Consider the following 106858-nt stretch of genomic DNA (forward strand, 5'->3'; position numbering starts at 1 on the left):
CAATTCAGTGGCATTAAGTCTCTCTTCATATTATTGTACACCATCACCTCTATCTAGTTCTAGAACATTTTCATCATCCCCAAAGGAAACCTCGTCCCCGTTAGGGGTCACTCCTCATCCCCTCCTCCAGCCCCTGGCAACCACCAATCTACTTTCTGCCTCTGGATTAGTCTCTTCTGAACATTTCGTATAAATGGGATCACACACTATGTGGCCTTTTGTGTCTGGCTTCTTTCACTTAGCATGATGTTTTTTGAGGTTCATCCATGTTGTAGCGTGTATCAGTGCTTCAGTCCTTTTTATGGCTGCATAATATTCCATCGTGTGGATCTAGGCCTTTTACAATGGGGTTTCCCTGCAAAGATACCCACAAGCCACCTGCTCAAAGCAAAAGTATTCCTGTGACAACAGTACCTGCTCCACAGCAGGCGCTCCATAAATACTGATTGGACAAAGGAATGAATGAATGAAGACACATGTGGCTGGAGCCAGTGGAAACAGCTCTGGGGTGTGACACACCTGGGCTCTGACTCCGTGAGTTTCTTTTTTTTTAAATTTTATTTATTTGTTTTCCCCCCAAAGCCCCAGTAGACAGTTGTATGTCATAGCTGCACATCCTTCTAGTTGCTGTATGTGGGACACGGCCTCAGCATGGCCGGACAAGCAGTGCGTGGGTGCACGCCTGGGATCCGAACCCCTGGCCGCCAGTAGTGGAGCGTGCGCCCTTAACGGCTAAGCCAGGGGGCGGGCCCCCTGTGAGTTTCTTACCAGCTGTGTGACCCAGGGACCTTCCTGCCCTCTCTGCGCCTCAGCTTCCTCTCTGTACATGGGATACAACAGTAATTGTAGCCAAAACTGCTTCAAGGGCGAGCCCTGGAGAGTCAGACAGGCCAGGGTTGGAATCCCAGTCTTGCGCTCCCCTCTGCATGACCTTGGGAGCGACTTGTCTCCCTGGGGCTCAGTTTCCCCATCTGTAGGATGGGGCAGGTCCCGCCATGGGGCGTCTGGGGACATTTAACGTGGCTCCTGGGGCGAAGTGAATTGCGGAAAGTCAGGCGCAGTCTTCGCTTGGCGGGGTTAGTGGTCGAAGGAGTGGGGAGAGGGTTTTAGGCAGGGGGGAGCTTCCTCGCGCAGCCGGATGCCTCGGGCTGGCAGGGGCGCATGCGCAGAGCAGCCCCGTGGCCCCTTTATAAGCGCTGAGGCGGCGCTGGGGCGAGCAGAGCGCAGAGCGCAGGGGCTGGACCCCGCGCAGAGGGAGCTAAGCCGAGCCGGAGCGTCCTTTGTGCTGGGCGACCACCCGGGGATGCATCCGAACTAGGAGCCAGGTGGGGGTCCTTCGTGGGGAAGGGGCCGCGTTGGGGGAGAAGTCCTCGGGATTAAAGACGGAGCCCGGAATTGGGGAGGGTGCTTGATATCAAAGAGAAGCCCCCAGAACGGGGAGAGGGCTCAGAGGGGGAGGGGAGCCCCGGGTTGGGGAGGGAACGCAAACTGGGAGGGGGCTTGGGAATGTCAGGGGGTCATGGATTTGGGGGTAAGGTTGTCCAGGGAATGCGGAGACAACCTCATGGTGGGGAGGGGGCCGGGCTGGAGGTGGGTCTCAGAATTTGGGGGGGGGCACTGGGAACCAAGGCTAGGGGAGGGGCACCCCGAGTTTAGAGAGAAGAAAGGGACACCCAGATGCTGTATGGGCGACTCTGGAATAAGGCATCCTGGTGTCTGAGCTGAGATACCCCAAGATTTTAAGTGGGCATTCCCAGTTTGCAGATGAATGGAGGAATCCAGGCTGGACTGCAGTGGGACGGGCCCCTCCAGATCAGCCTGAGCCAGATGGAAGGGGGTCTGCACTGAGAGTGAACGGCCATGGCCATGGGGAAGGGGCATCCTGTGGTCTCCCTGTCCTTTCAGCCCAGGTCCTGTCACCACACGCCGACTCAGGGAGGAGGCTCTTGGGGGCTCCATCCCAAGGTGGTCTCAGACCTGGAGTTGGGGTGCTGTCCCTTCTCCCAGGGAGCACACTGGGTGTCCCAGGTGAATGCTGGGTGGGAGCCCCCTAAAGCCCCTAGTAATGGATCTCTAGGAACTGTGAGGGCAGCCAGTCCCAAGAGGGGGGCCATCCCCACCACCTCCACATCTGACCGTGTCCTCACAGTGAGACACAGATCCTTGCCTCACCCCTTCGGTGTCATCTGTCCATGTGGACGCGTGTGAAAGTCCTAGCTTGGTTTGGGGGCACAGGCTCTGGGAAGTAGGAGGCTGGGACCCAGGCCCAGCCTGGGCAGGAGCGACCCCCATTGCTGTGCACGGGGCTTTGTTCCTCTCAGCAGCATTAATGGGAGACAGCCAGGCCGAGGAAAGGGTTGGCAGTGGGCCCCAGCAGGGGGACGTGGGGGAAGGGGGGGAGGGAGAGGTGGGCGCACCATGGGACCCCAGAACCCAGCTGCCTCGATGACTTATGGACATTCCCAAATGGGTGAAGGTGCCTCCCCCAGGAGGTGGGGGCTGTGTGTGTGTGTGTGTGTGTGTGTGTGTGTGTGTGTTTGTGTGTGTGTGTGTGTCTGTGTCTACCCCGTGCTGGGAGAGGGTATGTGCCCATGATGGGGAGGCTGGGGTCCTCTGTGAGTCTTATGTGACCGAGGTTGTGTCTTTGTCAGGAAACTTGTGCCAGGGGCCACATCACCAGGTGGCAAAATGATGTGTGCCCACCAGTCACCAAGGCCACATTTATCCAGCCTGGTCTGTCCCAGGGGCTGGCGTCGCCCTGTGTGAGTGTGTGTGAGGGACTGTGTCTGAGTCTGTGTCCTCATCAGGGGGTTTATGTGGGGAGCCTGAGGTTGTGGGTGTGTGTCTTTGTGCAGAAGATGTGCTGCCTGCCTTGTAAGTTGCCCATATTGTCTCTCTTTGTTAATGTCACTGTGAATCTGTGTGTGTGTGTGTGTGTGTGTGTCAGGCTCTGATTCTGGGGTATGTGGCCACGTGTGTGTCCCGTGGGTAGAGCAAGGGTTCTATCCATGTGATTGGCAGTGTGGACCCTGGGCGTCGGGGTGTGAGATGTGGTCTGTGTGCAGAGTTGGGGAGCGAATGGGGGAGGGGAGGGGGAGATGTTGGCAGGCACTTCAGGTCCCCAAGGGGCAGCCTGGGATGATTTATTGAGCCCAGCTTGCTTTCTTCTCTGAGGAGTTCCACACTCGCGCCCATGCACAAAAATACGTCCGGACTCCCAGGCCAGAAATACACACATGTGCTCACAGCCCCTGCCGACGGGCACTCGGACCCACACATCCAGAGACCACACTGGGTCCCCTATGCTCCACCCAGTACATAAAGCTTCTGTGGACCTGCACACACATCCACACACCACAGGGCACAACCTCACGGACATCCTTGCCTGGACACAGCACCCCGATACACACCCAGGCACAAACACACAAAAATGCCTGCTGGCAAACTAACCCTCACTCAGTGCACACTGAGACAGGAGGTGAGTGTGAGGGAGTGGGAGACATGCACACAAACACACACAAGCACACACCCTCCTTCCAAGCCTCCCCTCCCCCAATGCCCCAAAGGCCCCTACTTGCATATGCATAAGGATCATGCATTATTCATGAGGGGACGAGCCCCCAGGCAGCTGTGTAAATGCTCACCTCTGGCAGCCCTAGGAAGAAGGTATTTTAAGAGAAGGGGTGTGGGTGTGTGAGGGTGCAAATGGAGGGGACCGCGTGCATGTGGGAGGGCAGGTGTGTGCGTGGGGGGGTGTACCAGAAACTGTGTCTGTCACTGTGTTGGACTACCTCTGGTTATTTGAGTGTGTATGCAAGGCTTTGTGCACAAAAAGCTGATTTTAAATTTAACATTTCTAGGACTTCACAAGTCTTAACTCATTCCATCCTTACAGTAACTCTATGAGGTACATACTGGGTGATCCCCATTTTTCAGGTGGGGAAACTGAGGCACAGAGTGATAAAGCAGCCCGTCTCGGGTCATGCAGTGTGTAGGGAGTAGAGGCAGAGGGTGACGTCAGACCATCTGGATGTAGTCTGAACTCTTAACCATACAGTGCGCGTGTGTATGTGAGAGTTCTCTGAACTCACCCCTCCTAAGGCCCTCCTGGGGCAGGCGCAGCCCAGAGCCCTGACTTTCCCTCTAGTACCCAGCCAGGCCTTGAACAGCCGTCAGGGGACCTTACACTTGCTTGGGGTTCTGAGGGGGAGAAGTGAGGACAGCCTGGGATGGAGGCAGAGGCCGCTGAGTTTTACAGATTGGTAGTCGGGGTCACCATCCCAGGGCCTGGTCTCTGCCCTGCTGTGCAGTCCTAGGCAAACTGCTAGCCCTCTCTGGGCCCCGAGGCGCTTTTGTAAGAAGGCAAGGAGGAGACCGAGCCGGCTGAGTGGCTGCATTCTCGCTCCAGTGTTCAGCACCACGGACAGGTCCCCGGCCGGCCTCCCAGCAGGGGCCTCTGGACGCTGGGAATGGGCGCTGGGGAGGGGGGCGGATGTTCCCCACAGCCCACCATTCTGGACTCCATCCACAGTCCCTTCCTCAGGGCTATTCTTTTATCGGTGGGGAGGGTGCAAGGGCTGGGTTTGTAGGTGATGTTCAAACTTCCCATCTGCTCCCACCTCCCAACCCCCGGCAAGAGGGTGGTCCAGAGGGATGGGAGGCTTTGGGGAGGGCCACCTCCCCAGGGTTTCTAGTCTCTGGAAGAACATGAGATCTAGGAGGTCACTGCTGTGTCCAGGTGCCTGGAATGGGCCTTGCTTACAGTTGGCACTCAATAATTGTCCACTTTATACCTGTGGGCCACAACCTCTATAGAGGGCTGGACCCACAGCTGGAGTTTCTCTGTGGACCTAGGAAGCATCTTCACCAGGCCGTGTGAAGTCAGGGGGAGGGTGGGGTGGGCAGAAGCGTGGCCCCTTCCTCCAGCTGGGACTTGGCAGCTCCTCAGAAATCCCAGAAACCAAGAATAGAATCTTGGCGACAACCAAATCCTGGAATTGAAGCTGAGAATCGTGTCAGTCAGCAAACCCAGATTAAAGGCTGGCTTTGAAGCCAGCCTGTTTCCGGGACTTGGGTCCTCAGGCAGACTGGGACTGGCTGCTTCCCTCTAGGAGCCCCCACTCGGATGGGGGAGGCTAACTGGAAAAATGGGATTTTGATCTTGGCTTGGTTAGGGTCAGTGATAATAATAACAACAGCTGAAATTTACTCCTTCATGCCAGGCAGTTCTAAGCATTTTATATGTGACTGTGTTGACTCATCTGTTACTTCCAACTTCCCGATGTTATCCCCATCTGACCTGTGAAAAAACCAAGGCACAGAGAAGCTAAGCTACTTGCCCAAGGTCACACAGCAAGGAACAGGCAGAGAGACAACCCCAGGTCTGAGTCACTCCAGCACTTGTGCTTCTGACCATGAGACCTCACTGCTGGGATTCTGAAGTCAGCTGGTCCTGGGTTCAGATCCTGGCTCAGCCCTTGCTTGCTGACTGTGTGACCTTGAGTGACATACTGTCTCCTCTGAGCCCCAGTTTCCAGATCGTAGAGTGGGGGGGCTTGGTCCTTCCATGCCAACTGTCTGGGAGTGTTGTGCTCACCCCCCCTTACCCCCGTCTCATTCCAGGTCCAGGATGGGGGCCATGTCTTTCTGGGCCTTGGGCCTCCTGATGCTCCAGGTGCTGCTTTTTGTGGCCGGGGAACAGAGTGAGTTGGTTTGTGGGGTGGGTGGGGTTGGGGTCTGGGGGATTGACAAGATGGGGCAGCTTTTTAACTCGAGAGCCTACTCCTGCTGGTTCCCTGGCTTGGTCTGGAGAATAAAATGAGAATAGATAAAAAAGGTCTTTGAACAGTCAAAAGCGAACAAGACACCTGAGAGGTTATTTTTAGTCATTGCCAGCAGAGGCTGGAGGTTCCCGCCTCTCACCGTTTTGCTGAGATGAGCTGGAGAGAGAGAAAAGAAAAAGTGAGAATACTGCAGAGATTGATTAGTGTTGCCTGCCATGGGCAGGGCAATAGAAATAAAGGTCTGTGTGCCTCTCCCTGGCATCTCCCCAGTGGCATTCAAAAGCCCAGGCTTTAGAAATGCCTCCTGATTTGCTCTGTGGCCTTAGGCAAGTACAATGATGTCTCTGAGCTTCAGTTTCCTCAACCACCCCAAAACAGGATGAGATATGGCTACCTCTGCAGATGGTTATGAAAATCAAATGAGCTGATTGCTATCTATAAAGTGCCTGTTGTATAGAAGGTACTCCACAAACACCATTTCCCTTCCGATGGTTGCCTCTCCCTTAACTTTTGGGGAAACTGTGGCTTAGAGAAGGACACTGACTTTCCCATGGCCACACAGTGAGTCAGTGACACTGAGAGTCAAATCCCTGGCCTCTAGGGTCTGGACTATGAAGGGATTCAACCCATTACTCCTCTTCTGCTCAGAGATTGGGGTACCGGTCTGTGCACTGCATTCTGATATGGTGCAGGCAATCTACCCTCTCTGGCCTCAGTCTCCCTATCTGTAAAGTGAGGGAAAAGCAGTCTTTGCTGGTCCTTGCCCCTGAGTCAGGCCCTGTCTCCACCCCAGGCACACAGGACAGCACCGCTGCTGCCGCTGCCGCCAGTGAGAAAGGGCTCCACATGCAGAAGGTGGGATCTGGGTCGGTGCGGGCCACGCTGGCAGAGCTGGTGGCCCTGCCCTGTCTCTTCACCCTGTGGCCATGGCCGAATGCAGCCCGAGAAGCCCCTCGGATCAAGTGGACCAAGGTGCGGACTGCATCAGGCCAGCGGCAGGACTTGCCCATCCTGGTGGCCAAGGACAACGTGATTCGAGTGGCCAAGGGCTGGCAGGGACGTGTGTCACTGCCCGCCTACCCCCAGCACCGGGCCAACGCCACGCTGCTACTGGGGCCGCTGAGAGCCAGCGACTCTGGGCTCTACCGCTGCCAGGTGGTGAGGGGCATCGAGGATGAGCAGGACCTGGTGCCCTTGGAGGTGACGGGTCAGTTGGGGCAGGAGAGGAGCCAAGGCTGGGAGGGGGAGGGGCTGAGCCTGAATGTCACCTTAGAAATCACTCCCTTTTAGGTGGTGAACATGACGCAGTCTATACAGAAGTTGGAATATAATAATGTAAATCTGAAGTTTATATAATGTTATAAACCAATGCGACTTCAATAAAAAAAATTTTTTTTAAAGAAGTAGGATTCAGGGAAAAAAAGAAATCACTCCTTGAACAGTGATTCTCTTTCAATTCTTCTGATAAAATCACAAAGAAAGTCTCCATGGGGGGCCGGCCTGGTTGCACGAGCAGTTAAGTGTGCACGCTCTGCTGCGGCGGCCCGGGGTTCGCTGGTTCGGATCCCTGGCACGCACTGACGCACCACTTGGCAAGCCATGCTGTGGCGGCGTCCCATATAAAGTGGAGGAAGATGGGCACAGATGTTAGCCCAGGGCCAGTCTTCCTCAGCAAAAAGAGGAGCATTGGCAGATGTTAGCTCAGGGCTGATCTTCCTCACAAAAAAAAAAAAAAAAGAAAGTCTCCATGGGTACTACCCTCTCTTTAACACCTCTCTCTCTTTTAGCTAAAAGAGAGCATCTCCGGCTCGGTCTCCTGTTGAACCACAGTATTTCATAACTTTGTTTTAAGTCCATTTCATGGTCACCTACTTTCACATATGGCAAAGGACATTGGCTTTCTATTTAAAATAGAAATAGAAGTTTCCTTTTTAAATAAATTTATGTTTTTAAGAGGATTTTCTTTTTAAAAAGTCGATTGAAAATATATATTAAATAACAATATATATCAAGTACCTGTTTAGCCAATTCCTGTATTAAATTCTTTCTGTTGAAGTATCCAATGTAGTTTCTATTTTCTTAACTGATCATGGTGAACAAGGCACAAAAATTTGTTTTTAATTCGTAAAGCCAAGTCCTAGAACAGGGCATGGCACACAGGAGATGCTCAATAGATGTTTCAGAAATGACTCAGTGAATGGACTGTTGTGTGGAAAACCTCCTGTGGGCTCCTGTTGGGAAGCTGGTTTCCCTTACCCTGTGTTGGCCACGAGCAAGTCCCTGCACCCCTGTCCCGGGCTCAGTCTTCCTACGCCCAGCGGTGTCTCAGTGCATATTTTACAAGGTCCACCAATCATCCGCTTCCGAAGGCCTCGCTTCTCACAACTGATGAACCTCAAAGGAAAGTGTTAAGTGGTGAAAGAAGTGAATTCCACCTCTGAGTTTGTTCGGTTCATTCATTCAGCCAAACATTTATTGAACACCGACCACATGCCAGCCCGGTACTAGGGACAAAACTATGACTGAGATGCAGCTGCCACCTCCCAGGAGCTCTCAGTTTGATAAGATGGGGCAAAATATTCATTCCTTTGTCTTGCTCAGCCATCTCTTTCATCCCTGAATCAGAATTTGAGTCACAGTGAGCCTGGTGATGCTTCACGTCCTGGCTTACATGTCACCTCCTTCAGGAAGCCTTCTGTGACTCCATTCCCAGGCTGGGCAAGAATCACATTCGATCTCACATTGCTGCCTGTGCTTCCCTTATCAGTGCATGTATTTAATTCCTAAAAGGCAAAATCTCTCTCTCAGTCTTCTCCATGCCTCCTGTCATCACCAGGCCTAGCCCTGGGAGTGAAGAGTGCTGTCTTTGGCGTCAGATCTTCCTGGATATGAATTCTGGCTCTGCCTCATACTGGCTATGTGGCCCTGGACGTGTCCCTCAAGCTCTCTGAGCCTTAGTTTCCCCCTCTGGAAATGGGGATAATCATAAGGTTGTTGTAAGATTTCAATGAGATAATGCTTATAAATTCTTTCTATGTAGTAAATATTTGACAAATTCTAGCCCTTTATGGCCGCTGTTATCAGTTTCCTCATCTGTAAAATGGGGGCCTATCAGTCTCACCCCCACCATTGCCCTAGTGCTGTGCCTGGTGCTGAGAGAAGGGACATGATACAGGGCAGTGTAGGGCAGCAGATCTATTATTATCAGACTGGGGGGGGCACTCTGCAAGAGGGAGGTCTGTTTTTGAAGATTCTGGCATAAATCTGCCCCCTATCCTGGATGTTCCCCCACAGGTGTCGTGTTCCACTACCGGGCAGCCCAGGATCGCTATGCGCTGACCTTCGCAGAGGCCCAGGAGGCCTGCCGTCTCAGCTCGGCCACCATTGCAGCCCCGCGGCACCTGCAGGCTGCCTTTGAGGATGGCTTTGACAACTGTGACGCTGGATGGCTCTCTGACCGCACTGTTGGGTGAGAGGGTACACAGGGTGGGGAGATGGAGACCTAGAGCCTGGGGAAAGATGGTCCATGGGGGCTCCAGGAGCACACATCTGAGAGGGACCCCTCCTTGTCTTGTCAGGTATCCTATCACTCAATCCCGTCCTGGTTGCTATGGTGACCGTAGCAGCCTTCCAGGGGTGAGGAGCTATGGGAGGCGTGACCCACGGGAACTCTATGATGTGTATTGCTTTGCCCGTGAGCTGGGGGGTAAGTCTGGGGCTGGCAGGACGCCCCCTTTCCCTGAGCCCCTGTTACCCTCCCCATCCCCAAGTCCTTGCCTAGATCTCCTAAGTCTCATCTCTCTCTAAACCTGCAGCCAAGACCTGGGCCCACCCCTTCCCTGAGCTTTCCTCCCCTCTTTGAGCCCCTCTCCTCTCTGCCCCTTCCCTTTCTCTGAGCCTCTCCCCCTGCCTGCCCGCCTCTCCTCCTTCCTATCCCTCACCTCCTCTCTGAGCCCCCCTCACCGAGCCCCTCCCTCTCTCTGAAGACTGACTCGCTCAGGGGCCTGAGTTACCTCTTTCGTAAAAAGAAGCTAAAGCCCCCTCTTCTTAGCAATGCATGAGAAATAACGACAACATTGCTCTGGCGAGGGGGGTGCACAGCCGCGGCTGTTGCCCACTTGTTTAGCCACCACCCAAACCCGGCCAGGTCGGGGCTATTTGGAGTGGAACCCCCTTCCCGGGCTCCGGGGGAGGGTCCTCCAGGCCCCTCTGACCTCCGCCTGCGCCTTCCCCTAGGCGAGGTCTTCTATGTGGGCCCGGCCCGCCGCCTGACGCTGGCCGGCGCGCGTGCCCAGTGCCGCCGCCAGGGCGCCGCGCTGGCCTCGGTGGGACAGCTGCACCTGGCCTGGCACGAGGGCCTGGATCAGTGCGACCCGGGCTGGCTGGCCGACGGCAGCGTGCGCTACCCCATCCAGACGCCGCGCCGGCGCTGCGGGGGCCCCGCCCCGGGCGTGCGCACTGTCTACCGCTTCGCCAACCGCACCGGCTTCCCGGCGCCCGGAGCGCGCTTCGATGCCTACTGCTTCCGAGGTGCGTGTGAGGCCCCGTCCCGGAGGGGGGAGCGGTGTCCTCTGGTAGCCACGCTCCCAGGGGCATGCACCGTGGTAAAGGCCACGCCCCCGGGAGCTGTGCTGTCTATTGGCGGCGGAGCCTAGACAGGGGAGAGACAGAGGAAAACACGTTCCAGCATAAGCCAGGCACCGGTAAAGGCCACGCCCCTGAGACAGGTCTTTCCCTAGGAGCCCCGCTCTGGGGGAAGGACCGGGCCCCAGATAAGGCCAAGCTCTTGGCGGGGAGTCCTGGTTAGCGAGTGGGCTATATCTCCTGAGATCTCTGCAAGACACGCCCCTGGATGGAGCATATTTTACCTGGAGCCATGCCCATAAGCCCTCCCTGGGGAGCTAGTGATGCCTCGACTAGCCACGCCCCCTGGGCAAGGCCACACCCCCTAAAGGCCTGACCAGGGATGACCCTTGCCCTTGGGGTGGGGCCTCAGCCTCAGAAACTGCAAACCTCACCTTCAAGGAGCTAAGTCTTTTGTGTAAGGGGAAGGAAAAAAAAAAACCTTTAGTAAGAAGGCCACGCCCATTAGGCGCTTCCTCCCCCGGGGGAGGAGCCACCGCTGGGGTCTGAGCTGCCCCGTGAAAGTTGGCCACTGCCTGAGCTTCACCCACACGCCAAGCTGTCTCTTGACCCCTTACTGTGACCAGCTGACACTGACCTTGACAGTGGACCCCAGCCTGAACAGTGGGGGTGATAACTTTGCACCTACCTCTCTCAGTCTGGGGGATCCCAGAAACCACCCAGAGAGACAGAGGGGCCCGGAGAGAGAGATACATAGAAGGTCTGTACTGCAGCATGCTGGGATGTGGGTAGACATCAGGCGGAACTTCCCAGCCAGCCCCTAGGCCTAACACAACCTCTTCTGCTTTCTCCCACAGCTCATCACTCTACACCACAACATGGAGACCCAGAGACCCCCTCCTCTGGGGATGAGGGGGAGATTCTGTCCGCCGAAGGGCCCCCAGCCCAAGAACTGGAGCTCAGCCTGGGGGAGGAGGAGGTGGTCACCCCTGACTTCCAGGAGCCTCTGGTGTCCAGTGGGGAGGAAGAGACTCCGCTCTTGGCAGAGAAGCAGCAGTCTCAAGAGACGCCCAGCCCTGCCCCTGGGGGCCCCATGCCAGCCTCAAAGCCTGCCCAGGAGGCTGAGGAGATATGGCTGAGCACCGAAGCCCCCAGCCGCAGCAGCGTGGAGGCAGGCACTGCGGGAGACACACACAGGGAGGCAACCCCAGCCGGCCCTACGCCTAGGAAGAGGGGCCACTTTAAAGGGTTGAATGGGCGCCACTTCCAGCAGCAGGAACCCCAGCAAGAGCTGGACGGGGGGCTCGAGGCCAGTGCCCAGCCCCCTAGCTCAGAGGCTGCTGGGAATCATGTGGAGCCTCCCCTGGCCACGGAAGCCACAGATGACTTGAGGAGTGGCTGGAGCCAAAGCCCCTGGGCGGTGCTGACTAATGAGGTGGATGTACCTGGAGCTGGTGAGTGGGGTGCAAGGGGGAGGTGGGACCTGCCTGGGGGTCTGGGGGAGGAGGCTCCGAATCCCAGCTGGGTCCCCTGGCCTCACCAAGCCTCAGAAGCCCTCTCTTCCTTGGGTCTGAAGCCCAGGAGACACTCAACAGAAGGAGCTGCTGAGACAGAATTATAATGACTTGTTGATCTTGTTGCAGGTTCCCTTGGTGGCAGGAGCTCCCCAGAGCTCTGGCTGTGGCCCCCAACCGTGGTCCCACCCAGCATCCCAGGCCCCAGCAGGGCCCTTGGCCTGGAGCTAGAGGAAGCCAGGGGCCCCACTGTGAGGCCAGCCACCCCCAACCTGCCCTGGTCCCCCATGGAGATCACTGCCCTGGCTCCCAGCCCCTCAGAGGGCCCCAGCACTGCCTCCTGGGAAGCGTCCTCCATGGTCACTTCCCCAGACCTCCCTGTCATGGCCATGCTTCGTGCCCCCAAACTGGGGCTACTATCACAGCCTACACCCCTCCCCACCCAGGCCAATGGGATCAAGGAGCATAATGAGGCCATAGCCGCTGCCCCACCCTCCCCTACCTCAGACACCGAGGCCAGCCCCCAGGACCCCATCCATCCAGAGGTGTATTCCTTGCCCCTCTCCTCGGGCCTGAAAGAACAGGGTGGAGAGGCCACGTCCCCAACACTCAGTGGCCACGGAGCAGGAACTCCCACAGCCCCTTTGCAGGCAGCCACAGGCACACAAGGTGGAGCCAGTCCCAACTCCCCCAGTGCAGACTTTGCAGAAACTGGAGGGACTAGCCCTACTAGGCTCAGCAAAGCTGAGCACCCCAGACCCAGCCCACAGGCTTCTGTGGGTGGGAATGTGGTGGCAGATTTCATCCCCATTGAAACTGCCACTGGGCCCACGGGAATGAGTGGCACCTTGGGGTCTGAGTCTGGGGTCTTCAGCACAGCAGAGAGCCCCACTTTCAGCTCCCAGGCCATGGTGGATGAGGTGCAGGGCACGGGGCCCTCACTGCACATTGAAGGGCTGGACCTCCGCCCCCCATTTTCATCCTCAGGGGGCCCCAGAGTCTCCTTGATGCCCAAGGTCACCCCAAGTTTGGAGCCTTGGGGTACTATAGATGGAGAAACCACAGTGGATCCCATGGATTCCATAGCCACTCTGGACCCCAGCAATGCTGGTGGGACTTGGGAACCTGGATCCTATGTGGTTGAGGGAGCTGAAAGCCCCACCTTGAGCCCTCAAGTGGCTGTGGATACAAGTGTGGTGACGTCCCTGGACCGGGGAGACAAGTTTAGGGCCCTGGCCACGTCCACAATGACCTCCTCAAGCTCCCAGTCCCACCCAGAGCTTGAGGGCCAGATGGTGACCCAGGGAACACTGGGAGCCTTGGCCCCTCCGCATGACGGCAGCCCCCCAGGGGAGCCCACTCCTCCTCCTTGGACAGCGACGGCAGTCAGCATGGACGAGCCTGTCTCAGTTTCCTCAGGGGAGCCTACAGTGCCATGGGACTTCCACAGCACCCTGCTGCCTGTCTCCCTGGGCCCAGAGGAGTTTGAGCTGGAGGTCCTGGCAGGGAGCCCAGGTGTGGAGGGCTTCTGGGAGGAGGCAGCAAGTGGAGAGGAGCTGGCCCTGCCAGGGACCCCTGCAAATGGGAATGCAGTGGAGGGTGAGTTCAAAGCTCATGGCCTCATCCAGCTCACTGTGGTCAGGGCTGGGGGACCAGGGGCCGGGGGAGCCCAGAGCAGGGAGGAAGGGTTGTTCCTGGGGGCCTGAAAAGGTTTCTAGCAGGGGGTGATGTTGGAGGTGGGAGCACATCAGGCGGAGTTGAATTGCAGAAAAGGTGTTCCTGGCAGAGGCACCAGCATGGGCAAAGGCCAGGAGGTCAAGTTGCACTTAATGTGTTTTGATGCACAGTGAGTAAAGGGGGATGAGGAGGCATTGGGTGGAGTTTGATTTTGGGGATGAGTTCAATCAACAATTCATGTTCATGTCCACTGTGAGCCGGACAGTGCTGTGTGATGCTGGGGGCCAGCCTTCAGCGATACCCTTGTCTGGGGGAGACAGGTGGGGCCAGAAGGAGGAGGCCTGGACAAGTGAAAATTGCAGCTGGAATTCAGTGATGTGGATGGTGGGGGATCTCAAGCCACAGGGAAAGTGGGTGCCAGGAAGGGGTGGGAGTGGTGGGCATCCCCCCTGTTTTATAGACAACAAACTGAGGCTCAGGGAGGTATGTCACTACCGTCTAGTCAGTGGCAGAACTTTGATCAGAGCCGAAGTCTGCATAAGCCTTAGCTGCTCTGTGCCCAGCGGAGGCCAGAGAAAGCCCCCACCCTGTTCTCCTGGAGCCAGGTCTGCCTGCAGCCCAGCCTGCAAATTCTGGCCCTTTTTTTTTTTTAGGTCCTGCCATACAGAGCTGTCTTTTTGGTCAAGTGAGTGTTAAAAAAAAAAAAAAAAAAAAAAGGAGCAACTAATTAAAAGTCACCTTTTCTGAGTTGCGAAACACTATTAACACAATTGGTTTTTCACTTGCTCCTTTTTTGAAGGCAAAATGTTGCAGTGATGGAAATACCAGGTGCAGGGTTTCGTCGCCCACCCTGTCACCTCTGGGCTGTGTCTGGGGCACATCCTCTTAGATGCCCAGGAGGCAGGTGGACCCCAGGTAGGGTGTATGTGTCGATCAAGGCTGATGCTTATTCGTTACTGCCCATGTGCCCGGCTTGTCCTGAGCACTTTACTGGAATTGTCTTGGTTAGTCCTTATAATGTCCTTGTGGAACAAGTTCTAGTATGATCCTCACTTTACAGATGGGGAGACTGAGGCACAGGGAGGTCAAGTGACTTGTGCAGTCATGCAGCTGGGGAGTGTCGAGGATAAGGTTTGAATCCAGCCCATCTGATAACAGAGTCTTTGTCTCAACCACTAGGCTGTTCGATGCTTATTTCATTGGCGTAAAAAAAAAAACCCAACCCTGAAGTCTTGGGGAGGGGGAGAGCTCGCCCAAGGAGGGAGCAGGCGAGAGACTGGTTGTGGAGGCTGGGCAGAGGGGTGGTCAGCGAGGTGGGAGGGAAAGCACGGAGTGGGTGCTGAGGAAGTGCATTTGCAGGAGCCCCAGGGCCACTGCTGGGTCTGTCGTGTACTTGGCTGGATTCTGGGCTCCAGACTGAAGCCAGTGGCAGCCAGCAGCCGGGTTGGAGGGAGGCAGGCGGCACTGGGGGAGACCCGGGCGCCTACCCACCGGCTGCTCCCAGCAGAAATGCTAATGAAGCCAAAAATAAACACAGCACCAGCGAGCGACTGAGTCACCGCCAGTCCGTGGGCAGGTGTCGGCAGCTCGGGGCACCTGGCGGGGCTCAAGCGTTCTCGTTCTCTCTCCCGGCAGCCCCACGCGTGTGCACACGTGTGCTGGGGTGGCACCAGGGACAGACACAGCCACAGGCCCCTCCGGCCATCTGTGGGGACACATGCCACCGTGCTAGGGGCAGGCCTCAGCCACTGCAGGAGGGCCAGCGGCTACCTTCATTCATTTAGCAAGCAATCATTGAGTGCCTGCTGTATTCCAGGCCCCAAGTCCCTTGTCCTCTGGAAGCTGACATTCTAGAGCAACTCTCTAGAACTTTCCCAATGATAGAAATGTTCTTGAGCTACACTGTCTAATAAGACAGCAACCAGCCACACGCAGTTACTGAGCCCTTGAAATGTGGCTAGTATGACTGAGGAACTGCATTTTTACTTTTATTCCATTTTAATTAACTTAAACTTAAATAGCTCTGTGTGGCTGCCATATGGAACATCACTGCTCTAGGGGGAGTTAGGGACAAGAAACAATGATCCCAATAAGTTATTATGGAGGTTAGGAAGTGATAGAGGCAAAAGAGAAAAGTCAGGCAAGGAGTGGGGGATGCCAGGGGGTGGTTTGTGGTTTTGGAAGAGGATCAGGATGAAATTTGAGCAAGCCAGAAGGAGGTGCTGGAGGAGCCCATGCAGCGATCTGGGGGAAGAGCGGTCCAGGCAGAGGGAACAGCCCATGCAAAGGCCCTAAGTCAGGACCCTCAGGAGGAATTCAGTTCATGAGGAGGAACAGCAAGGCCGGTGTGGCTGAAGCAGAGTGAGCGAGGCAGGGAGAGGAGATGGTAGGGTGGGGAGATGGGAAAGATCACACAGGGCCCTGTGGGCTGTGGTAAGGACTTTGGCTTTTCCTCTGAGGGCAACGGGGAGCCATGGAGGAGTTTAGGCAGAGGAGGAACATGACCTGGTTTACACAGGCTCTTTCTGCAGCTATGGGAGAACAGCCTATGAAGGGTGAGGGTGGAGGCCAGGAGACCAGAGAGGAGGCGACTACTGGTTACCTCCTGAATTTCTTGTGAGGCCCCAGACCAGGACAAAACAGAAACAAATTCTAGGTTAGAGGGGCTGACGAAAGGGACTTAAACTGGACTTCTGGAGCCTATGAGGCCAGTCTTGGCTCTTGTGCTGTCCCACTGTGTGGCTTTGAGCCAGGCCCTGCCCTTCTCTGGGTCTCAGTTCTAGTGTCCTTGCAGTGGAAGGGTTGGACACTGCCCTGAAAAGGGATAGGGGTCAGCTGGGGTAGGATGGGGGTTCTTGCTCTGCACTCCCAGACTCCAGGGTGGAGACCACCAACCAAGGCATCTGAACCCCGAAGATGGAGAGGGAAGCCCTCCTGCCTCCAGGGAAAGGGAAAGTTGCCCCCAGCTGATGGGGGAAATGGTGGGAAGGGGGGCAGGGACCCACATTCCTCAATGCCTCCTGGTGCCCAGTCCATACTGAGCAGTGCTGAGACCTTCTCAAGACGTATATCCCAGGTTGATATAGACAGAGCTGGACATGGCATTATGGTCAGGACTGGGAGAGAGGAATGAACTGTTTTTATTTCTGTTTGGTAAATGAGGCAACTGAAATTCTGAGAAGTAATTTGCCCAGGGTTTCTAGTGAGTGGCAGAGCCAGGGATGGAACTAGCCTTTCTGACTCCAGAGTCCGTGGTTATAACCACTATAATCCACCACCTTTCCACACTATAACCACTGAGGTCGCATCAAAAAAGGTTGAACCACCAGAATTAAGGAGGTGATGGTTCCCACTCTTCCTAGTGCTGTTCATACCCCACCTGGAACCTTATGTCCACCTGTGTGCTCAAAATTGTGAGAAACACAATGACCAGCAGGGCATGTCCAGAAGAGAGGGACAAGTCAGGGAGGGCACTTAAACTCACGTTCTAGGAGAAGACTTCTTAAGCTTCAGGAATCCCATTCCAGTTCAGTCCGAGGAAGGACATCGCCACAGGCAGGGCAGTTCCTGGAAGGACTAAGCTCCTCATCACAGGGGCATGTGAGGGGAAGTGGATGACCATCTATTGGGAAGTTATAGAGGGGACTCCACCGAGAGGGTCTTTGGGGGTCTGAGGTCTAGATTCCGGGAAGGCAGACAACGTGGTGGCCTGACTCCTCCCCGCACTGCCTGTCCATCCTGCAGCCCCCTCGGATCCCTGTGAGAACAACCCTTGCCTGCATGGGGGCACCTGTAAAGCCAATGACACCATGTACGGGTGTAGCTGTGACCAGGGCTTCACCGGGGAGAACTGCGAGATTGGTGAGTGCCCCAGACTCAGGATCCGAACTCTGACTTGGTTGACTCAGAGCCTTGGGCTCTATCCCAGTGGCCATCCCCATGAAGACTCAGGGATCACAAAATGCTGGCTTCAGATGCTCCCTCCCCACCCCCACCCCCAACTCCTTGGATCCAGTAAATCAATCCCAGTTAGCTAAACCAGCACCAAACAGCTGAGCTCTCATCCTGAGGGCCGAGGTTCAGTTGTCCTGCCTCCTATTACTACCAGGGAGGGGAAGACAAATGATAAAGCTCAGATTCCTCCCAGCCAGGGGCCCCAAGGGATCCCACCCTCTCCTGGGTGGGCAGTGGTACAGGCACCGCTACCAGAACCATTGGATGCTAGCCCCAAAGCCCAACACAGGAAATAGGGCAAATTATGAAATTATAACAATAAATATAAGTGACAATTTCTTGAGCTCTGTGCATCATCTCATTGCCATCACAACCATACTACTAATTGTAGAATTATAACAATAAATATAAGCACTATAATTTCTTGAGCTCTTCCGTTGACTCTCCACTCACAACCACCCTTGAGAAGGTGCTATTATTATCACCACTTTGCAAAAATTGAAAATGAGTCTCAGAGAGGGGCAGTGGCTCACCTAGTGACACACATGCCTCAGGCACTATCCACACAGGGACTGCAGAAGAGGAGCTCAGCTGATATCTAGTTCTACCTACAGACAGCTTCACGACTCTGTGCAAGTCTTTGCAAATGCTCTGGAACCCAGTTTCCTGAGGTTCCACATTCCAAAAAGACCCTCCAGCTTCAACATTCTGTGATCTGTTTGCCTGAGTATGACCTTCGCTGTTCTGGAGTCAGGTGGAACGTTCTGCACACTCTGGCCCTCAGCCTTCCTAGTGGCATCTGCTGTCATTAAAGCTAATTAATGTTAATTGTGTGAGGTTCCACCCCCTTGACCTCCAGAGCCATTGGGCCATCTGTGCAGACCGCCACTGCTGCACTCAGATCCAGGATGGATGGTAAGATCATGACCCCATCTTCTGCCTGTGAGGACTGGGAGCCAAGGGGAGGCTGACCTCTGACTTGGCCCCTCCTCCTCCTCTCCAGATATCGACGACTGTGTCTCCAGCCCCTGTGAGAACGGAGGCACCTGCATCGACGAGGTCAACACCTTTGTCTGCCTTTGCCTCCCCAGCTATGGGGGCAGCCTCTGTGAGAAAGGTGAGTCTCTGCCAAGACCCCAGAAACACCCCCAGGAGTGAGGGTGGGTGCCTGGTTACAGGCTTCCCACACATGCTCCAGGTCTCTGTCACTGGTCCTGTGGCCATGAGTCCAACAGAAGGCAAATTGTTTTTTGAGATAAAATTCACATAACATAGAATTAACCTTTTTAGAGTGTACAATTCAATGGTATTCAGTACATTTGCAGTGTTGTACAGCCACCCCCTCTAGCAAGTTCCAAGATATTTTCATCACCCCAAAAGGAAATCCTGTACCCATTAGCAGTCACTCTTCATTCTCCCCTACCCCAGCCCCTGGCAGTCTACTTTGTCTCTATGGACGTTTTTCTGTTCTGGACATTTCATATAAATGGAATCATACACTTTTTGTGTCTGGCTTCTTTCACTCAGCGTGGTATTTTTCAGGTTCATCCACATTGTGGCAATATCAGTGCTTCATTCCTTTTTATGGCTAAATAATACTCCATTGTATGGGTACACTACATTCTGTTTATCCATTCATCATTTGATTGATATTTGGGTTGTTTCCCCTTGTGATTAATGTAATAGTGTAGCTATGAACATTCATGTACAAGTTTTTGCTTCAACACCTCTTTTCCATTGTTTTTTTTTCCCTCCATTCTTTTTGGTGTATACCCAGGAGTAGAATGGCTGTTTAACTTTTTGAGGAACTGCCAGACTGTTTTCTACAGTGACTGTACCATTTTACATTCCCACCAGTGATGTACCAGGGTTCCAGTTTGTCCACATTCTCACCAACACTTATTTTCCTTTTTTAAAATTTTTTATTTTTATTATAGCCATCCTAGTGGATGTGAGGGTTGTATCCCATTGTAATTTGTGTTTCCTAATGACTAATGATGCTGAGCATCTTTTCATGTCCTTGTTGGCCCTTTGTATATCTTTTTGGGAGAAATGTCTATTTGAGCCCTTTGCTAGGAGGGAAATTTTAGGCCTTTCTGAGACCATATCCTGAGTTCCTAGGTCCACACAAAGGGTGTGGCCCACAAATCAGAGCAGAAGACATCAGAGTTGAAAGGAGATGGGATAGATTTAAGGATCTTCCAGTTGAATCTCTTCTAGCAACAAAGACAAGAAATGAATATGGGAGTGGGGAGGTGAAACGATGGTGGGGACAGAGCCTCAGGGGGAGGGTGACAGGCCCAGGAAGAGGGGTGACCTAGCCCCACAGTGACCTTGGATTAGGCCCTCTCTCTAGTGGGCTGGCTGCGATCATGACCAGCAGGGCAGCCCCCTCACCCTCCCTTCCCACCTCCCAGACACAGAGGGCTGTGACCCAGGCTGGCAGAAGTTCCAGGGCCACTGCTACCGCTACTTTGCCCATCGGCGGGCGTGGGAGGACGCCGAGAGGGACTGCCGCCGCCGAGCCGGCCACCTGACCAGCATCCACTCACCTGAGGAACACGGCTTCATTAACAGTAGGGATTCTGGGGTGGGCAGAGGTGGCCCTTGCAGTCCCTTTGCAGGGGCATCCCCCCAGGACCCTGAAGACACCACCTTTCTGAAGCTGTGTTCATTAATGCAAGCCCTGACCACTATTAATTTGCATGTCCCTGTAATCACTTGTTGATTCATACATTCACTTCATTCATTCATTCACAAACTATTTACTGAGCACCTGCTGTGTGCCAGGCACCACTCCAGGCACTGGGACACAGCAGTGAGCAAGACACACACTGTCCTGTCCTCAGGGTGTGACGTTTTGTGGGGGATATAAGCAAACAAGTAAATACCTAATTAAATAAGTCTATACTGTAATTTGGTCCTAAGTGTTCAGATGACAAATAAAATAGGGCCAGGGGATGGAGGGCGATGGGGAAGCAACTGGGCCGGGGGGATGAAATGAGAAAGTTGCTGTGCAGAGACCTAGGAAAAGAGAAGAGTGCCGAATTAATTAAATCCGGCATTTATTGACTTTTTCATTATCCCTTCTGCCATTTGTTCATCCATCCGTTTCTTCACGTTTCCCCCATCCTGTACCCTGTTAATTCCTTCATTTGTTCATTCCCTGGTTCGCTCGTTTCTTTTTCCTCCCTGCAACCAAACACACGCTCAGCCGCCGGCGGGGGGGGGGGGGGGGGGCCTCGTCTTTGGTGACTGACGGCCGCCCGCTGTCACCTGCCCGCCCTATCCAGCGCCGCCCTGGCTCTCCTAGCCCTTACTCTCTCGTTTCTGCAAAGATGGGAAGTGCCTTTTGTTTACTTCTTGTCGGGCTGTTTGTTTAAGCCACAAATCGAGGCAAGGCCGGGCGCCTAATCCCAGCCCTCTCCGCACCCCACCCCCAGCCTCGGGGTAGGAGGGCCGCCAGAGTCCCCGCCTGCTGGAGAAGGGCACGCCAAGGCTAGGGGAGGGGCTCTGGGTCTCCCGTCAACCCCACCTCCATCCCCTTTCCCCTCCAGCCCACCTCAGGGCTGGGGAAGGGCTGGGTCCTCCCCTGCCCCTCCCCCCACCCACCTCCCGCCCGCACCCCGGGTTGGGGGAGGGGCAGGCGCCCAGCCCTCTCGACCCCCACCCCGCAGGCTTCGGGCGTGAAAACACGTGGATCGGCCTGAACGACAGGATCGTGGAGAGGGATTTCCAATGGACGGACAACACGGGGCTGGTGAGTGGCGGGAGCCGGGGACCTGGGTTCCTGGTTCAGGCTGCTGATTGGCCCTGCCCGGACCCTGGAACTGAGGGATCTGGGTGAGCCGCACCGGCCCCGCCCTCTGGCCTCACTTTACCCTGTTGTGCAAAACGACCGGCAAAGGTCCTCAATGGCTCTGAGATGCTGAAGTTGGCCAGGGAGCTTCAGCGAAGCCCCAAATCCTCCCTGACTTCCCAGCCCTGTAAACAGCCCGTCCACCCATTCGTTGGTGTTGGAGGCCTCCTCTTGCTCACTCGGCCTGGTCCTCCAGCGTTGACCTCGCAGATATTCCCATTTCCCTACATCACTTGCCTCCCTTATTGCTCACTGGGACCCCTGCAGTAGCTCACCAACCCCTTAAACACACACTTGCTACCTACACTCCTGCCTCTCCACCTGGTGGCCATGGAGACTTTTTTTAAAATTGAGGTAAAATTCACATAACATAAAATTAATCATTTTAAAGTGTATAAGTCAGTGGCATTAAATACATTCACAATGTTGTGCAAACACCACCTCCATCTAGTTCTGGAACATCTTCATCACCCCAAAAGGAAACCCTGTACGTGGGGACCTTTTAAAAATCATACACCAGATCAGGATTCTCCCTGCTTCAAGCCCTCTCAGGATCTCCATTGTTCTCAGGAATCTACCTCCTCCTGCTGTGGAAAACAGTCTGGTGGTTCCTCAAAAAGTTAAACCTAGAATTGCCACATGACCCAGCAATTCCACTCCTAGATAGATGCCCAAAAGAAGTGACAGCAGGCACTCAAACATACCTGTACACCCATGTCCACAGCAGCACTTTTCACAATCGCCAGAAAGTGGAAACAATGCAAATGTCCATCAACAATGAATGGATGAACAGAATGTGATCCATCCATACAGTGAATACTACTCAGTCGTAAAAAAGAATGAAGCTGTGACACACGCTACAATGTGAATGAACCTTCAAAACATCATGCTGAGTGAAAGAAGCCAGACATAAAAGGCCACGTCTTGTCTGACTCCACCTATATGAAATATCTAGAACAGGCAAATCCATAGAGACAGAACGTAGATCAGTGGGTGCCAGGGGCTGGGGGCAGGACAGAATGGGAGTGACTGCTCCTGGGCACGGGGTTTCTGTTTGGCTGGTGAAAAAATGCTGGGAATAGACAGTAGTGAACGTTGCACAACACTGTGAATCTAAGTAATGCGAATGAACTGGATACTTGAAAAGGGTTAAAGTGGTAAACTTTATGCTATATATATTTTATCACAATATAAAAAAAATCCACCTCATCTCTTCTACCACCAGAACTGGCCCCTGCCCACTCTCTGACCACACCCCAACTTGATCAAGTAGCTCCAGCCCCACTGGCCTCCATTCCATTCCTCAAATAGGACAAGCTTAGTCCTGACTCTGAGCCTTTGCACTAGCTGTTCCTTCTGCTTGGAACTCTGTTCCATGCTTGCATCATTCCTATCCTTGAGTCTTCAGAGCTCCTGTTGCCTCCTCAGGGAAGCCCTCCTGGACTTCTAGGCTAAGGTCACCTTTGGTTCAACTATTTATCTAACAGTGAGTGAACCATGTAGAAAAGAGACTGTCAGGGAGTGAGACAGGAGGCAGGAGCACCACAGACAAGGGCACTGTGGTCTTGCAGCCAGAGGAGGGGTGACATGGACTGCAGCGGCGGCCACTCTCAGGGTCAGCAGAATGGTGTCCATTGTAGAAATGGGAACACCAAGTCCCTAAAAGCTTGAGTGGTCTGGCCAGGGGAGTCCTGCAGTGGGCAGTGACAGAACCTGGGCCAGGACACAGGTCCCCTGAGCACCCCCTGCTCCCCATTCATGCAGCAATATGAGAACTGGCGAGAGAAGCAGCCTGACAATTTCTTCGCGGGTGGGGAGGACTGTGTGGTGATGGTGGCACATGAGAGCGGGCGCTGGAACGACGTTCCCTGCAACTATAACCTCCCCTATGTGTGTAAGAAGGGCACAGGTACGCTGCCACCCTCCCCACTTCCGTCCTGCCTCTCACACTCACTGGTTCATCGTTTATTTAAGTTTGTAAATGTAAGAGTCAGCCCTGCCCAATTTTCACTCTCCAGCTCTGTGTGAGAGTGCCCATTTTCCCCTACCTTGCCAGTTCTATGTGTTCTCAAGCTTTTTTTCCTTTGTTCATCTAAGTTGTGAAAAAATAGTATCTCATTGTTACCGTAGTTGGCAGGTCTTTAAGGATGAGAATAACCAACTGTTCATATATTGATAAGCTCTTTGTATGTATTTGTTTTCCTGAGACCTGCCAGTTCATCTCCTTTGCCAATTTTCTATCCATTTGTTGGTCTTATTGATTTGTAAGAGCTCTTTACATGTTAAGGAAACATTTATATGCATGCTCATGTCTACCTTTCTCTTACACTTTTGTTCATTCTTGCTTCTGTTTCTTTGCCAATTTTCATGTCCTTTCTTCCTTTCATTTGCTCAGATTATACTTGCCTCCCTTCTCCTTCATTCCCATCATGCATAAGAATTAGGGAGTGGGATGTGTCCAGGAGTTTCCTGCCTTTAAAGGGCTCCTGGTTTGGGTGGAGGAGATAGACACAATCACTTCTTGCCCTGTGAGGTCACAGCTGGCCAAAGGGCAGGACCTGCTGAAGGGTGTATTATTCCCAATAAGACAGGAAACCAGTTTAGCCCCAGACCTGGCCACTTCCCTAACCGGTGGTTCCTCTGTCCCCAGTGCTGTGTGGTCCCCCTCCAGCAGTGGAGAACGCCTCGCCCATTGGTGCCCGCAAGGCCAAATATAATGTCCATGCCACTCTACGCTACCAGTGCAATGAAGGGTTTGCCCAGCACCATGTGGCCATCATCCGGTGCCGGAGCAATGGCAAGTGGGACCGGCCCCAAATTGTCTGCACCAAACGTAAGTGGCTGCCCGCAGACATCCCAACACAGGTTTCCATCTATTTTTAGTCTCCAGTTAAAACATCTCATTACTATACATACGGATCTAGCTGAATGCCTGATAATACAGCCTTGCAGATAAGTGAGAATCTACCAGCCTGCCCGGTGTTTCCTCCATTTCCCCCCTGCCCCAGGAGGCCCGTTGCATCAGGCCTCCCACCTCTCACGACCTCTTGCCACTTCCCTGTCCTCCCTCACTTCCTGCAGCCAGACGGTCCCATCGAATGCGGCGACACCATCACCACCACCACCACCACCACCAGCATCGCCACCACAAATCACGCAAGGAGCGCAGAAAACACAAGAAATACCCAGTGGAGGACTGGGAGAAGGAAGAAGGAAATTTCTGCTGAAGAACCAGGCGCAAGAAAGCACAACCCCCTTCCCACACCTCCTCTGGAGCTTTCACCTGGGGAGACAGAGCCCAGAGAGAAACAAGAGGGTCTGGAAGCCCCTGAGCCCCAAACCACATTCCTCTACACATAATCCTTTGTAAAAAGCTCCTCTCTCCTCTTTCTTACATACACAGGTCCTCTTGGCAGGCGTAGCCACGTGTCTGAAAATCCAGTTCCAGTCAGGCTGAACTCTGGGAGCATCTCCCACTGGAAGGAAGCACAATAGGCAAAGATCATTCTTTGCACTGGTTTAGTCTTTTGTTGACAAGGCGGATCGCCACACTTGTTGAAATAAGGGTTTGATGAGAGTGCAAGAGTGTATGTTTGGATTCACACTAATGAATTGCTTTTCACACCAGAGATTCAGGCTTAGTAAATTGTCAGATGTCCTAAGTGCAGCCTGAAGCCTTTGGTTAAGGTCATAGGCTCTGGGAGTAGAAATCTACATGGAAGCACACTGCTGGAACGTGACACCTGCTTGTCCTTCACCTTGGGCTTCAGCCCAAGTTCGGTCTTTGGTCTTGGTGGATAAACAGAGTGTGGAGCTCTTATGTGCTGAATTTTAGGAATGTTTTTAGAACAACCTCCCTCTGTGCCCTCAGAGTTGGGGTCAGAATTGTCAGAGCAATATGTGGGCAATGGAGGGAAGGTGTATTGCTTGCCCTCCTAGGTCTAGTCCAGTGCTGAGATTTGGTGGTTCTGCATGTGTGGTGAATCTCACACACACACACAGAGGAGAGGATGTTTAGGGCTCTACGAGCCCAGATTTCTTCCCACTCCATCTCTCAGGGAGACAAAGAACCTCATTCCTGGACCAAGGAGGTGCCAAGTTTTCTAGCTCAGTGCCCGTACGTCCCCATCCCTCAAGCAGACATTGGTAGTGCCCCTGCCCTGGGCCCCGCCCCTGCCCCCCCATCCTTGTCTCCATCCATTGCCTGGAGGACTAGAAACACTTAAAACTTGAAGTAGTGACATCTACCTGAGGTCATGTTGTAGAGAGATGCACAGTGTTAAAACCGAAACACATACACATATTTTTCTCTCATGGTTTTTAAATTTTTTAAGTGGGAAAGAACTCCCCTGGCCTTCCTCTCTTCAATTGGCAACCTGTAAAAGGACTTTCCAAGCTGAAGGTCAGGATCCGGCTCCCTGATCTCTGGCAGGAAAGATCCAGTTTTTCCTCTATGTTTTGTCCACTCTCAACTCCTCTAGTCTGGGTAAAATCTGTGGATTAGTGTTAAAAACCACAGTGGAGAATGGCCCTCTGCAGGAAACAAAAATAGGCCAATATATGGTCCATCTAAGGGTTCAGTAGAAAAAGAAATGTGTTGACTGTGCCTATATCCCTCCTGGGAAGTAAGAATCATAGTTGACAACTATGGAGTAGGTACCATGCTAGACTTACACACTATCTCCTTGAATCTTCTCAACAGCCCAGCAACTTAAGAACCATTATTTTCCCATTTTACACATGATAAAACTGAGGCTCAGATAAGGGAATGGCAGTGGCTTGAAGTCACAGCCAAGACAGGAGTAAGGATTTGGTCCTGTTTCTGTCTGACTCCAAACACTGCTCTCTACTTTGGGGGAGGGACTGAAACACAATTGCACGTGCTCTCTCGCACACAGGCAGGTTTAGGAAAAGATTGAGAAGTGCAAACTAGACTCTCATCCTTGACCTTGGTTTTCAGTCTTCTCTGCTATAGACATCATCCACTGTTCCACCTTGTGGTTATTGTTGAGAAAGCCAGGGATATAGGTTTGCCTTCTTGCTTTGAAAATTCTTGGTTTAAGAAGTTTAGTAATAATAACACATCTTCAGTCATCCATGTCACAAAGAATTTTTTTTGTTTGGGGAGGGTGCTGGGGATACAACTTTTTTGGGGGTTCTTGGTTCATGCTCCCTGCCCTTGGCCCCCTCAGCCTCTTGCCCTGTCCCCGCCCCAGCTCCATGGTGGGAGGGGGCTCCGGTCTTTTCTAAAGTGGGTGGTTTGTCTTTTGGTCTTTCCCTTTGGGATGTGCGTGTGTGTCTGCGTGTGCCACGTGCGTGGCATGCGTGTGTGTGTGCACGTGAACAGGTTCGGGGCCTGCTGGTTTTGTGGTGAGCTGCAGTGTTCCGTGGGTCTGTGGTATCTGACACTGTGGATATTAATGTACTTCTTGGACATTTTAATAAAATTTTTTAACAGTTCAATTTGCCTGTCACCTCCTGACACCTTCCTTCTTTCATTCACTCAGCGGGTATTTACTGAGCAGCTATTATGAGCCATGTACTGTTCTGGATGCAAGGGAGATAGTTGTGAACCATACAGACATGGCCCCTGGGAGATGGTCAGGGAAGGCTCCCTAGAGGAGGTGAATTGAATCTAAAGGAGGAGTAGCATTAATAGACAAGGAGGGGAAGAAAGGAAGAGAGTTTCAGGCAGAGGGAAGAGCAGAGGCAAAAATCCTCTTGCAGAAGGGAACATGGCTCATTTGAGAAACAGCAAGAAGTCCATAGTGGCTGGAGTGGAGTGATAGAGGTAGAGAGCGGAGGGAGATGAGATCAGAGAGGCAGAGGATGGACCACTGAGGGCCATATGGGCTATAGTGAGGAGTTTGGGCTTTATACTAAAAGCAATAGTAGCAACAAACCACAAACAAGGTCAAAAGGCACATCCCAAGTCTGGAAACAATTTTTCATATCAGAGAGAAAGGACTTGTTGCCTTAATATATAAAGAGCCCTACTAATCAATAGGAAAAAGACTAATAATCCAGTAGCCAAATGGGCAAAGGATCTGAACAAAAAGTTCACAGAAAAGGAAATACAGATGGCTAAACTACAATATATGCTCAACAAAGTAATACACACTTTGCAAGAGCACCAAGATACAGAAACAAGGGCATACAAATAAAAGGGAATAAACAAATCTAATAAGAGAGGCGCCTTGCATAGATCAACGATGACAATGTACCTGAACTGAAAACGATTTATGCACCTAGGGTCAAAGTGGAGTATGTTCAGCTTCACACATAATAAGAGAATGGCAAGTGACAACCACAGTGAGATATCATTTTTCACCTATCAGGTGGGCTAAGGCAAAAAGTGATAACACACAATGCTGGTGAGGTTGTGTGGAAACAGGTGAGTACATCTATTATTGATGGGGTATAAATTGGCTCCACCTTTAAGAAGAGGTGGAGATCACTATCAAAATGGCAAGTTTTGACTCCTTGATCAAACAACTCCTGATATCATCCTCCAGTTATACTTGCACTTGTGTGAGATGATGTGGGTACTTATTACTCACAGCAAAATATGAGAAATGATCTAAATGTCCACCATTAGGAGATTAGCTACAAAAATTATGGTGCATCCAAATAAGGAATACTCTGCCAAACTTCAAAAGAACACGTGTGTGTGTGTGTGTGATCTTTATACACTGATGGAAACTATCTCAAAGATATTAACTAGAAGAAGAGTTACTTTAAAAGTATATACAGCACATGAATGTTCACAGCAGTGTTATTCACAATAGCCAAATGGTGGAAACAATCCAAATGTCCATCAACTGAGGAGTGGATAAACAAAATGTGATACATACATACCATGAAATATTATTCAGCCATAAAAAGGAATGAAGTTCTGATACACGTCACAACATAGATGAACCTCAAAAACATTACATCAAGTGAAAGAAGCCAGACGCAGAAGGACACATATCGTATGATTCTATTCATACGAAATATCTAGAACAGGCAAACCCTTAGAGGAGAAAGTAGATTAGCAGTTGCCAGGGCAGGGGAGTGAGGAGGGAGGAATGGGGAGTAACTGCTTAATGAGTACTGGGTTTTCTTTTGGGGTGATGAAAATATCTCAGAACTAGACAGAGGTGATGGTTGCACCACACTGTGAATGTACTAAATGCCACTGAATTGAACACTTTAAAATGTTTATGATGGTGAGTTTTATGTGTGAATTTTACGATATAAGAAAGTATACGTTGCACACTATCATTTGTGTAAAAATGGGGAAAAGAAATATATATGCATGTTTGCTTGAATGAACATAAAACATCTCCTGAAAGACATGTAAGAAACTTTGGATGTCTCTGGGAAGTGAACTGGGTGGTGGAGGACAGGAGTGATAGACATTTTCCTGAATATCTGGCTTCAGGGAGGGTTCTATCCAGGTTGCCATGTAACAGATGAGCCCTGAAGACCTCCAATCCAACAACACAGCGACCCCAGCTGAAGGAAGGTTCCCTCTGCCCAGTCGGTCCACCAAAATCCTAGGGACTGAGTCTCATTGGTCTGCATGGGTCCATGTCCACTCCTGGACCAATCAGAGTTGCCCAGGGAGATGAGCCATAGGACCCGTTGGCTGAGCTGGAAAGGGGTGGAGTCAGCCCCTGCTGACTCTCATGGAAGGAGAAGATAAAGTTACATACTCAAGAGAAAGCCAGGTAGCTGGAACCCCTGGGAGAAAGAATGCCAGCAGGGAAAAGGTGGGATGAAAGAAATTCTATGCATTCATCTCTGGAAACATGTCCCTTACCATTCCTCTGTTGGAGGAAGCTAAGGCCCAGCTGGAGCCCTGGCTTCAGATGAGTGGTTTGAGTCTGAGAGCCCTGTCACGTCTGATATTGAAGGACCAGCAGTGAAATCAACCATTCCACTTCTACAGCCTAATCAGACTTTTACACATTTTTCTCAACTCCTTTTGTTTTTATCCCAGAAACTTTCAATGCTCCTCAGCCCACACTCCTCCCACCCCCACCCCCACCTCCACCCCAGAGAAAATTTGCAACCTCTCTGCCTTCCTGGCACAGGACTCACCTTCCAGTTTCACACACTTTGCGCCTGGGGAATTGAGAGGAACCACTGGATTTGTGAGTTACCCAATCAGGACATGGCTGAGAAGGACAAGCTGAGACCCATGGGAGGGTGGGTGGGCATGGCTCAAGGGAGAGAATGAGGGCAAGATGGGGGAAGAGAGAGGAGAGAGAGATTGGGGAGGGGGCGTGGTCCTGAGGAATGAGGGGAGATGCTTCCCAACCGCATCATCACCAAGCATCCCCACCTGGGAACCATTTTGTTCACCAAAGTGCATTTATGAAGTAATTACCCACTGGCTGCCTCATTTACTCATTCATCAAAAAAACCCCACAAAGATTGAGCCCCTGCTCTATGCTTGCAGTCCCTGGGACCTCAGAACAGCCCTAGTGCAGAGTGGGAAACAGCTCAGGGATTTTGTCACTTGGTTACAGAAGCAGGATTCGAACCCAAGCACACCTGGTTCCAAAACTCACAGATGGGTTTCCTTGAGATGGATGTGACAATAAGGAGGGCTCTAGGAGGGACCCCAGTGTTACTCCAGGCGAGACCTCAGAACTGCGGTCTCCCCCCGCTGCAGTGGCCCTGTTCATGGACTGTTTCCTCCAGCTGGCTCTCAACAATGGGGAGTTTGGCTGGGTCCTGACTTAGCACGAATTGCCCCTTAGAGCTCAGGGTGGATTTTGAGGTTTAAGGACACTCCCTTTCCTGGATCTCTAAGGAGGAATATGTGTGTGCCTGTGTGTGTGTGTGTGGGGGGGGTGTTAGGGAAGGAGAGAGGAACTTGGTGAGAATGGGAACGTGGTCTGAGAGAGGAAAAGGGGAGCCCAGTGCTTGCCCAGCTCAAAGGGCCAGGGCACACAGGGGGCGCAGTTCCAGCCCATGGTGAGAAGTTCCTGAGAGCTGGGAAGTCGGTTGTCATGTGGACAGTGTTGACTGTCTCTATAGTTACAACTCGGTGGGGCAGGGCCCTGCCGACCAGAGAAATCCTAGGGGGACAGGTGTTCTGTTACCTCAGACATCAGAGTTTGGTCTCCACGGCAACAGCTATGGGGTCCAAGCCAACTGGGTGCGGAGCTTGCAGAGTGGTAAGGAGCTGGGGTGGGCCTGGGGAAAGGGGCAGCCTGTTTCCACGGTGAAAGCTGGAGAACCAAACGTTGGGTCACTCTCTGGCCAGTTGGAGAGAGGGTGATCTCCACGGCTGTTGGTCAGGAAGGAGACAGCCGGAAGTGAAGTTGTAGGTCTCTGGGGTGGGGGCTGGTGAGATGTAAAATGTGTGGTATCCATGGTTACAGCTAGAGGAGGGAGGCACCATCTCCATGAGTGTGACTGATGAGGGGAGGACTGTGTGACTCTAGGCGACAGGTAGAAGCTGGGCTGGTCGTCTTGGAAACAATGGCAAACGGGGTGGCTTGTCTCCATAGCGAGTGACATAGATCTTATGGGTCCCTGGGCAGGGGGGTGGGGTGGGGTTTGGGGTGGAGGTAGGGAGTGGGATGGGGTGGTGGTTTCTTTGGTGACAGCCAGGAAAGGGGCTGTCAGGTGGGGGCGGATTTGCTCCCTTCAGAGAAATACCCAGGGAGTGGGGCATGGCCGCCAGGCATGCGGGCCAGCTGGGGGGCATGTCAGTTTGTCTTCAGGTGACAGACAAGGGTGGTCCCCTTAAACTAGAGGGGTGGGGCTGTTGTTCTCCACGGTGACCTAGAGACCGTGGCCTGTTACTCAGGAAACTTTGGGGGACTCATGGGGAGTGGGGAAGAATGGGAGTACCCAATCTATAGGTCACCGTAGGGAAGAGAACAGGAGCCCAATCTCCATGGGACCACAGTAGCATGGTCATCTGGCGAACTCTGAGGTTTCTGGTTTCTCTACAAGTGATGGGGAGGAGGGTTCAGTGTCCAGGTGACCGTTAAGGGAACAGTCTTCAGTCTCCAGGGAGATGCAAAGGACTTGTGGGCAGTCTCCAGACAATCCCGGGGGTCCAGCCTCCAGGAGACCTCGGGAGTGGTTCCGTCTGTTTTCAGGTGACCTTGGGAGGCGTGGCCAGTCTTCAGGGGACCTCAGGGTCTATTGGCCTCCAGGGGTCTTCAGGGGGTGTGTCAGGGGAGGAGGAGAAATCCACCGTCTAGGAGAGGTGCGGCCTGGTCAGTCTCCGGGGGGATTCCAAGGGACATGTCTCCAGGGACTGACCAGGCTCTGGGGATCTCAGGGGGTGTAGCCAGTGTTCAAGGCCCGCAGGAGGCACCGCAGGGCGCGTGGCCAGTCTTCAGGGGCGTGGTCCGCCTCCAAGGGACCGCAAGGCACTCAGCCAGCTGCCGAGGGCCCCAGCTGTCCGCACCTCGGCCATCCGCGCCCGGGTCTAGACGCGCAGCGGGGTCCAGGCGTCGGGGTCGCGCGCGCCTCCGGCCCAGCCACCGCCTCCGGCCCAGCCCCAGCCCCAGCCCCCGGGTGCGGGGTCCGGCGCGCCGGGCGCCCGGTAGCAGTAGACGCCGAAGAGGCGGCGCGTGGCGTCCGGGAAGCCGAGGCTGCGCACGCCGGCCCGGCGGCCGCCGCAGCGCGCGCGCGGATTCACGATGGGGTAGCGCGCGCTCCCGTCGGCCAGCCAGCCCGCGGTGCAGCGGTCCAGCAGCTGCAGCTTCCACGCGGCGAACAGCTGCCCCACCTTGGCCACGACCGCGCCGCGCGCCGCGCACGCGCGCGCTGCTCCTGAGAAAGGCACTGGCCGCAGCGGCTTCAGGAAGAACACGCGCCCTGCGAGGGGGTGGGAGGATGGTTAGGGCTGCTCCCGGGACGCGGCCTCGGGATTCAGGACACCCTCCACCGCCTGCAGCCCAGGACCCCAGCCTCAGGATTCAAGAACACCCGCTCCCCTGCAGCCTGGGACCCCAGCCTCAGCTAGGGCAGTGTTGGTGCCAGGCAATGCTTGATTGCCACGCCGTGGCTGTCCTGTGGGAGGGATCTCCTGGTCCGGACCCCCGAGGGCCGGTGTGAGGAGGAAGGGCGGAGGAGAGGGACCTGAGGGGTGGAGGGTGGGAAAGAGAGACTGAGAAGTAGTGGGACCCAGGAGAGGCCAGTCTGGGGGCAGGGCCTCATGGCCGGGGCGGGGCCCGGGCTTGCAGGGAGCGTGGCCTTCCCCAGGGGCGGGGCCTACGCACCCGGGAGGTTGGATGTGAAGCAGAAGGCGTCGTAGCGTTCCTCAGCATTATGGCGGTAGCCGTAGTTGCGCACGCCCCCGGAGGCACCACTGCCGACCCCGGTGCTCCCGGCCCCGCCCAGGCCGCCGCAGGGCTCCCGGGGCTGGCTCACCGGGTACTGCACGGAGCCGTCGCGCAGCCAGCCCGCGTTACACCAGTCCAGGCCGTCGCGCCAGGCCGCGTGCAGCTGCTCGGCCGACGCCAGGATGCCGTCTTGCTCAGCGCATGCGCGCTGCGCCTCCATGAAGGTCAGCTTGTAGCGGCCTCCACGGGGGTGGTAAGGGAAGACCACACCTGGGAGGATACATGCGAGTCAGATCAGGCCCCCCAGCTGCCCCCCTCACCTGACATCTGGGGTGCTGTGCGACTCTTCAACCTAGACTTTCCGGTCCTCCTCTCTCTCTGAGGCATGGCCTCAGACCTGACCATGCCTTTCCTCAGCTCACACCCCTCATGGCCCCCTTTGTCTTAAGCTTGGGATTCACTTGACCCTCCTCTTTAACATACTTCATCATGTCCACCCCTTTTCACTGCTGGAGACCTTTGCTCATGTTCTTTCCACCTATTGAATTCCTATTCATTCTTCAAAACCCAGCTCCCACAACCCTCCTCCATTCAGTCCTATGTGCTTCTGAGATTCTCCCAGCACTATGACCTTCCCTCTGGTTAAGCCCTCAGTCCATGGAGCTGGGAATGTCTATGTCCAGTGCTGACGTCCCAACACTGGGAGCCCCTGAATGGCTGACCTTGGGCAAGGATCCCTTTGATCCTCAGCATTGTCCAGAGCAATCGGTTTCCCTTCCACCTTCAGTTCTTACAACTCGTCCCTCATGGGACTCCCAGTCAACTTGGCTCACAAGCATTCTGTGTGTCTGTGTTTGAGGGGCGGACCTTGGGGTGAGTTGGGTACTCTCAGCAGAGGCAGGAAGGAGCGGAACAGGGGCCAGAGAGAAGACCTGGAGCCTGACAGACAAGAGTTTGAGTCCTGGCTCTGCCACTCACTGGCATGTGCCCTGGGCAAGGCTCTCACCTCTCTGAGGCAGTTGCCTATCTGCTGGTAATAGTGTCTCCCTCAGGGTTTTGGGAAAATTAAATGAGAAACTCCAGAGAGCTCTTCAAGTGCCTGGCACATAGAAGATGCCCAATAATGGAGAGCTGCTGCTGCTAGTGTTGTTATTTGCTATTGTTGGGAAGTTCAGCAAGTGAGGGCTCTGAAACCTCTCCTAGCATCTTCTAAGGTGAACTGAGGAAACAAACCAGGTGAGAGAGAATTCTTCAGATAGAAACCCCACCTCCCAGCTCCATGGTCAGCCAATCAGGGCATCCTATCTCCCAGCCACAGTGATTGGCTCACGGATGGGCACAGGACTCAAGCTGGGCCTATGAGGGACAACTCTGGGACTCTAGCTAGCACTCCTAGGAAATCAGTTGCTAAGCTGTGAGGGTGGAAGGGAAGCCTGGCACTACTTTTTGGTTCCATCAGGGGAAAGCTGCCAGAGGAAAGCCCACCCATGGAAGCAGAGATGAGGGAGGGATTCCTGACCTACTGTGAGTGCCTGGATCCTACCTACCCCAGGATTTCCCAACGTCCTTACTACTGACATTTTGGACTGGATCATTCTTTGCTGTGGGGGACTGTCCTGTGCATGGTAGGATGTTTTGCAGCATCCCTGGCCTCTACCCACTAGAAGCCACCAGCAACTCTCTTCTAGACATTGCCAGTGTCCCTGGGGAGCAAAATCACCCCAAATCAGAACCATTACCCTACCCCCCCAATCCCCTAAATGCCTTCAGGTCAACTTGATTTGGTTTCTGTCCCTTGCCATACTCCCCCCTCTCCTCTCTTAGAATCACGCTTCATCTTGCTCACGAGCTGGTTACCTTCCAGGTCCAGCTTGACCATGCCAGTGTCATCCTCCAACTCATTGGTGACCTCACACTCATAGCGCCCGTAATCCTGCAGTGTGACGTTTCGGAGAACCAGAGAGGCGTCCCCGGGCCCATCCCCCTGCAGCTCGGCCCGCCCGCGGTAGCTGCCAAACGCCCGGTGTTGGGGGCCCAGTGCCACGAAGACATCAGCAAAGGCCAGCGGGTCCACCACCTTGGTCCACTTGAGGCGGACGCCGTCGTGACCCTGGGCAGCTGCCTCGTAGTGGTAACGGCAGGGCAAGACGATAGTTCCGCCTCGGTGGCTGACCACCTGCCCTGGCGCCGTCTGCACCACCACCGAGCCTGACTCGCCCTCTGCGGGCGACCAAACAGGGTTCAGAAGAGGTCCTAGGGGCGGGGCACCCTGGGGAGGGGGACCCTGGGGAAGGGACGTATGAAGACGACTCGGGTGAGGGTCAGGAGATCAGCAGGGTAAAGGGGTTCAGGGAGGGGACTGGGGGGGGCGGGGACTCAGACGGGGAGGAACTGGGCGGGACTGTGGCCATCAGGAACGCCCAGCGCGCCCTCCCCGCTCCGTGCGCCCAGGCGATCCCACTTGGCCACGGCTTCTGCGGGGCAAGACCCGCTTCCGCGGCCCTGACTCACCGAGCACGTGCACGACCTTCTTCCGGCCGCGCTGCGCCCCCGCGGTGGCCGTGAGCAGCAGGACTCCCCAGGCCGCGGCCCAGAGCGCGCCGGGACCGAGGGCCGCCCGAGCACACACCTGGGAGCATCGGGCGCTCAGTCCAGCCTCCTGGCCTTTGCCTTTCGGAGGACTAGCCCCCTGGCCTTCCTTCACCGCGGAGAGGACATCTCACATGCAGAGGCCCCCACCCGGGCCAGAGTCCCAGAGGACTCCCCCAAGGAGAAGGCTGGCAGACCCCCCCTACCCCCGCAACCCTCCCAGGATCTCTCACCCTCCTTCCTGCGCAAAGCCCACACCTCTGGGCTCACCCTCCCTTAGTCTTGTGCGGGCAACCCGCCTGACCCCCTAACCCCAACACTGGAGGCTCGGAGTCCCGCCCCCTTCTCTCTCCGGCCCAAGCCCAGGACTGGGGGGGAGGGGAAGGAGCTGGAGTAGAGCAGCGGCAAGGTTATCCGTGCGCCAAGAGACTGCAGCAAACCGGGCCGGGGTGGGGGTGGGGGGCGCGAGTGGGTGGTAGAGATAGAGGGCGAGAACAGGGAAAGAGAGAGAGAGAAAGGCAGGGAGAGATGGAGACAGAGAGGGAGAGACAGAAGAGAGAGAACCAGAAGGAAAGAAGAGGAAGGAAAGATGGAGAGAGACAGAGATGCAAAGGGAGACACAGAGAAGGATAAGGAAAGATGGAGAGACAGAGATGCACAAGGAAAGCCAGAGACTGAAAGGGAGAGACCAAGAGGAAAAGAGACAGAGAAGAGAGAGACATGGAGGTAGGAAGAGACAGACTCCGAGAAAGGGAGAGAAAAGGGACCAGGAAAAAAAAAAAAAAGTAGGGGGAGACGGAAAGGGATAGAGAAGGAGAGGCAGAGAGTTCGAGAAAGAGAGCTATAAGAGGGTGAGAGAGAAGGGATGGGAGAGACTGAGGAGGGGAGAGAGACTGAGGAGGGAGACACCGAGGGACGTGGATTCAGAGACACGGAGAGACAGAGCCCCAGAGACGGACCTACCGGGACCCGCGCCCGCCGCCCCACTCACCATCTTGCCCGTGCGGCCCCCGCCGAGCGGCCCCTACGCGCCGGGACTGCGCTCCCCGCACACCGGGGAAGGACTGGGCAGGTTCCGGCAGGCGGCGCAATCCCGGCGTCTGCCTGCAAGGGGAGGAGGGAGGCGGAAGGAGGGGCGTTAAAGGGAACGCAGCGGCGCGCGCTACACGGATAGGAAACCCGGCGGCGGGAGGAGAAAGGACCACGCTCAACAGTGAGTGCAGAACTAGGTCCCTGCCCTTACTGGCTGGCCTTGGGCCCGCCGAAGCACCTCTCTGGGCCTCAGTTTAACCATCTTTAAAATGGAGGAGGGGGGCCTGATGGAGTCTTCCAACTTGGTTGTCCTGCGTGGGCAGGGGGCTGAATAAACTGGGGGAGGGGCTCCGCTGGCATGTCTCAGTTTTCCCGTTTGTCACTGGCTGATATGACGGTGTCTTGGGCTCTGGCAAAAGGTGCTCACTCTCCAGGATGGGGGACCCACAACAATCACACACTCTGCAGAGGGGATATGCAGCAACAGGGCCAAATCCTACTCTGCCCCTCACTCACTGTGGGCCCTTCGAAGAGACGCTTGGTCTCTCTGATCATCAGTTTCCACTTCTGGGATATGGACTGCTGGTTCTTTGGTGAAGATCCATTGGCCAGACTGGTGCCTAATAAGTGTTGGTAGAGGCGGGGAGCAGAAGAGTCTGATCAAGCCCTTGACCCACTCTGGGGCCCAATCACCCCTGAACCTGGCCCTTCACACAAGTTCAAAAATTGAATCAGGAAACAATGAGCCCTTCCCCCAACCCCCTGGCTGCCCCCCCCACCTCAGTTTCCCCAAAATATGAGCCAACCAGATAGCAGAGGCAGGGTTATGGGCTCTGTGGTTGAATGGGCTGGGCCAAGACTTGGTCCCTAGCTCAGCAAGGACCTTCACCTCCTGCAGGCTCAGTTTCCCCATCTGGAATATGTAGCACGTGAGGTTAGCCCCTGGCATGTATGCAGTAGGTGCTTAATAACTGTGCCACACTATTTGTTATTATAATTTATTGGCAGAGCTTGGACATCGAACTCTTCTCTCCTGATTGTGACCTCAGGCGGGTGTCTGGTCCTCTCTGAGCCTCGGTTTTCCTGGTCTGGGAGATGGAGCCATGCACAGGAACCAGAGGCAGACTTCTGCTGTCCAGCACCTCCAGCTCCTGACGGGCATACTGGCAGTGATGGGTAGGCCTTTGTGGGGTCTGAGAAGCAGGTCCCTTGCCCCTGCATCCTGAAACACTCAGGCAGCAACATTTTGGGCATCAAAAGGGTTTTTACTAAAAGGATCCATGGGAGGATGATGGGTAAATTCTAGGAGGGATTAGAAGAGTCCATGTGGGGTTGGGGCATCCTGACAGTTGAGCATGGCTGTGGCCTTCTGTGCTTGGGTCTCCCATCCCACCCCCTGGCCTGAAACCACCATAGCCAGGACCGAAGACACCCCAGAGATGTACCTGCTTCCTCTAAAAAACCCAACCCACCCTTCCTAGGGCAGGGCCTGCCAGGCATGTAAACCGAGTTCTGGGGAGTCCCACGGCCTGCTCAGTGCTGCTTCTTGTGGTGGGCTGGGGCGCCAGGGGGCGGGCGCAGGAAGAAGGCGGGCCACCGCAGGCAGCGATAGGCCAGCAGGTGGGGGCCCAGTGCATACAGCAGGTTGCACACGAAGAAGCAGGCCCAGGTGTCATCGGGCACACGGTAGGTGAAGGGCGTGCGCAGGTGCATGGAGGCACCCATGTGCGAGAACTGTGCCTAGTGGCCACACAGAGAGGACGGATGTCAGGCGCCAGAAGAGAACAAGTCCCAGCATCACCGACATCCCACCCTGGGGAGCCCTGAGCGTCCCCATCCCTTTCTCGCTGGCTCTGTTGACCTACCTGTCTCCCCTCTCCAATTCATCTGTCTGTGTCTAAATATCCCTGTCCCCACATGTCCTGTCTGTCCTTGTCCAGCTGTCTGTCTGTGAGCCTCTCCCCAGCTGCCTGACCAGAACCGTCTTCACTCCGTCTGCTGGGCCCTGCACCCCATCCCTCTGACCTGGATCCAGCTGCTCCTCCTGCTCTTCCCCACCCCAGGCAGATGGCCTTGACACGAATCCTGTAGATCCTACCTCACAGATGTTCTCCTGGTTCCCACTGTCCCCCCTGGGCCCAGGCTTTATCACTTCCCATCTGGAACCCAGAAATAGGCCCCCCAGCTCTGACTGGGCCCTTCACTGCTCAAACACTTCCCATGGCTCCCCGTCATTCTCAGCACAAGCTCCCAAGCTCAGAGTTCAAAGCCCTCAGCGTGTAGCTGCCAATTTCTCTTGCCTCTGCCTTTCCCCATGTTACAGCTCTTCTAAGTCACTGTCCCCCTCTGTGTCTTTCCTTATGCTGTTCCCATTTCTGGAATGCCCTTCCCTGCCTGGAGAACTCAAATCTATATGTCAAAGCCCAGCCTCTATGCTCCCTCTTCTAGGACACTTTCCCCCTCTGGAATCCCTCTCAGCCCCTATCCCTCCCTCTCTCTGGTTCTGATCCCATGAGGTTGGGGGTGTCTGTGTCTAGCTCTTTCTCCCTCAGATTAGAGAATCCTGGGGTACCAAGCTGGGGCTGGGGACTCTCAGGGACCCAGCATCACCCTGCCTTTGGTGAGCACAGAAGCAATTGACGGGTAGGTGGAAACTCTTCCCTTTGCACCTGCCCACTCCACCCCGCCCCTGCCCCACCTCACCTGGCCAATGGCTCCAGCAAACACCAAGGCCCAGTCAGGCAGCCAGGAGCAGCCGGGAAAGATGAGGGCATAGGCAGCCAGGCCACAGAAGGGCAGCACATAGAACATGTACACCAGCATCTGAGAGGCACAGAGCTAATGGATGAGCAGCTGCCCCAGCCAGGTTTCCTGAGACCCCTGAGGTGGGGGCCCCAGGGAGGATCTGGCCAGTCTCAGACCCCACCCAGGATGGAAGCTCTCTGGACATCCCAACCCTGTGCAAACTACTCCTCTCTCTCTCTTGGGTATCCCCCCCACACACACACACACATACACATACATATACTGAGCCCACCCACCTTACTTATGAAGTGGCATATGATCCTGGCCTGGCCAATCAGAACATCCCCCCCCGCCCCCACCATAATGATCAGCTAGGAGATGGGCATGTGACTTAAACTGGGCCAATTGGAGCCTGCTTGAGACTTGTGCTTAAGCTCTTGGGAAATAAGGGCTCACATTCCTCTGGGGTGGCTAAGTAGGGCAGATGGAGGCCTGGAGCCACCCAAGGCGCCATCCCACAAAGGGACTACCTGGGATTGGAGCCCATACAAAGAAAGCAGAGCCCAGAGACAGAGCTATCCTTGAGCTCCTGGATCCAGCCATACCTGAAGACTATATCTGTACTTTTTTGGTAGGGCAATAAATTCCATCTGTGTTTCTGCCAGTTTGACTTGTGTTCCTGGCACCTGCTTCAAAGAGGCCCAGTGGACCCCTACCTGCCACAGGACCATGGCCCTCTCCTCCCACCTGCCCTCTCCTCCCACCTGCCCTCTCCTCCCACCTGCCCTCTCACCTGCACCTTTGGATAGGCCACGGGGTCTCGCAAGTATGGCTCATACTGATAGATGTAGACAAAGCAGGCATCTGTGGGGCAGTCAAGCACCACCTGGGGTAGACAGACAAACCAACAACCCACCTCAAACATCCCTCCTACAAGAAGCCTTCTCCACTCTCCCAGGCGGTGCCCACACCCCTTGCTCTGGCCTCCCCCAACCCTAGTTCTCTCCCTCTGGCTGGGAACCCACGGATATTGGAGCTGGGAAGAAGCCCACAAGGCATGGAGCTTTGTATGGAACACTCAGGTCAGACTTGATGAAGAACTTCCCTGGATGATTAGATGGGACAGCAGTGGCCTTTCTGCACTGGGTAAAGGAACATGTGTGGGAGAAGAGGGCCTGGAGGCAGGAGAAGGGTGGGGCTGGAGGCAGGGGAAGGGTAGGCTGGCCAGCACAGACTCACCAGTCCCCGAAAGAGGGTGAAGAACCCAGCAAGGGCGAGGTAGATGACGAGGGCCAGGTCAATGGGGCGCTGCAGGAGGCCCTTTCTTTGTTCCTCCTGCGCCTGCACATGGGGGAAAGCCCACATGAGAAGTCTGGTATCCAAGAGGCATTCAATAAAGGCCCATCCCTTCTTTCCAATGACCAAGGAGATCCCTCCCAAGAGACAACGTTTTTGACCAGAAGCAACTCAAATGGGGGACATTCAGGCATGTTGGCACGAGGCCTGCTGGGGGCAAAGCACTCACCACGTTGGGGGTGCAACAGGTTGGCGCCTGGGACTGGCTGAAGACCCTCATGCCAGCCCAGCAAGGGACCAGCACATAGGGGATGGCAAGGAAGAAGGAAGGCCTGATCTCTGAGCTGTATTTGCCTGTCATGGTAGGAGAGAGGGGGTGTCACTCAGCGAGGATCTCCCAGGCCTGGCTAGACCTGTTAGCTGGGCCATGCTAGAGCCCCTAGCTGTAAGTCTTGATTTTTAAATGCCATCCTTGCTCAAACTCTAACACCACTGGCTCCCCGATGCCCAAAAGTTGATGTCCACGCTCCTCAGCCTGGCATGCTTCGATTTACCTTCTGGATATGGCTCTACACTTTAGCTGATCTTTGCTCCCCCTGGATACACCTTGGGGTTCCTCCTGCTCAGCCATCCCCACATCCTGGGCTGCCTTCTCTGCTCAACCTCCCAAGGCCTATCTATGAAGCTTTCACTCTGCCCCCCCGGATCCACCTTAAAACTCCCTTCCTGTGTCAAGAGCATTCTGGGCCAAACCACTGGGATCAGGAGCCTAGCAGCCTAGGCAGGAAAGTGGAACATGCCTCCACCCAGGAGGAAATGAGGAGAGGCCGGGGCAGGCTACTGGCTGAGGCTGTGCATGGACAGCCACGGTTGGGGGGCCCTCTACAGGCACTGGGGAGGGGACGAAGGACCCAGTGGGGACCTCCAGGCGCACAGCAGTGACCCAGCCTGTAGGGGATGGGATTCCTCAAAGCCGAATCTTTACCAAGGATGTTTCCTGGGAGGAACACGAGGATGCTCATGATGAAGGATCCCAGCCAGTAGAGTCCAAGATTCCGGTACCTCTTCCTGAGTGAGGGATGGACGGTGACCAGTAGATGCCCATCCCCTGGTCTCAGAGCCCCAGCAAGGGCTCAGGAACCACCATGGGCTCCACAGCTCTGGGTGCCTCCCAGTTTTGCCCAGGCCAGAAGGGACAATAGGTAGTTGAATGAGGGAATGAACAGTCAGATCCTCTATCCAAGGACAGAAATGGCTGCTCAGGCACCAGGCAGTACAAGAGAAGACAGCCGACCACCACTCACATCTGTGACGTTCCCCAAAACCTTCTCCCACCACCCCTGGCTGGAGCCCTGGAGAGGCCTCCTGATTTCCCTTACCGACACTTCTGGCTCCACCCTGGCCTGGACCCCACCTGAGGACTTGCCCTCCTTCCCAGGGTCTCGGTGCCACCCCACCCACCACACGCACCTTCTACGGATGGCACCAGCCATGGCCAGGTAGAGGAGGTAGTGAACAGTGCCGTCCCAGTAGCAGATGAAGACTCCATGCGCAGTGCGCAGGTACGGATCGCCCTGCAGGGACAGGCGCAGGGCTCAGACAGGCAGCGGGGCAGGGGGCATCCCAGGCCACCCCCTACGTACCTCCTTGGTGTAGAACTCCATGAAGCCCACCGCATAGCCATCTTCTTGGAGGGCAATAAGGAGGTCTACCACCGAGGTGAAGGCAAAGACAGCGAATACTGTGGGAAAATGGGCATGGCACGCCCTGGGTGTGGGCGGGGCCTGAGGCTGCGCTCAGGGACCCAGATTCTAGGCAAGGACTCTGCACCCAACTGCTCCCAGTCCCCACTCCACAGGTCACATGACCCACAGCCTAGCCTCATGGGGAGGCACAGTCCCTGCCTTTGGGGGTTCCCAGACTGGGAGAGGCACTGTCCCTGCTGTCAAGGAGACTCCAGAGTGATGGGGAGGAACAGTCTTCAGGGGCTTCCAGTCTGATGGGAAGACACAGTCCCCGCTCTTAGGAGTCCCAAGTCTCAAGGGGGAGGCCCTCTGAGGTTCCCCAATCAATGGGGGTTCTCCAGGGTCTTCCAGGTCCTACAGTCTGACGGGAGCCCCTTCAAGGGCCCCCAGTCTGATGGAGGAGGCCCTTGCTCACACAGTTCTCTTCCACAGGAACCTCCCACTGACTCACCAGCATAGAGCGGGTCATAGCAGATCTCCCCGCGGGACAAGCTGTAGATAGCCACAAAGAGCAGACCCAAGATCAGGGCACTCATCAACACCACCCCCAGCGGGCTGTGGAGAAGAAAAGCAAGTCAGGGAGGCCAGGACCCGTGCTGAGCACCCTCCCGTCCCCCGCTCCCGGCCCCCCGCCCAGTGAGGGCAAGAGCAGACTCTGGGAAGCTCCAGGTGTCAAGGCTGAAGTATCTGTCCGTCCAGGAATGCCGGCCTTCCCTGAAACTGCCCTTTCCCATCACCAGGCTCTTGCCATGGCTGATTCCCCCTCCTGGAAAGTCCTTCCAGAAGTCTCTTTTCCATTTGGCAACCTCCTACTCATCCTTCAAGGCCCATCTTTCATGGCTCCTCCTCCAGGAAGCCATCCCTGACTCCTCAAAAAGAATCATTGCCTGACTTGGGCCAGGTACAAAGGGGGCATCTGTCAACCCCTTCTGACTGTATGATTTATCCAGTCATTTGCTGATATGTGTTTGACTCAATTTGCTCAGTCAGTCATTCAACAACGCTGAGCCCCTCTGTGGCCAGAACCAGCTCCCATGCCTGCCAGGGGGTCTTCTAGTGCTTGGCTCTGTACACCTCGCTGTCTGAAGCTCCCTACTCCTCTGGGCTAAAGTCCAAGCGCCTCCATCAACTCCATCCTACCCCTGCCCTGATCTGTCCCCATCAACCCAATAAGGCAGGTCACCCAGTTGTATAGATAATAGAAGCCAGGTTTCTGGGCAGCCCCCAACACAGGTAAGCAAACCAAGGCCCAGAGAGGGCAGGAGACCTAACCAGGGTCACACACTCTCCTCCACACTCTCTCCAGGCTCCTACCTTCTTGTGAACCCCTAGGATCCCCATCCTGGCTCCATCTGACCACAATGACAATTATAGTAACCAGATGAGACCACATCAGAGTCTTTGCACACTATTCATAATCCTTAACAATAACTATGGGATGAGATCTAGCATTACGTTCATTTCACAATGAAGAAACTGAGGCTCCCAGAGGCAACCTGGCTCACCCAGGGCCCAGGGGGATGGAGCCAGGAATTTGTACCCAAGGGGCCAATCCCACAGTCAAGACTCCCTTTACTCCATGTCTTAGGTTGAGCTGGGTTTTGAAGTGTGAGGAGCTTGCAGATGCCTGGTACCCAGTGGCTGGCTGCACAGGGCTGGGGTCTAGGGTTAGGAGACAGGGACAGGGGAGGTCACAGCATAGAGGGGAAACTGAGGCTAGGGACAGGGTGTGCCAGCCCTTAACAGAAGAAAGACCCAGGCCTGAGACAGGCGATGGAGGGACCGTCTGGCAGGGGTGGTGGAGCAGAGCGTGTGTGTGGCAAGAGCCAGGTCACGGGGACCTTATCTGGAGCAATACTTTGACCCTTGGCGACTCTGGAGCCCGTGCTGGGCACATCTCTGGGAAAGCCCCAGAAACCCTCCAAAACCCTGCCCTGTGGGGGGCTCTGCTTCTCAACATCCTTTCTCCCCGGGCCTCAAACGTCCCAGCAGCGCCCCCACTCCTACCACAGAGCATCTCGGCCTGCCGGAAAGGGACTTCCGGTTGGGGGGGTTTCCTCTGGCCCAGCCTCCATCCTCCCGCGGCCGGAGCTCCGCGGAGGCGCAGGGCTCGAGGGATCCGGGTCCGCCGCCTGCGCATCCTCCCGCCCCCGCAGCCGGGCCCCGCCGCCCCCCAGGAGGCCGCCCCTGTCCTCCCGGCACGCACTGCGAGAGCGCCGAGACGTGGTTGAGCGCGTAGGACACCGGGAGGGCGCCGAGCGACAGAACCGCAATCTTGCCGGCCAGCGGTGGGATGTCCATGGTGGCGGCGCCCGGACCCCGTCTCGGCGTCAGCCCGGCCTCCAGGGCGCTCGGCTCCTCCGCGGCGGCGCGTCTGGGCGGGAGGGGGGCGTTTGCCAAGGACCCAGCCCGGCCCGGCCCCGCCCCGCGCAAAGGTCGCCCCCCGCTGCGCCCTGGTCCGGTCGCCGCAGCTGTGACCGCCCTGCGCGCTCCCGGGAAGCCTCCGAGGCCCCTCCCCCTCGAAGCGGCCCCTTCTCCTCGCCCCTCCCCCTCTACACCCTCGCCGGACTCAGCCGGGTCCCCTTGGCCGTTTCTGCCGCCCAGACTCAGTTTCCCTCTTATTGAAGGCTAGAACACGACACCTCGGGATGCTTTTGCTCTGAGGCCCGGGGCTGCGTCCTGGAGGCCGCGGGCCAGCAACTTCATTCTAAGGGAATTCGTTCTCCGGGCCTTGTTCTGCACTTCTGCTTTCTTCATCCTAAGGCACCAGCGTCGCATCCTCGACCCTTTGTAACTCCCCACAGTCTCCAGACCTCCGCCGCCCCGGGATCAAGTGGGCATTGTCCGTGCGCGCTGATGGCGGAACCTCATCTGCTTGGGCGCAGAGTTCCCTTCAGGGCACTTGGTTTTGAGTTTTCACAGAGTTCCCTTCAGGGCACTTGGTTTTGAGTTTTCACGCAGTGGCCACAAATTCAAATACGAGTCTACTTGTGAAGTTTTGACTGAGCCTAGGGGCCATCTCAAGGCAGGGGGTCACGCAGTGCCCTGGGTTGGGAATCCGTTAGACTCAGTGATACCGTGCTGTGTTCCTTCTGTATAGCCTGGACATCTTGTGGGCAGCTGAGGCTGGGCCCCTGCTCACATGGGCGGGTGGAGGCTCAAGGGGCAGGCTGAGATTAGAAGGTGGGGATGGAGCCACCTTGATAAAGAGTTTGGGAACAGAGTTCCTGGCAGGGAGAAGAGCTCAGGCTTGTGGCTGAGCAGCAGAGAGGAGCCTAGGTCTGGGGCGGGTGCGGACTCAGAGCGGGGGAGCTATGGGAGGGTTCTGAACAGCCTGGAGGAGGCTGGGCTGGGTGCAGGGGGAGTTGCAAGGGGGGCGGGTGGTGGGGAAGCTGGACCAGGGAGAGGGCTGCAGGGTAGGGAGAGGTGCCTGTCTTGGTTATGCCCTCCGACCAGCCTTGCTCTCTCACCCATCTGGTACTTGTGGCTGCTGGAAACAGGGTGAGACGTGCGCACTGGATTCCTGCCCTGGGGGCACCCACAGTCTGGGGTTGGGGAAAGATTCTAATCCTCACCACCATGCCCAGCCAGAGGCCTTTCTCCATGCAGCCCCTTGGCCTTGTGTCAGCTGGGTCCCATCTCTGAGCCTGAGTGACAAGATGATCTTCTGGCCACTGGCCTGACAGCCTCCCTCCCCAGGTGACTTGCCCGTGGGGTGAAGTTCAGGTTCCTCTGGGCTGACCTGAGGCTCCAGTCTCATTTCTTGACCTTTCCCAACTCTAGCGATGCTAACACCCCAAAAACCTCTCTCCTATCTGCAAGATGGACACTTGAGTATTTCCTCACCCCTTAAAGCAGATCCCAATGTCCCCTCTTCCAGGCAGCCCTCCTTGCTACCCCAGGCCCACCCCTCACTCTGCAGGGCCAGGGGTGTCTGGTCCAGCCCTGTCTAGGGGCCTGACCTTGCACTCTGTGTCCGGGAAGCACCGGCACATGCACACACACACAGTATTTGGAGGCCTCCTCTTCCAACTCTCCCCCTGGCTAGGGCCAAAGTCCACGGGCTGAGCCTGGCAAGCCTCCCAGACACTGAGAAGTCGATGGGAAGGGTGACCTTGACCTAGACAGTAGGGTGCCTGGGACCGAGGCCTGGGGTCCCCATCACTGGAACCTCTGGCTGCCCATAGCTACACCCTTGTGCTTGGGACCCTGGCCCTCTGGGCAGCCTCCACACACAGGCATATGTCACCCCTTTGCCCTGCCCTGGGCATAGCATCCATGTTGGGGAGAGAGGGTGGCGTGTGTCACCCCAGCCTGGGCTCTGCTGCTGAGACTCAGGCCCTGGATTCCCACATTGGGACACTCCCCAGACTGTCTCCACCAGAGCTCCTAGTTCCTCTTTGCAGCATTTATCAGTCTCAGATTATGTTAGGGGTTCACTGCCACATTCCCAGCAGACTGTGGCTGCCCAGGGGCAGATCATGTCCATCTGGTTCACATAGTCGGTGCTCAGTGTTTGCTGAATGACTGTGTGAATGCAGGCTGGCTCAGGAGCCTGATGCCCAGCTCAAGTCCTCCGAGTCCATGAGCCCACAGGAGTTAAGCAGGACCCACTGTGTACGTGTGTGGTGCAGGTGAATGAGTTGTGGGGGCCTCTCAGGCCTTGATACTGGGAGCATGGCTTGCAGATTCCTGGGACCCTGCCCAGGCTGCTCACTCAGCAGCTGAACAAGATCCCCAGAAGGTTTCTGCGCCAATGTGAGGCACGGGCTCTGGAGCCGTGGGGAGCTCTTAGCACACATCTTGGTGATGGGCGACTCACCCACCCCCGCTCCTCCAGGAAGCGGGTGACATCTTAGCACAGTATATCAGTCCATGAAGCTGTGCCCCTAAGGCATGAGCCCCAGGGACTCGTGTGTCCCCCACACTGGTGGGACCCAGGGCGCTTGGGGAAGCCTGGGCTGCAGCCATCACCAGCCAGGCTTGCTGTGTGTGGCACCTCGTCAGCACCACCTGCTGGCGAGGTGAAGGGCACAGGTGTGCCCTGCTGCAAGACCCTTCCCTAACCTCCTCTTGCAGTGTAGTCCTAGGTTGGGAGGCCCCTGATGCCCCTGGCCCAGTTGCAGCCAGGTTTTGGCTGCAGGCTGGCCACCCTGCCCCACTCAGAGGGAGCTCCACGGGTCTGCCCCTCAACTCCAACCCAGGATCATGGGGGAACCCCACAGGCAGACAAATGGCCGGGTGGTTCTCCAGGATTCCTTGGGTGCTGAGGAGCCTTCACAGCAGCACACCGTCTCCACCTGCCCACCCTGGTCCCAGTGCTAAGGAACAGGAGAGGTTTCTGGCGATGGCAGGACCAGGCTGCCACGGTGGGCAAGCACTGGGATTTTAATACACGGCACGACACTCGAGACAACGGGAAGGGCGGGCAGAAATGCAGGCTGGAACATTCCACAGTCCAGGGACGGTCAGTCGTTTGGAAAGTACATTTGTGCAGTTTCTCCAGAATGCTCAGTAGTAAGGCCGTCTGGGGTTGTTCTGTGGGAGGCAAAAAAGATAAAAAAGGGGAGTGCGTTAATGCTAAAGACAGAGCAGTTCCTCTTGTCCAGAACCTTCCAGGGGCAGCTGAGCCAAGATGAGAGGGCAGGCTCTCAGGAGGTGTGAAGGCTCTAACGCAGGCGGAGAAGTGGAGGGGTGCTAGTGAGACCTGGCCTAGCTGGACCAGGGAAGGAGGGACACTTCTGTTACCAGCACCACCACCTCCCTACAGTGATGTGAGGAACCATGCGGCCCAGCCAGACGTGTTGTGGGGGGATGGGGAAGCACGCACCAGGGGGTTGGGCCGGAAGCGGTAGGCCAGCATCATCCTCTTGCGGAAGGCCTCATACTCATCGTCCTCCTTAGAGAGCTCCGCTGGCCGGTCAATGCCGAAGCCGGCACCATCCACTGTGGTGGTGCCCCTGCAGGGGGGTCGGGACAGTGTAAGCAGGGAGACCGGGCTGGTGCTAGCAGGGGAAGGGGTGCAGGCCCTGGGCTCAGTGGCAGCACCCCAACACAGCTCAACGTGGGGGCTGCGTGACATCTGCATGGGATACACCTGGCACTGTGGGAGACGAGAGAGCCCAAGGTGGCCCAGCCACCAGAGTTCATACTCCTGACTCCTAGCCCAGGAGGACCAGACCCGAGCCCCGGACCTGTGTCTCTGTGTGGGACACCCCTGCCCCAACCCCCACATCAGGGCTGCACTCACTTGTTGACTGGGTTCTTGATGCCCTGGCCTTCTGAGCCCAGCCCGTCACCCTCCTTCCAGCCCATCTTCATCAGCATCTGGTAGCCGATGTTCTCCACCGTCAGCTTGAACTCCTTGTACTCTGAGTAATCAGGCTCACGGCCCTCCTGCAGGGTAAGGAGGCAGCCATCATCTGTTAGGGCTGCAGCCGTCCCCAGTCCCAGCTCCTGCCCGAAACCACCTCCCAACCTATGGCCTCACTGGCCACTGGGACCACCTGTCCGCTTGCCTCCCCAACACCAGTCAGACTCCTTGAGAACAGACCAAGCTCCTCCTCCCCCAGGGCCAGACCTAGCACCGAGCTCCCTGGTGGCCAAGTCAAAGAGGGCAAGGTGACAGGTCACACAGGCCTGGACCACCATGGAAAAGATTAATGGTTCATCAGTAAAGAAAAGTCCTACGTTCTGAGAGCAATTTGTTAAGAGTGTGAAAAAGATGTGGTCAACAAGGTAACTGCCTAGTTGATGAAGTTATGTGGTACAAAGCAGTTTTACAAAACAACCTCAAAAGACATGGGATGTGCCACGTCAGCTGTCACTCTTCGCGAGTCCGATGGCAGCACGGGAGGAATGCTAAGCTCTCATTCTGGAGAGCCCAGTCTGCAGGAGTTTCTGCCTGAGAAACGCTTTGCTGGTAAAGTGCACTTAATTGGCTCCACTGGAAGGAGAATTTCCCTGGAGCCCCAGGAAATGTTTCTAAAGCAGCAGCTGAGCTGCTATTTGCTAATTCCCTACACAGACGGCGTCTGTCATAAATAGATGTCTCCCGCGGCAAGAGGGCCCAGCTTCTCCTGTGAGCAAGGGGGGGTTCAAGGCCGCTGCAGGCGCCTGACGCAGGCGGGGCTGGGACACTGCGCAGGCTGCCTGCTGGACGGGCCCACAGTAGGGGCTGGTGCCTGGGGGCCCTCCCAGCTCACCTTCAGAGCCTTGAAGGTCTCCATGAACTTCTCCAGCTCATCTGGCGGCAGGAAGTCTCCGATGAAGTGCTTGCCCCGGCCCATCTTTGTCAATTGCTCAGCCCACTCTGCCCAGAGAAGCAGGAAAGGTGAGAGGAGGAAGGAGGAGGGCAGGGAGTGGGCTGGGCAGCCCCACAGCACAGGTATGAGTCTCGGGGGGAGTCTAGGGCCGTGGGGGAATGAGGCAGCTGGTTGAGACTCCAACCTGAGCCCCTGCTCCTCCAAGCAGCGGCCGTGTTCAAACACCAGTGAACACTCAGAGGACCACTCCTTTTCCCACTGAGGAAACTGAAGCACAGAGAGGCCGAGTCTCTTGCCCAAGGCCTTACAGCCTGGGCAGGCAGCTTAAGACCTCGGTGCAGTGCCTCTGGGCGCCTTCCTGGGCAGGAGAGTGGGGCTTCCTGAGCCTGCAGTGCCCTGAGGGCAAGGCCTCACCCAGGCATGCCCCCTCCCTGCGACTCGCGCCTTGGCGCACCCCGAGTCTTGTCCATCTCCATGCGCCGCAGCTGGTGCTCCCAGGTGCCCAGCTCGCTGTCCACCTCCTCATCACTGTCGTAGCCATGCTGGTGCTGCTGCAGTGCCTTCTCCCACAGCAGCTGCATGTCTTGCATCGCGCGCTTGTGCTGCATGATCATGTCATACATCTGCTGCATCTGTGGGCGGCAAATGCCAGTGAGCAAGGCAGTGCACCACACACGCAGAAGGTGGGTCCCTCACCTCCCCTGTGCATGTTGGGGCCCCCACTTCCCCACTTCTGCCCTCCTTGGGGCAGGCACATGAGCAGGGCTCGGAGCCAAGTGCCCAAGAAGGCAGAGAGCCTTGTGTCAGGAAACGCCCTGGGTTCCTGAATCCCTGTGTTGAGCAACGACGACCCCTTTCTGCCTTGCCCAGAGCCTGGGGCCTGGCCTGGAATCCAGCACATTGTGGGCACCATGACCATGGACTGAATGGGGGTGATGCAGGCTTCTGACCCTTGGGAAGGTTGAGGGTGATGTGATGCGGCTGCTGGCCTAGAGGTGGTGGCCGGAGTGAGCTGTCCCCAGAGACTGACAGGTAGGTGCCTCTAGTTCCCCAGGGAAGCAGCAGAGAGGCCAAAACCCTGGCCAAAGAGCTCCCTGCTGAGCTGGCCCTCACCCCAACACTGCCCACCACCAACATCACATTGCTCAGAGTGCCCAGTGCTGGCCAGGCCTGTCCTGTACTGGATGCTAGAGGAAACTGGAAGGAAAACTCAAATGGGGACTATCCAGTCGGAACAGGCCATGAGTGCAGTGGGGATTAGCTGTGGAGCACCGGCTGCAGCAGCTGCCCAGGTAGCGTGAGAAGTCCTCTGGGCCCAACTGCAGGCTGGGGAGGGCCCTCAGGGGGTGGCATGCTGTTGACAGGGGAACTGCCTGCCCAGGAGCCTCTCCCCTAACCATGGGATCTGCCTGGCACAGGAAGGCTCAGAAAGAATACACCATGACCACTGCACCAGGGGCAGGGTGGGGGACAATAGTCCACCAGCCACTATGGAGCCTGCCTGCCCTGCCCCCCATAGCCTTACCTCTTGCTGCTCCTTCAGCTGCTTCTTCTGGGCGTCTGACAGCTCTGTGACACCCACCAGACCCACAGGCTTCCCCTTCTCGTAGCCAAGCCCCTTGAGGTCCTGAACTGGAAACAAGACACAGGCTGGTCAGCAAGGGACACATGGGCCCAGCCCTGCTACTGAGTGTGGTGCAGAGTCCACGTGTTGACATCATCTGAGATACCTGTCGCACATGGCAGGGCCCTCACACCAGGACACTTAGTATCCCATGTCATGTGATGACCACAGGGGCCTCGCAACACTCTATCACATGCACCCACTTTCATCCCCACGTGACCTCTCCAGGCAGGCTCTACACCCCCATGTTTCAGACACCGACACCAGAACTCAAAGGTCTGGCACCTCACTCAAGGTCACATGGCTAATGGGTGACATGCAGGGACTTCGCAAAGCCACAGACATAAGAGTGAGATGAGCTTGTGTGTGCACACACTCACGCACATGGGCTCTGGGAAGTAAGCCCTGCAGCAAACAGACACCTGGCGTAGACACACATGAGTTCAGAGTCTGGCGTAAGACTCAGCTACGGGGCTCTGTTAGCTGCTTCCCGGGAAGCAGCTGACTGTCCTCAAAGCAACTGACATTTAATTTGGCATCAGCCTAGGCTGGAGCTGGGAACACTACTAATTCATGTGAAGATGCTGCAACAGCCCATCTGGGTGACGGAAACAACCACCCCTCAGGCGGTGGCTTCCTAGGGTAGAAGCTGGGCAGAGCAGAGTACAGAGGCCCCTCTGGGAGGGTGGAAAGAGCTCACTGGGGCTGGGGCTTTGCCTGTAAGAACCACTCACAGGTACTTCTTGACCCCACGATTGTACCCCAATCCCTCCTCGAAGGTCTGTGGGGGCTCTGAAGGGTGTAGGGGAGGCCCGTGGAGAGGGCAAGGGAGTCAGGGCCTGCGCCACCTGCCATGTACCTGGAGTGTGCCCACAGTCCCTCTCTTCCTCAAGCCACATTCACCACTGAGCAGGTGGGTGGAGGCTGCCCATGCTCCTCTGGGGACGACATGGGCCAGTGGGACTTGAACACAAGGGCCTGAGACTTTGGAGCCTGTGCTTGTCCACTAGACCACGAGGGAAGCTTCTCCACCAGCTAGGAGCTGGGGCCAAACCTCACGGACATGGTCTCAGGGGTGGGGTGTGCATGCATCAGAGCAGCACCCAGATCTGAGCACCCTCCTTTACAGCTGGCACCAGGGTTCAGCACTCAAGCGGTAATCTGATCCGAGGCACCCTCAACCCTGGGTGGAGGGGCTATCTAGAGCCCCAGTGAGTACTAGAATCTTCAGTCACTAGCTTTTTTCCTTGGGCTAGGGAGGCACTGGGCAAGAAACTAACCTCAGAGCTGGACGGGCAGAGCCAACCAACTAGCTATGTGACCTGGGTGAGTTGCCTTCCCTCTTAGCCATACTCATGAGGCAAACACAGATGCCGAATTAGGGCGTGTCTGACTCCTCTATGTATTTGTGTGTCCAGCTCCAGTCAAGTCGGGGGTGAGAGAGGTGGAAACAGCTCCAACTGTGGTGCAGCTGTGTGGCAGGGGAAGTCAGACAACATGAGATGGCCTCTCTCAGTCACCGATTATTATGTGCAGAATATGATCACACAGATCCCCCTCCACCGTGGGTTTGTGGGAGAAAATGAAAAATGAGGCCACACGGCCATTCCTAAAACTGCTGTCAAGGAGGAAGAGGTTAGAGGTAACTGCAAAACTGACCATGGCAACTATTGTGTCTAACATCATGCATTTCCAGGGCCGGCCCCGTGGCTTAGCGGTTGGGTGCGCGCGCTCCACTGCTGGCGGCAAGGGTTCAGATCCCGGGCGCGCACCGACGCACCGCGTCTCCGGCCATGCTGGGGCCGCGTCCCACATGCACCGGCTAGAAGGATGTGCAGCTGTGACATACAACTATCTACTGGGGCTTTGGGGGAAAAAAATAAATAAATAAATAAATTATTTAAAAAAAAAAAAACATCATGCATTTCCTAAGCTTTCTATGACAAGAATGAGTCCAAGTACTTGAAAGCTTAAGGGAGATAACAGGATCCATCTATATGCTGTCTACAAGAGACTCACTCTAGATATAAAGACACAAATAGGTTGAAAGTAAAAGGACGGAAAAAGATAATTCATGCAAATAGTAACCAAGAGAGAGCTGGGATGGCCATACTGGTATCAGACAAAATAGACTTTAAGTCAAAAAAGGCTACAAGAGACAAAGAAGGACATTATGTATTAATAAAAGGTTTGATACTCAAAGAAGATATAACAATTAAATATATACACACCTAACAAGAGCCAAGATATATGAAGCAAAAACCGAAGGGAGAAATAGACAGTTCTACAATAATAGTTGGAGATTTCAATACCCCATTTTTAATAATGGACAGAACATCTAGACAGAAGATCAATAAGAATACAGAGGACTAAACAATACTATACACCAATTAGACCTCACAGACACAAACAGATCACGCAAGCTAACAAAGGCAGCAGTCTTCTCAAGTAAACATGGAACGTTCTCCAGGACAGATCATACGTTAGGCTACAAAACAAGTTGCAATAAATTTTAAAAGACTGAAATCCTACCATGTATCCTTTCTGATCACAATGGAATGAAACTAGAAATCAGTAACAGGAGGAAAACTTACAAATATGTGGAAATTAAACACACTCAAACAATGAATGAGTCAAAGAAGAAATCACAAGAGAGGTTAGAAAATACTTAAGATGAACACGAAAGCACAAAACACCAAAACCTATGGGAGGTAGAAAAGCAGTGCTAAGAGGTAAATTTAGACCTGTATGTGCATATATTAAAAAATAAGAACTCCAGGGGCTGGCCACGTGGCATAGTGGTTAAGTTCAGTGCACTCTGCTTCAGCGGCCTGGGTTTGAGGGTTTGGTTCCTGGGTGTGGACCTACACCACTTGCCAGCGGCCATGCTGTGGCAGCGACCGACATACAAAATAGAGGAAGATTGGCACAGATGTTAGCTCAGAGTGAATCTTCCTCAGCAAAATAGAAAAAAGAACTCCAGTCAATAACCTAACTCCACCTTAAGGAACTAGGAAAAGAAGAGCAAACGAATTCCAGAGCTAGAAGAAGAAAGGAAATAAAGATTAAAAAGGAGATAAGTGATATAGGCAATAGAAATACAATAGAGAAAATCCACAAAACCAAAAGATGGTTTTTTTGAAAAGATCAACAAAATGGACAAACCTTTAGATAGACTGCCTAGGAAAAAAAGAGAGAAGACTCAATTACTAAAATCAGAAATGAAAATGGAAATATTACTAATGACTTTACAGAAATAAAAAGGATTATAAGAGAATACTATGAATAACTGTATGCCAACAAATTACCTAGATGAAGTGGGTAAATTCCTAGAAATGCATAAACTACCAAAACTAACCCAAGAAGGCACAAAAATCTGATTCGACTTATAAATAACAAGTAAGGAGTCGAATCAATAATCAAAAACACCTCAACAAAGAAAAGTCTGGAACCAGATGGCGTCACTGATAATTCACCTTTTAAATGTTTGGTAGAATTTAATACCAATTCTTCTCAAATTCTTCCAAAAAATTAAAGTAGGGAACATTTTCTAACTCATTCTATGAGGTCAGAATAACCCTGATAACAAAGGCAGACAAAGACACAAGAAGAAAACTATAGAACAATATTCCTTATGAGTATAGATGCAGAACTCTGCAACAAAATACTAGCAAACCAAATCCAGCACCATGTTAAAAGGATTATTCACCACGACCAAGTGGGATTTATCCCAGGAATGCAACATACGAAAATCTATATACCTAATACTCCACATTAATAGAATGAAGGGAAAAAACCACATGATCATTTCAATTGATGTAGAAAAAGCATTTGAAAAATCTAACACCCTTTCATGATAAAAACACTCAATAAACTAGGAACAGAACGGAACTTCTTCAACATAAAACACACAGCAAACATCATACTCAATGGTAAAAAACCAAAATCTTTCCCGCTAAGATCAGGAACAAGGCAAGGATGCGTGTTTTTGCCACTTCTCTTCAACACAGTACTGCAAGTTCTAGCAAGAGTAATCAGGCAAGAAAAAGAAGAGGCATCTAATTGGAAAGGAAAAATAAATCTGTCTCTATTTGCAGATGACATGCTCTTATATGTAAAATACTCTAATGAATCTACAAAAAGACTGTTAGAGCTCATGAATGAATTCAGCAAAGTTGAAAGATACATAATCAACAGACAAAAATCAGTTGTATTTCTATACACTAGAAACAACCCAAAAAGGAAATTTTAAAAACAACTCCATTTACAATAGCATCAAAAGAATAAATCACTTAGGAATAAATTTAAAGAAGAAGGTGCACGACTTGTACAATGAAAACCACAAAACACATTGAAACAAATTAAAGAAGACCTAAGTAAATGGAAAGACATCCTATGATCACAGGTTGGAAGACTTAAATATTGTTAACATGTCAATATTACCCAAAGTGATCTACAGATTCAATGCAATCCCTATCAAAATCCCAACAGTGTTTTTTGCAGAAATGGAAAAGCTCACCTGAAAATTCATATGAAAAGTGCAGGGACCCCAAATAGCCAAAGCTTGAAAAAGAAGAACAAAGTTGGAAGACTGACACTTCCGATTTCAAAGCTCAGTAATCAAAACAGTGTGGTACTGCTATAAGGACATACAAACCAGTAATAGAATAGAGAGCCCAGAAATAAATCCTTACATCTATGGTCAAAAGATTTTTGACAACGGTGCCAAGACCATTCAGTAGAGAAAGAACAGTCTCTTTCTTCAACAAATGTGCTGCGACAACTGGATCTCCACATGCAAAAGAATGAAGTTGGACCCTTACCTTATATTATATATAAAAATTAAATCAAAATGGATGAAAGACCTAAATTTAAGGGCTAAAACTATAAAACTGTTAGAATAAAACATTGGGGTAAATCTTCATGACCTTGGATTTGGCTATGGTTTCTTACATATGACACCAAAATCAAAGGCAACAAAAGACAAGAATAAATTGAACTTCACTAAAATCTAAAACTTTTGTGCATCAAAGGACACTATTAAGAGGGTGAAAAGACAACCTATACCCATCAACTGATGACTGGATAAAGAAGATGTGTGTGACAACACAGATGGACATTGAGGGTATAATGCAAAGTGAAATAAGTCAGAGGGAGAAGGTCAAATACCGTATGATTTCCTTCATTAAGTAGTAGACAATAACAACAATAAACAAACACATAGAGACAGAGATTGGATTGGTGGTTACCAGAGGGGAAGGGGGGAGGGAGGAGGATGAAAGGGATAATTCGGTACATGTGTGTGGTGATGGGTCGTAATTAGTATTTTGGTGGTGAACATGATGTAATCTATGCAGAAATAGAAGTATAATGATGTACACCTGAAATTTTTACAATGTTAAAAACCAATGTTACTGCAATAAACAAAAAATTTAAAAAAAAAAAAAAGATTAGTTTGAGAACCCCCCCCAAAAAAAAATCGGATATATTAGACTTAAATATGCACTAAAAAAAAAAAAAAAAGAAGATGTGGTATGTATATACAATGGAATACTACTCAGCCATAAAAAAACAGACAAAATCGTCCCATTCGCAACAACATAGATGGCCCTTGGGTGTATGATGTCAAGCGAAATAAGCCAGACAGAGAAAGACAGACACTGTATGATTTCACTCATATGTGGAAGATAAACTAACACACGGACAGAAAGAACAGTTTAGTGGTTACCAGGGGGTAGGGGGTTGGAGGGTGGGCATAAGGGGTGAAGGGGTGCATTTATATGGTGACTGACAAATAATAATGCACAACTGAGGGGCTGGCCCTGTGGCATAGCAGTTAAGTGCATGCGTTCCGCTGCTGGCAGCTGGAGTTCGGATCCCAGGCGCGCCCCGATGCACCGCTTGTCAGGCCATGCTGTGGCAGCGTCCCACATAAAGTGGAGGAAGATCGGCACGGACGTTAACTCAGGGCCAGTCTTCCTCAGCAAAAAGAGGAGGATTGGCATGGATGTTAACTCAGGGCTGATCTTCCTCACAAAAATAAAAAATAATAATAATGTACAACTGAAATTTCACAATGTTATAAACTATTATGACCTCAATAAAAAATAAAATAAATAATTAAAAATAAGACAACCCATAGAATGAGAGAAAATATTTGCTAATCATACATCTGAATAGAGGGTTAACATCCAGACTATATAAAGAACTTCTACAACAAAAAGACAAACAACCCAACTGAAAAATGGGTAAAGGAGCCGGCCCCGTGCCTTAGCGGTTAAGTGGCGCACTCCACTACTGGCGGCCCGGGGTTCGGATCCCGGGTGCGCACCGACGCACCGCTTCTCCGGCCATGCTGAGGCTGCGTCCCACATACAGCAACTAGAAAAATGTGCAACTGTGACATACAACTATCTACTGGGGCTTTGGGGAAAAAAAAGGAGGATTGGTAATGGATGTTAGCTCAGGGCCGGTCTTCCTCAGCAAAAAGAGGAGGATTAGCATGGATGTTAGCTCAGGGCTGATCTTCCTCACACACACACACACAAAAAAGCTGAGGATGTGGATTAACTGGAAGCCTTAAGCACTGCTGGTGGGAACATAAAATGGTGCAGCTCCTATAGAAAACAATTTGGCAGTTCCTCAAAAAGTTAAACATAGAATTAACCATATGACCCCGTAATTCCATCCCTAGGTACATACACAAAAGAATTGAAATTAGGGATCCAAAAAGCAGCTGTAGGCCAATGTTCACAGGAGCAGTATTCACAATCACCAAAAGGTAGAAACAACCCACGTGTCTATCAACTGGTGAATGGATGAACAAAGTGTGGTACATCTGTACACTGGAATACTATTCAGCCATAGAAATGAATGAAATTCTGATTCATGCTACAACACAGATGAATCTTGAAAACATTATGCTCAGTGAAAAAAAGTTGAGATCCTCCTGACAGAGCCTGGGGGAGGGGGTCAACCCACCTGACAGAGGCGAGGGAGAGGCATCCACATCTCTCTGCACTAGCTCAGCAGGTGGGAGCTCCACTTTGTCCTCTTCAGGCCCCCACCGGCTCTTTCGCTTCCTCTTCACAGTGGCTGTGGTAGCTGGCTTCCCAGGGGCAGCTGGAGCTGGGGTGACAGCGGGCGCAGGGGCAGATAAGGTGGGGCAGGCAGTGGGGGGCATGGACCCCGACGGGGTCTCAAGAGGGGATTTGCGCTTCAGGCCGAAGTCGAGTGCTGTGGGGGTGCCCACGGGGCCAGCCTTGGCTTTGCGGAACTCTTCCAGCTTCTGGCGGTAGTACTTGTACCCTTGGCTGTTCGGTTCGTACAGAAAGCTAAAAAGGAGAGCGGGGGGCACATTGTCAGCTGGACCCCAGCCCTTTGCCCCTGAGCAGCTTGGGCCTTGTGCAGGCACGCCCAGGTAGGCCAGGGTCACTTCAGGTTCATGTCAGGGTCAAGGTCTCCACCACGACCTCCTGCCCTGCCAGGCCTCAGAGGCTGCTGGCTCTGGTGGCCCAAACTTGAGGAACAGTGTGACATGCCCACAGCCTGTCACAATGCTGTTTCCGTGAACCAAGGGCCACTCTAAGCCCCTACCCCATCTTTATCAAGCACCCATTACAGTATCATTGATCCTCTGCTTTGAAGGAGAACGGGCAGGCTCCCTCAGACCTTCCCCAGGATCTCTGGGGCTTCTTCCCCTGCCATCCTAGATGAGCACATCGGTGCCTTCAAACCAAGAAATCCTGAGTTTCGAGAAACACCTGACACCAGAAAAGGCAGGATTTGTCCTGAGCCTGACAGCTTGACACATCTGTGCTTCTCTCTGATGCCACCTTGGGAGGCATCAACAGCAGATGGAGCCAAAACAGAGACAGTGAACATCGGAATGGACAGGGAGCTGGACTCCAACCCAAGGGCAGAAGCCCCTGCCTCACTGGAAGCCACGGGTCCCCTTAGTCCCCTCCAACCCCAGCCCCAAGCATGGAGCAGGAGGTGCCGGGTTCAGAGCTGGCAGAGGCCGCAGCTTCCTCTGCATCTGCCCAGCATCTCTCAGACTATGCATCTCCAGAGCCGACGGTCCACACAGAAGAAAGAGTCACAGCCCAGTTCCACATAGCAAAACCTGTGCACAGCATGGGTTACACGGCCGCAGACAAGAAGGGGCTAGATCTGCGCTCATGAACCTGTGCTACAAAAGCAACATGTGGGCTCAAGGATGCTGTAAATTCCTTTTGTATAAAAGGAAGACAGTAGAAAGAAACCCCACACACTATTTCTATGTGTCTATGTGAGAGCCAGAAGAGGCGTGGAAGGACCCCCAGCCGTGCTAACACTGGTACCAAGGGTAGGAAGGAGGGATGAGCAGATGGCGGCATCTTCTTTGTAATCCTGGGTCATGGCACAAACATGTACACCCTTCAGAAAACCCAGGGAGGGAGATTTGTAAAAATTCAAAGGAAGAAATATCATATAATCATTAATCTTCTAGTCAGTCTAACACAAAAAGAGAAAAGACACAAATTAATATCAGAAATGAAAGAGGAGACATCACTACAGAGCTCATGGACACTAAAAGGATAGTAAAGGATTATTATGAACTCTATGTCCACAAATTTGATAATCTAGATGAAATGGACCAATTCCTTGAAAGACTCAATCTGCCAAAACTCACACAAGAAGAAACAGACAATCTGAACAGGCCTATTTCTATTAAACAAATTGAATCAGTAATTAATAACCTCCCAAAACAGAAAGCACCACACCCTGAAGAGTTCACTGGTGAATTCTACCAAACATTTAAGGAAAAAATTACACCAATTCCCTACAATCTCCTTCTGAGGATAGAAGCAGAGAGATACTTTCTAAGTCATCCAATTACCCTAATACCAAAACTAGACAAAGACATTGCAAGAAAAGAAAACTACAGACTAACATCTCTCATGAACATAGATGCAAAAAACTCAACAAAATATTAGTAAACCGAATCCACCAATGGATAAAAAGAATTATACACCACGAACAAGTGGGATTTATTCCAGACATGCAAAGCTGGTTCAACATTTGAAAATCAAGCAGTGTAATCCATCACATCAATAGGCTAAAAAAAAAAAAAAATTACATGATCATATCAATAGATGCAGAAAAAGCATTTGACAAAATCCAACATCCGTTCATGATAAAAACTCTCAGTAAACTAGAAATATGAGGGAACTTCCTCAACTTGATAAAGAACATCTACAAAAAAACCTACAGCTAAAAAAAAAAAAAAAAAAAAAAAAAAAAAAACCTACAGCTAACATCATACTTAACGCTGAGAAATTTGAAGCTTTCCCACTAAGAACAGGAACAAGGCAAGAACAGCCCACCTCACCAATGCTTTTCAACATTGTACTGAAGTCCTAGCTAATCCAATAAGATGAGAAAAGGAAAGGTATACTGATTGAGAAGGAAGGAATAAAATTATCTTTGTTTGCAAATGATATAACTATGTAGGAAAAATAGATGCAAGAATAGATTAAAAAAAAGCTATTATAGCAAGGTTGCAGGACAGGTTAATATACGAAAGTCATCACTTTCCTACATACTAGCAATGAACAAGTGGAATTTGAAATTAAAAACACAATACCATTTACATTAGCAACGCCAAAAATGAAACACTTAGGTACAAGTCTAACAAAATATGTACAAGATCTTTATGATCAAACTACAAAACTCTGAGGAATGAATTCAAAGAACTAAATAAATGGAAAGATATTCCATGTTCATGGATAGGAAGAGTCAACATTGTCAAGATGTCAGTTCTTCCCAACTTGATCTCTAGGTTCAATGCAACCCCAATCCAAATCCCAGCAAGTTATTTTGTGAATATTGACAAACTGACTCTAAAGTTTTATCTATTCTTTCAAAAAAAAAAAAAATATATATATATATAGTCAACTGATATTTGACAAAGGAGCAAAGGCAATAAAATGGAAAAAAGACTCTGGTGCAAAGACTCTGGTAGGGAATGTTGATAATAGAGGCGGTTGTGCACCTGTCGGGGCAGAGGACATATGGGAAATCTCTGTACCTTCCCCTCACAATTTTGCTGTGAACCTAAAACTGCTCTAAAAAAAATAACATCTTAAAAAAAAATTGAGACAAAAACAAGGAATTGTTCAAAGAGGAAAGCAAGCAGTGGCTGGATTTCAAACAGGTGCTTGGCAACCAGGAAGGGTTGGACAAGGATTTAAGGCTATTTGGTTCCTCCAAGAAAAGCCGACCTGGCGGATTCACCCACTGTGCAGGTGGGCAACTCCTGACAGGGTGGGTTTCCTCTGGGCTCACAGGCCCCTTCCTGGCCTCAGATGCTGGTTCACATTGAGCCTTCTCCATGATGCTGCCCCGAGAGGCAGTAACCGGGAGGCCCCTGTGAGTCTGTGTGTCTGTGAGGGGGGTAACAGCTGCCACCCCACCGTGTGCCTGGGCACATGTGCAGGGGATTCTACAACAAAGAACCCCTCTGGTAGGAGTGATCTCGTCCCCCAGGTTAACCAAAGTTAACATGTCCAGTCTTTTTCTTCAGTGCAGATTTATTTGAACAGAGCTGTGATTCTCTTTTCTGTATCTCGATTTTAAAAAAATTCCTTAACCTGACAATATAAGGCTTTCCCGTGAGAATGCAGTGGAGTGTGGTGGCAAAAAGTACCTCCACCAGCTGGCCTCTTGCCTCGGTTTCCTCACCTGCAAAAGGCCAGCATGCCAGGTTGTTGTAAGGAACCATGTGGCTCACATGGGTTATGTTAGAGCTGCAAGTGGCCCGCGGTGGGTGCTGTGCTGCCTGCTACCATGTGCCTTCCCATGGCATTGATCCCACCAGAGAGCTGCAGTTATAGGTTAGCCCACTGGCACTGGCATTCAGTGTGTGACTAATTTTTCATGACTAGGGACAGTGCTTATTATTTCTGGCGATGGCACCTCAGAAGTGGGATGATGGTCAAAGGAATGGAAGTTTCCAACTTCTTTATAGACGAGCACAGTTGTTACGGATTGTTTCCCAAAACAGAGAGCCACCAGGGTGTGCCAGGCCTACGTGAGGACTCAGGAGGGCAGGGAAGGGCTGAGAGCAGTAGGAACACGAGGTGGCTGTTGGATCTTGGGGAGAGGAGCTGCCTCACACCTGACCACATGTGGAGATTAAACAGTCTGTTTGGTGCGACCCTGCACGCCTTGGCCAGGCCTAGACAACTGATCATCTCCCATTCATTCCTCCCCAAGGTGTGGAGTGCCAACTGTGGTCTGGCTCTGGCCTAAGGCTTGAGCAGGGGGATGAGCTCCCCCAGAGCATACCGCTCACCTTCAGCCACTTCTCCTCTGGGAACCCCAGACTCCTTCCTTGCCCCCCGCATTCACCCCCTGGGCTCCATCACGGCCACAACTGACAAGTTGGGTGTCCACCAGCAATGTCCCTATGCGGGGGGGACAACCACACAGAAGGCCCAGAGCTACCTGCGCCAACAGCATCTCTCAGTTATGACCCCAAGGGAAAGGCTTGGCCAGAGCCGCTGAGGCCTGGACCCCTCTGACCAGAGAGAGCCCCCTGGGCTTGGGCCTTGGATGGAATTCCATAATCTTGCCTGCTTTTCCTAAGATAGATTTTTGCAGTCAGCTCTACTTATCTTGAGTGACAGGAAACTAAGTTTCCTGTTTAAATAAACTTAGGTAAACGAAAAAACAAAAGGTGCAGCAATTTAAAGTAGACTATTATGTAAACACTAGTTTGGGTGGTGCAGAGTGGTGGCTGATATGATGTTGTTAGGAGATCCCAAGTGGGTCTCCCGCCCAGGCAGACCACTCCCGTTATCTCCAGACTCAAACAGCCTACGGCCCCCATGAGGGCTCCGGGTCACCCAGGCACCAGACGCAGGGACACCTGAACCCCCCAGCAGCCCTCCCCACCAGCCTCCACAGTTCCACTGGCCCCACCTCCTGATGGTTCCCCTCAACCTCCATCTGCCTCGACGTGGAGTGTCTGACCACCATCCATGACTGCAGCCAGTGACCCCGGAAGCACAATCAACCCCGTCACTCCCTACGCAGCCCTTCCAAAGGATATCAGTAAACACTTGAGCCCTGCAGGACGTGGCCCTGCCCAGCTCCATGGCCTGTCTGCACCACACCCTGACGCTCATCCTGCACCCCAGCCACGCTGGCACCGTGCCTGCCATCTGCACTGCTTCACTTCCCTCCGGACACCCTTTGCTTTATTCTGCATCTAGCTCACACCGGGACTCACGTGTAGTAGATTCAACTGGCTGCCTCCCCAGCATCCATTCCCGCTTCCTTCTTCCTGAGTCCCTGATGGCATCTAGAGCTGCTAAATGAACCAGCCCAGACTGCTGCTCTTGCACTTTTTGTTACGTGTGCCATCACATCTCACTGAGTCGGGACTTGTGTTACTCATGGCCAAGAGTCCTCGTGGGTGCATCACTCCCACACCAGGTTCCGCATCCACCTCACAAGCCTCTGCTGGTTCCACCCTGCAGCAGCAACTGCCCCCCCACCACCCCACCACCCACCAACCTCCCCCCGCAAAGAGGAGGTGCTGAACCTGTCCAATGAATGAATCAATGGGTGAACACAGACCCAGCCTGAAGGGCTCGGATGTGACTGCGTGGCTGAGGAAAGCTGGGAGGCAAGGCTTCTTGTCCCACCCTCTCCGTGGAACATGCACACAGGCTGGGAGTTCCCACTCCTCAGAGCCTGAGGTACCACATTCCCTGATTTCTTGCCATTCCCCTCATCATAAAGAGGGGACCCTAAGAACACACACAGCGAACAACGGTTCTGGGAGTTTCTGCCTGAGAGCCTGGCCTGCTCCCAGCCTGGGGCTAAGTCTCTGTTACAAAGGGAGCCAGGCGAGTGCTAGAGACTTTCTCCATGAGGCACCTGGCAAACACAAGGCCTCAAAGGCTCCTGTACGCCTGCCTCAGCGATGATTCAGGGCACCAACGCGCACTTGGGGAATGCCCAGGGGGTGGTAGAGCTGGGCTCAGGGGTCAGAAACTCCTGGACCTGAGTCCCAGCACTGCCAACTTCTGGCTGTGGGACCCTAGCACGTCTTGGGACCATGCTGAATGCGTTCCCTCAGCATGGGGGGCTGTGACCAGGGTGAGGGGGTCACCTCCCCGGTAGCTCCCGCCCTTACCTGAATGCCTGGTTCTCACGGTTGTTCTGGAAGGCAATGGTTTCCACCTCAGGACCCCCATCTGCTATGAACCTGGCCAACTTTTCTGCAAGGTTCTTGGCCTCTTCATCCTCTGGGGGTGAAACTTTAAGCAGGCTGTCAGTACTGAGCTCAACTCACCACACCCAACAGCCTAATTTCTGCTAAGAACCCCACAGGCAACAAGAGGGGTTTATTTTAGGAACAATGCAAAGAAAAACAGGCAAACGGGAATCAGATTACTGCACTGGGACTGAACACCAGAGTTAACATTACAACATATCTCGAGCCCCCACCCCCTTGCCCCTTCCCACCCCTAGGTCTCGGGGGGCCTTGGACACACCCTGGGACACAGGAACAGAATGTGAGGGAAGGTCCGGGTCTGGGCTGGAGGGGAGATGGCAGTCCCCACCTCAGTCTTTCTGCCAGGTGCTGCCCCCCAGGGTTACAGGGGGCATGGGCCTGGCCCTCCTCTCCAGGGGAGAAGGTCAGGATGAAGGGCCGAAGGCGACAGATACAATGAAGTGACCTATGTTCAGAGGTCACATGTTCAAAGGCCCCCGTTCAGCCTAAACATCAATCTCCTCCCTACCCTCCCCCTCTTCTCCTGCACCTGGCTGGGATTTTACTTCATCACAGCTGGAGACCAGCTAGCATTCCTCCCTCCCCACACTCATCCCACCAGGATCTCACCAGCTGATTGTTTCTGTCCTCCAGGCCCCCCTCCCCAAGTGTCAGGCACTACATTTGTCCCTAGGTGTTCTCTGTGCCTGGCATGCAGCTGGTGCTCATCAACACTTGTTAAAATGACCATGAACCAACAGGCAAGTGTTCCAACCCTCGGCCCCCTTTACAGGTACAGGGCTGAGTTCCTGGACACGACCTTGACCTTGGCCCTCAGACTTCCCCACTCCTCAGAGCATTGGAGAGGAGGGCGATACAGGCCCAAACGTGACCCCAGCTACCTGGGAGGCATAGACCTGGGCCGTTGGCACCACCCCACACCACGGCAGCCTCCCAGGAACGCCCCATGGGGCACGGTTTGTCCACACACCTCCCCAAACCTCCCACCCTCTCCACCCACCTACCTTTCTGACAGGCTGCCTGCAACTTCTGTGCTTCCTTTCTTATCTCAGCCACCTTCTTTCTGTAGTAGAGGAATTCCCTGCTATTCTTATCATGCAAAAACCTGGAGAGGAGTTTTGAAAAAGAGAGAGAGAGGAAGATGAGTAACGAGGACAGGTGGACCTGTGCAGCTTCTGAAGACATGTTGAGCAAAAGCAAGCTGACAAACAGAGACGTCTTGTCCGGCCCAAAGTAAGTTTCTGCACAACACGGGAGCCCCTTGCAACCTCTGGTGTAAATCAGAAAGCATCTGGAACAGCGTCTGGCCCATGCAAGCAAGCACCCAGCCCCAGCCAGCCTCAGTTGCTACTACGGTTTCAACAAGAACGTCTGCACATACTACCATGCGGCAAGAACATTAAGTAGCAGTGGCCTTACCCTCCCAGAAATACTTACGAAAATGCCGGGTTATCCTTGTAGTTCTCCATAGCTACTTTTTCTAACTCGGGGCCTCCTTCTGCCACAAACCGGGCCAATTTCTCTATCACTTTCCGAGTCTCGGCTCCCTCTGGGGGTGAAACTTTAAGGAGGCTGTCAGTACTGGGGTTCAACTCACACACCCCACAGTCAACAGGCACACTCTCTCTACGGACCACAACGACAGAGGGGTGGGGGGAGAAGAGGGTGAAATGCGGGAGGTTGTTGGGCGTCCTGAGTCCATGCACACAGCACTGTGACGAGCGGGGAGTCGGTCTAAACAGTCTTTGCGAGACACACTGGGCGGGAGAGAAGTGTGTGAGCCTCTGAGTTTGAGCCGATCCCCAGGCTGGGGGGACACGTCGGAAATCATTGCCAGCCTCCCCCTTTTTTTTGGAATGCTTCTTTTATTTACCAGTGTTCAGTATAATAAATTGGTTCCCTTTTGTCCTTCAAAGATGACAAATTCTTTTTTAAAACATCATTACAAACTCTGATTTAAACACATCGGGTGGGTTTCAATCCACTGCAATTAATGTCATCACAGAAGCTCAATCGTCCCCTCTGTGGCCGGTAGAGCCTCTTCAAGCTGGCTCCTGAGGTTTTTGGGCATGACCCCAGGCGTCTCTGATGGCCTCCTCGCTATCTGCTGGGACAGGATGCTCCAGGATCATTTCATGCACTTCCTGCCCAGGCCTAGAGCCAGTCATTTCTCCAAGAAGTCCTGGTTTCGGTGAGTAAGTGTTTCCAGACCACCATCTGGGCGCTAGGGACGCTCACTGCAACGGGCTTAATCATTACCTCAGGGCCTTTTCAGTGAACAGAGCTATAAAGATATATTTTTGTATTTGTATTAGCCTCTGCTTTGAGCCATGTGGAACTTGCTTTTGTATTTATCGCTGGCCTGTTTCTGAAGCCATCTGTCAGCCACTATACAGCTCAGGTCCCTTTTAGAAGGATAACTCCCAGGAGAAATTTCTCACTGTCAGTCAGTGCCTAGGAACGTTTGCTCCCTTTGGTAACAGGGCTAGACACTGAGCCTGCAACCAGCTTATTTCCCTGATTGCTTGGGCTGCCAGGAAGCTTGGGGTGGGGGGGCCCACCACATGCTGCTTGAGGAGGAGCCTCAAGAGGTCCCAGGGACATTCTGTACCCACATTTCCCCCTATCCTCGCCATCCTCCTGTGGGCCTAGCAATGACCCTGACCTCATCTCTGTTTACAAGCACAGCTGCTTTTCTGAGGCCACATCAACAGCAGGCCATAACAGGCCTCAAGAGCCTTGAGATACCTGCTGCCCCTCACAAAGCAGTGATTCCCAGCAGGGTACTCTCAGAGCTGCCAGGGCACCTCTCTCAGGAAACACCACCTTCCCTGGCTCTGTTCTGACTAATGCTCCAAGGTTCCAGGTTGGCCACTGGTCTGCTCAGATGCATGGCCTGAAGCCAGCACCCTCATCCAGAGCAAGGGGTCTAGATGTTGTCATGGCATGACCATATGGTCACTTCAGCCTATCCTCACTGTCAAGGTGACATGTCCGTGCCAGCCAGCCTGGAGCAGAGGTGGTTCAGGCCCAGGACTCCACATGGCTCAGGTGGCACTGAGGCCTCGTTATAACCGTGGACGAGGCTGGAAGCACTAGGAGGGCTGCCACTGCCACCTTCTGCCCTCCTACCCCATGGGGCCTGGACTAGCTCATCCAAGGCCAACAACCACCCTTCCCTGGGCAGGAGAGTGCACCCTCCAACCTGCAGGCGTGTACCTCTGGCCCAAACTGGTGGAGACAGATAACCTGCATGGGAGAGCAGTGCCTCTGGGCCTCAGAGGGCTTGGAGGGTGCGTGCCAGGCTGGGAGCTTCGGAAGCTCCTCCTCTCTTGTTGGACGAGGAGGTACCAGTGAACACTCCCCTGAGAATGCCCCTGCCCTGGCTGGAGACCAGCCCCCACATGAGTGAACAATGGGTCCCACAGCTCCCAGGATGAAGCCCACACGCTGCAGCCCCTCCATGCTCCCCTCCCACCCCTCCCCACCCCTTCCTTCACCTCTCTCACCCCAGAGGGCCCCACCCTGGTCCTCGGCTCAGCCCGGAGACCTGGTGGCTTCCCCGTTTGCGGTCCCAAGCACCCACACCCCTGGCCGTGCTTTTCCCACTGGCTGTGACCCTGCCCACGGAGCTGGAGAGGTGGTGGTGGAAGCACCTTACCTTTGATCTCCAGCCACTGCTCGTAGTCCTCCTCCTCATCCTCGTCGGGAGACTGGAAGACGCTCGGGCGGCTGGCCACAGGCAGCTGCTTGGCATGCACATAGTTCTTCACCTGGCCTGGTGGGCTGCTGATGAGGGGGGGCCTCTTTGCAGCACGGGGGAGCACGCGAGGCGGGGCGCTGGGCACACTGGGGGGGGCATCTTGGGAAGGAAGGAAGGATATCAGCACTCAAGGTCTGCAACACACGTTTCTCCGTCTTCCTGCCTAACCCGTGTGCTGTGAGACTCCCGGGGGCTGAGTCCTTGGCTTCCGGCCCAGTGCCTCGCGGGTGGTGCACGCTCAGAGAGGACGCCAGCCCCATTTTACTGATGAGGACATTGAGGCTCAGAGATGCATGACTTTTTGTGGTCACTCAGCCCAAGGAGGACAGGCTGTGGCTCTGCAGGCAGCAGCTCTGGCCAGAGGCTCCCCTAACGCCTGTACCCATAGCCCAGGGATGCAGAGGCTCTGCCAGATGAGACCTGAATCCTCGCACCCAGTTTACAACCATTCCCTCTGTCAATGGCGAGCTGACGCCAGCCTATTTGGAGCTTTTCAAACATAGCTGGTGACCTGAGACCCTGTCATGAAGGGCTTATACAGGCCACCCTCCTTCTCTGTGGGCAAATTTGGCCTTGGGTTAACTCTTTTAGCTGTTCCAGGAAACCTGACAAAGGTCAGCTGTTTCACCAGCAACTTTCTCAAAGTAAAAATGAGCTTTTACTAGTAAATTGCACAACCATCGATACGGATGGGTTCCCTGTGGGTGGTGATTCTCACAACTGGCATGTCCCATGAGGCCCCTATGGGGCAGGCAGCACCCCCGTCGGTGGATGGGGGTCCCCGTTCCTTGCACCTGCGGCATGCTTACTCATGGCCCCTACTCCCCTGGAGTGAAACCTGGCTTATCTGTCTCCACTCCTACAGGGTGAGCACTTCGAGGGCAGGGTCTGTGCTTTCCCCCTGAGCGTTTAGGATGGCGAAGGGTGGAAGGAGGGCACTCAATGAATGTGGGATGAGAGGAACGAGTCTGAAGAGCGGCCTGCCATTTCTGAGGTGCCTGGGGACCACCACGGGGAGAGAGCTGGCTGGTGAGCCCAAGCAGGAGCTGGGACAGGGGTGACCGCACTCACCTGTGCTAGTCTGTGCCTTCTGCAACTTCAGAAACTGCTGCAAGAAGCTGCCATCGTTGGCAAACTTGTTGGAAATGGAAGAGTTGTGTGCATTCACAATTCTAGACCCAAGACAGGATAGAAAGGGTAAGCCTCAAGTTGGGGGGAGCACGCCTCATCCATCTTGGCCCCACACCCACCCCAGCATTCTTGCCTAGTGGCACCCAAAACCAGCCCCCAAAGATATCTGGGGACTACTAAGTGCACAGGGCAGCCTTCAGAGTAGTAAGTTGGGAACAATTTTGTTCTCGTCAAAGCAATATTACATGTATTGATGTTATCTCTACCAGAATATTGACCCTCCAGGTCCAAATGGCCTCCCGGACAAGACGGCTCAGAACCACCTGCTCTCCTCCTGGACAGCACCTGTCATACCTGTTGTTAACTAATTATCTGGGCTGTTACTGGCTCCCATATCTATCTTCCCAGCTAGGCTTCAGAGTTCTCCAAGGCAGGGCCTGTGTGTCTGTCCCCTTGTGTGACTGCGGCTCTGGGCCTGGGTCAGCCAGCACTTCTGTGGTATCACATGTGCACAGGAAAACACCCAAAGCAATCTCTTGGTGGGAGACTTACAGAGGAATTTTATTTATTATTTTTACTTTCTCTCTTTTCTTTTTGCAAAGTGTTCTACTTTTAAAATTTTTTTAAAAATCTATTTTTAACAAATCAGCACAAAAGCAAACCTAAGGGCCTAAATGTTTAATTCAAATTCGTTTCTCCCTATCATAAAAGTAATAGAGGCTCTTTATGAGCAAATAAGAATGCACAGAAATAGAAAGCAAAGAGAAAACGCCAAAAAAGTCTCATTTCGCAATAACCACTATTAACACCTCAGTATATTTCTTTGATTTGCCCCCTAAATTAAGAAATAGAAGAAAATAAGGCTGTGATCATAGTACATATCCTGTTTCTTCCACTTCCTACCATAACACACCATCCTGCCCCAACCTCAGAAATTCCTCACACATACTGCTTTTCAAGGCTGCACAACATCTTGCCACACAGACACACCCATTAATTGGTAAAAGCTCAGGGAGCCCACAGGTCTAGCCTTTTTCCTTTAAATCCAGTTTTATCCTCCTAAATATCTGTTCTAATGAACTAAAAATGGAAACAACCCAAGTGGTCAACAAGGGGCACTGGTTAAATAAATTATGGGAAATGACGACAGCAGATGAAGCGGCCCTGAAAAGTTAACATTTTAGAGATAAAGCAATCAAGTACAACATTAAATGAAAAACAAAAAGGTAGGCTATAAAACAATATCTACAATATGGTCCTACTTAAGACAAAATATATTTGAATTGAAAATTGTTAGAAAAACCCATCAAAATGCAACCAGCACTTGTCTTGGGGTTGTAGGGTTATAACTGATTTTGGTTTTTCCTCATTTTCTTCTCTATTTCCCAGATTTTCTACCACATATATGAATTACCTTTAATGTTAAAAAAAAAAAAGCCAGTAAAAGTTATTTTATGTGAAAGAGAAGGTTCTGCTGATTACCAGCCTTGGCATTAAACAAGTAGGGCCTTCTGGTGACCCTTGGCCTGTCCTCACACTGTGTGCACCTCCCTCGGGAGGGATGAGAAGATAGGGATGATGAAAGACAAGAAAACATCTGGGGGGCCGGCCCCATGGCTTAGCGGTTAAGTGCACGCGCTCTGCTACTGGCGGCCCGGGTTTGGATCCCGGGTGCGCACTGACGCACCACTTGCCTGGCCATGCTGAGGTGGCGTCCCACATACAGCAACTAGAAGGATGTGCAACTAGGACATACAACTATCTACTGGGGCTTTGGGGAGAAAAAGGGAAAAAAAGGAGGAGGGTTGGCAATAGACGTTAGCTCAGGGCCCGTCTTCCTCAACAAAAAGAGGAGGATTGGCACGGATGTTAGCTCAGGGCTGATCTTCCTCACAAAAAAAAAAAAAAAAGAAAAAAAGAGAAAACACCTCGGGGCAGCAGCAAGTCAGCAAATGAATCCCACTGAACCACCACCTGTAACAAACAGTAGGGGATATTACGTAGCTGTTAAAAATGCTGGCTCTTGAACAGATAAAACGTGGTTCATCCACACAATGGAATATTATTCTGCCATAAAAAGGAATGAAGTCCTGACACATGCTACAAAGTGATGAACCTTGAAAGCATTACGTCCAACGAAAGAAGTCAGACACAAAAGGCCACATATTATATGAAGTATCTAGAACAGGTAAATCCGTGGAGTCAGAAAGTAGATTAGTATTGCCAGGGGCTTGGGGAGGGGGAATGGGGAGTGACTGCTCATGGGGTCGGGGTTTCTTTTCAGGGTGATGGAAATTTTCTCGAATTAGATAGTGGTGATAGTTGCTTGACTCTGTGAATATGTTAAAAGTCACTAAATTATACAGTTTGAAAGGTCAATTTTATGGCACGTAAATTATATCTCAATAAGAATAAATAAAACTTAAAGACTATGAGGGTTATAAAGAGTTGTAATGCAAGGAAAGCCTGTCTTTTAAAAAGTGGGGGGAGGAGCCAGCCTGGTGGGATAGTGGTTAAGTTTGTGTGATCCGCTTCAGGGGCCCAGGGTTCGCAGGTTTGGATCCCAGGCACAGACCTACACACCACCTACCAAGCGACGCTATGGCAGGCGTCCCACATATAAAGTAGAGGAACATGGGCATGGATGTTAACCCAGGGCCAATCTTCCTCAGCAAAAAGAGGAGGATTGGCAACAGATATTAGCTCAGGGCTGATCTTCCTCACCAAGAAAAATAAAGAAATAAAAAGTGGGGGGAAAAGCAGCACATGAAATTGATCACAACTTCGTGAAACAAAGCAAAGACAGGAAGGGAATATATCAAAATGGTTGTCTTGAGACAACTTGAATGTTTCTTATTCAGCAAGAAATTCTAAATTTTGGTGTTCTATGCTTTTACAATGGGGAAAACCACCTTATTTCCAAAGCTACCTGTACTATGCACCCACCCACGTGATGTTCCCTTTCAGCTGCCTGATCCTGGCACCAGGACACGGCTGCCTCCAGGAGACCCTCTTGGAAGCCATCCTCCAGGGCCCGTCTCATCTTGGTCCAAGTTCTTCCATAACCCCAGGGGCAAGAGCTCACGAGCCCATCCACTGACAGATCACTCAACATCCAGTGCCCACATTCCTGAGCACCCTGGTGGTGCCAGGCCCTGGGTTCCAGCAGGAGTAAGATCTAAGTCCTGCCTTCAAGGAGAAGCCACAGACTCTTAAAAAAGGTGAGAGGGGCCAGCCCAGTGGCATAGTGGTTAAGTTCACGCACTCTGCTTCAGCGGCCCAGGGTTCACAGGTTCAGATCCCAGGCACAGACCTATGTACCGCTCATCAAGCCATGCTGTGGTGATGTCCCGTATACAAAATAGAGGAGGATGGGCACAGATGTTAGTTCAGGGGCAATCTTCCTCACCAAAAAAAAAAAAGAAGAGGTGAGAGCTAGGACACAGCTTTGTGAAAGGTTAACATGCTCTACACTTCAGACCACAGAGGAAGGGGCCTGCCTCTCTGATTATCAATGTCCAGCCTGAAATTCTTGGATGCTGTCACTCTGATCACATCACCTGTGCTCAAAACTCTTGGGTGGCCTTAGCATTTCTCAGGACAGGCAGGAGGAAACCCTGCCTGAGCTACCTCCTGCCTACCTCCAGAACAGCCCCTTTGGTGCAGCAGCTCGGGCTGCTTGACACACAAGGGCTCCCTCCCCTTCCTGCCCTCTGCCAGGCAGGCCTTTCCCTGCTTCCTCAACGGGCTGGCTCTGCCTGGGCCTTCAGACTGTAAAGCTTCTTCTGCGCCCCTATGGTGGCCACTGCATCTGGGAACACACTGCTTTAAGTTACCCAGCAGCAGCTCTAGGGGTAGAACTGGCACCCCCTTTGCTAGCACACTGTGAACCAGTCAGAGTAAAAGCAGAGACAGAGTCTAGGTTTTTGCTTCATGCTACACCCCTAGTCCCTGGTCAGCAGTAAATAACTGCCAAGTGAAGGAGTTGGCAGGCCATTCTCTGGGCTCCCACACACCCCTTGTTTCTCTTCTGCCACACTACACCTCTTGAAAGAGAGCACCTGTGTCACTCCTTGCATTATCAGGCTGTGGCCAGGTGCAGGTACACCCTGACTGCTCTCACAAGCAAAACCCTCTGCCCGATGACCCTCTATGACCTCATTCCAGCCTCAGGGGGCACTCACTCGCCAGGATGCGGGGCTTGAGGGCTGGCCATCTGATTCTGCTTGGCTTTCTGCTCCATTTTGGCTTCAATTTCCCGTTTCTTCTGAGCAATGAGCTCTTCCTGATGAAGGATGTTCATGTTCATTTTTCCAGACTTGGGAGGAGCAACCCCAAACCACCGGTTAGCCTTTCCTGGGGAGGGAAAAGAAGCACATCAGAAATCACCTTCGCTCCACAAACATGCACAGCAGCAGCTACAGGAGCAGGCCAGTTGCTGCCTTGCAGCATCTCATATTCAGATTGACATTCATACATCCATTCATTTATTCAGCAAACATTTACCAAACTATGTACCAGGTGCTGTACTAGGTGCCAAACGAGAGAGACGGGGCCTCTGCCCATGTGGGACTCACCTCTAGCTGGGGAGACAATAGACTCATAACAAAAAAGTAGCTGCAAAATCATGATAAGAGCTCTCTGCTGAAAACCAAAAGGGGTGAGAAAGAATAGCAGCAGAGCGCCTATACAGCTAGGGCAGCCAGAAAATAACCATTAGAAGTGGGGACCTTTAAGCTAAAACCAGAAAGACAAAGAGCCAGCCTCCTGAAAAGCCAGATGGGGCACGATCTGGGCAAAGTAAGGAGCAAATGCAAAAACCCAAGGCTAGAAGAAGCCTGGAGCACCCAAGGACCAGCAAGGGTCCAGTGTGGCCAGAGTGGTCCACTCCAGGGATGCGCATGGCAGGGCACAATAGGGAGTCTGGGCTCTACTTTAAGAGCTTTAGGAGGCAACGGGGAAGTATTAAGCTAACAAGATCCAACTGGTATTTTTATTTTTAAGATTATTCTGGGTACTGATTGGAGAGAGTGCATAGGCAGCAAGGAGGCCAATGAGGAGGCTTGCTGGCTCCAAGCAAAAGACAATGTTGTCTTCAGACAAGGATGGTAGCTGTGGAGTTGAAGAAGACATCTTGAAGGTTCCCAGTGGCAATTCGAATAAAATCAAAATTCTGAAAGTTGCTTGTCAAGGCCCTTCCAGGGATGGTTCCCCTCCCCACTTCCATTTCATCCTTGACATTCTTCAAAATGACAAGCCCATCCCACCCCAAGGCATTTGCACTTGCTGTCCCTCCCTCTGCGTAGAAGGCTCTACCCTCCAGGCCTTCCCATAGCTGGCAAGTTCTCATCTCAAACGTCTTCTGCTCAAAGAGGCCTTCCTTGACCACCCAGTATCAGCAGACTCCACCCCCACTCTTTCAGATCATTAAAACCCTCTCTCTGTAAATATTTCCTCTTTGGTGCATTATGTGACACCCTAGCAGAAAATAACCTTTTCTACTAAACAGGGCACTGTTTTGGTTACCACTGCATCCCCAGCGCCTAGCACAGTGCCTGGCACACAGTGAGTATTTGCTGAATGCGTGAATGCATCCCAGCCTAGCGGGGCTAGGGCTGGGAGACAGGGAATGGCAAGCCTTGTAGTGAAGGAGGGGCTCGAAAGACCCAGGCAGATGCGTACAAGAAGTCCGAGAGCATTTCGGAAAAGCAGCTTTTCTAGAAAGCGGGACACTGGCCAGACGGCACCTGCTACAGAGAGGGGCGCGGGACAGCCCAAGGTTGCCGCTGTTTCGGGGAGCGGAGCTCAGGGCAGCCCTCAAGGCGGTTATTTCGGAAAGCGGGCGCAGGGAAGAGCCAGGTGGCGGCCTTTAGAGAGACCCGGGCGCCCTCAACACACCAGGCGGGGACAAGGGCAGCAACTGGGGTCTGGGGTCTCGGGAGACGGGGGAGGTGCAGAAGCCATCGCTTCGGGTCGCCCAAAGGCTTAGGCGAGGGGCCGGCGGGTTAGGGCAGGCCCGACAGGAGGGCAAAGCGGCGACACGGAGCCCAGAAGCCCCAAGCCAGCGCTTGAAGGGAGGTGTGGGCTATTACCTGCAACATCCCGGTTGTCCATCTTGAGACTCATCCAATCCCACAATCCTCCGGCGCCACCTGCGGTGGGAGGAAGGGCCAGTTATACTGCGCATGGCTTGATGGGAGATGTAGTCCGCGCCGGCCAGCCACGCCCCGCCACTGCATGGACACCTGGGGTCTTCCCCCCAGGAACGCAAACCTTGGCCAATCGGCAATGTCTAGTCTCAGTCCCGCAGACTAGAGGCCGTCGCCTTTTCTCATACCTTCCCGGAGCCGCGGCCCTCCAAAAACAAACTACATGTTCCGGGATGCTCTGTGCAACAGCTCTCGCGAGAGACGCGGGGTGCGCCCGGCCCCGCCCCGCGTGCCTGCTTCCGCCTCCCTGCGGCGGCGGCTTGTTGTTGTGGAGGCCAAAATGGCGGCGCAGGCGGCAGCTGCGGCTCAGGCGGCGGCGGCGGCGGCGGCGGCGGCTCAGGCAGCGCAGGCCGAGGCGGCCGAATCGTGGTACCTGGCGCTTCTGGGCTTCGCCGAGCACTTCCGCACTTCCAGCCCGCCCAAGATCCGCCTGTGCGTGCACTGCCTGCAGGCCGTGTTCCCCTTCAAGCCGCCGCAGCGCATCGAGGCCCGCACGCACCTGCAGCTCGGTTCCGTGCTTTACCACCACACCAAGAACAGCGAGCAGGCGCGCAGCCACTTGGAGAAAGCGGTGAGCGCGGGCCGGGCCGCGAGGAACGAGGCGGCGCGGGCTCCTTGTGGGGCCGCCTGTGTTCACGGGCTGCGACCCCCGGCGGGCGGGGGCGCCCAGGCCGGTCCTCGGGGACCCGGGGCGCGACCTCTGCGCGGACAGCGGGACGCGAAGCCGCCTGCCTCTCAGGGAATCCGAGCGCCTTGTCTCGCATCTTAGTTAACGTGTTTGGTGACAGGCAGAGCCCCGCCCAGGTTGCTCCGCGAGTTGCCTCTTCTCAGGACCAACAGGCCCAAATTCTTCAGGTTTTCAGGAGGATATCAACAGGAGGATGCCTGTTGGCTCCTGTGGGAACGCCCCAGTTCGGCCAGTGGGTCCTGCAGCTTCCAGCTCCTCAGGGCTCAGCCCTGGGAGCATCAGCCTGAACGCTCTCTCCTGAAGTGACTGGGGATAGGGGAACCATCCTTTGGGAATCTGAAGCTTGGTCTCTCAGGAAACCTAGGAAGGTGTAACCTTCCTGGACCCATAAGTCTCATAAGGGTCTGGAGGGTTTTGTACCGCTATCAGTAATGCGGAGTGTCATAGATGGGAGGCAGAGACCTAGAGTTGGTGATTTGAAGTCCTATAAAGAGGTGGAACTGAGTCGGGGGTTGGGGGGGGGGTCTGGATTCCAGGACCAGTTGCTCAGTAGGGGCTGAAGGAGGCGGGGATCTCACAGCTTCTACTTTCTCTGTATCCACCAGTGACTTCTTTTCCTGCCACCATCCACCAGTCCATCCCCTTCAAGGGGCAGGCCCCATCCCCCCATCTTGACTTGTGGGATCTAAGTATTCCAAGGAAGGTGGGAAAGTGGCTGTTTTTCTGGCTGTGGAGTGGTTTCTTCTCGCAGCAACACTGCACTCCTGGCAGATCACGCCTCCATTTCCCATTTACCTAACTTTAGTCTACTTAAAGGACAGACTTTTTTTTTTTTTCTTTAGATTTTGTGTGTGTGTGTGTGAAAAGGACTAGCCCTGAGCTAACATCCGATGCCAATCCTCCCCTTTTTTCTTGAGGAAGATTGGCCCTGAGCTAACATCCGTGCCCATCTTCCTCTGCTTTTTTTTTAAATTTTTTTTTGTGAGGAAGATCAGCCCTGAGCTAACATCTGATGCCAGTCCTCTTTTTTCTGAGACTGGCCCTGAGCTAACATCTGTGCCCATCTTCCTCTACTTTATATGGGACGCTGCCACAGTATGGCTTAACAAGCGGTGTGTTGGTGCGCGCCCGGGACCCAAACCTGCGAACCCCGGGCTGCCGAAGCGGAGTGCATGCACTTAACTGCTTGCACCACCGGGCCAGCCCCAAGGAGAGACTTCTTGAATAGAATCAACTGAGATTTTTAGTTTATTGTTCTGAGGTGAATCTGAACCTACACATGGCTAGTAACAAGTTGCCCCTGGAAGATATCAAATCTTTGTTTTGTTGAGGGGACTTTAGTCCTTGCTCGATCAACTTCCTTGTTTCAGGAGTGAGGCAGAATGGGCCCAGACAGGTGAAGTGATTTGCCCAAAGCCACACAACGTTATTAACAAAACTGGGCTCAAACCTAGGCTCAGGATCACCAGGTTCCATCCCAAGACAATAAGTCACTATTGTTTTCGTGAAGCTTTTTTCTTTCATTCATTCAGCAGACGTTTATTCAGCTCACACCAGGTGCCAAGCCCTATTCTAGGTGCTCGGGATCAGTGATGACTAAAACAGTCCTCACCCGCTTAAGCTTATGTTTTAGTGAAGGAGACAGACAATGAATATCTAGTAAAAGGTTAGGCTGTGGTATAAGAACCATAAAAAATATGGACCAGGGAGAAGGGATGGAGTTGACAGAGAGGTATTTTTGGCAGAGGTAGTGAGGGAGTCTATTTGTGGGTGTGACGTTTGAGTAGAGGCCTAAATGGGAGGGAGGAGCAAGCCTGGAGAACTGCTCAGGGTGTCAGGTTGATCCCAAGGAGTGCCTGACCTGTCAATGAGCAGTTGGTGTCAGGGTCTCCTGCGGTGGGGGGAGGATATATGGGATGGGGCATGGAATTTAGCCTGTTTCTACCAGTGGTTCACAGTTGCTGTGTCGTTGTCACATTTTGCCTGCTCAGTGCTGTTGAGTGGAAGAAGCCATGCCTCAGATTTCTTCCCTGTAGTTGCTTGGCTTTTGGACCCATGATTTAAATCGTTATCCTTGCAAAGTGCCTTCCCTCGATTTTACAGAACCCTGAAACTTGTGGGGACTTACACAGAGCCACAGGGTCCCCTCCATAGCTCACACTGACATTCCACCAGGAAATCCCTTTCTTTCTGTCTGTTGCATCCCCACCGGGGAATTTGTCCAGATTTCAACTCAAGTGTCGTTCTCTGTGCTGTTTTCCTTCTGCAGTTCTTTGTGATCTCCTTTTGGGTTGCAATGCAAGCATGCTTTCTTTAATCTTCATTCTTTATCAGTTGTGCATCTTTCCCAAATCAGGCAGCTATCAACTTTTATTCTTTCCTTTCCCAGCTCAATAAAGAATCGTAATATGTTCTCCTTTTAGAAATGGTTTGCTAGTTTCTAGCGCTAAAGAGCAAATGGCCAAAGAGATTCCAGTTTCTTTTCAGGGAGCCAACCCAGAGTAACAAAAATTTTATTTGTAAAAAATGACTCTCAAGTATTTTATGACTATTTTCCCCTTGATCCTTCCCCCTGCTGTTCCTTTCCTGAACTAATTTTCTCTAACTTATAAGTGCTATAGGGAAAACTTGTAATTGGCTTCTGAACTCAGTCCTACATTCAACTTCCCTGTTCTTTTCATCGTCTTTTGCTTTCACTCAGGGAGACACTCAGCTCCTTGGTAATCAGTTTTTTATGTATATAAATATAAGGTTAGATTATTTACCCTTTTATCTACTTATGTCGGTTTCTAACTGCCTCCTCAACTGCATTTGTAAGCTTTCTAAAAGGAATGTATAAAATATTTACCCATCTCCTTCATCAATTCTACCTACTTTGAAAAAATCGTCTGTTAAATGTTCCCATCAGAGGCATGGAGGGTGTTTCTCTCTTTCCTCAGCAGCTTTATTGAGGTCACAGCTGTTGATCTCCCAGTGGTACCTGCCTCTGCAGGCCCTCAGAGGCCCTGCTGGCTGCCTCACTCTCTGGGTCTGCTCAGCAGATCCTGTAGCTGTCATGGTGCAGGACAGGACATTTTCCCTGGAAGGCTTCCTTCTTTTATTGTGGTTTTGGCAGTGATGTGGACGTGTTGTCAGAATTCTTGGCTGCTCTGGGACTCCTTGAGTAAATAGTTCATGATTGTAAGGGGTGTCAGTTTACTCAAATCTCTTGGCTAGAAAATTTGTGAAGCTGTTTCTGCAGATTCTGTCAGATTGTGTTCCTTTTTATTTCATTTTCACCTTATTATCATTCCTCTTGCTGCACACCTATTGCTGTGCGAATTTTCAGTCTTCTTTTCACACTGTCCTTCAAGCAGACCATTCAGTCATTTGCACATCCGTTGTGGAATTGGAGTCTGCAGGTGTGTACTTAGGTGTATATCTCTTTCCCTCTTATTTTTCTTACTTTTGATCGCATATTCTCTTTATCCTTTGGCTTAGAAAGTGCATCATCATCCTTAGACTTTACTGATTTGAAAGCCGCTAAGGAATAAATGCTACTTCTCTGAAATGGATTGTTCAATTTTTGCTGTAGCCCAGGCAGTCATTCTTTGGACGGTGGTCTTTTCTGACTGCGGCATCCATGTCGATGCCGTGTTTGCTTTTCTCTGTGCGTTTGGAACGGGGCTGCTTTTTAGTGGTGGTTTTGCTCATCTGACTTAGAGAGCAGCTCTGAACTGTGCTTGCCAGACACTGGTTAATTCTGCTTCCAGGTTTAACCCCAGAGTCTATGGCTTACCTTCCCAGCAAGTGATTAAATGCTTCCCTTTCTCTTCTTAAGGCCACAAGTGCTCGGCCTTTCATCATCAGGCACAGCTGGAGCAGCTCTTTCATCCTTTGGGATCACAAGTGTGTCCTACTAAATTCCATACCGTATCGTCTGGGAGCAGAACCTGGTGCAGAAGATGCATTTACAGAGCTTGGCATTAAGCGTTTTCATGGAAGAGTGATCTGTGTTTCCTCCTGTTTTCATTGCCTTTCTCTTTACTCTCACTCTCTGAGTCTCCTCTGACTTCAGGATATGAAATCTGTTTGGGAACCATCACTTTACAGTTCCACCAACTGACTCCCCTCCAACTCTCGATTCTTCTGGTTCCTGCGTGGGAATTACTGTAGCATTGGCACCTTCTACGTGCCAGGCCCTGCATTCTTGCTTCTTGGGGCACTGTCACGTTGGATCCTCATCAAACCCAGGAGTAGAGACCACTTCTGACTTGCTGGCAGGATGATCCTCGTAGTCATGGTCACACAGCAGAAAGAGGCTCCTGAATGCTGTGCTTTATTTCCAGAGGAGTTGCAATTGATAACTATTTCTACATATTTTGGTGGTTTAAAAAACCTGATTTAAAAAAAGTTATCTTGGGGCCGGCCCCGTGGCTTACGGTTAAGTGCGCGCGCTCTGCTGCTGGCGGCCCGGGGTTCGGATCCCGGGCACGCACTGACACACCGCTTCTCTGGCCATGCTGAGGCTGCGTCCCACATACAGCAACTAGAGGGATGTGCAGCTATGACAAACAAGTATCTACTGGGGCTTTGGGGGGGAAAAGTAAATAAATAAAATCTTTAAAAAAAAAAAGTTATCTTGGTTTCGAGATACAAAAAGGCTTTTTTTTTTTTTTTTTGGTAAGGAAGATCGACCCTGAGCTAACATCCATAGCCAATCTTCCTCTTTTTTGCTGAGGAAGATTAGCCCTGAGCTAACATCTGTGCCTGTCTTTCCTCTATTTTGTATATGGGACACCACCACAGCATGGCTTGATGAGCAGTGCATATGTCCATGCCCGGGATTCGAACCTGCGAACCCAGGGCTGCCGAAGTGGAGTGCACGAACTTGACCACTACGCCACCAGGCCAGCCCATCAAAAAGCCTTGAAATGCTCTCAGCCCTGGACTGCATCCTTTAGACATGAGAAGTGTGCTGATCCAGGCCCTTCCAGCCCTCAGGGCGCATGCTGGCCCTGTGGTGACCCTCGCTTTCTCTGAGAGCCGCAAAGTGACCCCAGGGGCTTCTGGTAGGGTTGTTCACATCCCGGCCTCACATCTACAGGCTGCTGGCAGTGAGGGAGGGGCCTCTCACTTGGGCTGCTTTCCATTGTAGCAGGAGGAAGGAGACATAAAAGCTGTATTTTAGGGGCCGGTCCCGTGGCTTAGCGGTTAAGTGCGTGCACTCCACTGCTGGCAGCCCAGGTTCAGTTCCCGGGCGCGCACCGACGCACTGCTTGTCCGGCCATGCTGAGGCGGCCTCCCACATACAGCAACTAGAAGGATGTGCAACTATGACATACCACTATCTACTGGGGCTTTGGGGAGAAAAAGGGGAAAAAAAGGAGGAGGATTGACAATAGATGTTAGCTCAGGGCCGGTCTTCCTCAGCAAAAAGAGGAGGATTGGCATGGATGTTAGCTCAGGGCTGATCTTCCTCACACAAAAAAAGCTGTATTTTAATGTTACAAAGTACAACATATGATGAGGTAACAGCCTTGGGTAAGTTAGCGACATTGGGTAAGGTATCCTACATACTTTATTTGTGAGATGAATATATTTTCTTTTTTTTTTTTTTAAATACATGATTAGACAGAAAATGCTCTTTTTTTTTTTTTTTTTTTTGAGGAAGCTTGGCCCTGAGCTAACATCTGTTGCCAATCTTCTTTTTCTTTTTCTTTTTTCTCCCCAAAGCCCCAGTACATAGTTGTATATCCTAGTTGTAGGTCCTTCTAGTTTTTCTGTGTGGGACACTGCCTCAGCGTGGCTTGATGAGCGGTGAGTAGGTCCGTGCCCAGGATCCAAACCGGTGAACCCTGGGCCGCTGAAGCAGAACACGTGAACTTAACTGCTGCACCACAATGCCAGCCACTGGGTGTATTTTCTGATTGTCTTTATATTTTTGATTTGTGGATTTGTGTTGCAAATGTTGCAAATATACAAAAGCGAAGTCTTTTGATTGGCATCTGACTGACAATCCTGGGGAAGTGACTGGCTCACCTTGACATAGGGCCAGTCCTGCAGCTTCAGGAGTGGGTCATCTTGGGAGGATGGCTCAAGACGTCACTGACACTGATGCCCGGGCGAGATGTCTGATGCCATTTAGGAGTTAGGGCTTTGTGTTTGAAAGGCATAAGCCTCAGTTCTGTGGCCATTTGCGCATAAGGAAGCCCTCACTTCCTGGTGATGCTAAAGTCATCGTTCATGCAACACGTGTTTCCCAAGCACCTCCTGTGTGTCAGCCCATTTTAGGCACTGGGCATACAACACCATGAGGAAGCGCATCATGGGCTTTGCGCTGACGTCCCCCATTTGTGTGTCTTGGAAGTGGGGGCCACAGCACCTGCATGAGAGAATGGCGGCAGGTCATGCCCCTGGGGAATGCATGCTAAGGACCACTAGGATCCAGCTCCTCCAGGACTTCGAGTGTTGCTAACTCCCATGTGGGTCCACACCTCAAACCCTGTCTTCTTGCACCCAGAGCAGCCTTCCCGACACCCACTGACGCTGGGGGACAAGGCTTTTCAGAAGGTTTGAGTCTTGATCCCTTGGGCAAGTTACTCCCAGCTTGCCCAGTGGTCAGTAAGGGCCCCAGGGAGATGTGATGCTCTTTCTCCAGGCCTCATGTCAGAAAACAGAGAGAGCTGGCAGAGACAGAAGTTGATCACAGACACATCTGGCTCGTAAAGAAGAGATGTCAGTGGGGTCCAGCTCAAGTGTCTACTGAATAGATGTTAACCACACAAAAGTCCCAAAAGGAAAAGGGATAAGAAGCCTTTGGTATGAGGAGACGTTAGGCACATGTAGGCCTAAGCCTGGCGGCACTGGCCAAGGCCCTGCAGAAGTGGGAACGGTGGGGTGCTCCCCAGGCAGTGGGCAGCTGGACATGTCCCTTCAAAGTACACCCACCACAGATGTGCCTTTGTGGGCTGTCTTCACTTCTGGATTTGGAGTGTGCCTTGTGTGGCAGGGAGAGCATCCATGGGCCAGACTTGAAAGGAAGGCTTCTTCTCCCAAGCAGAGGGGTTTCACCTCTTGTCTCATCACCTTGCTCACCTCTGTTGGGGTGCAATGACACACAGATGGAGTCAGCTTTATAACAGGTCACGAGGCGTAGCCAGGCCTGACTTGAAAGCTCAGCTGTGCGTGGCAGGTTTACCTAGCCCGCTCTGCCTTGGCCACCCTAGCCAAGTTGTTGAGAACCAGCTACCCGGAGCTGTGAGTGGAAGGGAAATGCTTCTTGTGTGTGTCAACTCTCTTTATCCACCCTGTACTCTCTCTGAAGGGCTCCCCTTCAGCATGGAGGCCTCACCTGAGGTAGGGCTTGCACATGGTGATTGAGTCATGGAACCACAGAATCTCGGGGTTGGACCAGATCTTAACATGTCCCTAGCCCACCTCTTCACTCACGTGATTCCTCCACGGTGTCCCCTCTTTCCCAATTGGTGCCCTTCAGGAGCTTCTCTTGCTGAACTGCCCTTCGTGGTGGGGAGGAATGGCTTGTGTAGAAAGCAGACTGACTTCTGTGTTTACCAGCTTCATCGACATCACGTGTAGCTGGAGCTGGGCACATCCCTGCTGTCTCCATAGATGGCCTCCAGCTGAGGAGCCTCGCCTATTGGGCCATACTTCTGGCAGCAAGCCCTGGCCCTGTCTCTTCAGGGACCCGGAGCCCCTCCTGTCCCTGCTGCAGGGGGGACTTGGGGGGGGACACGGAGGTTGTCTGCAGAGTGCCTTTTGCCTGGGCTCCACGTGTGCCTGCTTGCGTGATATGTGTATCAGGATCCTGTGGCTCTCTACGTTCTCTCTCAACCTCCCCCTCTCCCACAGCTCCCCCTGCTGGCCCACTTGTGTCGTGCTGGCAACTGGTCTCAGGAACTGCTCGTTCTTTCCCTGTCTCTTTTGCGACTTCCCCAAGGCCTCACTGGCCCCTTCTCCTTCCCTCCTCCCATGCCAGCAGCCCCCGTGGGCCCTCTAGCTCCTCCTTCTCCCATGTTCTCTTTGCTACATTCAGGATGCTCTTAAAACTGGGATCTGATTGGGTGCTTTTGTTTTATGCCTCTGATTGGGTCAGGCTCCAGGGTTGACATCGGGGCGTTCTGACCCCTAGTCACTGCTGCCACATGAGTAGCACAGAGACCCATCCGGCCTTCCAACCTCACCTCCCTGGCCTTCTGTGCCTTTTTCAAGGCTCTTTTCTGCCTGGAGCACCTCCCACTCCCCCTTTGCCTGGGCCCCCCCCCGCCATCACTTCCCACACCCTCACTCTTCAAGGCCCAGCCCCAGACACCCTTTCCCCGTGCTGTTCTCCACAGAGCACGGCAAGTCATGGTCTTCTGTTCAGTTCCAGATTTGCCTTCACATAACTGCCAAGGCTCTGCGAATGTTTGCGGGACAAGAGGGTTGGCGGAAACAGTGTCAGGCATGTGCTTGTGTTCTAGGTGGTCTGATACGGGACCTGACTACTTCCTGTTGGCATGTAGAGCTCCAGGGTACAGTAGTCCTTGAGTGGGAATGTGTCGTTGTCTGAAGCGTGTCCCAATGTGTGTGAGAGAGGGACAGCGAGCTTGGGTCTCGGAATCGTCCCCACCCCCCGGCCAGACTCTGCCCATACTAGTCCTTCCTGAAGCGCTCCTCCCTCCTCTCTGAGGTTAACTTTGCTCATTTCCAAGCAGCTTTTAAATGTTACTTCTCCAGGAAGGACTGATACCCCCAGACCCACTCTTCTCTTGTAATTGATTGCTGTGTCGTGATTTGCTGACTACTGGCATACTGCAGTGAGTGGTACATGGGGGCCCCTCTACGCTCCTTCCCCTTCTGAAGCATTGCCGCTGTAGTGGGAGGGGCTCTGACTCCGGAGCCTGGAAATAGGGAGCCCCTGTCAGTTGGGGAGCACGTGCTCGTTCCCTCTCCCCCAGGCATGTTCTGGTCGCTGGATTGCAGGGAGAGCGAGCCCACCCTCTCAGGCCGAGCAGGCTACCTTCCCTCTTGGCCTGCAGCCTCTGGTGATGGGACAACCTGTGTAAACCCCAAAGTGGAGTCAGTAAGCAGGCACCAAGCGTTTGGCTGAGGATTAATCCTTCTTTCTTTTTTTTCTTTCAGTGGTTGATATCACAGCAAGTATCCTTTTCTTGTTGCTGCTGTTCCCTTTAAAGAATGCTCCATTTGAAAGAAAGGATATATTATAAGCTTGAATCCCCACTGTGACGTTCGCACAGTAGGGTTGAGGCTCTGCCCCACAGACCAGCTGGAGAATCCCTGCTCAGCCATGGCTGCCCCTTTGGCCCAGTGGCCTCTCCTTGGGTGCTGTCCTCCTTATTGTGCCCCAGCATTCAGCTCCACACCCGCCGGCAGCAAGCTCAGGGGTTGCTGGGGAATACATGAACTTGGGGTCTCAGAGCAGGCGAGGATGTGCTGTCCGACCAGCCTCTACAGTGTAAGAACCCTGGCGGTGGCCTTTTAAACTGACCTTTTTTGCAGCATCTGTACTTCCTTAACCTGATGTCACTAGATCCCCCAGTTTGAAGATGTCAAGTTTGAAGCAGCAAGTCTTTTGTCTGAATTATACTGTCAAGAGGTAAGAACATATGGAGGGTTTTGAAAGCAAAGTCCCTCTCCCTGTAGCAAAGGCATGACAAATTGGTGCTGTCAGGAGTGGACTCCCTCCTGGCTTTTAACACTTCTCGTTACTTTCCTACCTCCTGCACCCTGGCATGGGGCGTCTGTGGCTGAGCACTTGCTATTGAGGGCTAGCAGAATCTTTTTCTAAAACATTCTGAAGACTGTTGGAAAACAGCCTCGTTCCTAGGCTAAAGATGATTAGTTCCCGAACAAGTCCACGCAGTTTATCTTCTTAATCTGGTTCCTGATCTCAGGTGTAGCTGAGAATGACCTTTCCTCACTTTGAGCAGCTACGTGTGAGGCTCCCTGGGTGGCAGGGAGTGCGTGCTTCAGGTCCCTGGCCCCCTTTTCTGGTTGCAGAACAAGAAAGATGACAATTGTCATCCACTTTGACTGTTCAGGATTTTGAACTAAAGCTGCTTTCAGGTTAGGTGAGTGAGGTGTTATTTTAAGAGCAATGCAAAAACTTTCCAGTCAGTGAGTCTAATAAAATATCTTTTTCTCTTTTAATAAGGTAAATTGGCAACCCACAAATACTTTGATGAGCATGAACAGGAGTGGCCTTCTGGCGCCACAGCTGCTGCATAAGGAATCCAGCTTGCTTGCTGGCTTGTTTTTTCCTCCCCAAACTTGACTGTTTCCTTTCAGAATTCTGTCGACGCAGCAAAGCCACTGCTGCGGAAAGCGATCCAGATCTCACAGCAGACCCCGTACTGGCACTGCCGGCTGCTCTTCCAGCTTGCTGTGAGTACTGCGGGCCTGGCTGAGACTTGTGGGTGCCTGGCAGGGCTTTGACCTTGGGACACACCTGCCCCGAGTACAAATAAAGGCAGACTCCAGGACACACAGGCCCTCCCCAGGCTGCTGCAGCGAGTGGGTGGAGACGTTTCTGTAAGCTGCTCGTAAGCCGCCTCCGGCCTATGTCCTCAGCAGGCCCCCCAGCACGGGCCTCACTCTCAGCAACCCCCAGGGTGACTGGTAGGAGTGCCCATCTCCCTGGGGCTGACACAGGGCCTTGTCTTCACGTCCCCCTCCTTCTTGGTGCTCCCTTTGGCCTGTGTTCATTTGAATTCAGGGAGAATTTCTTGCCGGTGACCAACTGTGCTTTATAAGAGCTGTGCAGAGATTCCAAGAGACTGACTGTTAGGCAGCAAATGCCCGAGTCAAGCCTCGTCTCCCAGAGCCTTCAGATCAGGGCTGCTGAGGCATCGCCTCACCCTGGGTTCCACATGGTCTCCCTGAACCTCCCATCAACTCCCTTAGACATAGGTGGTGCCCCGGCCCCTGTTTTCTGAGATGCTCAGGTTGGGGGGCTCTCTGGGCTGGGCCTTCTTGCTGCAATGGCAGGGCCAGCAAGCCTAGGGTGACGAGTAGGCTCTACTGTGAGGGGCACCTCTTCTGTCCTGGGCTCTGCCCACACCTCTCCATCACTGGCCGGCCTCCAGCCTCTCCTGTCCTCGACCCAGCCTGCCCACTACCCTGTCTCTCACCCACCCTCCGTGACACAGCCCCATCATCTTCCTGTGCATGCAGTGTGAGCCCTGAGCTGGAAATGCTCCCTGCCCTCTGCGGGAGTCCCTCATCCCAGGAGGATGTGACTCAGAGAATCTCCTGCTGGGAAGAGCTCACCCAGCCAGAGCTCCTGAGGCCTTCCTTCTCACCCCCCAGGCTCACTGCTGCCCCACACGAGCATTGCCTCCTTTAATCCTCCCATGCATACTTGTGCCTTTTGGCAGACGAGGAAGCAGGCCAGGTGGTGAGTCACCTACCTCAAGTCACAGAGTTGGTGGGCTCCATGTGCACACAGGAGCCCAAGTTCTTGACTGAGGCTTTTTAGGTGTCCCTTTCAGCCTATTAAGGCTTCTATGTTTGAAACTCCTGTGGACACCTACCCCTGAGGGAGTCCCTCCCTGTTTGGGGTCCCTCTGGCTATCCGCCTAGTGACGGGCAGCCCTGGAAGTCTGTGCCCATGAGTGTTAACTGCTGGCTTTATGTGCCATTGGGCTTAGATGATGTACACTGTAGGCGAAGTGGAGTTCTGTACCCAAAGCAATTAATGTTGTTGAGATCATTTGGTTAATTTAGCTCAAAACTGACAGGCAATTTTGTTGACGTGTGGGGCAGTTCACTTTAACTTGCCAGCAAAGCAGTATGCTCAGGTACTGTAATGCAAGGAGTTTGGAAGTGAGAGTCATTGCTCTCTCTCCTTTTCAGCAACTGCACACGCTTGAGAAAGACCTGGTGTCAGCCTGCGACCTTCTGGGCGTGGGGGCCGAATACGCCCGGGTAGTGGGATCTGAATACACACGGTAGGCACCTTCTCCCTGCACCCCTTCCCTTCATTCTTGGAGAGAGCTTGGCTTTCTTGATCCTGGACAACAAGTAGAATTGACATTTCAGCATGAAATGGTGGTCACCCTAATGCACGGTAAGAGGCATGCAAATTAAAGCAGTACTGAGATGCCTCTTGCGCCATCAATTCATGATTGGTAGTTAGAGAGTTATAAACCAATGTTACCACACACACATGAAAAAGAAGTTAGAGAGTCTGTTGTGAGCGTGAGGGGCAGCCAGCGTTCTTGGCACTATCAGCACTTGCACGTTTCTAGTATCTCTTGAAATAAAAAGTTTCCGAAGGTTTGCTGGGCCATTCTCCTTCATGGCACAGATGCGAGAGCAGTGCTCACCAAGAATGTGGGCTTCGTGCTTGGCAGTGCTTGTAGGCGACCCCCTGAGTCCCCACTCAGGAGACACCCAGGAGCTTTTAGATGCACAACAGGAGACAGACTAAGTGGATGTTTGTATAAAAGAAGGGACGTAGATTCATATGAAATGCAAAACTACTCAGACCATCTGGAGACTGGTGCTCTGGGGTTAAGGGTCAGGGGTCACAGGCACCAGCACTTCATCTGTTCAGACCTCTAGTCTGTCTCTTTTTTTCCCCCAAAAGAAGAATCCTCTTCAGTAGACAGACTCCAGGCAAGAGTGCTCTTATTCTGTTGTGTGCATTGGGATTCTGGAAAGTTCTATCACACGAGGCCTGAGGTTATCCAATGGAGTTGTTGAGACAAAATGGTCCCCAACTCCGTTCTCTGAGCTCTAGATTTGTGAGCACCTTTGGGGCCATGCAGCTCCCCCCAGGCTGTCTTGTTCCCTGAGCCACCCTGCCTTGGAGTGATGGCTGTCACACAGTCTGGCCCTTCCTGTCCCTCTCATGCTGCAGCCGTCATTGGGTCCATGGTAACACACCTTGCAGGGCATGGGAACAGCTGCTCACCGTGCATGTTCATTCATGAGTGTCCCCAGACAGGCCTCTGTGCCACCGTGGGAGGGCGGCCTGGGTGGGCTCCACCAGGACAAGGCGCTTGCAGGTCGCCTGGCCCAGAACCTTTGACCATGGACATAGGGTCTCCAAGTGAGTGCTTCTGTGTGACAACATGGGAACCTTGACGTGAAGTTCTGGGCCTTAGATTTCAACAGTCAAACAGCAGATGGGTAGATCCTAGAGTCTCCACGCCATGAGGTAACAACAGGGAATGGCGCAGTGGCCTGGAGCATAGACGTCTCTCACCCATGTGACTGTGACCTCCCCACCTCAGTCTCCTCACTTGTAAAATGGGGAGAATGTGCCTACTTGATGGGGTGCTGGCCACAGCACACGAGGACTTTGCCGAGACTGGCGAGACCAAGACTTAGGTGTTGAACAAGCTGGGGGCCTGTGGGCTCTGCACAACCACAGCCCCACAGCCATTTGTAAAGGCAGCAGCTGCCTCCTCGGCTCCCTCACTGGTTATTTTGGCTGTTTTCTGAACAAGAGAGAGAATAGGAATCTCCTGGCCTTGCCACCTGCTGAAGGTGGAGATGGCGGGTGGTGTGGCTGCTGACATGCCCGAGGCTTCCTGAGTTCATCCCCTTAGCCCTCATGAGAACCCAAGGGGGCTCGGCCAGTCCCAAGCGAGGAAGTGGCGGTGTGGAGAAGCCTCTGTGAGGCACAGATTTGGGTTCAGCAGCCCCAGCCTGCTGACTTGCCCCGACTCTGTGCTGTCCACCAACTGGAACCCACAATCTGCTGTGTCAGCGAGAGTGCGATCATGGCAGACAGGCCATCCTGCACCCTGCCCCTCCTCGCTTTCTTTTTTGGGTGTGTGTGTGTGAGGAAGATCAGCCCTGAGCTAACATCCATGCGAATCCTCCTCTTTTTGCTGAGGAAGGCTGGCTCTGAGCTAACATCCACACCGATCTTCCTCCACTTTATGTGGGACGCCACCACAGCATGGCCTAACAAGCGGTGCGTCGGTGCACGCCCGGGATCCAAACCCCGGCCGCCAGCAGCGGAGCACGCCCACTTAACCACTACACCACAGAGCCATCCCCCCTCCTTGCTTTCTGAGTACCCATTTATGCGTTCTGGACTCTTGAACCTCATGACTGTTTAAACCAGGCAAAAAAGGTAAAGAGACATCGAATAGGACAAAGTAGAGCAGTCTTGTAAACAAAACAAACTTCATTGGGGACCTCTAGGGGCTACTGTCATCTGCTTAACTGTTCCCTGAGGTGGCACGTTGGGTCCATGTGAACGTTTGGGGCACAGTCATCCCAGAAGGCTCCTGGGCCTCACAGACTGACTCTGTTTCTCTATTTTCCAGGGCTCTGTTCCTGCTCAGCAAAGGGATGGTAAGTTGAGGCTGGGCAGGATGGGGCCAGTGTGGCAGACATGAGGCCAGGTCCCCTCAGGGTGTGGGCAGACCACCCCCACTTGCCATGGTGTGGCCCCTCGGGCAGCCAAGAGAGCGAAGCTCTGGTGCCCTGGCTGGGTTCAGAGGTGAAACTCAGATTCCAGGTTGTGGGATTTGTGCTGAGGAAGGAGCAGCCTGGGTTGGAGCTGCCTGGACCCGGGTTCCAGCCAGCTTTGTGCCCTTCATATGCAGTGCCAGAGATCCCTTGGCAGGCAGGCAGCCCTATGCACTGGGAGGGGCTCCCAGCATCTGTGCCTCTCCCTCTGTAGCTGCTGTTGATGGAGCGCAAGTTGCAGGAAGTCCACCCACTGCTGACCCTCTGTGGACAGATAGTCGAGAACTGGCAGGGGAACCCCATCCAGAAGGAATCTCTGCGCGTCTTCTTCCTGGTGCTCCAGGTAACCCACTACCTGGATGCTGGGCAGGTATGTAGCGCCTCTCGCAAGAGGGCTGCTGGGGAGTAGGCAGACCATGGGCAGGCCTCTGGCTGAGACAACAGCTCTGTAGTCATCTCCTGACCACAACACGCATCTGTCATTTGGGGCTCAGCTCCTCCTACACGCCCCATCGTGCGTGAGTGCTATGCTCCTGCAGGTACAGGGCGCTCCGAGAGTGGGTCTGTCCTGTTCCTGCCCTCACGGCAGGAGTAGTCGTGGTGTCACACATTCATAGTGCGTGACACGTTCACTAGTGCGTAAACGGTGGAAGACCTCTAAGAACAGTTTGGGGAATCCGTGAGAATAAACCATGAGGATTCTGGCAAGGGTGCCTGGCACGTGACAGGTGCTCAGGCATTGTCTGTCCACCACCCCTTAACTGATGACAGCTTTGTGGGATTCGAGTAGGGACTGATGGGATTGGCCATGTCCGAGACTCAACTCCATAACCGTTGTGTAGTTGGGAGCGGCTGTACCTGTGCGAGGGGGAACACTTTGGCTTTTGAGGCTGGGGTGCTGGGAGGCCAGGTGGAGCCTGGCGGCAGAGAGGGCCCCAGAAAGCACTGAGTGGGCCTCTTATTGGTTAGGGGGTTTCTCGGTTCCCGCACCCACACACACCTTTGCCTGTTGGACCGAATGCCGTGTTCAGCCTATAGGATCCCAGAGCAGACTCTAACGGGGTGCTGACAACGTGGAGATAACCTGTCTCCTGGGACTCAGGGTGGGGCTCCCTGGTGCAGAGAGGCCAGTCTGTATGAACTGTGGCACCTGCAGAGCTCCCAGGCCTGCGAGGCAGCTTCCCACCTTGAGGGTGACTGCTAGCTCCCTGGCCCTGTCCTGCCTCCTCAGGATCACTGCAGGAAAGAGGAAACATGGCTCATGCAGAGTCAGGCCTCTCCTAGGCCTTCATGTCAGGCCCACTGGGTAGTGGCTGAGTCTGAGTCCCACAGATGACCCACCTGGCCCTTCCCCTCGCCCTGAGAGCCAGCTGACCCATTTGGAGGTGGGCTTTCTGCAGGTGGTGGGCATGGCGGGAACCCCCAGGAGGAAGGGGCTCACAGATCACTAGGCAGGCAGAGCCTGTTGAGCCATCACTATGGAGACCTGGCACCAGGTGGCAGTGGGTGGGTGCTCAGGTGTGTGGTGCCACCCACCCACTGTAGGTGAAGAGTGTGAAGCCGTGCCTGAAGCAGCTGCAGCAGTGCATCCAGACCATCTCCACACTGCATGACGATGAGATCCTGCCCAGCAATCCCGCCGACCTCTTCCACTGGCTGCCCAAGGAGCACATGTGCGTGCTTGTCTACCTGGTAAGTCCCCGGAGGGCCAAGATGGGAGGCCAGGCAGGCAAGGAGAGGGCCCGAGTGACCGCTGCCATCTGGTCTTATCGCCAGGTGACTGTGATGCACTCCATGCAGGCCGGCTACCTGGAGAAGGCACAGAAATACACGGACAAGGCCCTCATGCAGCTGGAGAAGCTCAAGAGTAAGTCGACCTCAGCCAGTTGCATGGCTGCAGCACCCCCTGGTCGGTGGCCCGACACCTGCCTCCTGTGCTGGGTCTGAAGGACCCTGAAGTACTGCTGCCCTGAGCAGTTGCCATGAGTCCCTGTTCCGTGGGTCTTGTTACCCCAGTTGTCAGATGGGGCACCCTGGGGTCGGGGCAGAGCAGGCCAGGCCTGGGCTTGATCCTTGATGCCTGGCTGGGGGACTTGTGCCATCTCTGTCCTGTTACCCCCACTGCACAAGATGGCTCTCAGGGTTAGCAGGACTCCTCCCAGTCTGCTGGGAGAGCGGTGCTCAGTTGAAACGGGTGGTGGCTGCTTTTGTCATCTATTATCAATGTTGTGACGGGAATCGTGCTCAGGTTGAGGCCGGGATCAGAACTCAGCTCTCGCTGACCGACAGTAGATCCTCTGGAGGCTATGGGTTCTTCCTGGATGCTCGACTAATCCATCCTGTGGCTACAGGGACCTTTGACTAGCGGGAACCCAGAGCCCCATGTATTCCTGGCTGCCTCACTGTCCCTATTAACCTGCTCATTTGCTCTCTGTGCCCCTATCAGCACTGGTGGGGGAGGAGCCGTCAGAGCCAGAGAACCAAAGCTTGCAGGGACTGGTTCTTTCCCTCTGGCCGAGTTGGGAAAGGGCTGTGCTATCTGATTCCAGCGGGAGGACAGCCGCTCAGTGGCCCCCACTGCTGCCTGAGGCCTGTCGCACGGTCTTACTCCCCTGGGCAACTTCAGCATTTCTAGAACCTGCCGTGACTAGGTGCTCTTGAGCACTCGCTGGGTCGAGGTGGGGTAAGGGTAGAAGACAGATCCCTCCAGGGATTTCTTAGAATAGTCTGGTCACTAAAACCTGGCTGTGAGCCCATCCCCCACCTGGACAGGGAGATGAACCCCCTCAGTCAGGGGTGCAGTGGGCACCGAGCGAGGTGATGGACTGGGTGCTGGGCCAGTGCCCAGCAGAGCAAGTGGCCTCAGACCAGGTAACTGAGGGGCCGATGTGGCAGGAAGCAGGAGGTGGGGCCACAGGTCAGCATCTCCTGTGCCATCTCCTCTGGCTGCGCCCCATGTACTCACCCCCACCTATCACTACTAGTGCTCGACTGCAGCCCCATCCTGTCCTCCTTCCAAGTGATCCTGCTGGAGCACATCATCATGTGCAGGCTTGTCACGGGACACAAGGCCACCGCGCTGCAGGAGGTAAGGCCACCGGGGGCTGCGCACACAGGGTGGGAAGGCTGAGATGCAAGGTTGGAGTTTGCCAGGTCTTGGAGGTCGTCACGTGGGAGAATGTAAGTTTGCCCATTGTATGTCAGCAGGACATTCATCTGTGTCATTTCTCTGTAACTTGGCAGTTCATAACCCTGCACAAGCACAACTGATCAAAGAATCTGATACAAATGTCGATGGGTCTTTCCCTAAAAGTTCTTATGCCCAAGGAACATGGGGTATGGGGATTTGGGGTCCCCTGACAGCGATCCTAGCACCCCTTCTGCCCCACGATCTGTAACCCCTGATGCCCACCTTCCTGAGAGGACATGGGGGCCTTGAGTTGGGTAAAGATGCTTTATTGCTGAGACACATGTTGGAAAGGGAAGAGAAGGTGGGTAACAGACAAGGGTCACCAGCCATGAGGAGGTTAGGGCTGCACTTTGCCCTCACGACGGACACGTCTGCTGGGACTTCGTGCCCAAGTTAGAGTGGGTGGGATGTTGGCACACCCACCAGCTTTGGGGTCTCTCCTCAATGCTGTTGGATCCCAGGTTACAGGCCACGTGACATCAGGCGTGCTCTCTCTCGGCAGATCTCCCAGGTCTGCCAGCTGTGCCAGCAGTCCCCTCGGCTCTTCTCCAACCACGCAGCACAGCTGCACACGCTGCTGGTGAGTGCATGGGGGCCGCCTGCCTCCGGCCCCAGGCCAGTGAGTAACCCCATGACCATCACTCCAGGCAGGATCCGGAATGTTCCCAGTGGGCTTCATTCTGACAAGCATCTGTCTCATGAAGTCCAAGTTGACTTAGGTCCCAGGAGGCAGGAATAATTAAGCATGCTATCTTTCTCCCTCTTGGGATAAAGCTCAGATGTAGCTGGCTCAATAGAGTCACTTGTCAGGCTCATCTGGGTGTAGCCACGCAGCCTGGGGTGAGATGCCTGTGGCTCCAGGCCCTCAGCACCTTCTTCTTCCAGGGCCTGTACTGTGTCTCAGTCAACTGCATGGACAATGCGGAAGCCCAGTTCACCACAGCCCTGCGGGTAAGGTGATGGCCCTCACTCCCTGGGGCGGGCGGTGCTTCTCAGTAAGGAGTCAGATGTTCTGTGGTGAGGACACCAGTTGCGCAAAACCATGGTCAGCAGGCAACTCCACAGCATTCAGCCTGATGCTGGCTGTGACAATGATGTGCCATTTATCCAGAGCTCTCTGTGGCAGGTCTTGTGCTGCTCAGATGGGGACAAGGCCAGCACTGGCAGCACAGTGTGACAAGGGATAGCTGTGGGCAAGGGGCTCCTGGCCAGCCTGGGTTGGGGCTTCCCCATCTAACCTGGAGGTCAGCCACAAGGCAGAACACAGGGTGTCCAGGCCACCAGGACGCCACTGCATGTTCAGCCACTTTCACTCATGATTCCCAACCCTCTCAACAGCCTGCCAGGCTGGCATTGGCTCGTGCACAGCTACTTCTGCCCACTGCAGTGGTGCCAGGACCCCTCTGACACCTACCCCACATTGCCTGTGGCCCCATGCAAGTTTCTCAGTCCCTCCCTCTCCATTTTCTTCTCACGAGTGACTGCTGCTGCTTTGGTTCAACATCAGAATCCCTGATGAATGGCGTGTGCCCTGAGGAGTCCTACCCACCAGGCCAGGAGGAAAGTGGTCCAGCCAGGACACGGACCCAAACCCCACTGACTCTAAACATGTGCTCTTCCTGTGGTCCAAGTGACAAATGTCTCAGCATCTTTACTCAGATTAAAAGACCCTCTGGATCTCCTTGTCACTTGCCAGGTTCATGCAGGCAGGGTCTGTGCTTTCTGGGCATCCTCGGCCTCTTGCACAGCTGCGCTTGTTCTGCCCCGCTAGGAACCAGGGTCTGGGCAGTGCTCAGGCCACTCAAGTCAGTCCCTCTCTTGGCCGTTTTTGTTCCCCCAGAAGAGCTGGGGACAACGGTCCATCCACCACCAGCCATTGGCAGCATCTCCGGCCTCCAACAGCTTTGGCTGCCTTCTGGGCAGGGTGCCCTCCAGGACCAACGCATTCCTCAGCTATGTCAGCACACACCAAAGTCCCGGGGTCACTGACTGTGATGTGAGGGAGGGGCCGCCCAGGTCTCAGACAGCAGAATATAGACCAAACTGTGGAGTGTTCTGAGGGCGGGGCAGGGCGACTAGTTTTCCTTTTCTCTGTTTCCTAAATCTCTCATAAGGTAGATGACGGTTTTGTAATGAAAAGAACTGACAGCTGTGTTGTCCTTGGGTTTAGGAGGCAAGGGGGATGTGTCTGAAATGAAAAGAATAAGGAGATTCCAAAGTAGCCGCTGTGGAGCATTTGTGTGGCTCTGATGCCATCAAGTGGCTCCAACGAGGCTGTGCCTGGCCCAGCACCCTAACGCCTGGTGTCTCCCTTTCCAGCTCACCAATCACCAGGAGCTGTGGGCCTTCATCGTGACCAACCTGGCGAGTGTGTATATACGGGAAGGAAATAGACACCAAGAGGTAGTAGGTGACATGCTTCATATTTGGTATCGTTTCTTTTAACTCATTTGGGGGCGGGTGGGGGGTGTTGTCCTGGGCACCAGCAAATCTCAGCAACTCCAGGGTATTTGCCCTCCAGCAGAGGGCGGCGTCCCACGCTGTCAGAGTGCAGGTGTGGCCTATGGAGGCCAAGTCTGGGACAGAAACATTCCCATAGCCAAATAACACTTCTCCCTGCTAAAAATGAGTCAAGCTTTTTGGAATCCTACAGGAAAAAAACAATTTTCTCTACCTTGAGCTGTCTGTTCTAGAATGTCAGTGAGGCCTCGTGCTTCAGTTCTGAGGAGCAGCAGCTCAGGCAGTCATCAGCACTAGGCCCATAGGTTGTTCTGATGCACCAGTCTTTGTGGGGGGGGGCGGCCAGGGCTCATCCTTGCAGGACACGCACCCTCACACCAGGTCCCCTTGCAACCTCCCCCTCAGCCCTGGGATCCCCTTCAGCCCTTAGGATTCCTTTGCCTCAGCCCTGGGATTCCTCCCCAGCCCTGGGATCCTGCCTCTAGAGTATCTCAGATTCGACCACTTCTCTCCACCCCCACAGCCTTCATTCTAGTTCAGGCCTCCATCATTTCTTATCTACAAAAACCTTAGCTGACCTCCCAGATTCTGGGTTAGTTCAAATGCTTTGGGCTACAGGGAGCAGAAAGCCGAGCCCAGCTGCTCCGGCTGTCAGGAAGAGTAGTGAGCAGTGTCATCTGAGGGCCAGCTGTGGCTTTGGTGGGTCACAGAGGAGCTGAGCTCCTCTGTCTCTCCCCACCCTGCCGTGTCTGTCTCCTTGGAGGGGCCATGGGGGCACTGGGAGCAGCCTCAGCCCACTTCAGCCCTCATCCCCTAACCCACTCCCCACATGCATCCAGAGGGGACCTAAAGTTTCCGTCACACTGCAGGTCCTGCCCCTTATCCTGGTGGGTTGCTTACTGGTGTGGGATTCGGGGTGTGGCTCCACGCTGTCAGATTGGGTCAGGAAGCTGCAGGCAGCCCTAGTCAATTTAGTAGCACATTTGAGACCAAACTGTCATGTTTAGAAATGCGGAATGATCCTAACTGACGTTTCCTCCACAGCTGTACAGTTTGTTGGAAAGGATCAATCCAGACCACAGCTTCCCTGTCAGGTAGGCGGTCCCAGCACAGTCCCCACTTTACCAACTGTCTTATGCTTTCTCTGCTCTTTGGGGTGATGTGAGCACCCATGGAGCCTCAGACTGCCCCATGTACCCCGATGCCTCACACTCCCCCACTCCCCTTTTGTAAGTCTGCTATTTTCACAAAAACCCCAGCAAGGTGTGATGCTCTGCTTTTCCTCCAGCTCACACTGCCTCCGAGCGGCAGCTTTCTATGTGCGCGGGCTCTTCTCCTTCTTCCAAGGACGCTACAACGAGGCCAAGTGAGTACTGGGAGAGGGTGGGCTGCCCCATGCCTGGCGCCTCCCAGGCTGGCCCTCTGGGTGGTTCTCTTCCCCCAATAGCATGTGTCCAGGTCCTCTGTCACCCCACCAGGCGAGCTGTGCTTGGGGCTGTGAGGCCACTGCTGCCTCTTCCTCCCCAAAGGAATCCTGACAGGGCTTCAGCGTCTATTCCCCTCGCGTAGGCGATTTCTGCGAGAAACTCTAAAGATGTCCAATGCGGAGGACCTGAACCGGCTCACCGCCTGCTCCCTCGTGCTCCTAGGCCACATCTTCTACGTGTTGGGGAACCACAGAGTGAGTGTCGGGGGCTAGGCCAAGGGACAGCGAGCCAGTGTGGTACTTGGGGGAGCACCACCAAGCAGCCCTTTGCATCCTGTGCCCCTTGTTGATCTTGTCTCAGTAATCCCTCCCTCCCTCCTCTTGCTCCATGGGTCTCGGTGAGGGCAGGGCACCTTCGGAGAGGCCAGGGGAGCTTTGGGTGCTTGAAAGGTGGGTCTGTGGGGCACACAGGCCCAGTGCTGGCCGCTGGCAGTGGTCCAGCAGAGCCCCAGTGCTTGGTGGGGCTTCCTGGAGCTGGCGGGGCTGAGGGCGGTTCCTTTTCCTGTGTGTTAACACCTGGGAGTGGAGAGGTGTGCCCTCTCGGGCAGGGTCCCTTGGGTCCTTTTCTGCCCAGCACACACAGTGTCCTCAGGGCACCCCGTGTTTTCACCCTCACCGAGAGCACCCTTGGGGCTGATCCCTGGTGGGATCAGCTGAATCCCAGTCTCTCCATCCGGGGTGTGCGTTGTCCCCTGCTCTCGCCCATCCATCTCACGAGGCCGTTAATTTTTTTAAGAAAACATTTGTCCATATTATAAAATATGATGTTTTCATCATAGAAAGTCTGAGAAGCAAAGGAGAAAATCATCACATGTGCTCTGTCTGCCAACTCTTTCCACCACCCGCCCCTGCCCACGCAGAGGTTTTGTTTGCCATGCTATTTTATAATTTTATGTCTTGTTTTTCTCTGCACCACTGTATCAGAGCTGTTTTTAATGGCAATGAGACTTTTGAAGCAGCATCTGCTCCATAGTTCAGCCAACCGGACTTGAGCTGTTCTCACAGGACAGATAATACAGGGCATGTGTCTTGGCCTGTAAAGTTTCATCTTATCGAACCCCAGGGCTCCTTAAGAATGAACATCACTAAAGAGCCTGGCATGTCCTCCTCCCCACAACCATGTGACAAGCATTTGCCAAAGCCAGCGGTCCCTGCAGCTCAGGTCCTAGTGGCTGTGGTCTGAATGCTGGGGACGTCACCACCCTCAGAGGAGGACGAGTTCAGGTTCCCCCTTCTGAGTGCAGCTCTGTTCCTTCTAGAATGCCATCACCCCACCCCTCAGCCTCTGAGCATGATGTGTGTGTTTGGGGGCTGTGTGGGTACCAGGACTCAGCACGAGGCCCCTCTGAGTATGGGATGCCCACCTCTGCTGTCAGTGTGGTTGCTGTGATTACCCTTTTTTCCGAGATGGAGAAATTAAGGTCACACAACCCCAAACGGCAGACTCAGGCTTAGAATCAGACCTTGCAGGCTTTCGTTTGTCTAGAAGTCTCCAGAAGCCACCTTGAACAGAGCAGAATGAGCAAAGCAGCTCTTCAGCTGCAATTCTGATTCTTGTTTGGGGCTATCTCGGGGCATCTTACAGAGCTTATTTGGCAACTTCTGCTGCTCCCTGTGTGCCTGGGCCCGTGTAGGGTGACCTGGGGCCCCCAAGAGCCCTCAGACCCAGGTCTGGCCTCGAGCGACTCCAGGTCTGCAGGAGACCCAGCCAGACACAGCCAACTCCTGCCCTGGGCCTACCAGGCTAGAGTGTTGACAGGCATTGCGAGTTTGTGAGTGGCCTCATGCAGGACACTCCTCAGGATCACACAAATCTTAAAAACCAGATTCTGGGGCCGGCCCTGTGGCTTAGGGGTTAAGTGCGCATGCTCCGCTGCTGGCAGCCCAGGTTCGGATCCCGGGCGCGCACTGACGCACCGCTTTTCCGGCCATGCTGAGGCCGCGTCCCACATACAGCAACTAGAAGGATGTGCAGCTATGACATACAACTATCTACTGGGGCTTTGGGGAGAAAAAATAAATAAATAAAATATTAAAAAAAAACAAACCAGATTCTGTGGGGGAAGCCTGCCTGGGAGCCAACGGGGACTCTCCCTCCTGGTGGCTTCCAGACAGAGGCCCCTCCCCAGGCCTAGAGGAGGAGAGGAGTTTTTCCCATTCTGCTCTGCATTCTGAGGTCTTGGAAGGGCTTGGTTCAATTTTGAAAAGCTTTGAGACCCACTTGGAGCTCATCTTCAAGGTGCCAGCCACGGGCGGCATGAAGTCCCTGGGCTTTTGTGTCCCTGAGGAGGCGTACCCGGCACAACCATGGCTATGTTGAAGCTGGGCCTCAGGAGTTGGTTTTGAAGATTTATAAGTCTCTCAGCTACATGACAAGTGTGCCCTTGGCTGCCAGGGGCCGCTGTATAAGGAGTTCTCGCAGTGCCACCCTGCACCCAAAATTCAGGCCAGCGGGGCTTGTGATTCCTGGGCTGAGCGGGGTTGGAGCAGTGCTGCAGGTCACTGTGGGGTCAGGGATGGGTGTTTATGGCCCCAACAGCTCTTACTGAGCTCATCCTGGGGATTGGGCTTGGGGTGGGGGGACACTGTACAGTCACAGGGAGTCAGGGTTGGAGGGTTATCATGTCCTGGTGCCCCACAACCCCATGTCTGAGGCAGCCTCCCATAAGAGTGGGCTCGTGTGTAGAAGAGAAACCTCCCTTCCTCCTCCTTTTGTCCATTCACCCCTCGTTGCTCCTACCAGGGCAGGCTGCTGCCTCCTCCCAGGCCCCAGGACCCCTGAATCTGCATTTCTAATCAGCTCCTGACCTAGGTCCAGAGCTAATGCTGCCAGTGCCTTTTTCTCTCATTAGAAACACAAAGGCACATAGAGTTGCCCCTGGCTGTGTCTCACTGAGGAGGCACGTGCATAGCTGAGGAGTGGGGACAGTTTATTTTTCCCCAAGGTGTTGAGGATTACTTCAGAGAGGGCCATTTGAGATAGGCTCTGAAGTAAGAGTAGGAGTTTGCCAGGTGGCAGGAGGAGGGCACAGCTTGTGCTGGGTGTGGCAGGTGGCGCGAGGGCTGTCCCTGCCACCAGCCCCAGCCATGCCCCCAACTCCCTGGCTGCTCTTGGTCAACAGGAGAGTAACAACATGGTGGTGCCTGCCATGCAGCTGGCCAGCAAGATCCCAGACATGTCAGTCCAGCTATGGTCATCAGCCCTGTTGAGAGGTGAGTGCGGCAGCTGGCCCTTCCCAGAGATCAGGGCTGCTGGGCAGAGCCCAAGGCTAGAAGATGCCAGGTAAGCCCTGCTCAGCCTCTGCTCAGACCGGGCCTCTACAGGCCATAGCCCCAGTTCTAGCACATTCTCAGGCTCATTAGGAGGCCCTGTTTGAGGGCAGTGGGCACTGGGCTTATTCGTGCTGTCAGCTCGACGCAGGATCTGGTTCAATTTCTCCAGGACCCACAAGACTGGTTCTTGGCGTCTGGGTAAAAACTTGGGCTATGAGTCCTGATGCTCAGCCTCAGTTTCATTCCTCCTGAATGGTGGTGACAGAAGTCATCCCTGTCAGGCAGGACTAGCTGGGATGCTCTGGGTACAGGTCAGGTGCTCAGCAGACATCAGGGTTGTTACTGCTGCTCCCCTGTTTACAGATTGTGAAGCGTGGTCCAGAGACTTACCCAGGGCTCTGGGGAGGAGATAGGGGGCGGGCTGCTCCCATCTACAGTGGGCTGTGTGGGTCCTTTCAGTCCTGCTTCAGAAGTAGGTGTTGAGTGCCCTGCTCCCAGCGAGCTCCTCTGTGCCCAAGGGTTGACCAGGAACTCCCTGGGAAGGCCAGCGTCCACAGGGAGCCCTGCAGGCTTTCACTGACTGGCCAGCCCTTGTATCTGCCCCTGTGGGCCTCATTGCTCACCCACCTCTAAGGACACATGACTCAGAAACTCAGGAGGGGGCATGCGAGGGCTGCTGGCAAGTTGGCTTTGCTGACCCTGAGACAGGGCTCAGGGCAGGTGCCATGCCAGGCGCACAGGCCCACTGGTGGAGCTGGGGGCTTGATCCTAGGGCTCCACCCACACCTGAGGGAAGGGCGTGGGGGCGGTGGCAGGGCAAAGTGGGCCCACCCTGTATGTGTGTCCCACCCTCAGACCTGAACAAGGCCTGTGGGAATGCCATGGATGCCCACGAAGCTGCCCAGATGCACCAGAACTTCTCACAGCAGCTACTCCAGGACCACATTGAGGCCTGCAGCCTCCCTGAGCACAATCTCATCACGGTACGGGCATGGGGTGGGAAGACAAAACGGGGATGCTGGTTGGCTCCTCCGGGCCAGCTGAGCTGGCCTGCAGCCCCCAGGGGGCACACTCTCTGAGGAGAAAAGTATACTCTTGGTTGCCATGTCCCCGCATCTCTCCAACAGTCCCTAACAGCCTGGCTTCAGGAGCCCCCTCAGATGGGGGAGACAGCCCCAGTCACCCAAGGAGGCGGTGCAGGGTGCTTCCCAGGGGCCCATCTGACTTGGGTTTGGAGGTCAGAGAGCCCTGGCTGGGTGACCAGCCTGAGGAGGGCAGCATTCCAGGCACAGACACACGGCCAAGCACACCCCTGCTCCCCAGGAAGGATCTGACCTGTGTGTCCTCTCCCCCAACAGTGGACAGATGGTCCGCCCCCTGTGCAGTTCCAAGCTCAGAATGGACCCAACACCAGTCTGGCCAGCCTCCTGTAAAGCCCCTGGAAGGGGCCACCCAGCTTCTCAGGGCCTCCATGGGGCCTGATGTGTCCCTGACTTCCACCCAGACAGCTCTTGAGCTTTCCTTGGACGCGTGCTGGCGTGGACATCCTCAGCTTCTTTGCTGACTGTCTCCAGAGCTTCCCAGTCCCTGGGGAGTGTGCAGGGCTGATTCCTGCCCTCCCAGGAAGGGCCAGCCAGCCGTTCCCACCATGTACCAGGACCCCTAGTGTGGAGGTTCACAGATGGGATGTTGGAGCCGACTTTCCAGAGCCATCCTTTAAAGTGGGCTTGAACTGTCAGTCCTGCTTCCATGTCTGAGTCACGCCTTTGAGGAAGCATGTCTGGGTGGGGAGTGGGCTGCTGGCCACGGGCCAGGTCCTGATCCTGCATGCTGGGGTGGGCGGTATTGCCGAGGTGTTGCCGCCTGACTTCCATTGCCTGGGCCTCGATGCTGGCCTGGAGTGTTTCTTCTGCTCACGGCAGCTTCCAGAAACCACAGGCAAGACGCCAGTTTCTGGCCCAAAACTGGAGGGAAGAAATGATGGCTCACAGAAGGGACAAAAATGCACGTTCCAGCATGAAACTTTTCCTAGCTTACCTTTCTCTCCGGTGTCTGCTCTTCTGACAGTGGGGCCTTTGGTCAGGACCCTGGGGGACCCAGGAACTCGGCTTCCAAACACCTGCACCTTGACTGGATTCGCAATCCAGCTGTGTGGGTGGCTGTGCTTGTAGACACAGGTGTGTGTGCGTGTGCATGTATGTGTGGTGATTCACAGAGCAGGAGCCGGGAGCGGAGACTCTTGTGTTTGCACCACCTGCCTTCCCGCGTCAGCATTGATATGGCAGGAAGCAGGGGAAAGGGGAGAGGACCCTCCTCAGCCCAACTCAGGGTGCTAGAATGAAGACGCTTGCTTCCTGGCAGCAGTGTGGCCTCCTCAGCAGAAGACTTATGCCAACACCTGATGCTCAGCAGGCCTGCAGGCAGTGGCTCCCCTGGCCCCCGCCCTGCCCTTGGGAGGGAGGAGGAGAAGGAGGAGGAGACCTACCTGCCGTGCATCTCCGGACGGTGTTGAAACCTCTTCCTCAGCTGGACCCCAGGAGGCTCTGCCAGCCCAGGCAGCCATGCTCAGTTCTGTGCTCCTCTTGGATAATCGGGGAGGTGGCCCAGTGGGGATGGTGGCATCGGGGGCAGTCTAGGCAGCAACCCCTTCCAGCTTTTGGCGTGATGAGTGGTCTTGCAAGTCAGAGTGGCTTGTTGGTTTGCATCTAATTACGCTTGCACTGTGAAGGCTGCTGCTTGAAGCCTCAGTGTCTGTAATGGAAGGAACACTGGGATCGTTCAGGTCAGCTGCTTGGGCCAGGAGGCCTGGGTGTGCCTCAGCCAGACACAGAGCTGTCAGCAGACGTCCCTGTGCTGGGCCACTGCCCACTTCGGGTCCAGTGAGAAGCGTTCAAGTGAGCCACTGGTCGGAGAGACAGGCCGGCCAGGGCTTGTCTTAAGAGGACCCACCATCTCTGCATCATCCTGGATCTCCCAAGGGAGCCTGGCCCTGTCTCATGCTGCTCGGGGCTGCCCCCTCGGCTGACACCCCTAGGCCCTTGAGGCCTGTGGAGGAAAGTGTGACGCCCGGCCATAAGCTGTCCCCGTCTTGTCTTCCTCTCCTGTCGAGGGTGCCCCCCAGGCCCTCCTCTCTACCTGTGGGACAGAGTCCCCATCTCGCCACAAGCTGTGCCTGCCGGCCTGGACGCCACACTCTCCAACCTCTGCAGACTCACATTACATCAATCACACTGTACATCATGTTTGTCTCCGCATATTTATTTAAACCTTTCTTTGCTTCTAGGGCATTTTGTATGTAGAGCAGGTGAAATAAGAATCTCAAAACTTAACGTCTGTCCTGATGTTAAAGTGCTTTTAGTGACCACCTGGTTGTCTATGTATATGTAAAGTTAAGGGTAAGTTCTTAAGTTTACAGTTAAAAATTCAGTACTCGATATTTAATATTTTCTTCTAGCTTTATGGAAGCCAAACCGTGTGTACCTGAGTGTGTGCATGTGTGAGCTTTGAACCTCCCCTTCACCATAGCATCTTCCGATTATGAAGTTTTCAATAAGTACCTTCCTGTGAGTCCAAATTTAGTACCTCACGGTTTCTCACTCAGTCATAAGAATTTAAGACAGGCAGCAAGCAAACCCCCAGGGAGATGTTACCCACAGTGTCATATAGCTAAGTGTTTAGGAAAAAGAAATAAAAACTCCAAACTCTTCAGCGTACAGGGCATGAGGGAGTAGCAGGAAGATTCCTGTTGGCAGGTAAATAACTGAAAGCTTGTGAGACCCTTGTGTATTCCTCCCACCTCCTGTCAGCAGTAGTGGTTCTCAGGGCCTTCAGGGTTGGGGGGCTGGTCCAGGAGGTGCTGGGTTCCCTTGCAGACACGCAGCTGCTTCCCCCTAGCTGGGTCCCTGCAGTGGCCCATGGGTGAGGCGAGGGTCCTCTCCATGGGGCAAGGACTCCCTATCCCACTTATTGGGAACACAGGCAAGGAAACTGGATAAGGGCTGCCTGGCGTGGTGGGTAAGTTTGTTGGTTGCATTGTCTCTGTTTCGTTAAGGGTTTTTAATAAGTGTGTTTGGCATAGTGTGTTTCAATGGGTTTGTTATATCTTATGGTTTTAGCAGCCTGTAACTTCAGCTGGTGCTTTTAATCAGGAAAAAAAAAATTTGTAAATACAAAACATTGTTTAAAAGACATAACCATAGAACCTAGCTTCCCGTTTGTGGGTTTCTTTTCCTGTATATTCAAAGTAAAATAACTTGCAGGAGCCATCAGTTGCTGTGTCTTTGTTGTGCTGTCTGACCCTCTCGTGCGCCACCCAGAGACGAGCTTTCGCCCTCGCTGCCCGGCCAGTGGGGCCACAGGGACTTCTGCTAACCTACAGGGCGTGAGAGCGCAGAGCCTTGTACCCTGGACAGGAGGACCCAGTGGAAACCTGAGTTTTCTTCCCCTCTGTTGATGTCCCTCCAGTTCAGCCCTGACTAGAGGGGAAGGAACCCCTGAGAATCAGAATTGCAGCCCTCACCACAGACTTGGTCGCTCACATGGTGTTCTGTTACCTGTGCTCTTAGAAAACGTGGGCTGGCCTCTGTGTGGCTGGGCATTTTTTTTTTTTCTTTTTTGAGGTGAAAGTCACATAACATAAAATTAACCACTTAATGTGTACAATGCAGTGTCATTAAATATATTCACAATGTTGTACAACTGTCATCTCGTACTCGAACATTTCATCACCCCAAAGGGAAATATACCATACCCCTTAGCAGTCACTCCCCATTCCCTGCCCACCCCCAGCACCTGACAACCACTAATCTACTTTCTGTCTCTATGGATCTACTTCCCAATAAGTGAACATTTAATATAAATGGAATCATACGCTATGTGGCCTTTTGTGTCTGACTTCTTTGACTCAGCATGATGTTTTCAAGGTTCATCCATGTTATAACGTGTGTTAGAGCTTCAGTCCTTTTTATGGCTGAATAATATTCCATCATGGATCGACCATATTTAGTTGATTCAGTTGCTGGACATTTGAGTTGCTTCCCCCTTTTGGCTATTTTGAGTAGTGCTCCTGTGGATGTGCCCATACACATTTTTGTTTGAACGTGTGTTTTCAATTCTCTCGGGTTGTGCAGTATTTTTAATATGCGTGGATGGTTGCCAGGCTGCCGCCCACACTGCACCAAGGCCCTCCTGTTGCTTGTGTTGCTCTCATCACTGTGCCCCGAGGTGGCTTCGCTCCCAAGAGCACATCTGAGCACTCCTTTAGGCTGTGATCCCGGGGCAGAACCACTGGCCATTGGATGTGTGAGTTATTCTATGCAGCCCTGCCTAGAAGGACCCCCAGCACAGTGACCCTGCCACCCCCACGTCAAAGCCATCTTCCCTCTGCCCCATCCCTGCCAACTCAGCCTCAGGTGGCTTTATCATGCAGGATGGACTCTGCCTGTCCCTGTTGTCGGCTTGGATGCCGTTTCTTCCACCTTGAGCCTCACAGCCCCTGTGCGGGAATTGCATCCTGAGCTCACTCACTCAGAGCACAGCTACAAGCCCATTATGTGACAAGCTGCACACCAGCAGGCATGTGGCCTCCAGCTGGGAGGAATGAATCATGTGTGACCAGGAGCCTAGTCCTGAGATGGCCACTCTTGCATGGAAATGGCCCTGGACACAAGCAGTCACCTCAGCTGCAGCCAACTGGGGCTGGGCTCCTTGCAGCCTCCCTGGGACCTCAGACCTCAGTGCCACGTGGAAGTGAGCGGCTTTCCCCCATAGGCAGCATCCACATCGGTCGTCCAGTGCAACTTCCAGAACCTGAGGGAATGTTCCAGTGGAAACCCTCTCAGTGGCCACCTCATGTCCCGAAGCAGGTCTCACAGATGATATTGCAGAGCGTGTGTCCCGCTGAGTCTGTTACAGGCGTGTGACCAAGACAGTCTGGGACCCAGCACTCGAGATGCTGAAGAGGCT

At 53.4% G+C, this 106858-nt stretch overlaps 5 protein-coding genes across 11 annotated transcripts; 2 read left to right on the forward strand and 3 right to left on the reverse strand.

Annotated features, from left to right (window-relative positions):
• The first annotated feature begins 1254 nt into the window (after positions 1-1254).
• NCAN (neurocan) lies at positions 1255-26828 on the forward strand. Of its 5 annotated transcripts, XM_058563870.1 has the most exons (15): positions 1255-1325; positions 5623-5702; positions 6577-6990; positions 9078-9252; positions 9362-9489; positions 10020-10313; positions 11225-11821; positions 12011-13480; positions 17303-17419; positions 18516-18629; positions 19930-20088; positions 21190-21272; positions 23136-23280; positions 24022-24204; positions 24453-24658. In XM_058563870.1, the coding sequence occupies exons 2-15, from the start codon at positions 5630-5632 to the stop codon at positions 24596-24598; spliced, it is 4098 nt and encodes a 1365-aa protein (XP_058419853.1). In that variant the 5' UTR covers positions 1255-1325; positions 5623-5629; the 3' UTR covers positions 24599-24658. The 5 variants fall into 5 exon arrangements, with proteins under 5 accessions (XP_058419853.1, XP_058419854.1, XP_058419856.1 ...); XM_058563871.1 differs by lacking the exon at positions 24022-24204; XM_058563873.1 differs by lacking the exon at positions 10020-10313.
• A 2916-nt stretch (positions 26829-29744) lies between these two features.
• Positions 29745-36283, reverse strand: HAPLN4 (hyaluronan and proteoglycan link protein 4). Its single transcript, XM_058563875.1, has 5 exons — positions 36255-36283; positions 35186-35303; positions 34532-34894; positions 32612-32944; positions 29745-32207 (listed from the first exon to the last, which is right to left on the reverse strand). The coding sequence occupies exons 1-5, from the start codon at positions 36255-36257 to the stop codon at positions 31816-31818; spliced, it is 1209 nt and encodes a 402-aa protein (XP_058419858.1). The 5' UTR covers positions 36258-36283; the 3' UTR covers positions 29745-31815.
• Positions 36284-37079: 796 nt separating this feature from the next.
• Positions 37080-44500, reverse strand: TM6SF2 (transmembrane 6 superfamily member 2). Its single transcript, XM_058563877.1, has 10 exons — positions 44288-44500; positions 42533-42636; positions 41980-42077; positions 41807-41910; positions 41322-41404; positions 40566-40690; positions 40280-40381; positions 39834-39926; positions 38999-39118; positions 37080-38035 (listed from the first exon to the last, which is right to left on the reverse strand). The coding sequence occupies exons 1-10, from the start codon at positions 44380-44382 to the stop codon at positions 37829-37831; spliced, it is 1131 nt and encodes a 376-aa protein (XP_058419860.1). The 5' UTR covers positions 44383-44500; the 3' UTR covers positions 37080-37828.
• A 2842-nt stretch (positions 44501-47342) lies between these two features.
• SUGP1 (SURP and G-patch domain containing 1) lies at positions 47343-75411 on the reverse strand. Its single transcript, XM_058563878.1, has 14 exons — positions 75248-75411; positions 73340-73511; positions 69096-69196; positions 67923-68123; positions 65699-65822; positions 65266-65366; positions 64160-64283; positions 57952-58304; positions 50872-50978; positions 49801-49978; positions 49287-49393; positions 48332-48477; positions 47912-48041; positions 47343-47619 (listed from the first exon to the last, which is right to left on the reverse strand). Exons 1-14 carry the CDS (start codon positions 75279-75281, stop codon positions 47593-47595), a joined length of 1905 nt encoding a protein of 634 aa, XP_058419861.1. The 5' UTR covers positions 75282-75411; the 3' UTR covers positions 47343-47592.
• A 221-nt stretch (positions 75412-75632) lies between these two features.
• On the forward strand, positions 75633-105159 carry MAU2 (MAU2 sister chromatid cohesion factor). 3 transcript variants are annotated; one of them, XM_058563879.1, is made up of 19 exons: positions 75633-75935; positions 85176-85193; positions 85585-85650; positions 86343-86438; positions 87909-88003; positions 90341-90368; positions 90700-90855; positions 92031-92177; positions 92262-92352; positions 93470-93573; positions 94178-94255; positions 94561-94626; positions 95995-96081; positions 97180-97229; positions 97424-97501; positions 97705-97816; positions 100744-100834; positions 101750-101877; positions 102253-105159. In XM_058563879.1, exons 1-19 carry the CDS (start codon positions 75645-75647, stop codon positions 102325-102327), a joined length of 1857 nt encoding a protein of 618 aa, XP_058419862.1. In that variant the 5' UTR covers positions 75633-75644; the 3' UTR covers positions 102328-105159. The 3 variants fall into 3 exon arrangements, with proteins under 3 accessions (XP_058419862.1, XP_058419863.1, XP_058419864.1); XM_058563880.1 differs by having other exon boundaries at positions 95995-96078; XM_058563881.1 differs by having other exon boundaries at positions 92286-92352.
• Positions 105160-106858: the final 1699 nt, after the last annotated feature.

The sequence above is a fragment of the Diceros bicornis genome, chromosome 20 (genome assembly GCF_020826845.1).
Source record: "Diceros bicornis minor isolate mBicDic1 chromosome 20, mDicBic1.mat.cur, whole genome shotgun sequence".
Classification (NCBI taxonomy): domain Eukaryota; kingdom Metazoa; phylum Chordata; class Mammalia; order Perissodactyla; family Rhinocerotidae; genus Diceros; species Diceros bicornis.

Coding starts and splice junctions, on each gene's coding strand:
- NCAN (XM_058563870.1), top strand. CDS start 5,630: ATGGGGGCCATGTCTTTCTGGGCCTTGGGCCTCCTGATGCTCCAGGTG. Junction 11,822..12,010: donor GGTGGATGTACCTGGAGCTG/GTGAGTGGGGTG, acceptor ATCTTGTTGCAG/GTTCCCTTGGTGGCAGGAGC. Junction 13,481..17,302: donor AAATGGGAATGCAGTGGAGG/GTGAGTTCAAAG, acceptor TCCATCCTGCAG/CCCCCTCGGATCCCTGTGAG.
- HAPLN4 (XM_058563875.1), bottom strand. Junction 34,895..35,185: donor GAAGGTCGTGCACGTGCTCG/GTGAGTCAGGGC, acceptor GGTCGCCCGCAG/AGGGCGAGTCAGGCTCGGTG. Junction 32,208..32,611: donor CTTCACATCCAACCTCCCGG/GTGCGTAGGCCC, acceptor ACCCCCTCGCAG/GGCGCGTGTTCTTCCTGAAG.
- MAU2 (XM_058563879.1), top strand. CDS start 75,645: ATGGCGGCGCAGGCGGCAGCTGCGGCTCAGGCGGCGGCGGCGGCGGCG. Junction 86,439..87,908: donor GGCTGCTCTTCCAGCTTGCT/GTGAGTACTGCG, acceptor TCTCCTTTTCAG/CAACTGCACACGCTTGAGAA. Junction 97,502..97,704: donor GGACGCTACAACGAGGCCAA/GTGAGTACTGGG, acceptor CCCCTCGCGTAG/GCGATTTCTGCGAGAAACTC.
- TM6SF2 (XM_058563877.1), bottom strand. CDS start 44,382: ATGGACATCCCACCGCTGGCCGGCAAGATTGCGGTTCTGTCGCTCGGC. Junction 41,405..41,806: donor GCTGGTGCCATCCGTAGAAG/GTGCGTGTGGTG, acceptor TCCCTCACTCAG/GAAGAGGTACCGGAATCTTG. Junction 39,119..39,833: donor TGGCCTATCCAAAGGTGCAG/GTGAGAGGGCAG, acceptor TGTGCCTCTCAG/ATGCTGGTGTACATGTTCTA.
- SUGP1 (XM_058563878.1), bottom strand. CDS start 75,281: ATGAGTCTCAAGATGGACAACCGGGATGTTGCAG. Junction 50,979..57,951: donor CTCTCCCTCGCCTCTGTCAG/GTGGGTTGACCC, acceptor TCTTGTTTCCAG/TTCAGGACCTCAAGGGGCTT. Junction 48,042..48,331: donor ATCAAGAACCCAGTCAACAA/GTGAGTGCAGCC, acceptor ACCCCCCTGCAG/GGGCACCACCACAGTGGATG.